Source organism: Rutidosis leptorrhynchoides, chromosome 8 (genome assembly GCF_046630445.1).
Source record: "Rutidosis leptorrhynchoides isolate AG116_Rl617_1_P2 chromosome 8, CSIRO_AGI_Rlap_v1, whole genome shotgun sequence".
In the NCBI taxonomy this organism is placed as follows: Eukaryota; Viridiplantae; Streptophyta; class Magnoliopsida; order Asterales; family Asteraceae; genus Rutidosis; species Rutidosis leptorrhynchoides.
The window spans coordinates 4365196-4509374 of record NC_092340.1 but is presented as its reverse complement, the minus strand read 5'-3'; the positions used below and the strand labels follow the sequence as shown (position 1 = coordinate 4509374).

General features: G+C 34.6%; 7 protein-coding genes and 1 pseudogene across 9 annotated transcripts; 7 read left to right on the top strand and 1 right to left on the bottom strand.

Annotated features, from left to right (window-relative positions):
- The first annotated feature begins 17179 nt into the window (after positions 1-17179).
- LOC139862105 (uncharacterized) lies at positions 17180-19853 on the top strand. Its single transcript, XM_071850656.1, has 5 exons — positions 17180-17603; positions 17685-17797; positions 17972-18184; positions 18343-19240; positions 19348-19853. The coding sequence occupies exons 1-5, from the start codon at positions 17180-17182 to the stop codon at positions 19851-19853; spliced, it is 2154 nt and encodes a 717-aa protein (XP_071706757.1).
- Positions 19854-27853: 8000 nt separating this feature from the next.
- Positions 27854-31029, top strand: LOC139862725 (heat shock protein 83). Its single transcript, XM_071851349.1, has 3 exons — positions 27854-28290; positions 29059-29339; positions 29431-31029. Exons 1-3 carry the CDS (start codon positions 28011-28013, stop codon positions 30976-30978), a joined length of 2109 nt encoding a protein of 702 aa, XP_071707450.1. The 5' UTR covers positions 27854-28010; the 3' UTR covers positions 30979-31029.
- A 6929-nt stretch (positions 31030-37958) lies between these two features.
- LOC139861530 (protein REVEILLE 5-like) lies at positions 37959-41765 on the bottom strand. 2 transcript variants are annotated; one of them, XM_071849955.1, is made up of 9 exons: positions 41418-41765; positions 41147-41204; positions 40792-40915; positions 40545-40718; positions 39972-40094; positions 39761-39870; positions 39473-39532; positions 38868-38971; positions 37959-38248 (listed from the first exon to the last, which is right to left on the bottom strand). In XM_071849955.1, exons 1-9 carry the CDS (start codon positions 41648-41650, stop codon positions 38242-38244), a joined length of 993 nt encoding a protein of 330 aa, XP_071706056.1. In that variant the 5' UTR covers positions 41651-41765; the 3' UTR covers positions 37959-38241. The 2 variants fall into 2 exon arrangements, with proteins under 2 accessions (XP_071706056.1, XP_071706055.1); XM_071849954.1 differs by having other exon boundaries at positions 37961-38248; positions 38864-38971.
- A 3416-nt stretch (positions 41766-45181) lies between these two features.
- LOC139861857 (protein SAR DEFICIENT 4) lies at positions 45182-47124 on the top strand. The gene is made up of 2 exons (XM_071850381.1): positions 45182-46497; positions 46660-47124. Exon 1 carries the CDS (start codon positions 45308-45310, stop codon positions 46310-46312), a length of 1005 nt encoding a protein of 334 aa, XP_071706482.1. The 5' UTR covers positions 45182-45307; the 3' UTR covers positions 46313-46497; positions 46660-47124.
- An 11225-nt stretch (positions 47125-58349) lies between these two features.
- Positions 58350-62323, top strand: LOC139862297 (pentatricopeptide repeat-containing protein At4g21190). Of its 2 annotated transcripts, XM_071850872.1 has the most exons (5): positions 58350-58757; positions 60534-60632; positions 61264-61407; positions 61513-61725; positions 61878-62323. In XM_071850872.1, the coding sequence occupies exons 1-5, from the start codon at positions 58671-58673 to the stop codon at positions 62172-62174; spliced, it is 840 nt and encodes a 279-aa protein (XP_071706973.1). In that variant the 5' UTR covers positions 58350-58670; the 3' UTR covers positions 62175-62323. The 2 variants fall into 2 exon arrangements, with proteins under 2 accessions (XP_071706973.1, XP_071706974.1); XM_071850873.1 differs by lacking the exon at positions 60534-60632.
- Positions 62324-65167: 2844 nt separating this feature from the next.
- On the top strand, positions 65168-69361 carry LOC139864876 (WRKY transcription factor 22-like). Its single transcript, XM_071853440.1, has 3 exons — positions 65168-65667; positions 67979-68089; positions 68765-69361. Exons 1-3 carry the CDS (start codon positions 65288-65290, stop codon positions 69189-69191), a joined length of 918 nt encoding a protein of 305 aa, XP_071709541.1. The 5' UTR covers positions 65168-65287; the 3' UTR covers positions 69192-69361.
- A 3957-nt stretch (positions 69362-73318) lies between these two features.
- On the top strand, positions 73319-76926 carry LOC139862097 (uncharacterized). Its single transcript, XM_071850647.1, has 4 exons — positions 73319-73750; positions 74257-74851; positions 74955-75554; positions 76226-76926. The coding sequence occupies exons 1-4, from the start codon at positions 73319-73321 to the stop codon at positions 76924-76926; spliced, it is 2328 nt and encodes a 775-aa protein (XP_071706748.1).
- A 12195-nt stretch (positions 76927-89121) lies between these two features.
- On the top strand, positions 89122-91324 carry LOC139862094 (UDP-glycosyltransferase 88B1-like; annotated as a pseudogene).
- Positions 91325-144179: the final 52855 nt, after the last annotated feature.

Genomic DNA, 144179 nt, shown 5'->3' with positions numbered 1-144179 from the left:
TACAAGGTTTTGACATATCATATCGACGCATCTATATATATTATTTGGAATAACCAAAGACACTCTATATGTAGTAATGATAGAGTTAGCTATACAGGGTTGAGGTTGATTCTACAATAATATATATACTTTGAGTTGTGATCGAGTCTGAGACATGTATACAATGGGTTACGAATACGTATTAATTAATTTGAATATTATATATTAAACTATATATGAATTATTGGACTATTAATTGTGGACTACTAACATTGGACAATTAAAAATGAATTAAAATATTGATTATAACATATGAAATTAAACATTTCTTCAAGTTTGCCACTTGATTTCATCTTAAACCTCATTTGTATCTTGACGATTATAATCTGCGTTCAAACCTTTTAGGATTCTTGAAAACACCTCAATCGAGAGGATGAACCAACCGCACTTCATCTATGGAAGAAAAAATTTATGCATATAGTCATGCTCCTGAAAACACTCAGAACCTGAGTAAACGTTTAACACGTATCTGTGCTAACTCCTTTGGCATTGCTATTACCGGAAATAACTTTGCAATTCCTTTTCAAATTAGCCAATTTTGTCACAGCTTCAGCAAAACAATTTCGACTTTTCATTCGAATAAGTCTTATTATAACTTTGATATATACGTTTGCCCCTTCATCATCGTTACCGGAGAACCATTTATATTCCATCACATTAGCAGTAAACTTACCAACAACTTCGTTGATCTTTGACTTTCTGAAAAATCATTATCCTTATCGAAACCCTATCCGCATCTTATAACGAGAATTGCCATACCAATTACCGAGAACTAGCAATTAGTATTTTGAAATCTCACAGCGTTTCTACATCAACAGTTATGTGTACACATATAACATTTATCTCTTAGAATTATGATCTTCCATTCAGAAATTTTGAAAAGCACCCAGCCTACGAATCAATACATTGAACTTTGAAAAAGCTGAATGAAGCAGCAGAAACTGTAGACAACCGTAAACGACCTTAATCGCCGGAAGTTTGATGATAAAGAATGGTATGTTGGAAAAGCTCAGAAAAATTGGAACTGGAAAACGGATTGAGCTAACCCTGAAGGAGACCAAGGACAAAAACAAGGACCAAACTCTATATTCAAAGAATCCAGGTAATTCTGGATCCAATGAAATCTTCAGCAAATATCTTGCTCCGAAGTTATGTTAAATCTTGTGGAAAATCTTCCTTCATCAACCATGTAACATCCCGTGATTTTCCGTTAAATTTATTTTAACATCCGTCTTTTTTTTTTATATAATATCTTTCGTTATTCAAATTTGTATCTTTCGTTAACTAACGTTCATAATATTCTCGTTATCTAATTATAACGTCATCAATTACTCGAACGTTTTTAAAATATTCGTTGGGTTAATTCCCGCACCCGCTTTGAAACTCGAGGGACCGAGATTGCCAAATGGGCAAACTAGTTGACTAGGTCAACTAGTCAACCCACTTACCACATCCATTCATTTCATCTCCACCTCCCACCTTCATCCTCCTCTTTCTCTCTATTTCCCATTTTTGAACTCAAAACCCTCAAACATAAAATCATCATCTAAATCCGATTGGAGAAGCAACCATCAAAACAAATTATATATTCGTGATCCTCTCATCATCCTCTTCGATTTGATGCTAACTACTTCGATTTTGGGTAACATTTCTAAAACACTAGATTTCTTTAAATTTGTGTTCTTGACTTAAAAGTGTGTTAATTAGTGTCTATGGCTCATTGTGATGTCGTGTATGTAATTTGTATGCTCGATTTGTTGTTTTTGGTGTAACTAGCTTGAATGTAAAAATTGCTTGCTTAATCTTTGATTTTGGATGATTAAAAGTTGTTGAATTGTTAAAGTTCATGTATTAAATGTGTTACTAGCATCATTAGCTTCAAATTGATGTGTAGGTTGATTAAGAAAACTTCAAAAACATGATTATTGATTTTGAGATGTTTGACTAGGGTTTGATAGTTCTTGACATGAATTTTGGATGCTTGAATGTCATGGAATGTTAATTGTTAGTGTCTAGTAGTAATGTATGCTTCATTACCTTCAAAACGGCATATCATATGTGTGAATTGGTTTCCCGAAACTCAAAATGCAATTGATGAACTTGAAACTTTGAAAATGGACTTTTATTGTTCGCTTGATGAGTTTTCGGCTATTGTAAATGATGTTATTGTTGGACCATAAGTGCTTAGTTGTATTCCTCGTCAAAATACCTTTCCAACGATATATGATAGGCATTATAAGTGTTTGCGGGTCAAGAGTTGGGTTGGAAAAGGTTTTGGTTCGTGCATACTTTGAAAAACTGACTAGAATTCTCTGCCCAGATGGTGGCGCAGCGCGCCCCATCCCCGCGCGGCGCTCGGATTGGCCTGGTCAGATTCTGACCTCTTTGTCCCATTTCACGTGAAATGTTTGACTAGCTACCGACCTCCGATTCACATGAAACTTGTTCTAATATACTTGTATATGAATAATTAGCATAGAAAAATAGTCCGGGACCCGACCCGAACATGTTGACTTTTTCGTTGACTTTGACCCGACCAAGTTTGACTTTTTGTCAAACTTAACCAATTAATTATGCAATCTTTCTAACATGATTCTATACTTGTATCTTGCATGAAACTTGACAATTTTCTTCACATGCTACATAATCGAGTCGTGTCGAGCCATAGGACTAATTGAACAACTTTGACCCTTCGTGACTATCGTTATTGATACAACCTACTTGTTTAGGTCGAGATTAGCTTTGTCTTTGCACGCGTTTACTCGTTGAAGTACTTTATTAACTCTTGCGCTCAAGGTGAGATCATAGTCCCACCTTTTCAACAACTTTTATACTTTTAAATCGTGGGCTGAGAAAACATATACTTTGTTACATCTTGTACTACTTACTTTTATGTTTTGAACACAAGTGTGAAAACAAACATTCCACGTGCGAGTTAGAACAAAAATGCCTCAATTCGATTATCATTAGTTACACTTGCAGGGTGTAAGCGAGAACTTATATTGTGTGGCCATACGGGTTTAACAAACCCTCATTCGGACGGTTCGCTACCGTTATGCGGATGAAGTATATTTTTGTGTTTTAGTGTGGGTTCTAGCACTGTGTGATGGGGTAACGTTGGTTAAGTTTTGATAATTGAGTGCTCGCGTATAACAACACTTTTGGAATGCAAATGATTTGGATAATCTACGTTATGGAAATACAAAATCTTGTGGTTCAAAAACAACGTTTAATACTTACTAAACCTATGATTTCACCAACGTTTTCGTTGACAGATTCTTCTATGTTTTCTCAGGTTTTGAATGCTTAGTGATACATGCTTCCGCACTCTTTTGATACTTGCTTGGATGTCGAGTATACATGCATTTTGGAGCATCTTTTGAACTTATTTAAACTGTGTCGCATAGTTTTCATTTGTACTTATAACGTTGTAACTTAACTTGTGGTCAATGATCTTTGTAAACTTTGAAACAATCTTTACACTTGAATGGATGCGACATATTTTGGGTCAAACGTCTGTTTTAAAGACTTATGACCAGGTAATGGGACCTACGTAGTCGACGCCGTCACTTGACGATTTGTCGGGGTCGCTACAAGTGGTATCAGAGCTTTGGTTGTAGGGATTTAGAGTTCATTTGTGTCCACCCCGAGTCATAGGGTACATAGGTGAATCTAGACTACAACCGGCATATAGACTGAAGTAGGAATTACTTGACTATTTGTGCATCTATACTCGAACTCTTCTATCATATCTAACTCGTATTCGATCTTGATCTTACGTTGATAAATTTTGTTGACGCGCCACCTTGACTTTATGAGGTAATGTTAAATGCACATGAGAATCGGGGTAATATAATTTCCGGGATTATATTACGGTGATTCATATGGACATTCCGACATTATGACATAAAGAATTTAAGGCGAGTCAAGGAAAATTTTCTCTACATCATCATTCCCTATCATGATTAGTATTATTGAGAATACTAATCAACGATATTCTTGTGTCTTGAAGGAACAATGCCTCCCCGTCGCGGGCCACGTAATGAAACTTCCGAACAAGCTTTTCAACGCATGATAGCCACCGCCATAGGTGCGGCTATGGCTAGTATCTCCTCCGACATCAATAACAACCACAACCACAACAACCATGGAGCCGGTAATTCAAACGAGGGTTGCTCCTACAAAACTTTCATGGGGTGCAAACCTCACACCTTCGATGGGACCGGAGGACCGGTTGTGCTCACCCGATGGTTTGAGCAAACAGAAGCCGTTTTTAGCATAAGCGATTGTCGGGACCAAGACAAAGTCAAATATTCCACCCACACTTTCGCCGGTATCGCCCTCACATGGTGGAATACGTATGTGCTGTCGGTGGGTATCGATGAAGCTCACACTCTCTCATGGGCCGACTTAAAGAAAAAGATGATCACCGAATACTTCCCGCGCGAAGAGACCCGTAAGCTCGAACACGAACTAAGAACTTTAAAAGCGGTCGGGAATGACCTAAAGGCATATAACCAACGATTTTCTGAGCTATCCTTGATGTGCCCAAACCTCGTGACCCCCGAACCTCTAAGGGTTGAACTTTACATGGATGGTCTTCCCAAGAGCATCAAACAAGGAGTAATGTCATCCAAACCCAGTAATCACCAAGAGGCCCTGAATATGGCCCGTCAATTGATCGAAACGGTAGACGAGATTGAAGTGCCGGCACCTAAAGCCGAGGATGAGTCGGGTGACAACAAAAGAAAATGGGAAGCCCCCCAATCGAGCAACTACAACAACAACTTTGCCAAGGAACCTCTCACCCCCGTCGGCAAGAAAAGTTATGCCGGGACACGACCTTTTTGCAACAAATGCCACAAGCATCATTTTGGTGAATGTGGCAAGCTAATTTGCCATCGGTGCCAAGGTAGTGGTCATATTGCCAAGTATTGTGGAAGTACCGCCCCCGTCACTCAAAAGGGGCCCGACGCACCAAAGCCGAGTATTTGCTACAAATGTGGCCAATCGGGTCATTTTAGGAATGAATGCCCAAAGAATAAAGCAAAAACCAACGCGCGCCGATAAGCTTTCAACATCAACGCCTAGGATGCCCGAGACGCCGATGGACTAGTCACGGGTATGTTTCTTCTCAAAATTCTCACGTTTCATGTTTATTCGATTCGGTTACCGTTAGACGTTTTATAATCAAGGCTCTGACTCATACTCTTTGCACTTCACTTTTTTCCCCTAGACACTACTTAGGCAATTTAAGTGACCAACGGAAAATATTGTGTGCCTATAAATTTTATTGGAGGATATACGTTAAGACTTTTGACTTGACACCTATAGAACTAGGGAGCTCGGAACCTATTCGTTAAAAAGAAAATGTTTCCCCATCATCTTGTATAGATTATTATGAACTGAGTAATTTTCGGTTGGAAACCGATACCCTCTCCCTCGCATCCATGACCTCATGATTACTTGCATGAATCCCGTGTGTATTCCAAAACGACCTCCGTTCCGGTTATCATCAATTGGGGGTTAAGGGAGACGATGACTCCTAAGCCATCTTCCGAACTCGCAACGTTAGTTGTAAATCCCTCTTAGTACCGTTTGATTTATTTAGGACTCCGTCCGTATTCATGAACCTCCTAAACCACGTATGCAACTTATCTAGACAAATCTGTTATCATATTTATAGATGACATCTTAACTTATTCAAGTAAAGAAGGCAAACGAACAACATCTCCGTCTTACGCTCGAACCTTTGAGAAAAGAGCAACTCTATACCGAATTCTTCGAGTGAGGATTTTGGTTAAACGAAGTTCAATTTCTAGACCCTGTTGATAGTGGTCAAAGTATTTCAATACATCTCACAATCGAAACCACACGTAATCGGGAAACTCTCACGACTCAGACTTGTACTCGTAAAATCTTCGATCTCACCGGTTGTTACCGCAGATTCATTTTCAACTTTATCTCGTGATGCTCGTTCTTTACCCTCGATAACTCATTAAGGTAGAAATTTAAACCTCTCCGTGTCCGAACCTTGAACGTAATTTTTTCACGCAAACCTTACTAGCTAAATTCGATTAGCACAATGGAATGCGAATATGGAGATATTTCTACTTGAACGCCTGAAAGGCATACTCTCTCGACTCAAAATTGACGTAACTGAAATTCGTTATTTTGCACGAAGAATTCGAATACATAATTGTGGACCCGATCAATTTTCTCGTCATCATGTACCACACTACATACCTCTGTTATTTCGCCGTTACCGTCTGATATTACTGGGACTTAAGATAACACACAATCCAAGGATACTTCACTCTTCTTTGACTTAACGTCCTTGTGTTTCTGATAATCGGCCAACCACTATTCAACCCCGAACTATACAACTACGTGTACTATCTCGTTTCTCTTTCAAACCTCAACTTTTGACAACGAGAGGCACAATATGGCAACCTCGAGATGTAAACTCATCCTATCTAAGTCCTCATTTCACTCCTACCTTCATCGCTCGCACTTCCGTATAAGGAAACCTTTGTAACAATTTGATGGATAGAGAAACTCTTCATATTACATTAGTATTCACCACGAGGGTGAATAGTCCTAACGAACATTTTGAGCCCTAACTAACTCGTTCAAACATATCTTAAGGAATTCTTTTTCCAATACGGTGTACCATTGCCAATTACCTCGAATCAATACTCGTATCGCTTCTAGTTTTGCAAGAAACCTTGGGAACCCGCTTAGACACGAGTACCGCGTACCACCCACAAATCGATGAACCGAGCAAACGAACGATTTACATCTTGGAAAGACATGTTTCGATCTTGCATTTTCGCTTTTAGTTGATCACTCATACTACGATAGTTACCATTCGTGTACCAACGCCGCACTTCCGAAATCCTATATGACCGCAAATGTCATACCCCTATTCGTTGGGCCAATGCATGTGGCAAACAAACACCGCATCTTAACTCGTTTAAGAAACAACAAGTGAGATCATTCAAGTCCGAGAAGGGCTCGAAACGACCCGTAGTCGCCAAAAGAGTTATACCAAACTTAGATGAAAACCTCGCAAAATCCCAGTGTGTGACCGCGTAGTATTAAGAAACCGCACCTTGGAAAGGTGTAATTCATTTTGGGAAATCGAGGAAGGTTATATCCGCAATATTGAACCTTTTGAAACCTTGGGGCGTATTGGAGCCGCTCCCTACCATTTAGAACTGCCGACTCAATTAAGTTTCCGTTTACCTTACATTTCGTGTAACAAACTTAGAAACGTGTCCTGCGGAACAGGAACTTGCAATCCTTCTAGATGCACCAACTATTGATGACAAACTACTCTTCATAGGAAAACCGGCTGAACTTGTGGATCGTAAAACCAAACCTTACTACTACGTAACACCCCGGCTATTCAGATTCGTGGAAATGCCTAAGGATGTATCTTCACTGCTCCGTAGATTGAACAACGCTAGGTCGCGAGTAAGAGACATCGACTACTACTTCCAACTAAATTTCGGGACGAAATTTCTTTTGAGGTGTGGATAATGTAACATCCCGTGATTTTCCGTTAAATTTATTTTAACATCCGTCTTTTTTTTTATATAATATCTTTCGTTATTCAAATTTGTATCTTTCGTTAACTAACGTTCATAATATTCTCGTTATCTAATTATAACGTCATCAATTACTCGAACGTTTTTAAAATATTCGTTGGGTTAATTCCCGCACCCGCTTTGAAACTCGAGGGACCGAGATTGCCAAATGGGCAAACTAGTTGACTAGTTCAACTAGTCAACCCACTTACCACATCCATTCATTTCATCTCCACCTCCCACCTTCATCCTCCTCTTTCTCTCTACTTCCCATTTTTGAACTCAAAACCCTCAAACATAAAATCATCATCTAAATCCGATTGGAGAAGCAACCATCAAAACAAATTATATATTCGTGATCCTCTCATCATCCTCTTCGATTTGATGCTAACTACTTTGATTTTGGGTAACATTTCTAAAACACTAGATTTCTTTAAATTTGTGTTCTTGACTTAAAAGTGTGTTAATTAGTGTCTATGGCTCATTGTGATGTCGTGTATGTAATTTGTATGCTCGATTTGTTGTTTTTGGTGTAACTAGCTTGAATGTAAAAATTGCTTGCTTAATCTTTGATTTTGGATGATTAAAAGTTGTTGAATTGTTAAAGTTCATGTATTAAATGTGTTACTAGCATCATTAGCTTCAAATTGATGTGTAGGTTGATTAAGAAAACTTCAAAAACATGATTATTGATTTTGAGATGTTTGACTAGGGTTTGATAGTTCTTGACATGAATTTTGGATGCTTGAATGTCATGGAATGTTAATTGTTAGTGTCTAGTAGTAATGTATGCTTCATTACCTTCAAAACGGCATATCATATGTGTGAATTGGTTTCCCGAAACTCAAAATGCAATTGATGAACTTGAAACTTTGAAAATGGACTTTTATTGTTCGCTTTATGAGTTTTCGGCTATTGTAAATGATGTTATTGTTGGACCATAAGTGCTTAGTTGTATTCCTCGTCAAAATACCTTTCCAACGATATATGATAGGCATTATAAGTGTTTGCGGGTCAAGAGTTGGGTTGGAAAAGGTTTTGGTTCGTGCATACTTTGAAAAACTGACTAGAATTCTCTGCCCAGATGGTGGCGCGGCGCGCCCCATCCCCTCGCGGCGCGCGGATTGGCCTGGTCAGATTCTGACCTCTTTGTCCCATTTCACGTGAAATGTTTGACTAGCTACCGACCTCCGATTCACATGAAACTTGTTCTAATATACTTGTATATGAATAATTAGCATAGAAAAATAGTCCGGGACCCGACCCGAACATGTTGACTTTTTCGTTGACTTTGACCCGACCAAGTTTGACTTTTTGTCAAACTTAACCAATTAATTATGCAATCTTTCTAACATGATTCTATACTTGTATCTTGCATGAAACTTGACAATTTTCTTCACATGCTACATAATCGAGTCGTGTCGAGCCATAGGACTAATTGAACAACTTTGACCCTTCGTGACTATCGTTATTGATACAACCTACTTGTTTAGGTCGAGATTAGCTTTGTCTTTGCACGCGTTTACTCGTTGAAGTACTTTATTAACTCTTGCGCTCAAGGTGAGATCATAGTCCCACCTTTTCAACAACTTTTATACTTTTAAATCGTGGGCTGAGAAAACATATACTTTGTTACATCTTGTACTACTTACTTTTATGTTTTGAACACAAGTGTGAAAACAAACATTCCACGTGCGAGTTAGAACAAAAATGCCTCAATTCGATTATCATTAGTTACACTTGCAGGGTGTAAGCGAGAACTTATATTGTGTGGCCATACGGGTTTAACAAACCCTCATTCGGACGGTTCGCTACCGTTATGCGGATGAAATATATTTTTGTGTTTTAGTGTGGGTTCTAGCACTGTGTGATGGGGTAACGTTGGTTAAGTTTTGATAATTGAGTGCTCGCGTATAACAACACTTTTGGAATGCAAATGATTTGGATAATCTACGTTATGGAAATACAAAATCTTGTGGTTCAAAAACAACGTTTAATACTTACTAAACCTATGATTTCACCAACGTTTTCGTTGACAGATTCTTCTATGTTTTCTCAGGTTTTGAATGCTTAGTGATACATGCTTCCGCACTCTTTTGATACTTGCTTGGATGTCGAGTATACATGCATTTTGGAGCATCTTTTGAACTTATTTAAACTGTGTCGCATAGTTTTCATTTGTACTTATAACGTTGTAACTTAACTTGTGGTCAATGATCTTTGTAAACTTTGAAACAATCTTTACACTTGAATGGATGCGACATATTTTGGGTCAAACGTCTGTTTTAAAGACTTATGACCAGGTAATGGGACCTACGTAGTCGACGCCGTCACTTGACGATTTGTCGGGGTCGCTACAAACCATCGATCTTAGAAATTCCAAAATATCATCATAAATATCTTTGATATTTTCTGAAGGTATCTTCATAAATATTCTTGTCCGATATTATTTATCTCTTACCGCTATCCGTGTTATATCATAAAAGGAAACTGTCTTAGTTTCTATATTCTGTAAACCTTCGAGTTTAAAATAAGAATGCTTTTGAAATAGTGTTGGAAATTGATGCATGAGTTAGTATAATATAATGACACTTGATCAACGTGATTATATTATAGTAAGTCATGCTGAGTTTCTAATGAAACATGATGATTCACAGACCATAACGCCATCATGTGCCATGTTACATGACTCTTACATTCTAGCTAATCTCTAAACAAAAATCAAGAATATATTTTCTTGATAATTCTATCTTTTTCAGTGACTTCTGATAATTTGGCAAATGTTTCGGAAATATGAATTGAAGTATAAAAGATGAGAGTTGTGGAAATAATGGGACAGAAGAAGTTCATTTATAGCAAAATATCCGACAGAGCAATCAAAACAGATTATAGCATTTAATCAAAGAAGATTCTAATTTCCTTAATTACCGGTGAACCAAATCTTGATACGAAGATTTCCTCTAAATCCCTTAAATTCCGGAAATCAACCGTGACTATGTCACCGGTTAAGACGAACTTGCATTTACTCATTTCATTCTTTTGTGATAGCTTCACTCTTACTCTTCGAGTAATCGAATTATCTTATCCATATTACTCAACAGTAATAAAACTCTATTTATCAGCTCATATTCGTTAGGAAAACATTCTTATTGTTAGCCATGACGACCTCGATCAAATTTCGGGACGAAATTTCTTTAACGGGTAGGTACTGTGACGACCCGGAGATTTCCGACCAAATTTAAAATTAATCTTTATATGTTTCCGACACGATATGCAAAGTCCGTTATGTTACGTATCACTATATATATATATATATATATATATATATATATATATATGTATATATATATATATATTTGTTCGATTAAAAGTATACATTTTTAATATATATACAAATGATATAGGTTCGTGAATCCGAGGCCAACCCTGCATTGTTCAGTACCGTCTTATGTATTTTTACTACAAAATACAGTATTGTGAGTTTCATTTGCTCCCTTTTTAAATGCTTTTGCAATATATATTTTTGGGACTGAGAATACATGCGCTGCTTTTATAAATGTTTTACGAAATAGACACAAGTAATCGAAACTACATTCTATGGTTGGATTATCGAATCGAATATGCCCCTTTTAGCTTGGTAGCCTAAGAATTAGGGAACATCACTAATTTTGAGAATTAGTGCACCCCTAATTGACGTGAATCCTAAAGGTAGATCTACGGGAACTAACAACCCCCATTCTGGAATTTGGAATGCTTTAGTACTTCGATTTTATCATGTCCGAAGGGTGTCCCGGAATGATGGAGATAATCTATATGCATCTTGTGAAGGTCGGTTATCAGGTGTTCACCATATGAATGATTTTTTAACTCTATGCAGTTTGCAAAATGCCTGATATGAGAATGATGTTTATGAAAATATGAAATCTTGTGGTCTATTAAAATGATGGAAATGAATATTTATGATAAACTAATGAACTCACCAACCTTTTGGTTGACACTTTAAAGCATGTTTATTCTCAGGTATGAAAGAAATCTTCCGCTGTGCATTTGCTCATATTAGAGATATTACTTGGAGTCATTCATGACATATTTCAAAAGACGTTGCATTCGAGTCATTGTGTTCATCAAGATTATTATTAAGTCAATTATAGTTGGATGTATTATGAAATGGTATGCATTGCCGTCAAATTTCGACGTAAAGAAAGTTTGTCTTTTAAAAACGAATGCAATGTTTGTAAAATGTATCATATAGAGGTCAAATACCTCTCGATGTAATCAACTATTGTGAATCGTTTATAACGTATATGAACGGGGCATTTCACCCATGTACAAAATAATCGCCATCGGAGTTAACATTACACTAGTAGGTATAAGGAGGGCACCTGTCGTCGTGTTATGCAACTCCGGTCAATGCCATCAAGATTTCAACACTCAACCCTTTCGAATTCACACTTGATGCAACACTTCATCTAACGTCTCGAAATCAACGAACCAAACGAACTTCATGGTTCAACGCTTGCATCACACTAGCCTCGACCGCTAGTCTCAACTATTTAGGCCGCATAACGACCCTAACATCCTTTCACTTATCGTCAAGGAGATGCTTGGAAACACCAAGTCTTATACCCTAACTCGCACTTATCTTAACCATTGACACGGTTATCAACAAACTTCAAAACTAGTCAACACCCGTGACTTTACACGCACTCGTACGTGGTCCTCGAAAATGCTTCACGAACGGCATTCCACGATCACATACAAATAAAAGAAAAGTGGCCGTCAAGAGTGTACAACACTCGCCACACAATCACCAATCACCATCTTGGTCATCAAAGGTGAGATCAATCGACATCACTCACCACGTCACATTCAATCGCTAACGGATAACGTATCACTAGCTAATATATATTGACACGCCTTGTCAATTTCGTCAATCGCACAATTTGCATTATGGTCTCATCACCATATAATTGGTTAACTATACACAGTCAACCCAAGTCAACACACATCTCTAGACTACACCTATAAGGCTAGTCGATCACTAAGTGAACTAACTCGAACTTGCTAGTCACTACCCGTATGGATAAGTCAAATCGTCTATCCATTTCACGTCCATGCTCTTTCAGCCTCGATTACTCAACGAGTAGTGTAACATCGCACACTGCTACACTATAGTGAATCCTGACGGATAACACTAACATGTACAAGCTCTTTTGGCCTCGATCGCAACGAGTAGTGTAACATCTCGCCCTGCTACACCATAGTAAATCCTAACGGATAACACCAACCATCAACACCGCGAACAATTAAATCTTACACATAAACGCACAATCGTCCCACTCACTAGGACACTATCGCCTCTAATGTCCTACATGTCTCACTCAAGCGAGCTTAACGACCTTTACGCCATAACACAAAATTCCTAAGCAACAAAGACTCACGCAGAAGTCAAGGCGTCAAACAAGCAACACACTCTACCGAGTGCAAATCAAAATCACAGTAGTAGGCCGACCACCCGCTACTATTATCTCCAACGGAGAATAAAATTTAGCTAAGGCCTACACTCACACTGCATTTAACACAAAAGTACATTATACAAAAATAACATAAATGTACCTCATCGTCTCCTTATGACGTTCGCCGTCCCTAGCGCGGGACACTCCGCTTTGTGATGCCCTTTTCCATGACAATTATAACACACAACATCACCATCACCCGATGCCGGGCACTCCCAAAACTTGTGACCTCTTTCGCCACATTTGAAACATCTAGACGCACTAGAATTCGATGTTCCTTTCCCCACATTACTCGTACCTCCAATTGCGCTTTTAGTTCTCTTACTCAGAGCGCCATACGAGTCAACCGTTCTCTTACTCGAAACATTATTGATCCGCTCCCAAGGATATGGCTCAAAGCCCTTAGCCAAGGCAAATAGCTCGGCAAACGAGTTCACTTGCCCAAGACTTATCTTCCCACGTAACTCATCGTTTAAATCCTTACAGAAATCTTGCATCAACAACCTTTCATTATTTACGTACTCGGGGCAAAATCGCGCCTTAGACATAAAGGTAGCCCGTAGAGTAATTAGGTCCATAGACCCTTGTCTCAACATGCGTATCTCCTCACGTATTCTTGTCAAGTCGGCTTGCGTTCGGAATTCTTCAAAGAATTCTTTCTTAAAATAGCCCCATGACAAACCCATGAATGGTTCTTCACCGACCATATCAATTTTACCATCCAACCAATCTTTCGCACCATCTCGCAACAAACTAGTAGCGATTCAAGTTTTCTTGTCCGGAGGACACTCACTTGTACGAAAACATCCTTCGATAGACGAGATCCAACGAGTACTCACTGACGGATCCGGTTCTCCATGATACATAGGAGGTTTAGTCGCTCGAAACTCCTTGTAACTAAACTCCTTTTTACCGTTACCCCGAGGCTCGATAAGCCTTCTTTCGAACTCTTCTCGAATCGTTTTCACTTGCTTTGCAACCTCGGCTTCAACCCTAGCCGCAAACTCATCGTTGTTATTTCGTTCCTCACTCGATGCACCTCTTCCCGTCGTCATTCTAAAGAATGCAAGAAACCGATTAAACATGAACGAAAATCAATCATACGCACCAACCGCCCCATCTTGCTCGACACTCATCGTACATCACTTGTAGACACGACCTGCACCCGTAATAAGGTTTGCAAGTCCTTATTACGCACGCACTTCGTACCAACTCATTAGTACAACGACCATCTTGCTCAATGATATAACCCAACACAAACAAAAATTCTACGAGATATAAACACATGCAAGAATTACATCACAACACAAGCCACATTCCTAGTTAGTTCACCTACACGCTAAGGCACTAACCAAGTCCCCGTCTGACCCGTTCACCTACAAGTCCCGCAACAAACAAGCACACACGAAAGTCTAAGTCTAGGCACCTATCTCAAATCGCCTAAATCCCTTAGACCATGCTCTGATACCACTTGTAACGACCCAACCCGTCATTTTCGGCCCATAAATTTTTTTCCTTTTTAATATACATTAAATAACACTTTAGGTCCCATTACACAATTTTCAAAATGTATTTGTTATCAAGGTAAGTTCAACAAACTTAAAAACATACAATAATAATTTAGACTCCTGAATACAATAATACGTTAGTTAAATCTAACTCGGTTATTACTCATGACCCATTTGACTAACCGATATACGTCACATGACCCGACTAGTTACTTTTACACAAAACCGAGCATGGTGATTGGGACTACGCTACCCAATCCTAAATCATGTCCAAAAGCAAGATCTTCTAAAGCAAACTAGCCAAGATCTCTAATCCCCACGCTTACCCGAGCCGCCATCACGCGAACCTATAAAAATATCAACAACGAGAGGGTAAGCTAATGCTTAGTGAATGTAAAGATACTATACACATACATATGCATAAAATGAATACGCATCACCAACCACAAAAGTAAACACATACCACCTCCGCATAGTAAGCAAGCTAATAATGAGCTCATCCACAATGTAGCTACATGCTACGTAAACACCAAGCTAACGCCACAAGATTAGCTACATCAAAACAATAAGCATATACGCATATACAATAAATATAATCAACAACATCAATAAGGTTAACCCCTTAACCTAAACCACATGAAGGTTGGCCGAACATCACACGCCTTAGTGAATCCGAACTTCACGCGACTCACTACCTTCAAACAACTTGACTATTAAGGATGGCCGAACTTCACGCGCCTTTATGAATCCGAACATCAGGCGACTCATACCTTAGTCAAACATCACAAATGGGTTGGCTAAACTTCACGCGCCTTAGTAAATCCGAAATTCACGCGATTCACTACTCGAATCATCTCCACGACAAATGCTAGCAAAACCCATCGCTAAAGGGTTTATCCAACACACTAGCCAATCACAACATCAAGGGTGGTAACCCCAAAACGCATAAGCGTATCATATGGACCCGAAGCACAAGAGGAGTCCATTCTTCCACGCAAACATAGAGTAAACCCGAGCAAGGGTCACCCTACACACACGCACCCATCCTATGCATACATACACGTATAGTAAATTTCCACTCACCTTAAACGCCTCGATGAAGTGCAATCCAAACCCGCAACTTACCAATGGAACGTACCTATTTCATTTATCGCATAATCATCAATACAAACTCATTTGGACTCTCAACCGCCCAAATGAACAACAAGTGCAAATTACACCCTTTTGCACTTTTAACGCTACTCGAAGGTTGAAAACCAACAAGACCAAATCCTGCATTCCCGAAATACCCAAAGACATCATATTTAGCCATTAAACACACACTAGTCCGCATATTCGCCCAAAAACCCATTTTGACCCTTAAAAAGTCAACATCTCACCATTTGCTAGTTTTGACTCCAAAACGCCATTAACTCAAGTTATACTTTAACTTAACTCATTTTAAGTTTATAAACTCAACTAAAACGACAATCAGGCCACAATCATCATCAAACCCTAATTTTGACTCTATTCAAAATTAGTTAACCAATCGAACTCGAATGGTTTCCAATACATCAATAATCACTAATACTAGTAATTATTCACCCTTTGCAAGTCTTACATGTTTAAACTTGAATACCAAACCCAAAACCCGCCTTCAATACTTATAAACCCGAATCTTGGTATTAATCTTCCATTAACAACTAATGGGGTTTCATTTATGAACTCACAATCAAAACTCCTAAATTTAGATGATGAACACGAAAACGAAATTCAGAGATAGAGCTTAACGCTAGTATCAACTTGTAGCTAAGAACGAGGAGAACAACGTTTCTTCTTGCTCCAAAGATCGAATCACGAATCTTCACACCCGATTTACACTTAGAATGAATTTGGGGTTTGAAGTTTTGAGAGGAAAATGAGAAAGTAAAAGGAAAAGAAATGAAATAAATGAATGAGTGGACCAGAATTGGGGCTTAAATCTGCCCCATACGTGAAAAGACCAAAACGCCCTCACTTTCCCTTTAAAATTACAAAAGTCCGAAACCAGACTCTCAGTATCGCCGCGCCGCGGCTCTCTTTCCTTGCGCCGTGACCACCAGCGTGGTCTGGTGGTTGTTTTGTCATGCCTCCTAATTCTGGATTCCTTGAAATGTCGCGCCGCGGCTAAGAGCTCCACGCCGAGACCTGCAACACATTTTGATCAGTTTTCGCGTCCTCGAACAATTGCACATGTACACGCTTCATTCTCTTCATTTATGCAACGTAATACCCATTAAAACACTCAAACCATGCCTCGAACAATCCACGTACATACACGTTTTGTCTACCTATCGTACGCTACATATATATAGCATATATATGTACATTTACATGCATTATTTATACGTCGCATGTACTCCACGTATATATATATATATATATATATATATATATATATATATATATATATATATATATAATACGACGAATCCATAATATACATTTACGTACGTATATGTATACATATATAAGTCGTACGAATAAACGGGTCTTACAAAATAAAATGTGGAGTAAATTTGGTTTGAAAGATATCATCATGGATTGCAAACACATATGTTATTTCAAATTTGACAATGAGCAGGGGATGAATAAGGTCATTGAATGCAGTCCATGGATGGTAAATGGTAAACCACTTCTTGTTCAAAAATGGGACCCTGATCTTACATTAGAAAAAGTTGACCCAGTTAAGGTGCCAATTTGGGTCAAATTTAAAGAGGTACCATTGGAGGCATGGAATGTTAAGGGACTAAGTTCTATTGCGAGTATGGTCGGGAAGCCTATGTCTATGGATACTCTTACAGCAAATATGTGTCATACAGGAAGTGGGAGGGCAGGTTTTGCTAGAATAATGATTGAGGCTGAGGCTGATAAAGGATTAGTTGAGCAGGTTGAAATTAAATACAAAGATAAGGAACAGAAAATTAAAGGTATTAAGAAAGTTTTAGTTGAGTATGAATGAAAACCTGACATTTGTGAGCACTGTAAAGTTTTTGGGCATCATTTTAAAGAATGCAAAGTGAGGCCTGTAACTGAAGATGAGCTGAATACAATCACTAAGAAGGTTACCATTTCAAAAGATGATGGCTTTGTAGAGTTTAAAAAGAGAAATAATATGCAGAAGGTATCCAAGCATCAAACTACTAGTCAAGTGTCTAGGGCGGCTGAAGCATATAAACCTAAAAAGCCAGTTACCTCAAATAGGTTTGATGTTCTCAATCATGTGAAGCAAACATGACTGGAAAGTCCTCAAAGGTTGATCAGTTCATTAAGAAGAAAAAAATAACCTACCCTGCAGGAATCTAAAGACTGGACCAATGAGATGTTTTTATACTTCAAAAAGAAATGGGAACAAATGCAAATTATTGAACCTGATGAATATAGTGAAGATGTGATTAATGATGGGATAGAGAATGTATTGGATAATGAATTGAAAGGGATGGATGATGACATTCTGTTTCAATCTCAATGCAGAATAAAGAATTTAGGATTGCCTCTTGGAATATTAGAGGTATGAGCAGTTTAGATAAGCAATCTGAAGTTAAGAATTTGATAAAGGATGAAGAATTAAGTATGTGTGTTGTTCTTTAGACACATTTATTAAGTAATAGTTTAAATAAAGCCTGTGCAAATGTTTTTAATAGTTTGAAATGGCATTCCAACATCCAGTACAGCCAAAACAGTTGTAGAATTATTGTGGGATGGGATGATAGTAAAGTAAATGTTATGGTCATCAGTTCTACAAAACAAGTTGTTTTCTGTCTGGAGGAAATCATAAGCACTAAAGAAAGGATATATTGTAGTTTTGTTTATGCATGTAACAAAGGTAAGGATAGAATTCCAGTATGGAAAGATCTTGAATTACAGAAGACAATTACTCAAAACCAACCATGGTTCATATTGGGTGACTTCAATGTCACTAGGTTTTTGAATGAGCATTCTTCTGGAAGCTCATTACTGACTGAGGATATGAGGGATTTCAATAGCTGCATAAATGAGATTGAGGTGGAGGATATAAACATTTCTGGTTTCCACTTTACTTGGACAAAATCTCTAAAAAATCCAAGATGTGGTACCCTGAAAAAACTAGATAGAATTCTGGTTAATGTTGAAGTTATGAAGTCAATTCCACAAGCTCATGGTGTCTTCCTCCCTTATGTTATATCTGATCATAGCCCATCCATTCTTTGTATTCCAGATTATATAGTTTGTAAACCTAAATCCTTTAGGTTTATGAATTATATTACAGAAAAGGAAGGATTTTTGCATATTGTTGAAAAGGGATGGAACACTGAAATGGTTGGTTGTGAGATGTACTGCCTTCTGAAGAAACTGAAAGGGTTGAAACAGGAGTTGAAAAAGCTAAATTGGATCTATGGCAATACCTTTAATAGGGTTAAAGAACTCAAGAAAAAGGTTAAGGATATTCAAGCAATGATTGATATTGATCCTCATAAAATTAGCTTTAGAGAAGAGGCTTCTAGGGTGTTAAAAGAATATGATGCAGCAAAGCATGATGAATTCCTGATTCTGCAACAAAAAACAAAAATTAAATGGTTAAGTGAAGGTGACAAAAAAACTAAGTTTTTTCATAAAGTGTTAAAAAGCAGAAAGCCAGAATTTAGAGTATTTGCAATGAAAGTGGTAGCAAATTTTATGGTGATGAGGTGGCAGAGCAGTTTGTATATCACTTTAAGCAATTTTTGGGTAAAACTGATAATGTTACTCCTATTGAAGAAATGGGTAATATCTTTTCTGTGACTCTTACCCCAAATGAAGCTGAAGTCATGGTTGCTGATGTATCTAATGAAGAAATCAAAGAGGCCATCTTTGATATTGAGAGTGAGAAGGCAGCTGGTCCAGATGGGTACACTTCACACTTCTTTAAAAAAGCATGGGCCTTTGTGGGTAATGATGTCTGCAAGGCAATTAAGGAATTCTTCATTAATGGGGAATTAATAGGTAGAATTAACTCTACATTAATATCTTTAATTCCCAAATTAGAGACTCTCAATAAAGTCTCTGACTTCAGACCAATTGCATGTTGCAATGTTCTATATAAAGGCATTAGCAAGGTTATTGTTAGCAGAATAAAAAAAGGGCTTGAAAAACTGGTTAATGTAAATCAAAGTGCTTTCATTCCTGGTAGAACTATTCAGGATAACATTCTTGTGACTTAAGAGCTGCTAAAAGGTTATAATAGAATTCAAGGCCCATGGAGATGTGCTCTTAAAGTTAACTTGCAAAAAGCTTATGACACTGTGAGTTGGTCTTTTTTGAAGTCCATTTTAGTTAACTTTGGATTTCATGAAAAAATGATTGGGTGGATCATGAAGTGTGTTACCACTACCAAATTTTCCATTTGTATCAACAATGAGATCAAGGGTTACTTTAATGGAGGCAGGGGTTTAAGGCAAGATGATCCCTTATCACCTTACCTGTTTACACTAGTAATGGAAATTCTGCAGCTTATACTTGCAAACAGAATAAAGAATAACCCTGATTTCAAGTATCATGTGGGATGCAAGAAAATGAAGCTTACCCATGTTTGCTTTGCTGATGATTTGCTAATGTTGTGTCATGCTAATGTTAAGTCTATTCAAGTTATCAAACAAACTTTGGAGGATTTTAGCTCAATCTCAGGTCTGCTGCCCAATGTTAATAAAAGCACAGTTTTCTTTGGAAGTGTCAATATGGGCCTGCAAAAAGAATTGACACAAATCATTCCTTTTAATGTGGGTAAACTTCCTGTAAAGTATCTTGGTGTGCCTCTTTTTAGCAAAAAGGCTAGGTGTTGTAGACTGCAAAGAGATAATTGATAAAATAAAGAAGAAAATTGATAATTGAAAAACCAAGCATCTTTCATATGCTGGAAGGCTACAACTAATTTGTCGTGACCCGTATACATCTCAGACTCGATCACAACTCAAACTATATATATTATTGTAGAATCAACCTCAACCCTGTATAGAGAACTCGATCATTACTGCATAAAGAGTGTCTATGGTGATTCTAAATAATATATATAGATGCGTCGATATGATATGTCAAAACCTTGTATACGTGTCCCGATATTTAAAGTGCGTAAAATAAATAACAGAAAATTAAATAACGATAAATAAAGTGCGTAAAGTAAATAACAGAAATTTAATGACGATAAATAAAATTGCGAGAATGTAAATTGTGATAAAATAAATTGCGATAAATAAAAATGTAATCAGTTAGCTAGGAACAGTTAGCTAGGATTTTGTTAGTGTGGATTCTTAACAAAATTTCTCATAGTTAATTTGTTTGTTTCTAACAAATTTTATTTTGTCCAATGTTTTCTTCATTATGCCACTTGTCGGATTCTGATATGTCAAAATCCAAATATGAAATTGAATGAAAATGGTTATTCTGTGATGAACGGATTCGTATAGCTGTGGTTGCAAGTAGGATAGTATATGACTGTTGAATCAGATTCGAAGAATGTACAGTGTAACTTATTAATGCGAAATCTAAATATTCCTCGGGTATTACCTACCCGTTAAAATATTTTCACCATTAACAGTTTGTACAATAAAAATTTTAATTACAATCTTTATGAAAACATATATACATATATATTTTCTTCAGACGAAATTATGGATTTAATGAGTCAATGTGATATTAAACTCATCAGATTTACGGTTAGAACGAGAGTACATAATCTCTAAAATATTAGAGATTACATAATCACCATGAAGGACGAAGATAGTTTATGTAAAACGATTCGTAAAACGATTCGTAGAACGATGATTATGCTTGAGGTATAGATTGCGAGATTGAGACGTGTGATGATGTTGTTGTTGTTGGTACTCCTTGGTATCCATGGTGCGTATGACGTTGATGTTCGAGGTATAGATTAAGATGTTGAGGTGTGGGATGCGGATGTTGATGTTGGTGGTGGTGATGGTACTGTTGTCATTGGTGGTGGTACTGGTTATGCTGCTGGTGCTGCTGCTGGTGTTTGTAGCCTTCGCACCATATTCTCTAAAGCCACTACCCGAGCGCGAAGCTCGTTGACTTCTTCTATTACACCAGGGTGATTTTCGGTTCGGACAAGTGGATAAATATAATCTAGAATTTGGTATAGTATATAATCGTGGCGAGATACTCTGGAAATGAGAGAAAAGATGGTGTTTCGAACAGGTTCACCGGTAAGTGCTTCAGGTTCTTCGCCAATAGGGCAATGTGGCAGATGGAAAGGATCACCTTCTTCTTGTCTCCAATGATTGAGGAGGCTACGAACCCATCCCCAATTCATCCAGAATAGATGATGACGGATTGGTTGATCCATTCCGGTCACACTGCTTTCGGAGCTTGAGTGGGATTCCATTTCGGAATCCGAGTGACTTGAACTAATGACGAATTCCATTTTGTACGATTGAATAAAGAATTTTTAGATATGAAATGATTTTCTGTCTAACGGATGGTATTCTTAATTACATAGAATATCCATATATATAGAACAAAAGGTTTCGTAGATTACGGGGGAATTTACGGGATACGCCAGGTAAGGTTTACAGTAACAGATACGCTAAGATATGAATCTTGTCCATACACTATTCATGCAATCAATGCAGCAAGACGTGTCTAGACTAAGAATGATAAGCAGATAATTTTCAACACAAAATGATAAGCAAAACTTTTTGACATGCAGTCCAGGTCGAAGTCCAGACTCACTAATGCATCCTAACGACTACTAGTTAGACACACTAATGCAAGACCTGGTTCGCTACGACCACCGCTCTGATACCAACTGTGATGACCCGTCCTAATCCATCCGAACGAAGTCCATATCGATTATAAACGATTCACAACAGTTGATTACATCGCGAGGTACTTGACCTCTATATGATACATTTTACAAACATTGCATTCGTTTTTAAAAAGACAATCTTTCTTTACATCGAAAGTTGACGGCATGCATACCATTATATAATATATCTAACTATAATTGACTTAATAATAATCTTGATGAACTCAACGACTCGAATGCAACGTCTTTTGAAATATGTCATGAATGACTCCAAGTAATATCTCTAAAATGAGCAAATGCACAGCGGAAGACTTCTTTCGTACCTGAGAATAAACATGCTTTAAAGTGTCAACCAAAAGGTTAGTGAGTTCATTAGTTTACATAAATAATCATTTCCATCATTTTAATATACCACAAGAATTTCATTTCCATTTCTCATAAATATACGTCCCATACATAGAGACAAAAATCATTCATATGGATTGAACACCTGGTAATCGACATTCACAATATGCATATAAGAATATCCCCATCATTCCGGGATCCTCCATCGGACATGATATAAATTTCAAAGTACTAAAGCATCCTGTACTTTGGATGGGGCTTGTTGGGCCCGATAGATCTATCTTTAGAGTTCGCGTCAATTAGGGTGTCTGTTCCCTAATTCTTAGATTACCAGACTTAATAAAAAAAGGCATATTCGATTTCGATAATTCAACCATATAATGTAGTTTCGATTACTTGTGTGTATTTCGTAAAGCATTTATAAAAGCAGCGCATGTATTCTCAGTCCCAAAAATATATATTGCAAAAGCATTTAAAAAGGGATTAATGAAACTCACAATACTGTATTTTGTAGTAAAAATACATATGACGATATTGAACAATGCAGGGTTGACCTCGGATTCACGAACCTATATCATTCATATATGTATTAAAACATATTCTTGTACTCGAATAAATATATATATTATTATTAGTAATATAATTATTATATTTATTACTTTATAAGTTTCATTATTTATTTATATATCTTCATTATCGTACATAAAATTTTAATATAATTAAATTGTGTATATAAAAGATATCTTTATATATATAATCTTCAATCTTTATACTTACATTCTTATCCATACCTTTTAAACTTTTATTATTCCTAATTATAATTAGTTATTTAATAATAGTATAGATATTACTGATAATAATAAAAATGATAGTTTTTAAGGATTACAAAAATATAATTTTTGTATAACTAATATAAATGATAATAACTTTTAGTAGTAACAATACCTATAATGAAAATTCATAATAATAATATAAATGATATTATTTTAAATAATAATGATACGCGCAGTAATAATACAATAATAGTAGCACTAATAATAATATTATTAGTAATGATAATACTAGTAATTTTTAAGATTTTAACAAAATTATACTTTTTGATTTCTATATAAATAACAATAATAGTAATAACAATATTAACGAATAACAATACATTTAATCGTAATCATGTTAATAATAATAATAATAATAATACATAAAAATGATAAGATTATGACGATAATAATTTTAGTAACAACATTAATAATAATAATAGTCATGTTTATAATGATAATTATGATAATAACAATAAGTGATAACTACTACTTATTTTTGTAAAAATATTAATAATAATTTTGATAATTGTACTGGTAACACTAACAATCATTAATATTAACAATAACAATAATAATAATGATACTAATAATTATAATAATAATAATAATAATAATAATAATAATAATAATAATAATAATAATAATAATAATAATAATAATAATAATAATAATAAAATTTAAAAATAAAAAGGTATACCCTTAAGAGCTTTGTGTAAAAAGATTTGCCTTGGACTGGACTCGAACTCGAGACCTCTCGAAACCGGACTAACACCCACGACCACCCATCTGCTACTGCTTTTTCTTATTAATTAGCCACTTTAATTTAGATATCTAGTATCTACAGCGAATACTTCATCTTCCTCAAAACTTTTATTTGAACCGTGAATTAACAAAAAATAAAACGTTTTTGCAATTCAGTGTTAGAATAAAATATAACTTCAAAACATTTAACTAGTATTTAAATGAATCTGAAAAAGAGAAAAAAAAAATATACACAGAAAGTTGTTGTGCAGCGACGAAGCAAAAGAAGAAAAAAAATTATGCTTTTGATTTTAAAACGCGTTTTAGACAAAAGTTCCTGCACGAGTTAGTTTGTAAATCGTATATACAAACTTTTGGAATCATCAATTGTTCTTGAATCGTCAAAACGAGCTCGAATTTCCTCAAGAACGATTCTGTTGACTTTTTGAAAAATAACTCTGACCTCAAAATTCATGTTCGATTTTACAAATTATGATTTGGGAATTTACAGAAAGATTCATGACATGATTTAGAACACCTCTACATTTATGGATTTTGAAGTAGGATTCAAACTCGAATTATGAGTAGAAAATTTTCGTACAGAGGTTGTCGAAAGAAAAAAAATAAATTTTTTTTATATATATCCGATATATAATGGATGTTGCAGGTATGTATGATATTGAGAATGAAAAAAAAAATTATGATTGAAGTAGGAATCATGCCATGATCAATCTGCCGTTTTTTTTTTATATATATATTGGTTGCATCGACACAAAATCACAGGTAAATAGGAAATTAAAAAGTTGATGGTGATGTTATGTTACACGCGAAAGATTCTGTATATATCAGTATTTTCATTTACATTACATAATTGTATATATATCTATATTCCTATATCTATATTTATAAATTATAATTATAATTAATCTTATTAACTATAACTATATTAATATATAAATCTTATAAATATAACTATGTTAATAATGCTCTTAATTTTATAAATAACAATGATAAAATTCATAATAGCATATTAGTAATAACTAGTTTAACCAACCTGGCTTTGCGCCGGTTCTTCACCACTGATTAACATTAATTACATAGCTAGTTATTGAGAACGTAACTATTTATCATTGTTGTTTTATTTTCCGTTTTGTCGAGGAAGGACCCAAATGCTTAATAAATAAAGTGAGACGTACATCAACGATATTCAATAACAATAAATAATAATAATAATAATAATAGTACTAATTATAATAATACTAATTATAATTATAATAATACTAATATTATTAATGATAATAATAATGTTAGTAATAATAATACTATAACAATTTACATATATCAAATTCGTATCTATGGATTATATATTTAAAATAATATTAATAACACTTGTATTTATTTTAATATTGAAAGAAATAATAACATTTTTATAACAACTATATTTATAAAAAAAATCTTATATTTTAATATTACATATTATTGTTTAGGTAATACATCTATACATTACATAATAAGTTATCGTAAGTATTGAGTTTTTATACATTTTAACATATATTAAAATATACATATATTAATAATTATATATAGGAATCATATATTTATATATATAGATTCATTTTTAATTACAACTTAATTATTTATATCTTACTTTACTTATTAAATTTAATATTTAGATTATATTTTATTATTTTCTAATTATTATATACACTTACCTTTATATATATATATGTGTGTGTGTGTATATATATATATATATATATATATATATATATATATATATTTACATATTTATATACAAACAATTGTTCGTGAATCGTCGGGAATAGTCAAGGTCAGATGATTTCATAAAATAGTTTAAACATTTTTAGATTCGATTTAATAGACTTTGCTTATCGTGTCGAAACTATACAAAGATTAAAGTTTAAATTTGATCGGAAATTTCCGGGTCACTACATAATTGCCTCAGTGCTTTCATCTATGAACATATATTGGGCATCTGTATATAAGTTTCCTATTACAGTTGTGAATGAAATTGAAAGTATTATTAAAATTTTCTTGTAGAGTCATGGGGAAAATGTTAAAGGAAAAGCAAAAGTGGCATGGAAAATTGTTTGTACCCCTAAAAATCAAGGGGGGTTGGGTTTAAAACCACTTAAGGAATGGAATGATATTCTTCTTCTTAAACAATTATGGAAACTGATTGAGAAGAAAGAGTCATTATGGTTCAATTGGGTGAATCTTGTGAAGTTAAAAGGTAAATCTGTATGGGAGATTGAAGTGAAGCAGAATGATAGTTGGGGATGAAAGCAAATTTTAGCCATGAGGGACAGAATTAAAAATCATGTTCATGTTGATAATGATGGTGGGGTCTGCTGGATTACATGTAAAGGCAAACTAGTTCCATTTAAAACTAGTTAAGTGTGGGAAGATCTTAGACCTAATTATGCAATTGTTCCTTGGCATCAAGTAGTGTGGTTTCCTCAGGCTAATCCAAAACATGCATTCATCATGTGGCTTTCAATTCGTGAAAGACTTATTACACAAGATAAGTTGAGGAAATGGTATCCAAGTAAAAGGTTTAGCTGTGAATTATGTGGGAAGGAGGAAGATTCTATCAAGCATTTATTCTTTGATTGTTAGTATTCAAAAAAGGTTTGGGTAGAGATTAAAAAATACCTTATGTTTCGAGGTCTTCCTTCCAATATTCATGACATTGTCCATACTCTTGCTGGTTACCCTTTTAGAAATCAAATTTGGGATGTCATAAATAGAATCACCATTGCTGCTGCTGCTGTATATCACATATGGCATGAAAGAAATTGCAGGATTTTCAAAGGAGGAAGAAGACCTGAAAAGGACATTGTATAGTGTATTATATGGATGGTATTCGTTTGAAGTTTTCAACACTTTATGTGAAAGGTTCTTCTGCTATTTTGATGGCTGCGAAGAAATGGGGCATGGAACTGGATGATGGAAGATTGGCGATGAAGAATGGATAAAAGTATTTTAATTTGGTCAATTTTCTAAGGCTTGATTTCAATTTTAGTCCTACGTTTTATAGGCGATTATATTTTTTCGGTTTGTTGTTGGGGGTTATGGATATTTCCTGCCGCATGTATTGTATTGGTTTTTCTAATTCAATAAAATAATTTTTTTTTTTAAAAAAAAGGTCAATTTTGGAGGGGGGGGGGGGAATATGATTATTAATTTGGGACGGAGGTAATATATAATTTACAGTTTAAAGTTTAGTTTAAGATTATTATTTATTTATTTAGCTAAAAAAAGCACATCCAATTGGAAAGTTGCATTGGCAATCAACTGGGCTTGGGCTTGGGCTTGGGCTGGGCCTGAAATTGTATCAAGGTTCCATTCGATATTTAATAACATCCAAACGACAATGCATGATGATCCAGGGCCTCCAAATAAATACAGAAGTCGAGAGAACAGTGGAAGCATCTAGAATAGAATACGCCCGAACGTCACTCGGAACCGATAGAAGAACCTAGAATCACCACCTTTCTTCATAAATAACCCCCAAATCACATTCTCCATTCAGCAAAAAAAAAAAAAAAATTCTCATTAATACGAAATCGTTCTCTCAAATTTCTCTTGTAAATTTTCAATTCTCAAATCATCGTTTTCACGACTGTTAATCGATGGCGGAAGTTCAGATGGCAGATGCAGAGACCTTCGCGTTCCAAGCAGAAATCAATCAGTTGTTGAGTTTAATCATCAACACTTTTTACAGCAACAAGGAGATATTTCTTCGTGAATTGATCAGCAATTCTTCTGATGCGTTGGATAAAATCCGGTTCGAGAGTTTGACTGATAAGAGCAAATTAGATGCTCAACCGGAACTGTTCATCAGGATCGTTCCTGATAAGGTTAACAAAACCTTATCGATCATTGATAGCGGTGTTGGAATGACTAAAGCAGGTATTATTCGAAAATTTTCTTTTTAATTCTAATTATTATACTCTGTATGATTTAATGTACCTAACTGTCACGTTATTTCTGTCTAGTATCCTTAGGTTTTACTCCGGATCACTCTGTTTATTGTTTAAATTAAACGCAGAGATTGACAATATGATAATATTAGATCATTTAAGTGATCGAACTCTGTAAATTGTATAGGTCATCAATAGTGCGTGCTAATAATTCTGCGTGATCTGTTTTTTATGTTTGATGTGATTACTTCAATAGATAGATTGTTGTTTAATAAAGATATTATGAATGCATGCGGTTGATTATGCTATTTTTGTGTATGATATATAATTTGCTAATGATATTTTTTAATGATGTATTATCTTTAAATAGTACTGATGATGTTAGTGCTACTGCCTATAATTTTAGGCCTGATATTAAAATTTTACTAAGGAGATGTGTATGTTGATTGTAGACCTCTAAAAAATGCTAATGCTGCTGCTTATAACTTGGTGATTTGTATATATTTATAATTATAATTATGATGATACTTTGCTAATATATGAAATTGTTTTAGGCGTTTAAAAGTTGTAACAGGATGCTAATCCGTTTGTGATGAAATCAAATTTTAGCTATTAAGTAATGGTTAATACTTGCTAATATTCGTTTGTTCTGTTTTTGTCTAAGCAATGTACCACGTGATATGTTGTTAAGGTATATTGATAATATTGCTATGATGAAGCAGCACGATTTTAAATACGTTTATGCTATATTGTGTAGATCTGGTCAACAATTTGGGGACAATAGCAAGATCTGGAACAAAGGAATTCATGGAGGCACTTCAGGCTGGTGCTGATGTAAGCATGATTGGGCAGTTTGGTGTTGGTTTCTATTCGGCTTATCTAGTTGCTGAGAAGGTGATTGTTACCACAAAACACAATGATGATGAGCAATACATTTGGGAGTCTCAAGCTGGTGGTTCATTCACAGTTACTAGGGATGCTGATGGTGAGCAACTTGGCAGAGGAACCAAGATCACCCTCTTCCTCAAAGAGGATCAGGTATAATTATGTTATCTTTATCTATTAAGCTTTGTCAATTAATACAAGCTGATGACTAGTTAGTAACTTTGATTTGTTTTTGTTTGTGCAGTTGGAGTATCTGGAGGAAAGGAGAATTAAGGATTTGGTGAAGAAGCATTCTGAGTTTATTAGCTATCCGATCTATTTGTGGACTGAGAAAACAACTGAAAAAGAAATCAGTGATGATGAAGATGATGAGCCGAAAAAGGAAGAAGGTGACATTGAAGAGGTTGATGAAGAAAAAGAGAAGGAAAAGGGCAAGAAGAAAAAGATCAAGGAGGTTACTCATGAATGGGAGCTTATTAACAAGCAGAAACCAATCTGGCTACGAAAACCGGAAGAGATTACTAAAGACGAATATGCGTCGTTCTACAAGAGCTTGACCAATGATTGGGAGGATCATCTAGCTGTGAAACACTTCTCTGTTGAAGGTCAGCTTGAGTTCAAGGCTATCCTTTACGTGCCTAAAAGGGCTCCGTTTGATCTGTTTGATACTCGTAAGAAGATGAACAACATTAAGCTGTATGTCAGAAGGGTCTTTATCATGGACAACTGTGAAGAGTTGATTCCCGAGTGGCTTGGATTTGTGAAGGGTGTGGTGGACTCTGATGATTTGCCACTTAACATCTCTCGTGAGACGCTTCAGCAGAACAAGATTCTCAAAGTTATCAGGAAAAATCTTGTGAAGAAATGCATCGAGATGTTTAACGAGATTTCTGAGAACAAGGATGATTACAACAAGTTTTATGAAGCGTTTTCAAAGAATCTTAAGTTGGGTATTCATGAGGATAGTCAGAACAGGGCTAAGTTGGCTGATTTGCTTCGATACCATTCGACCAAGAGCGGAGATGAGTTGACAAGCTTGAAGGATTATGTTACTCGCATGAAGGAAGGGCAGAAGGATATTTACTACATCACTGGTGAGAGCAAGAAGGCGGTTGAGAACTCTCCGTTTTTGGAGAAACTTAAGAAGAGAGGTTATGAAGTTCTGTTCATGGTGGATGCTATTGATGAATATGCTGTTGGGCAACTGAAGGAGTATGATGGAAAGAAGCTTGTGTCTGCAACAAAGGAAGGATTGAAGCTCGAAGAGGAAACAGAAGAAGAGAAGCAAAAGAGGGAGGAGAAGAAGAAGTCGTTTGAGAATCTGTGCAAGACGATCAAGGATATATTGGGAGACAAAGTGGAGAAGGTTGTGGTTTCTGATAGGATTGTGGACTCCCCATGTTGTTTGGTGACAGGTGAGTATGGATGGACGGCTAACATGGAGAGGATTATGAAGGCACAGGCTTTAAGGGACAGCAGCATGGGGTCGTACATGTCGAGCAAGAAGACAATGGAGATAAACCCTGATAATGCTATCATGGAGGAGCTTAGGAAGAGGGCTGAGGCGGACAAGAATGACAAATCTGTGAAGGATTTGGTGATGCTGTTGTTTGAAACTGCTTTGCTGACATCTGGATTCAGTTTGGAGGACCCGAACATGTTTGGAGGGAGAATTCACAGGATGTTGAAATTGGGGTTGAGCATTGATGAGGAAGAAGGTGGAGATGATGCTGAAATGCCTGCTTTGGAGGAAGAAGGTGCTGAGGAAAGCAAGATGGAAGAAGTTGATTAGGAGGATGGTACAAGTTCATTTGAGGTTGTGTTTAAATGGTTTGTCTAGATGAGTCATCTGTTTTTCTATTTTTTTTTTTTTTTTTTTTTTTTATTTTTTTTAATTTTTTTTTTTGATGAGAACTTTATGTGTCCAGTGTCGTTGGGTCTTCTGTGGGTTGTAATGGAAATATTAATGAATGCATATTACCAGCTTTTGTGGTACTCTGAACATGTTTGAAGTATGCAATTAAGCTTTTTTAGGTCTTAACTTCCTCTTGCCCATGCTAGGATTGATGTTGGACTGTTGGTTGAAACCTTTTGCATCGACACTTTTTATGATGAATTTGGTTGTACAACATCTTGGTTGTGTTTTGGTTGATCATCTAGTACAAACTGCAAAGTAAGATTGTATAAAATCAGATTTATGACACAGACCAAGAATTTAGTATTTTAGTAGGGCATGTAATGTAATACGAGTATTTTTGATAAAAATACTTCACCTAAAAGAACAAGTGTTGTTTTCGATCACAGCTTGCATTACATTTGTTTTCAACTGATATCCATAGAGCTCACAGTTGTATTGAACATGACAATTCTCACTTGGTAGTTCTGCATTAACATTTGTTTTCAATTTGATACATTAAAAACTCAATCCCATCATTAGTAACATACCAGTAATAATACATCCAAGCAAATGTTTCTTTAACAGGCTTGCATTAGTCACCTGCAAATCTTGTACATCAATTTCTGAAAGCTCTTTCCAAATTCATAACGTTCTCAGCAATGCAAACTCCTTAGTAATATGTTTTGCCAATTTCATAACAACATATTGATAACTTTTTGTGACAAACATATAGAGATATAGATACATAGTGTATATATATACATATACATACAAAAGGAGACCTTAATATATGGCTTTGCGATTATTGTCAAGATGATCTGGAAATAACATAACAATAATCACGTGGATTAGCGTCATTGAAACTACATCGCGTTATAAATTACCATATTAACTATTAGACAAAAATGTTATAAAATATCTAGACTGGATGTTAATTTTATTATTATTATATTTCTTGCATAGTAAAATTTTATGCTATAAATAGACATGTATGGTAGCCATTTAATGTGCACCATTTCTCTTGAAATATCAATATCAATATTTCTTCTCTCCTTTTTCTCTCTTTTTCTCTCTTTGTTCTTATAACCATTAAAGGTAGTTATAAGCCTACTGAATTATAACACGTTATCAGCACGAAAAGCTTAGTGTAATTAAAAGATATCTCAAACGATCATGAATCACTAATCAAGTGTTGGGTTGCAATTTTGGTTGTATGCCATAATTCCATCCAGTAGAGTGACAATAGAAAACTTTTGATGATAATCAATAAAAAACTTTTTTCCAAACTTGTCAAATGTTTTGTTAAAAACGTGACCGTTGAAAAAAAGGAGGTTGAATAATAAAACTTAAAAAATAAATTATTTTTTTTTAAGAGTGTGCATCAAAATGACCCGTTTAATAATGGGGAGTTAAAAAGATAGTCAAATTGTTTCAACAAACAAGGGTTCAATTGGATGTTTCTTAAAAAAAAAAAAAATCCAAATTTCCAGTTATTTGATTTTAAAAAAAAAAATCCGCGGGTACGGGTGATGGATCCAATGGATCCGCATCCACGACCCGCGGGTGCCATCCCTAATTGTGACGAGTACAAATCAACTAAAAGTCTAAAAGATAAATGCTCTTATAGGGACCAAATGTTCACAATAATTGCCTAAGCTAGATATGAAACAAATAGTTCATCAAAAAAAAAAAAAAAAAAAAAAAGGTCGTCGTGCGTTTTCTGGATGATAGCCGAAATACACTTACAAAAGTAGGTCAGCCGTCAATTCTTTATGGCCATATCAACGTAGATCAACAAAATCATTTATGGTTTTGATAAAAGATTAATTGAAAATTAATTATTTTTTTGGTCTTGGATTCTCGGTAACAAAAGCAAAGGTTGTTTTTGGTTGCCACAACAAACAAGACAGAGGTTGTTGACCTTTGTTGTTAAACATGACACAAGTGAACAATAACAATAGATTATTGTTTTTTTTTTTTTGAAAAGAATAATTATGCGTTAATTTTATTGTATAAAATAAAATTAAAGAAAATGGTTTTCATTGATGACTATGAACAAACGCAAACAAAGTATTTGTGGTATTTGGTGATTAAAAAAAAGTGCATCTAAAGCTTCTACTGAAAATAATATGCATCTAAAACTTCTACTGAAAATTAATGTGCAAGGTACAACATATAACTATATGGTCAAATTCATTTGAGCCTTCGGAGTCACAAGTATATGATGTATATATATTACTCAATTAACAAAATAGTAAATCGAAATTAATTCATATGAATAGTAAAAAGAAATTAATTAATTTACTATTCACATAAAAAGCGCATATGATAAAAAGCGCATATTATAAAAACGCATATGATAAAAAGCGCATATTATAAAAGCGCATATTATAAAAGCGCATATGATAAAAAAGCGCATATGATGAAAAGCGCATCGCATATGATAAAAAGCGAATATGACGAAAAGCATAGCGCATATGATGAAAAGCGCATATGATTAAAAGCGCATATGGTGAAAAACACAGCGCATATGATTAAAAGCGTATATGGTGAAAAGGATATATGATGAAAAAGCACATATGGTAATTTATGAAGAAAAAAAACACATATGGTGATTAATGAAAGCACATATGGTGATTAATGAAAAGTATATTGTGAAAAAGAATCACAAATGTTTCTTGAAAGAATTCAAGGTAAGATATATGAACCAATTCATTCATCATATGAACTATTTTGATATTTCATGGTTCTAATAGACGCATCTAGCGGATGGTCTCATATTTATATGTTATCAAGCCGTAATATGGCATTTGCAAAGTTTCTTGCACAAATTATTAAATTGAAAACACATTATTCTGATTACACCATTAAAAGGATGAGACTTGATAATGCTGGTGAGTTAACATCTCAAGCATTTAATGATCATTATATATCTACAGAGATTGTTGTTGAACATCTAGTTGCTCATGTGCATACACAAAATTGGTTTAGCTGAATCAATAGATAAACGCTTGCAGCTAATAACTAGACAATTGATAATGAGTACAAATCTCTCAATATTTATATGTGAACATGTAAATTTACATGCTGCGACATTAATTCACATTATACCATGTGGAAGTCATAAATATTTTCACTTAATACTTGATTTTGGCCAAGAGCCAAATATTTTCCACCTTAGAACATTGGTTGTGCAGTGTATGTTCCAATTGTATCATCACAACACAATAAAATGGTTCTTCAAAGAAAGATTGTAATATATTTTGGATATAAAACATCTTCAATCATAAGATATATTGAACCCATGATGGGTGATGTTTTTACAGCACGTTTTGCTGATTGTCATTTTAATAAAACATTGTTCCCTAGATTAGGGGGAGAAAAAAAAATAAAAAATAAAATGATGCTTCATGATGTGAACATCAATTAAGGTATATTGAACTCGCACAAAAGAATGTGAAACGAAAGTTCAAAAATAATGCATATGAAAGAACTTGCAAATTAATTACTTTATGCATTTACAGATATAAAAAAGTGACTAAATCATATATACCAGTGATAAATGCTCCAGCTCGAACTGAAATTCCAAAAGCTGACAATAATGTCACTGTTGAGTCTTTGCCACGCATCAAACGTGGAAGATCAATTGGTTTCGAAGATAAAAATTCTCGAAAAAGAAAATCAGCTGATAATGAAGTAAAAGAAAGTGTTCAAGAAGAGCCACAAATCAATATTCCTTCTGCAGAGGATATTGATAAATGTAAATACTAAAATTGCGATAAATTATGCAATATTATGGAACTGAAATGAAATTAAAATCTCTATGAGATATTTTCATATAATGTTACAATGACATCATGAATAAAGATGATGATCTGGAACTAAAATCTGTCATTGAATATACAAAATGGACATGATTGAGCTCAATGGAAAGGGGCAATACGAGCTGAATTAGAATCGCTCGATAAAAGAAAAGTTTTCGGATCAATCGTTATCACTTTTAAAGATGTGAAACGTATGAGATACAAATGAATTTTTATCCGAAAAGAAATGTGCAAATGAAGTTACAAGGTAAAACTAGACTTGTAACTCAATATTTTCCACAAAGACCAGAAATGAATTAGGAGGAAAACTTATCCACCTGTAATGGATACAATTACTTATTAGATACTTAATCAACCTGGTAGTTATTTAAATGCATCTCATGAATGTTATTACTACTTATCTGTATGGATCACTTAATAGTGATATATATGAATATACCTAAAGGGTTAAGGTATCATAAGCATCTAATATAAAACTTAAGGGAATATATTCCATTAAATCACAAAGATTTCTAAATGGGTTTATACAAATAGGACGTATGTGGTATAACCGATTAAATGACTACTTGATAAAAAAAAAGGGTATAAATATAAACTTATTTTGCACGTATGTTTTATAAAAACAATGTTCGGATATGAGATCGTAGTTGTTTATGTCAATGTTCTTAACATCATATGAACAAATAAAGAGATCTATGAAATCATTCAACTTCTAAAGAATTATTTTGAAATGAAAGATCTTGAAAAAACCAAGTATTACCTTGGATTGCAAATTGAGCATATGCCTAATGGTTTACTTGTACATCAAACAACTTATACCGAAAAGATTTTAAAACATTTTTTTTTAAAGACAAACTCATTGTTGTTAGATTACTTAATATTGACACTGATCTATTTCATCCCTGCGAAGATCATGAAAATTTTAACAGATCGGAAGTTCTATATTTTAGTGCAATTGAGGTTCTTATGTATCTTATAGATTATACAAGATCTGACATTTCTTTTGCAGTTAATTTGTTGACAAGGTTCAGCTCAGCCCCTACCAAAAGACATTGGAATGGGATCAAACAAATAGTTTGATACCTTCGGGGAACTACTGATTTATAATTATTTTATTCTAACAACTCGAAACAAGATTTGTTTAGTTATATAGATGCAGATTATTTATCCGATCTACATAAAGCTAAATCTCAAACTGGATATGTATTCCTAAATGGAGGCACCGCAATATCATGACGTTCTCAAAACAAACACTTGTTGCAACATCATCAAATCATGCCGAAGTGATTGCATTACATGAAGCTACTCGGGAATGATTTTAGTTAAGATCAATGATACAAATCATTATTGATTCTTGTGGACTAGAACGCTATAAAAGCGTAACAACTATCTATGAAGATAATACAGCTTACATAATACAGATGAAAGAAGAGTATCAAAAATGACAGAACAAAACATAAATGCTGACGAGGCGCTAAAGCTATAAACGGTCTTAACGGTCATAAGTTTGATGGAAAAGAATGGTATATTGGTAAGGCTCAGAAAAAGACTGGAAGGGAATAGGAACTGAAACAACGGTTTGAACAAACCATGAAGGAGACTGTAGACAAATCACGAGGGCCAAACTTGTACATAAAAGATTTAGATGATACAGTTTCAGATGAAAACCTCAGATTTTTCTCATATACTCAAGATATCGTAAAAGACAACCAGATTAAAATGAGATACGTTCAATCAACAACTCTGCTGATCTTTATACCAAAGCACTGCTAACTGCTATTTTCAGAACACCCGTTCATAATATTGGCATGAGGCATGTTCAGAAGATGTAACAACTCAGGCGTTGCCTACTTGAGGGGGAGTCAACTCTATGCTGCACTCTTTTTCCCTTAGCTAAAGTTTTATCCCAATGGATTTTCTTTAGCAAGGTTTTTAACGAGGCAGTACTAGTTATTCTCTAATAAAATTGTCATCCAAGGGGGAGTGTTATAAAATATCTAGACTGGATGTTAATTTTATTATTATTATATTTCTTGCATAGTAATATTTTATGCTATAAATAGACATGTATGGTAGCCATTTAATGTGCACCATTTCTCTTGAAATATCAATATCAATATTTCTTCTCTCCCTCTTCTCTCTTTTTCTCTCTTTGTTCTTATAACCATTAAAGGTAGTTATAAGCCTACTGAATTATAACAAAAAATATATTTTCGTCATTTCAAAATTTTTTTTTTTTACTAACTTTCACTTTGCCAAAAAATCCCTCACACTTTGTTCAAACATTAAAACCGGCCCCCAAACAGGGGGGTAAAATGTCAAATCAACATTTTCATAAAAAAAATCTTAAATAAACTCCGCCTAAATATTCAACGGTTCATATCTTCTCGCTCGCAACAAGTTAAATTTTTCCAGCATCATCGTTAAACTTGAAATAATTTTACGAACACAACGTCACTAACTATACGCAAAACGGATTCTTTTTAAAAAACGCTAAATATTTGGGGTATTTTTCATACACGTTGATTTTGCGTTAAATTTTTAAAAGTCGACAATTCCACAGCGAAACGCGGAGATGCACATATATTGTTAATTTAAATAACATTTATATCTTCCACGGGTTATATCTTTTGGTTCGGCGCTTCAACGACATCATCGTTAGTCACAAAATAATTTTACAAATTAAAGGCAATAAAATACATTGAAAACCGAACCCCTGGCGCGAAGCGAGGGTTCGAAAACTAGTTTACAAGATTAAAGCAATGGAAACAAATGAATATTACCATGGTTGTTGCTGCTGCTGGAAGATGATGCAAGGATCAAATGGAAGGAGGAAGGGGTTATATTGTGGATGCAGAGGCAACCCTATATAGATAACATGTGTGTTTCGATGGATGGAATTTTTAATCCATGTTTAAAGCCAGTTATACGGCCTGATTAACATCATAGAGGCTGGGATTTTCCAGATATCTTTTTGGCAAAATATTGAAATAATTGAAAAAATAAATGCAATCTTATTGCACAGATACCAGCCTAAACCATCTTTAACAAGATATAGAGCAGCAATACTATAATATATGAAACAACAATATACATGAATGTGTCATATATACACAATGTTGCCTTTTAGATTTTACTACACAATGGAAAATTTTGAAAACTAGTACACACGCTATACTTTACATGTTACACTTCGCAATTAGGTGTCATTTTCTTTATCCCCTCAAACAGTTTATGTGTACACACAAACACAACTAGCAAGTAGCCAGGGGGTGTTCGTTAGATAACAAAGTCAGTTTAAACGGCATAGCTTCAGGCTCACTACTTGCTACATTTATGTCCTGCATTTCATAGGATAATAATCTCAGTATCTTCGGCAAAATTAGGACAAATATATCCGCAAATAAAGGCAGCAGTACAGGTCAAATGAGTAATATTTATGGCATGATTTGCACTGTCAAAACAGGCCACACCAGTTTGGGTTGATCCACGTTCCATTTCTTGTATTCTCTGGATAATAAATGAATTGAACATGTCGGACAAGTACTACATCATTAAAATTTAAGTGCACAAGTTAACAAGTATTACTGAAGCTTTTATTTTTATATTTACATTAAGTCATAATTGATATTCATGTATAATAGAAAATTTATTATTATGATTGATGAATTATGTGTTATATATACTATACAATTCTTAAGTATATTTAATCACTGTTAACTTGTGCCCTTAAGGCGCTAGTTAGCATTTCCCAAATATAAAATTAAGTCTTTTTTAATGTTAGATATGATTTAGGATACACGGGAGGGGACTTCTGGCAATTTGAACTTTTCTATCCATTTAATCAACAATTCCTACCTTTAGCCCATTATCAATACAGTACAACCTGATAGGAACTGTTTTCAAATAGGCGGGGTGAAATTGCACATATCAAGTATAAAGGAGAGCAGAATTACTTGCCCAAGATAAGCAACTTGTTCAGGTTGACAATCGAGAAGAGCATCTATCACATCATCTGAATTTTCTTTATCTGATTCAACCTCGTAGGTAGACAATAAACGTCTCTGCAATGATTACTAGTCATCAGAAACAAATTGGTCAAACTACAATCTATAAGCAGCCCAGCAAAAGATTCTCAAATACTACTTTCTATCGACTCAAATCCCACTTTCTACAATTGAATTACTTGGTAAATGGCAATCTCCCGCTAGGAGTAACATGGTGAACTCTTCTTAAAAAAATGAAAAATGGCCATATCAGATGAAGAGTAAAGCGTGAAAACTGAAACCATTTTGGCTCAAAAAAGATCATTTTTGTGTGGCCAGTGGCCTGAAACCTTTTGTCCGAAAAATTAAATTTTAGACATAATTAGCTGTCAATTTAAATTTTTTATTGCAAAAAATTGTTCTATTTCAGTAAAAATCAATAATTAGTATAGAGAAATGGCCACCTTCACTATGACGGTTACCGGGTGGCATAACGGATTTCATGCACACTTACTGGTTTCTTGAGGTGTGTGTTTTCCCATTATTACAAGGTTACAATATTAAGTTAGGCAGTCTTACATGATCCTCAAAATCAGGACTTATCAAGTTGATGGAAAGGTTTCTCATCAGCAGCAGTACCTGAAAAAATAAGGGTAGCAAAAAAAGGTAGAATCAGCAAATATACGTACGGGAAGGAGAAGTGATGCTATTCTAGTGTAACACAACTAATATGAAAAAGAATCAAACAAACACGTATTCAAACAATATTTTGAAACATAAACTAAGATTCTGAAACATAAACTCCAAATAATGGGAACTGGGAACATCCCAGAAAATTGATGAACACGATAAGGCAACATAGCATACTGTTTCGATGTCAATAGGGTCCATCTTCCGTAGTTTCTGCAAATGATCACTGGTATACGGATCAAAGACGCCACCAATAAAGCCATATACTTGAGCAAAGTCTGGCAAAACTGCTAACACATACAAAGCAAGATATTAATTTGACATTCTCTACTCTCATATGGTTGAAGAGTAGAAAAAGGTAAATAACAGAGCCAATAGAAAGCAATACCTCTCAGATGAAGACTATCTGTCATTTGTTCATGTATTTCAGTAGGTTGTTGCATTTTGAGAGAACTTTCATTACTGCTGCAAGTGTTATTAGCTGTTGGTAAGCCACCTGATACCCCGTCATCTGTAATTTACATATAAGAAGATAATAAATGACAAGATTCAGATATTGAGCAAATAATAAAAAAGATAATACCCGATGTCACGGATGTTTGGACTACCCATTTTCATTTTGAAAAGGATTATCCTTAATTAGTTATAATGTTTCACTAAAGTGATTCTGCTTCTACTAATCTGATCATACCAGCTGCAGCGAGCTGATTATTATGGTAAGTTTGATTTAGCAATTTACCCCTTTTTTAACATACCTTGAAAACTTTTACAATTGACAAAGTCTAACATTTTTTACACAAATAATCCATCTTTGGACATTTCATCTAGTATTAATATTAAGATCTGTCGTGATTTACTGAACTAAAAACCATTTTATCTGACTTTTAAGATCACATATTCTTTCAAATGCGCATCCAAACATCCCCTGAATTAAGCATATGAATCCATATGGATTACTTACCTTTAGCCATTTGGGATAAACTACCAAAATCTGTGGATTTATGCGTTCGAGAACCGACAACCGCACCAGATACAGAAGCTGTACCCAGAGAAGGGTTTGTCCCTCGTGTAAATCCAGATTCGCCAACAGCAGGTGAGGTTTGAAAAGATACAGTAACTTGTGAAGCCGCTGGAGCTGACAAATATTACATCTCTGGTCAGTATAAATAGTATAACTAGTGGATGCCATAGCATTGTCACATGCTGACCATTTTTTGGAGCCTTTTGTGGATACGGATGAGCCGCTTTCCTTTTAGGACGGGGAGGAGGAAGATGTTCATTAGCACCACTTTTTTGGACCTTCAGAAAGTACTTCTGAGCATGACTTCGAATCTGAAAAGTTTGTTTTTATATTCGTTATATATACACTCATTTATTTGTTTTCAGATAATATGATCAATCATTAAAGTTGGTACAACATAACAAAGCTTGAAATGGTTATGTGATAAAGAGTAAAAAAATGCAGTTGCTAATCATAGTGTAAGCAAAGCTTGAAATACATCAAAATTTGAATGATGATTATTCTAATTAAGAAGTAAAACAAATGCTTCATACACAATGTACCTGGATGACAGTCTTTGAACCTATAAAAGCTTCAATTTTCTTCCAATCACGATCAAATCTGTAAATCAAAGGATCAATCAACAATTCGATAAAACACTTGATGTTCTTACGTTTGAGACTTGTTAACATAATTACCGCGTATTTAAATATATATATATATATATATATATATATATATATATACTCCAATTGTGGAACAAAATTTAAACCCTAGTATTATAGCTGAATGAATAAACTCATAAATTCAAGTAATCAGAGCAAACAAGCTTACAGCTGGAGTGCTTCAAGAAACTTGTCATGTTCCGGGTCGGTCCAGCTCTCTCTTGATTTGGAAATGGTGTAGGGTTTTCTGATCTTTTTGGAAGCGTCATCGGCAGATGGTGAGTTCACGGATGGCGGAACAACGACGGCGGTAGTGGCGGGGAAGGAACCGATGTTAGGTATAGCCGTGGCAGATGAATCGGAGTAGAAACCTTCAGGTGGATTTGGATTCAGCGATACCATATTTTGTGTGTAAGTGGTTCTGTAGATGGTGATTTGGGATGGTGAGAAAGAGAGTGAAAACGGTTGTGTTTGATTTTGTTTTGAAACAACCGGGTTTTTAAGTGTGTAGTGACGTTGCAGGTACTCAACCATTCGCGGGTATAAAGTGTCGACGAATTTATAACCGGCTGTGATGTTTTATTATAATATATATATATAATATATATATATATATATATATATATATATATATATATATATATATAGGGGATCACATCCGGTGAGAACTTTTTTAGTGTGAGAAATTTAGGAACTCCAAAAACACTCAAAATACACTAAAATTCGAGCAAAAAGGGGCACGGACGAACAAATAAAAGGAAATTCGAGCAAAATTCAAAAACACGGACGAACAAAAAATCATAGTCGAGCAAAAAAAAAATTTTTTTTTTTTTTTGAAAAAAAATGTAGAACACATTTTTGTTCGAATATCAAATTTTTCGTTCGACTACCCGCATGTTCTACAATTTTTTGTTCGAATACAAAAATGTAGAAAACATTTTTGTTCGAATTTTTTTTTGTTCGGCCTTGTTTTTTTTTTGTTCGACTTTCCAATTTTTTGTTCGAATATCACTTTTTTTGTTCGTCCGTGTCCCATTTTTGCTCGAATTTCACCTTTTTTGCTCGAATTTTCCTTTTTTGCTCGAATTTCAGTGTATTTTTGAGTTTTCAGGGTTCTCACACCAAAAAAGTTCTCATTTGATCCCTCTACTATATATATATATATATATATATATATATATATATATATATATATATATAGGGACAGGATCAATGGGTAAGTAACCAATCAGGGGGAAGCGGGGGGAAGCAAATTTTTTTTTTTTTCGTTTTTTTGAATTTTTTTTTTCCGGCATCAAGATCACACGAAAATATGAACATTTAGAAGAGACACTTCGTGATGAATGTTATTATTTAGGCGAGAAAACGATCGACAAAAATAACATTCAAGATAATATTGTTCGTGAAGAATATGAACGTTTTTTTTTTTCATGTTTTGTGAAGTAAAATTTAGCCCGATTTAGAGTTTAGGGTTTAGGGTTTAGGGTTTGGTGTTTTGGGTTTATTCCATAAACCCAAAACACCAAACCCTAAACCCTAAACCCTAAACTCTAAACCGTTGGTGTTAAAAACTCAATCTAAATTCTAAATCTAAACCCTAAATCTAAACCCCTAACCCTAAATTTCTAAACCCTAATATCTAAACTCCAATAGCTAAAACCTCAAAATACGCTCGAAAAACACGATAATTGTTATATATTACTTCTTCGAGCGTTTTCCCGCCAAAATAAAAACATTTATCACAAAGTGTCTCTACTAAATGTTAATATTTTCTTCTCATCTATAATGTTCATGAACAAAGTTTTTTCAAAAAACGAAGAAAAATAAAGTTTTTGCTTCCCCCGCTTCCCCCCGAATGGTTACTTTCCTCTTGATCCTACCACTATATATATATATATATATGGGATCAAATGAGAACCATTTTTGATTGATAACTGTAAGAACTCATGCGGGCGAACAATTTTTCACAAGGGCGAACAAAAACAAAAAAGCGACCAGTTTGTGTGAAATTATGGCAGATTAAAAGTTCCAGTAGAGTGAGAATTTTATCCCTTGTTTATCTTATCTCCCCCAATTCTCATTTCTAAAACCCTTATTTTCACTGATCCATAAATTACCATCAAACCATAATGTAAATAATCATATCTAGACTCGATGGTTTTCTACTTCTTCTTGCATCCTTATAATTTTCACCGATTTAAAGAGATCGACGTTTCTGGTTGCGGCAATTACGACTTCATCGTCTCCGTCACCGGCAATTAACTTCGTGAAAAATTGCAACCAAATTTATTGTCGAGCGAGTCTGCATCAAAAACATTTCATAATGAATGATTTATATATGTGATTAAATTTTTTTTTTGTAGTTGCTTTATTTATTTTGTTGTTTTCTTGAAGATGCATTTATATGCATCTAAACATTTCCATGAATGATTTGATGTTTACTGTCATGGAGAAATATAAGAGCAGAGCATGGTTATGAAACAATTTGTATTCAGGTATGTCATTGAAGAGGTGAATTTAATTTTTGCACCTTCATCTTAATTCTAAAATTCTACAATTTAATTTTTGTAATTCCTATTTGTTTACGCGCTGCTAAACTTAAGTTGAATTTGATGTAGAACAAGTGAAATTAGAACAAAAATGGTGAAAATCGAACAAATTTGGAGAAACTCGAACTTATTTATGTTCTACAAAATTATAATTAGAACAAAATCATGTTCAATTTGAACAAATTTTGAAAATTTGAACATGTTCTACATTTTTCTGTTCTACCATGTATGTTCTACATCCATGTTCTACATTTTGAGCAGCTCACAAAATTGCTCGAATTTCTCTTTTTTTGTTCGCCCGCCATTTTTTTTGCTCGAATTTCACCAAAATTGCTCGAATTTCTTGTTTTTTGTGCGCCCGCCAATTTTTTTGCTCGAATTTCACCAAAATTGCTCGAATTGGAGTTCTCAGGTTCTCACACATGTTGAGTTCTCACTGGATCATCTCCCTATATATATATATTTTTTTTAAAACATATATATAAAGATAAAACATATATATAAAGATAAAGTTTTAGTCAATGAAATTTTTTTAAATAATTAAAAAGGAGGGCCGAGCAAATGAAACAAAACAATAGTACAATGTCACAACACAAGTCTCGAGCACTTAAACCCTATAATAACTAAACTATAAGATATGGATGACCGTAACAAAAGAAAAAGAATAAGCTAAACACGTCTCAAACCTCCCAACATCTTAAAGGAAAACAATCGAACTTGTACAACCTCAGTTATAAAATCTTGAAACCTCTATACATCGATGATAACTTTCTTGTTCATGGACACTTGCTCAATAAGCTTCTCATCTATTTTAGCAAAATGAATACTCTTGCCCAATCTCGACGAAAATGAGAACTCCATCCCCATTTATGCCTACAAAGAAGCCCTCATCATATTCGTGTTACCACGACCAATAACAATCTCTTCAACATCAACACCACAATTTACACATGTTGGACGCTCGCGTCATTCTTCTTTTTAAGACTTTTTGAACCATTAATCGATACGACCTTCACGACCGAAACTTGACCTAAATCCGTAAGTCGTGAGTCCTTGTTACGCAAAACATTTCTCCCAAACTCCTCACAAGAAGATTCACACTCTTTGCCACACAATGAAAATCCCGAAAAAAGTCTTCATCAACAATATGAGAGAGATTAGGGCAAATGACATGATCAGACACTACAATCAAACTCATCATCGAGCCCAGTATTAACAAGGGCAAATTTAACAAAATCCAACTACTATCCTTAAATTCAACTATTCATTTAATTTTAGATTAATTTACTTATTGTGCAATATGTGACTAATGATAAAGTTCCTAATATACCATGCCACCCCCTTCCAGATTTTTATGTAATTCTGGAAAAAATTGGTGGTGGAAATATATGTATAGATATGGATATAGATAAATTTATATATTTCTGAAAATTAAAAATAAAATATTAATCCCCAAATCTACCAATTGTCGTAAAAGTACCAAAACCACAGTTACCTTTCTCTGTTACCAATGGCCACCATGACCAGTGATCTGAACGGATCGCCAATCTTCATCGACGCAACCAAACTGCGATCAGCTCTACCTTACAAATCCCTAATTAACCACCTCCAAACATCTCTCTCCACCGCCACTTCCGTCATCCAGTCACCAATTCGTCACTCTCATCAAACATCATCATCATCGTCCAATCTTCTTCTCATGCCAGCATGGTCAATCTCTTCAACCGCCCTTCCTTACATCGGCGTCAAGCTCGTGACAACGCATCCCGATAATTCCGCACTTAACCTACCTGGTGTCCACGCCAGCTACGTCCTATTCAATTCCGTCACTGGCCAAACCCTAGCTTCAATGGACGGAACTGAACTCACCGTTCGCCGTACCGCCTGTGTATCAGCTCTCGCGTCACATTATCTATCTAATATTAACTCTAAATATTTGCTATTAATAGGTGCCGGATCGTTATCTCCGCATTTGATCAGAGCTCATTTAGTTACGCGCCCGAGTATTGATCATGTGATGATTTGGAACCGAACTGTACGGAAATCGAATAATATCGTTGAGGAGTTTCGAAAGGAAAGCGGAATGGAAGGGATACAGTTTGATGTTTGCGAGGATTTGGAAAGGGCTGTGGGCATAGCAGATGTGGTGAGCTGTGCGACTAATTCAGAGACGCCGTTGGTGTTGGGGAAGTGGTTGAAGGAGGGGGCGCATTTGGATTTGGTTGGATCGTTTAAGCCGTCAATGAGAGAGTGTGATGATGAAGCTGTGAAGAGAGGGAGGGTTTTTGTGGATAATGATGCAGCGATGGTGGAGGCCGGAGAGTTGGTTGGGGCGTTTGAGAGAGGCGTGATGAAGAAAGATGAAATTCAAGGGGATTTGGTACAGTTGATCAAGGGAGACAAGATTGGGAGAAAAAATGAAAAGGAGATTACTTTGTTTGTATCAGTTGGGTCAGCAGTGGTTGATCTTTTGAGTGCTCAGTTAGCATACGAAACTGTTACCCTCAAAACATAGACATTAGTAATGACACATGAATATCGATACGTTATTAGGATAGGATTTTGCAGTTTTTTATGCCTATTATAGTTTTGATAAGAATAAGATTTTCTGCTATGTAATAAATGGTTCAATCTGATGATGTCATCGTGAATAAGAGGGGAAAAACCATGATATGTGCAACTCGCTAGAATGATTTGTTGGTAAGTGTTATTGCTTACTTGTTGAGCACATGGAAGGAACTCTGAACTGATGAGAAATTACATGATTTTTAAGTGTTGATTTTACAATTTATTAAATAATGATTTAGGAGCTTGTGTTTTCTTTTCTAAGCCAGATTTGAAATGCGATATTGATATCTGCAGCCATACGCGCAATGGCAGAATAGCTCTCTTATAATTTTCCACTTCGACAAAAGTCTGCAAAGCATCGTTACATATGTGCCAATATTATGTTGTGCTTAAAGTTGGAGCAAAGAATGACCCATCAAAGATTGCATTAAGCTCAAGTTCATGAGTTTGAGATTAAAGAGTTCTAGGAATGTGCTCATAGTTGCAGAAATTTGAGGTCTAAAGTGGAAGAATATGAAGTTACAGAGTGATTAAAAGCTTGCATTTTGATGCTTAATTCCTTAAATGTAGAGTGCCATGAACTTTTAAGTTTTAAATCAATTGGTCTTTGTTTTGAGAATTTGTTTGTTTCCTGTTTGTTATCGAATACGATAGCTGCAGGTGTTAGCAGTTAATTTTCTGCAGTTGTATTGGGTCAGGTTTACCCCTAATGCCATAGTTTGTATTGCCCTTCCTTGTTTTAATAAAATATCTTTCTTTCTTTTTTTTTTTCCCAAAAAAAGGCCCAAATGACTACAAAAGATAAACAAGTTACTCTTATTTTGTTGCAGCCTTGCTAAATACTCTCTAAAAAAACCTGATTCCCATTTGCTCTTCATTGTGTAGCTTACAAAATGAAATCTCATATACCTTAATTTACTCTTAGACTGTGTCCAACGCGGCGTCAGATGGGCCAGCGTTAGACGTGCTGGCAGAAAGTAACGCCCCTGACGCCATTAACGGGGCGTCAGTCGAGTATTTGACTGAAAAAAACGGGCTTCAAATGATGTGGTGGTTTGATCTGATTGGGTGGGGTAATATATCCGTTATCCAACGGATATATACCCTCTTTTTGGGGTTTTTTTTTTTAAAAAAAAAAATTCAATTTTTACTCCATTTTACTCCTATTTAAACCCCAACAATCATATCATTTTTCACACAATTCATTCTTACTTATTTACTCTATTTCTTTCCACTTTTTATTTTTTTTTACAAAAGTCTATTACTTTATAAATGGGTTCGAGGTTACGGGGGTCTAATTCTGACTCCGAAGATTTGCGAATTGTTCAATTAATTCAAGAAATAGAAGATGATGATTCAGAAGTCGAATCAGCACCATCTATTCCGAGAGTTAGAGGTTACATCCCTAGGGAACGGGAGGTTGCTGCACAACGTTTGTGGGATGATTATTTTTGTGAGACGCCAAAATATACACACAAAAAAATTTAAACGCCGGTTTCGCATGCGCATACAATTATTTCTCCGGATAGTGCAAGGTATTACTACTTTCCAAAGTGATAATATGCCAGAATATTTTACTTACTTTTCTCAACGATTTGATGCTATCGGTAGGCCTACATTTACTACTTTACAAAAATGTACGTCGGCTATACGTCAATCTATGTACTTTTAAATTCTTATCAAAAAGTAATTATGTATTTTTTTTATTAATGTTATTTTTTTATTTTGTTGTATTTATTTACCATTTTAATGTAATTTATTTTATTTTGTTGTATTTATTTACCATTTTAAATCATTTGAAAAGAAAAAAAAACTGGTGGACCCTACTAAATTTGACACTGGCATTTGACACTTGGGGTTATTGCCTTATTGGGGGGTCAAAATTTGACACTGCCATGTCACAGACAGATGCACTTTTTGAGTCAAAAAGTACAAATCTGCCTATGATGTCACAGGCACGGGTTAGAAACAGTCTTATTGCAATTCATCTTTCACATTTGAACCATCCTCATGTGCATGCCCATTGATAGCAGGTAGATCTTCTTCACACTGATTGTTGGTCATACACTTGTTTATAGAGAGCTTTCTTCAACAAATGCCAGGTCTAACTCTAAGAACGCCTTTGAATGGCTACATGGTTCATCTGATAAAGACAAAGTTTACCCACAACCAATAAATACCAGTATATAAACTATTAATGCTTGAAACCGAACCCTACCATTGACGTAGGAAAAACAAAATAACACAAGATGCATGAATAGACTACTTCTTAACCTCACATTAGCAAAAAAGGAAAAAAAAATCAAGTGTATATAATTATTCGTAGTAATTCTTCAGAGTGGAAAAGTAGATGTGAAAATTTGACCACTTTAAAGTATACATATGATTGATGGCTTAATGTATAGGCTCTAGTGCATCTCCAACAGGTTAGATAAATAGCCAAAGAGGAACAGGCGAAACAGGTTGAAGATCACCCCTATTGCCAATGTAAGAACACCTATTAACTCTTTTTTATTCAAAGATGTAGATCGTTCTTGTAATAACGTTGCTTTTTATTCGTTCCAATTTTAACGTTGTGTTTTCAATCGTGATCACCACGACACCACGACATCATCATGCCACCAGGTGCGATGGTCAAAAAATGGGTGGTGTGAAGGGAGAATTTTTCAATCGTGATCATAACGTCACCATTACGCCACTACCAGGCGTGATGGACAAGAAAATGGGTGACGTGAAGAGAGAATTCAACCAATCAGAAAAAATAAAACCAATTACAATTTAAATAATTAAATGTAAAAAAACATAAGATCAGAGTTACTCCTATCACATTTTATCATCCCATCTCTACTATGTACCATTTTCATCATATTTATCACGTTAACACTTACAAAAAAAACCAATTTGTTGTGAAATGTCCTTTTTCAAAGTCAAAAGTGGCTGCAAATTTTATAGCCACCTAATTGTAAATATGCATCATGTATGATTGTAAAACACACTTTCTAATATACAATCTTCTGATATACTCTCATCTATATACTCTCTCTGCTTCTCTTATAATTTTATTAATAATCTATAATCAAGAATCAGGTTCTAAAGGTAGTCATAAACTCCTAAATCATAACACGTTATCAGCACGAAGTGCTCCGTATAATCAAGGTTTATCTAAGCAAGCACAAGTCACTAATCAAGGTAAGAAATTCTTTAACTATATCTTCTATTATTTATTAGTAAGGTAAATATTATTATCATCATAAGTAAAATTATATTTCTGTAATCTAACTTTTATTAACTTCACTAACATTTATATTTATGTTATTTAAGTTATATATGGTCGGTTATACCGCCTGAATTATATTTATGTAATCTAACTTTTATTAACTTCACTAACATTTATATTTATGTTATTTAAGTTATATATGGTCGGTTATACCACCTGAATTATATTTCTGTAATCTAACTCTTATTAACTTCACTAACATTTATATTTATGTTATCTAACATTTATGATTACTTATGCAATTAATTATTATTTATTTCATGCGTACTAATGTTTATTCTTAAAATTTATTATTTATGCATAATATGTTTATTCTTTTAATTTTTGTATTTATACTAAACATATTTATACTAAATGAATTTATAGTAATCGTATTTGTACTAATAATTTTTTTAATTGTTATTAATACAACGAGTACATAACAGTAGTTAACGTCAACTAACGACGTTACAACGGTCATATATACATAACGGTTGTTAACGTCAACTGACGACGTTACAACGACTATATTTTTCAAATATAAAACAAACATCTCCGTTTTCACATTTTCACAAATCAATCTTCATTTTCTCAGATTACCACTCTCAAAAAGTTTTTTTTTTTTGTAAAGATGATTCACACAAGGATGATTTTTCCTATTGTATTGGTCATACTAACTATCATCATTGTTGCTAATATACCACCGAGTGAACCTATATTCTATCCTGCTCTTGTGGTTTTATCATTTGTAATCATGCCATTATTCTGTTGTTTGCTACTTATGAATTTAAAATGATTCTAATTTCATTTTATTATTTGCCTATGAATAGAAGTTGATTATGATTATGATTTATCTTTTTCATCTTTTTTTTGATAATAGAAAATGTCGAATTTGAAAAGGCTTAAATTTGCTCCTTTAGAATCGAGTGGGAACAACTACTTAACATGGGTTATGAATGTAGAAAAACATCTCGAATCAATCGGTATTTTAGAAACCCTGAATGAAAATAACAATTGTTCCGAACAAGAGAAAACAATAGCAAGTATTTTTCTTAGCAAACATATTGACGAGTCCTTAGAATCTACATATTATATGATCGAAGATCCAAGTGTATAATGGAAAATACTCAAAGATAGATACGATATTAATTATCAAGAAATAATGGTGATCCACGAAAGAATAAAATTGAAGATGTTAGTAGACGCTCTTATAAGAATTCCGGAGATTCCTATTAATGATCTGGTAACGTGGATCATCAGTCTAATATTTCTTGAATACATGAACATCTTGTTTATCTCTACAAATAAGTCCCAAAAATAAAAGAAAACGAGAGTGAATCTGTTGAAAAATCTTGATTAAATAAACCCTGAGCTACCTTGAGACTTGAATGATTTGAATTTTCTAAGATGTCTAGCTTGTTATGTATCACTCATAAATAAATGGTTTTAGACCATAACACATATGTTTATTAAGTGTTATCTTTTATGTACTTCAGATTGTAACTTGTTTGCATGTAATATAATTTGATTATCTTGCTGAAATATAACTCATTATTTGCTTATCTTATTTGAAGTTTTAGTATAAATCCTGCTGAAATACAACATCAATTAAATGGTAAAGACCTATGTATTGCAGACAGTGGTAACATACACACTATGATCAAATCTAAGAAATATTTCATTGATTTAAATCAAATGAAGGAATTATAAATACTATATTAGGTCTTGCAAACCTGATATAAGGAACAGAAAAGGCAAAAAATTCATATTACCAAATGGTACGAATTTTCTGATAAACAATGTCTTATTTTCTCCCAAATCAAAGAGAAATTTGTTAAGTTTCTCTGATATATATCATAATGGATATGATTATCAGTCAATGATAACCGAAAATGAGAAATATCTATGTAGCACCGAAAAGCGCAGCGCATATGATTAAAAGCGCATATGATGAAAAGTGTATATGATGAAAAGCACAGCGCATATGATTAAAAAGTGCATATGATGAAAATCGCATATGATGAAAAGCGCAGCGCATATGATTAAAAGCACATATGATGAAAAGTGCATATGATGAAAAGCACAGCGCATATGATTAAAAGCGCATATGATGAAAAATGCATATGATGAAAAGCACAACGCATATGATTAAAAGCGCATACGGTGAAAATGATATATGATGAAAAGCGCATATGGTGATTAATGAAAAAACATTTATGGTGATTAATAAAAAGCACATATGGTGATTAATGAAAAGCACATATGGTGATTAATGAAAAGAATATTGAGAAAGAATCACCAATTTTTCTTGAAAGAATTCAAGGTTATATATATAGACCAATTCATCCATCATGTGGACCATTTTGATATTTCATGATTCTAATAGACGCATCTAGCGGATGTCTCGTGTTTGTGTGTTATCAAGCCGTAATATGGCATTTGCAAAGTTTCTTACACAAATTATTAAATTGAGGACACATTATTCTGATTACACCATTAAAAGGATGAGACTTGATAATTTTGGTGAGTTAACATCTCAAGCATTTAATGATTATTATATGTCTACAGGGATTGTTGTTGAACATCCAGTTGCTCATGTGCATACACAAAATTGGTTTAGCTAAATCAATAGATAAACGCTTGCAGCTAATAACTAGAAAATTGGTAATGAGTACAAAACTCTCAATATTTATATGGGGACATGTAAATTTACATGATGCGACATTAATTCGCATTAAACCAAGTGCAAGTCATAAATATTCTACGTTACCAACTTAATTTTAGTCGAGAGCCAAATATTTTACATCTTAGAACATTTGGTTGTGCAGTGTATTTTTAATTGCACCACCACAACAAATGGTTCCTCAAAGAAGGATGGAAATATATGTTGGATATGAAACATCTTCAATCATAAGATATATTGAATCCATGACGAGCGATATTTTTACAGCACATTTTGCTGATTGTCATTATAATGAAAAATTGTTCCCTATATTAGGGGGGAGAAATGAAAAATAAAGAAGAAGATGTTTCATGGTGTGAACATAAATTAATGTATCTTGATCATCGTGTAACATCCCGCGTTTTTCCGTTAAATTTATTTTTTTTTATAATAATATCTTTCGTATTTAAATTCGTCGACTCCGTTGACGAACGTTCATAATATTCTCGTTATTTAATTATAACATCTCTCGTTAACTTGCGTTTTAAAAATATTCGATCGGTTAAATCCCGCACCCGCTTCTAAACTCGAGGGACTAAAATTGACACGGGGCAAACTAGTTGACTAGGTCAACTAGTCCACCCCAATCACCACCATTCAATCACCTCCATCTCTCTCTCTTTCTCTCTAGCAAGAACACACACACAAACACCCAATTCAATCATTCATCATCTAAATTCGATCTAGGAGGCTTACAACAAAACAAATTACATATTTGGAATCCTCTCTTCATCCTCTACAATTTGATACCAACTTCATCTCGTTTGGGTAACATTTCTAAAACTCTAGATTTCTCTAAATTCGTGTTTTTGATTTGAAATGGTGTTAGTTAGTGTCTATGGCTCGTGTCTAGCATGAATATATGAATTACTTGCTCGATTTGTTGTTTTGAGTAACTAGTTTGAACATTCGAAATGGGTTTGCTTAATCTTGCATTTTGGAAGATTAAATATTGTTTGATTGTTAAAGTTCATGTTTTAATTGTGTTACTAGTATCACTAGCTTCGTTTTGATGTGTAGGTTGATTTGTAAAACTTCATAAACTTGATTAGTGATTTTGGTGATTTTGGATTAGGGTTTGATAAGCTTTATATGAACTTTTGGTGCATCAAATGCTATGAATTGTTGTTGATAAGTGTTTAGTTGCAATGTGTGTTTGATTACCTTCGAAACGGCATATCATACATGTAAATTGGTTGCCCGAATCATGAAATGCGTTTTTAGAACTTGAAACTTTGATTACGAACGTTTAATGCGGTTTGGGTTGTTGTAAGTGTTGAATTGCTTGATGAAATGTGTCTAGGTGTTTTCCTCGTCGAATTACCTTTCTAATGATATAGGTTATGCGTTTTAAGTGTTTTCGGTGCATGAAATGTGTTATATTGTATTTTGGTTCGTGACTTGGACCATTTTTCTGCAAACTGCATGATTCCCAGGTATTGCGCGCCGCGCATTTACCCGCGCGCCGCGCAGAATCAGAGATCCCAGATGTTTGCCTTCTTGATTGAGTTCTGACCAGAAATTGCACTTGGGTGCGCGCCGCGCAACCCAGTGCGCGCCGCGCAAAAGCCCCATGCCACTCTCTTTTGTTTTTAAATGTCACAAAAATGTTTCCGCTTAACTAAAACTCCGTTTAACATGAAACTTGACTATTAGGCTCTTATATGACTTCTCGTCTTGGGAAAATTGTCGGATACCCGACCCGACCCCGTTGACTTTGACTTTGACCAAGTTTGACTTTTAGTCAAACTTAACCAAACTTTTATGCAAATGTTCTAACATGCTTTTATACGTGATTCTTGCATGAAACTTGACAACATGATTCACATGCTATACTAATCGAGTCGTAACGAGCCATAGGACTAATTGAACACATTTCACCCGACCTTGTATCGTAACCGGTTAATTGACACAACTTACTTGTTTAGGTCAAGGCTAAGCAACTTTCATGCATACGTTACTTTGTGAAGTACTTTTATACTCGTGCACTCGAGGTGAGATCATAGTCCCACCTTTTCAACAACTTTTTATACTTTAAAATTGTGGGCTGAGAAACATATACTTTGTTACATTTTGTACTACTTACTTTTATACTTTGAACACAAGTACAAGGAAAACAAACATTCCACAGCGAGTTAGAACAAAAATCCTCAATTCGATTATCATTAGTTACACTTGCAGGGTGTAAGCGAGAACTTATATTGTGTGGCCATACGGGTTTGACAAACCCTCATTACGGACGGTTCGCTACCGTCTACGGATGAAATATATTTTCGAGAAACAGTGTATGTTCTAACACTATTGTGATGGGGTTCGATGGAAGGAAACGTTAAGTCTTGATAATTGGGTGCTCGCGAACAATACTTTTGGAATGCAAACGATTTTGATAATCAACTATGGTAATACTAAATCTTGTGGTTCAAAAACAACGTTTACAAATACATCTATGATTTCACCAACGTTTTTCGTTGACAGTTTTCTATATGTTTCTCAGGTTCATACTCGACTACTTGATACATGCTTCCGCACACTTTGATTTCTTGCTTGAGGTCAAGCATACATGCATACGCTAGTGATAGCACTTTTGGATTAAACCTTAAAGCATACATACTTACGCTATTTATAGCAACTGTGATTTTCAACTTATATTATGTCGCAAGTTATTTCATTTATACTTTACAATTTTTTGTAATCTTAAACTTGTTGTCGAATTGTTTGTAAACTAAACTTTGCAAGTCTTGTACGTTTCAAATGAATGCGACATAATTTTGGTCAAACGAGTCTCATATAGGGACTACGACCACGCAACGGGACCTAAGTTAACGGCGCCGTCAATAACGGTTTTGGTCGGGTCGTTACACATCGCACAAAAGAATGCGAAATAAAAGTTCAAAAATAATGCATATGCAAGAACTTGCAAATAAATTACCCGATGCATTTACAGATACAAAAAGGAGTGACTAGATCATATATACCAGCAGTAAATGCTTAAGCTAGAATTGAAATTCCAAAAGTTGACAATAATGTCACTCATGAGTCTTCGCCACGCCAGAAACGTGGGAGACCAATTGGTTCAAATGATAAAAATCCTTGAAAAATAAAATCAGCTGATAATGAGGTAAAAGAAAATGTTCAAGAAGAACCACAAATCAATACTCCTTCTGCAGAGGAGATTGATGATGTCAATACAGAATTTTCAATCAGTTATGTACATTCAAAAATATTATGAAACCGAAATGAAATGAAAAATCTTGATGAGATATTTTCATATAATGTTGCATATGACATCATGAATGATGATGATGATCCGGAACCAAAATCTGTCATGGAATGTCAAAATAGACATGATTGGGATCATTGGAGAGGAGCAATACGAGCTAAATTTGAATCGCTCAATAAAAGAAAAGTTTTCGGATCAATAGTTATCTCTTTTAAAGATGTGAAACGTATGGGATACAAATGAATTTTAATTCGAAAAGGAAATAAGAAAAATGAACTTACAAGGTCAAGACAGACTTGTAACTCAAGATTTCTCTCAAAGACCAGGAATGAATTATGAGAAAAACTTATCGACCTGTAATAGATGCAATTACTTTTAGATACTTAATCAACGTGGCAGTTTATTAAAAAATGCATCTCATGGATGTTGTTACTACTTATATATATGGATCACTTAATAGTGATATATATATATATATATATATATATATATATATATATATATATATATATATATGAATATACCAAAAGGGTTTAAGGTATCCAAAAGCATTTAATGAACCAAGGAAATGTATTCCATTAAATCATAAAGGTCTTTATATGGGTTGAATCAATCGGGCCGCATGTGATATACCCGATTAAGTGATTACTTGATAAGCAAAGGGTATACAAATAATCTTATTTGCCCATGTGTTTTCATTAAGAAAACAACATCCGAATATGTGATTATAGCTGTTTATGTCGATGATCTTAATATCATAGATACAAATAAAGAGATTCATGAAGTCATTCAACTTCTAAAGAAAGAATTTGAAATGAAAGATCTCGGAAAAACCAAGTATTGTTTTGGTTTACAGATTGAGCATATGCCTAATGGTTTACTTGTACATCAAACAAATTATACCAAAAAGGTTTTAAAATGCTTCAATATGGACAAGGCAAAACCATTAAGTACTCCTATGGTGGTTAGATCACTCAATGTTGACACTGATTCATTTCGTCCCCGAGAAGAACATGAAGATGTTCTTGGTTCAGAAGTTCCATATCTTAGTGCAATTGGAGCTCTTATGTACCTTACAAATTGTACGAGACCTGATTTTTTTTTTTTTTTTGCAGTTAATTTGTTGGCAAGGTTCAACTCAGCTCCTACCAAAAGACACTGGAATGAGATCAAATACATATTTCGATACCTTCGAGGAACTACTGATTTAGGATTATTTTATTCTAACAATTTAAAACAAGATTTAGTTGGTCATGCAGATGCAGATTATTTATCTGATCCACATAAAGCTAAATCTCAAACTGGTTATGTATACCTAAATGGAGGTACCGCAATATCATGGCGTTCTCAAAAACAAACACTTGTTGCAACATCATCAAATCATGCCGAAGTGATTGCATTACATGAAGCTACTCGGGAATGTTTTTGGTTGAGATCAATGACACAAATCATTATTGATTCTTGTGGACTAGAGCGCTATAAAAGACCAACAACTATCTTCACCAACAATTATATATGAAGATAATGCAGCTTGCATAATACAAATGAAAGAAGATTATCAAAAGTGACAGAACAAAATATAAATGCTGACGAGGCGCCAAAGCCATAGACGGTCTAAACGGTCATAAGTTTGATAGAAAAGAATGGTATGTTGGTAAGGCTCAGAAAAGACTGAAAGGGAATAGGAATTGAAACAAAGGTTTGAGCAAACCATAAAGGAGACTGTAGATAAATCACAGGGGCTAAACTTGTACATAAAAGATTTAGATGATACAGTTTCAGATGAAAACCTCATATTCCTCTTATATACTCAAGATCTCGTAAAAGACAACCAGATTAAAATGAGATACGTTCAATCAACAACTCTGTTGATCTTTATACCAAAGCACTGTCAACCGCTGTTTTCAGAACACACGTTCACAATATTGGCATGAGGAAAGTTCAAAAGATGTGACGACTCAGCGATGTATACTTGAGGGGGAGTCAACTCTATACTGCACTCTTTTTCCCTTGACTAAAATTTTTATCCCACTGGGTTTTTCTTTAGCAAGGTTTTTAACGAGGCAGTACTAGTTTCTCTCTAAATAAAATTGTCAGCCAAGGGAGAGTGTTGTGAAATGTCCTTTTTCAAAGTCAAAAGTGACTGCAAATTTTATAGCCACCTAATTGTACAGTATTTTCTTATGCTATAAATATGCATCATGTATGATTGTAAAACACACTTTCTAATATACAATCTTCTGATATACTCTCATCTATATATTATCTCTGCTTCTCTTATAATTTTATTAATAGTCTATAATCAAGAATCAGGTTCTAAAGGTAGTCATAAACTCCTAAATCATAACACAATTAAAATTTAAACAATTAAATGCAACTGGTACACGTGTAATTCCATGTCATTAGCAGTTTATAAATTGGACCAATTAAAACTGGACATGTTGGATGTCACGTCAACGATTAATGTGGAGACGATACGTAGGATTTTAATCCCTTGATTTATTAATATGTATAGACGTATAGATAGATATTATTATTATTATTATTATTATTATTATTATTATTATTATTATTATATATAAGAATAAGAATATATATATTTTTCTAATTTTTCTAGTTAAATTGTAAAGCGAAACCAAACAAAAAAATGCAAAAAAGATAAAAGATTTGAGTTAATTAACTGAAAATTCGATAAAATTGAACCCATTTACCAATTTATGGACTTGGAAATAATTATTCATAAGTTCTTATTTTCTTCAATTGTTTTCATTAATCCTTTATCCCCACCAAAAAAAATTTTACACCCTTCCTTCCCCTGCCAAATGATGAGCAGCCTTCTTCGTCATGTCTCCGGTCACGTTACCGGCAACGCCAACCACTACTGACTCCATCATCTTTCTTGATTGTCAACTACCTAGAGTTTTAGTCTCGAGCTTTTTCTATATCTTGAATAATTCCTCATAAAAGCACATCCATTTCCTTGTCTGAACACCGCCACCCACCACCATCACCACCACCACCCAAGTTCACCGTGTCACCACCCTCACCTACCCTACAAAAAAAAAAAAAAACGTTTAGCTTTTTTTATTTCAGAACAGTCGTTTAGGATGCATATGTTGAGGTATACCTGTCTACCGAATTTCATCGGAAGAGTGCCCTTTGTTGAATTCCCAAATAAAGCTAGCAACTTTGTGGTAAGCCTGAATTTGTAATTCAAATACTTTAATGTTAGGTTGTGTTTGGAATTTGAGTTTACTCAAATTGAATATTTTGATGTTAATTAAAAATCACATTAGCTTGTAAATGTTGAAATTCGATTTTTTTCGTTACAATAACTTACAAATTTAGAAGCAAACATGATTTTTTTTATTAAGACTGCACAACATACTCTGAGTTGCAGTGTAAATTCATGTTCTTCTGGGTTGATTATTGCTTCTCGCTAGGTATTACTACTTAGTTTTGGGTATGGTTATAGTTAAACAACAATAATGGAGTGTTTATAAGGACTCAAATATTGGTCTGAATTGTCATTTCAACATGAGTATAGAAAGTTTACATGGTTGTTGCGAAAAGCATTTCAAAAGTCTATAAACTAGAGAAATGAACACGATTTCATTGCATTAGTGTGAAGTGAGCGTTTACATCATGTTTACATACACTGAACTACAATCATTCGCCACAAAACATCAGAAACGTGACCTGATCTACCATGCCTTAGACTATAACAGCTATTACATGCACTAGCTAACGCATTGAACAAATTTACAGGATAGGAAAGAAAACTAGTACCAATAGAATTTTCAGCAATTAACGATTGTAGTTTTGCATCGATGGGATGAAGTGGAGTAAGACATACAGTCAGAGCCAAAACCTTCTTTGTTGTCAAGCCTGGATGACACAAAATTGGGGGTAAAAAGTGGCAAAAAATGACTATCTTCTACTTTTATTTAATTTTGGGATTGACAAAAGACTGAATCTGATAGAAGGTACCAATTAGGTATCTTTAATAACCAAACCAATTAACAAATTGTCATTACCATAGTGAAAGATTATAGATGTGAAACCGTTTGGTAAGTTCATGGTTGGTTAATATGCCTATTTCTTAGGATTTGGTGAGATTACTGGGTATGGGTGTCGTATGATTAGGGACACCTGTATCTACAATTCACTCTTTAATAATGTGTTAACTAGTTTAAGAGAACAAGATATTGATATCTGCAGCATATTGAAGATCAATATCTTCATCAGTATCTGCTCCCTTACCATCATGATCAAACTGTTAAAATCTTTTTATGAGTTGTTCAAACTGCCTTGAGATGAACACATCTTTTGCAGTACCCTTTGTTCCTCTTTTTGCTTATTGATAGCTTTCAAAATTCTGTGATCTCAGTTAACCTAGGCAACACATTCATAGGATTCAAACCTTTCATCTTTGTGTAGTATTTATGAACTATTTTGTTCCTCTATAGCAAAAGAATCCTTCCGAAGTTTGTACTTAATTGAACCATTTCTTAGAACGAAACGCTTTCTAACTATTGTCAAATCTCATAAGCAGTAACAACCAAACATTATTGACTTTGCAATTGACTCGCTAACAGCACTCATTAACAAACTAATGGCCATATTATTGCAAGTCAAGGACGTTCAGTTGTTTACATAAATAGTCCCTATAGTTGTGAACGGTAGGGTGGACACTATTAAGTTGTTTTGATTTCATTTATATAGCAATGAACCATTTGAGAACCACATGCTTTCAGAATACTCGTAAAGCGATAATATGCTGGGATGTTATGAATTGTTTTGTGTGAATCTGTTGATGAAAATTGAAACTGTTAGCTACATAATCGTTCTTTATATAACTATATTAAGTTACTTGTTCAGATACCTTTCTTGTTGAGAAGTGTGAAATGTGTATTACTCGGTACTTTTGATCTATTTTCTCTTTTTCACATCAGTTGTTGCAATTTTAGGTATGTGCAGCGAAAGGCCCTCGACCTAGATATCCACGAGTTTGGAAAACAAAACCAAAAATAGGAATCGTTTCAAAATCGCTGAAACTCGTCGAATGTGTAAGTTATTCTACTCTATATGGTTGTTGGGTTTAGTGTAGATAGCTTGCTGATAACAAGACCAAGGAGTAGAGGTGGACTTTTCAACCATGGGTAAATTTTTACTGGTTTTCAACTTTAACGGGTCAAATGAGCTGAGTTAAAAGAGGCTCCTACTAGTCAAAGAAATTGAAAGTCACTTGAACTGCCATTCATACATTTTCTGCCTCCTAAACCGTTCTATTTAAACAAATTATATATTGTTTCGCTATGATACTATCTAGTCATTTGTACACTTAGAGATAAATAGCCGATAAATGTTGATGGGTCATAGTGGCGGTTCTATATAGGAACAAGTGGCCTGTGACATCACTAGTTTTGGAAAATAATTTTACTAAATATTCTTAAATGTTGTATAAGACACTACTAGATTTAACTATGGACCACATATATTTGTAGGATTTATGGTATTTTGGAGGTGAACACCCACTAAAGTACCATACAAATATAATTCGTTTTGGAAAAATGTTTTAGGACCCCTTTGAGTTTTCATCCTAGATTCGCCATTGACGGGTCAACACGATCATTTTTGCTTCGACCCGGTACGCAACCCACCTATGTTGTAACAATGTTGTTGCCTTTCATGTGGCAGATAAAAGGATTATCAAATGTGAAAGAGGAAGTCTATGGGGCTCTTGATTCTTTCATTGCATGGGATTTGGAATTTCCTTTAATTACTGTAAAAAAGGCATTAAAAGCATTAGAATATGACAAGGAATGGAAACGAATAATACAGGTACAAAGTTGTAACCATATCACTTTTTTGTTCTGTTTTTTCTTTTTAATTTCCTCTTTGGGACGCTTGGTTTGTCAATAAGTTTCTTATTCACTCGGGTTAAAGGTGACCAAGTGGATGCTAAGCAAAGGCCAAGGAAGAACAATGGGGAGTTATTATTTATTGCTGCATGCTTTAGCCGAGGATGGAAGAATCGATGAAGCCGAAGAGCTATGGACTAAGTTATTTTCCGATAATTTAGAAAGTATGCCTCGAATGTTCTTCGATAGAATGATTTCTATTTATTACCGAAGGGAAATGCATGAAAAAATGTTTGAGGTACTTTTGCATTCCTATGTTACAATGCCTACATTCAACCTATTTGACCCATTGCACTTCCAATAATTATAATGATTTGATCCTGTTGACCCGTTAAACACAATCTCAAGTACTTTATTTATTTTCATCTGACAGTTGTTAATTGCTATTAGGTATTTGCTGACATGGAAGAGCTTGGTATCAGACCTACTGTTTCAATAGTTAATATGGTTGGAGACGTATTTCAGAAATTGGGTATGTTGGACAAGTACCAGAAGTTGAAGAAGAAGTATCCGCCACCGAAATGGGAGTATAAGTACATAAAAGGGAAGCGCATTAAAGTCCGATCACCAAATCTTAACGAGCCCGAAAATAGTAACAAAGAGGCCAATGAAATTAGCGATGAAAAAGAGACCTCGGAAGCTGATGAACCTAGTGAAACTGTAATACCGTCTTCATTACCCTCATAGAAAGGAATTTATGCTGTTGTGTTATTAGGATTTGTTATCAATTTGCAGTATAAGTATACTTTATGCACTTTGTTTAGCAGGGATATGAGTATAATATATGATATAGATGATGGAGTATCTCTTATCAATCGAAGTAGATGTATAAGAAACCCATATATACCTTTCACTGCCTATGCATTACGTAGTTGACTGAGGACCGAGGCGTTATAAGTTTTCAGATGTGCAAGTGTGTAACATATTTAACGCTTTTCCATTTAGAGTCAACCAATCTAGATAGTATAGGTGTAAGCTGTCAAAATGGGCGGGTAGGTTCAAAACTGGGTTGGACCACGTTATCTTGTGACCGTTTATAACATTTTTCTTCACCACTTTAACATATGTTGAGTATTGAACATGAAGGCTTACGCTCCCTACTAGGTTATCTTGTGTCCGTTTATAACATTTTTCTTCACCACTTCAAATTGTCAATGAGTATTGAACATGAGACCTCTTGAGATTTGAATTTAAATGATCATAAATTTTGCCTAAATACAAAATCGAATTCGTTAAATTTTGCCTGGCCAGCAATCACTTGGGAGTACAAATCTTTTGACACAATATGTTTCTTTTTGAACAACATTTTAGGATCACTCTGGGGGACTAAACCACACACACGATCATCTCCCGCACTGCTGCCCTGGAGGAAATCCGGACCAATCTGATGGCATAGCCGGTAAAAACCCCCCTCTCCTACACGACATATTTTAGTTTGCCCTTTGACTACTTGGTCCTTAGAAACACCATTTAATAATTTTATCGACAAGCTCGAAAGTTTTATATTATGAAGATTCTTCTTTACTTGAGAAATGATAATCCTGATAACCCGTCCCTAAATACAAATTATTTAGAATTTAACTGTTTTGTAGTCATTAAAACATCGTTTATTTTTAATACTCCGTATATAGTATCAAATGGAGTCCGGTTTGTTATAGAAGTTAAATGCAATTGACAGCTATTGATGGGCAATTGCATGATAATGATCTTCTAATGAGTATGGTTGGTTTTAGGAAGGTTGACTTTGGATTTGATTTGGTGGTTTTATCGTTTGACTTTTGACGTCCGTCGGAAATAAAAGTCTCCAGTTATGTCTTTTCCTTTGTAAATATGCATGACCTTTATTTAGACGTAGACCCTTCCATATAACGTCCTTTTGTTTTGCAAAGTACAGGAAGCTTCGATTATTTATACTATAAAGTTTTGTTCCTTTTGGTTAATAGTTAGTACTCCGTATTAGTTTAGTACTCCGTATATACTCTTAGTTTGTTTACTGATTCATATCTTGTTGTTATTATAAAATATAACTCGTTTTATTGAACTACTAAAAAATATTCGTGAAATGTTTTAACATATTTTAGTTTGCCCTTTGACTACTTGGTCCTTAGAAACACCAAGATATGAGACGGTATTCAAGTTTTTGTAAAGATATATAATATATAATACAGTAATAATTAGAAATTGATGGATCACCTTTTTTTTTGGGTGATCAACTAGGTAGGGAAACCTTTGTTGCATGCTAAAATGTGGTCTCAATCCAAAACACCTTTATTTTACCACCAAACATGGCCCAACCCGGCCAACCCAACCCCATCTTATCACGATCTCTATCTCCAATATCTGATAAGATTAAAACCTTCGAGATCAAAGAGTCAACCAACTTCTCTACCTCCCAACATGTATTTGAGAATCTGTTTAATTGTTTTAATTTTGTTTTAAATGAAATGACAATGAAGATTTTATTCATTCGAGTTCGTTGAAGCATATAGATTTTTCCATTGATGATGTAAAATTCCAGAGTAATTTACAAGGAGTATATGTTTGATATGCGCAAATTTGAAAGATATATAATATATTACGGTTAACATAAAAAAACTAGACCAGTCGTTATTATTACATTGAGTATATATAGAAGATTCATACTATACTGAAGATGAAGATGATATAGAATTTGTGGTAAAACTAATGATCAATTATAGCTTGTATTTATAACATTGAAGAAGTGTACTAGTCCCAAATGAACTTTCAATAGTTGATGCAAAGTTATGATCTCCTACTTAATGTGGCTCAGTTCTTCCCACGTACGTTTGGTTAATTATTCGGCTAGCTAGGTAGATATTTGCAAAAATTATTTCATTGGATTTCTCCTCCACTATGTCCTGTTTCATAGGTCATTCCATTTATATCGTGCGTGTGTGAGAGAGTGTGGTGTGTTGTATATTTTTATTTTTATTTTTTGTATACATGTTAGGAAATGATACCCGGAAATGGGTTGGGATTTAGCTCCGGTAAAATCTATAAAGGTCAGGAGCACTTACAAATTAAGTGGGTCCACATATATACACGTAGGATCACTACATAAAAATTGAAGTATATTGAGCTTTATCGTAACGAGTTTGTCTTTCTGGTCACTGTTTTTACGAGTATATAAATTTGAATACCCTTCGAATTATTCGAATAAAGCTTATGAGTGCATAGTTTGTATGATATCAACCACACGCTGCAAAGAAAATTAATTATGATTATATACCTCATATATATAGTTGGTCACTAATCTTATTAATTTCATAAATTAACAATCTAGTTAACATATATATTATACGGTACGTTTTATCTTACAAAAATAGTCGAGATGGTCCATATCATATCCTCCGTATCTATACATATATATTCCCACCAAAACACATTCCACAAACATACAAGCACATTGTTGGCTTGGTGAAAGCAAAGCAAAAACGCGGCCCCATTTGACTTTTTTCTCAAATGTCAACCCTAAACCACATCAACTGTTTACAATATGATTCCATTATAATTAGTACCCTAAACACTGCCCTCGATCGCTCTCTATATATAAATGATATCACATACATGAACTGATCATACACTATCATCCCACCCATTCCCTCTTTTTAAAGTCAACGAGCCGGCCCCTGAGTTTGCCACCCCTGGCTCATCCTCTCGATTATCTAATCGCTGTTCGAAAAACATATAACTCATTTTCCCCCTTAATACAAACTAAAACTAGCTAGCTTGAATAGTACTCCCTAATAATTTTGCATTATATATATTTTTTTGTTTCTATGGATCATGAATGGGATTTGAACGCGGTGGTAAGGAGCTGTACGACACCTGTAGCTGCCGGAAATACGACAACTGTGGAGGATTACGATGATGGGCGTTTGTATAATAACTTAGAAATTATAGCATCCGGAAATGAAAGCAGCCCATTTTCAGTACATGATCCAAGTTTTAGTAGTAAGTTATCTGGTGGATTGGAGGATATAATCTACAAAGCAGGGTGTAGTCAGATAAGGACAATGTCGGCTGGAACGACGAGTACCAACTCGATTGATCTCGATGGTGAAGGATTTGTTCACGAGCAATTGCCGATGTTGACAGATCATTCACAATCCTTTTCCATGCATGCTATGGATTCTCAATCAGCACGTCCTAGAAAAAGGTATATTTATATGTAGCTTGTTATTTAAATAAATACACTTCAATCAATCATCAATCACCCCATATTTAGCTAGAGTTTACCTTCTATGTGATATTTTGTTATAAGACTTTTGCCTTAACTCTTAACAATAGATGGTGATATTTTCACCTATGAAAATGATCGATCCACCACAAAGTGCATTAAATAATTGCACAATGCATGTATTTACAAATATGGTGAATCTGTTATTTTTAGTGGTGTATATACACCCCTTATTTTTAGTGGTGTATATATCAATTCCCCGTAGCAACCGATTTCATAATAGAATGGCTCAAAAATCATGTCATTTTCTTTCACTCTAGCCGTCTCTCACATTCACCCATCTTCACATTTGATCTCCATTAACACCATCATTTTCATCACTTTTAAAAAAATTTCTGCTTTCCAACTTCTAGTGTTAAAGTATTCTAAAAGTATTGTCTCCTGACTTCTCTTTAAGTTCTCTCCATTATCAAACACTCACTGGAACCTAATATGTGAACGACCGAGCCAGCCATCGGCAGCTCACTAGAGGTTCGATTTCACTCTTTTCTCCATCTTCTTCTCCTCTAGGGCCTCCTTTCTTTCTGGTGACCCTTCATTTTTTTTCTTCTCTCCCCCGGTCGAACCAAGGCGTTTCCCAGCACTCTAAGGGCTTTTCCAGTGTTCTAAACCTTTTTCCACCGGCGTTCTCGGGGTGTGATGGGTTTAGGGCATTTGGCTTCTCTTAGTCCGGCGTGGAGACACCTTAATCTTCCAAACTGCTTCTCTGGCAAAGGTGTTTCTTCTTCCGAGCACTGCTCCTAGCGGCGGAGTTGCCAATTCTATATGTTACGATGGTGTCTGGTGGCTCACCGTCCTGTTGGTGGTTGCCACCAGTTGCAACAGTTGAGTGGTGGTTCCCCTTCCTTCTCATTTACTTAGGCATTGTAGTCGTCGTCGTTCACCACCGAGTTGGTTGGTGACCGTCTATTGTTTGTGGTGGTTTTGGTTTTGCCTTAGTCAGTCGGTCGGGTGGTCCAACACCCTGTTGGTGGTAGCTATCCGCTGCTGAATGGCGGAAGGATGTGGTGACCAATGAGCTTTGTCACGGGATGTTGGTTCTTGTTGTCGCGTGTTTTATTCGAAACCTTCCGTTTTGGTTGTGCCTTCAGGAGTGGACCAGGTGACGATCTGTATGTTCGAGATTTGGTTTCATATCAGGGGTGAGACCTATTTTTTTTTTTTTTTTTTGCGGTTGGGATCAATTTGCAGCGGCTGGTGATGCTCCGATTCTCTGATTTTCGGTGGCTTAGCTGGCCACAACGTTCTCCCTGGGGTTGGTTGTTCTGTGGGAACGCTTTAGGTGTAGTCGGGTCTAGGGTTTTTGGTTTTTAGCCTTGTTTGTTGAAGCTAGCTATATTAAATTTTTGCCTACCACGTTGGTGGTATGTTCTTTTGTTACCTTAGCTTATGAGTTTTCTCTTTTTTCGCGGTTTGTTTTAGGCTATACTTCTAACTCCTGATGGTTCAGTTTGTTCCTTGTAGATTTCGAATCCGTTATTTCTATTATTGTTTTATTCGAAAAATTATACAACAAACAACAAAACTCAATCCCACATAAGTGGAGTATGAGGGTGGTAAGATGTATACAATACTTCTCTTATCCTACAATAAAAAGAAGTTAAAAACTTTAATTCGCAAAATAATACTCCGTATTATATATTTTTAAAGGGCATAATTTACATGAATTTCCTGGAGATTATCCTACTCTATTCGAGAGTCCTATTATAAAGGTAAAAGAAAGTAATGGTTATTAAAATGTACACATCTTTTTGCATCTTAACGATAATCCGTTATAGCTACAAATCTTCTAATAATTTTGGTGTAATTTTTATTCGGCATTTCTTTTGAAATTGAAAAAGTTATATTTTTTTTGCTTTCAATCATTTCAATTTTTTCATGACAAAACTCGAGAACAAGCCAAAACACTCAATCGTCATGACATCTCATAATATACAGAAACCGAATAATATCCATTTTTCGTGTCACTCGATCCCTTTTACTTAAAAGTTTTATGAATTCATTTCTGGATATAATAATACGATAAACTTAATTTAGTTCAAAATTATGGGTATATATTTGACTGTTTTAGAAGATAGTGAAATGATTTCAGTAAAGACATCAGTTTAACTGTTACTATAACAATAGGACCAAGATGTTTACTTCACAATGATAAGGTTTTTAAACTTATAATCCTTTATTTACAATTAACATTAACATTAATTAATCTTTTTCTTTTTAACTTATAAAGGAAAAATCAGGAGAAGACGGTATTTCAGTTAACACAGGAAGAATTAAGCAACGATTTGTGGGCATGGAGGAAATATGGTCAAAAACCCATTAAAGGCTCTCCTTATCCAAGGTATTTCCTTTGCTCCTGATATTATTTAATATATTTTATTGTTAGGAATTCAATTAGAAAATTCTAAATTAATTGATATATTAGTCTGATCTTAATAATATGGCACCTTAATTAAATGATCATAAATTCAGAACCTTAATTAGGTACATCTATTTTTATCAGTAATATATAATATATATAATATATATATTTAATTATAATTATATTCCAATCACATTATTAGTAACTACTCCATCAAATTTAGTACCGAAAATTTAAATAGCTAGAACGAGGTTTAGAAACAAGGTTAGATAGAGGTTCTAACGAATAATATATACTATTCGAAAAAACCCTTAGCTTTTAACTAAGAATATAACCATTTTTTTAATTAAAAAAAAAAATCCTTTGATACTTGCTAGAATGCTAGTGGGTTTTAAATTTTTTTTTTCTGATACATTTAATTGTTGTTTTTGGGCCTATTATGTTTCGTCTTCGTTGCTTCAGTTGTATTTCTCTAGTTACCATGTTTCTTTAAAACTCCAATTATGTCTATATATATAAAACAAAAATTTGAACTCCTGAAAATTTTGAACCCTGAGCGATAGATCAACTTGTTTCTCCATTTAAGTTATTTTACATTAGACCCTTTACTACTTTAAAAATTTTAACAAAGTTTTTTCCTTTGAATATATTCAGAAATTACTACAGGTGTAGCACAACAAAAGCTTGTGGAGCAAAAAAACAAGTGGAACGAAGTCCCATCGATTCAACTATCTTTATCGTGTCATACTCCGGCGAACACATCCATCCCCGACCTACTCACCGAAGTTCTCTCGCCGGCAGCACAAGAAGTAACAAATTCAATACAGAAAACAACACCAAACCCCCTCTATCCAGCACCACAATTATCGAACACCCTCCATGCTCTTCCTCTTCTCCAGCGTCTGCTTCAAGCTTTTCTCCTACGACGTCATTTAAAGGAGATGAAAGCGAAATCAATGAAGATGATCAGTGTAATGAAAATACTATCGTACCGAATATGGTCATGAATGAAGATGTATTAAAGAGGTTTCAGGACCTTAATCGCGGTGGTGGTCGGAGTCGTGGTGGCAGTAGCTTTTGATCTTCTAGGTGCAACACCACATTGAACGGTGAAGAGTGACGATCAGAAGTTGACTTTCAGTTGATCTAGTCAACAACTTTCATATTTCATTTTTTTGTAAGACTTTGAAAATACGGGTAGTTAGTTTTTTTTATTTCATCGAATAATAACTTGGCATTTTCAATATGCAATATAAGATTCTTTTTTAATTAAAAGATAATAAAAATATAACTCTTCAAAGTTTTAAATTATGTGAACTACAATTCTGAAAACTTTTAGGGTGTTAAAGAGAAAAAATCAAGATATATATGTGGCACCACGGATATTGTGTAATGAGAAATTCACTACTACAAATATTAGAATACAAACCCCCGATAGAAACCTCTTTTTAGCGGACCACAAAAAAACAGGTTTATAAACATAAAGGAGACCGATTTTAAAGTGAACGGAAATAAGGAACCGGTTTTCCAAAAAAACCGGTCTCTATTGTGGACTTTTGGAACCGGTTTTTCAAAAAAACCGGCTTTCAAGTTTAGAAACCCCTTTTTACATACAACCGGTTACTATTATGTTACTATAGAAACCTCTTTTTTTTTTATAGAAACCGGTCTCGATGCATTTTACTTTTGAGCGGGAAATGAAAAAGTTAAAAACACATTTAGATCTATTACTTATACCCAAAATCAAAAACTTAATTCACCCTTCATCTTCACCATTACTTCTCTGCTTTTACTCTCCTCATTTGCTTCTTTGTTAAGGTACACCTTTTAATTATTTTGTGTTTTATTTGAGAAGTGATCGAGGCAATAACAAGTATTTCATCTTCTAATATTTTGATTTCTCATGTTAATAATAAATACAGTGAATAAGTTTTAAACTATAACTGAGTTTTTATATATTGAAGGTGACCAATCAATGAAAAAAGCAAAATGGATTATAAATCTTGAAGGTGAACATCGATGAAAAAAGCAAAATGGATTATAAATCACATGACGATGTAGATTCAGTACCACTAGCAAGTTGGGTTTGACACATAAATATTACTCCACAAAGAGAGAAACATTTAATCCATTTTGATTCGCAACAGCACTATATCGATCTTTTTATGAAGTGATGAACATTTAATAATCATAACACATGTATTTTTCCATTTATTAAGATAATGAAACAAAATAAAAGATAATATTAAATAATACGTGGAACTATTAATAAAATGCAAAAAAAAAAAAAAAAAAAAAAAAAAAAATTTACAATAGAAACCGGTTTTTTAATAAAAACAGGTTTCTATTGTCCAGAATAGAAACCTGTTTTTATTAAAAAACCGGTTTCGAAAGTCAAATTTCGGAACCGGTTGTAAAACCGGTCTACACTTTATAAACCCCTATGGATACAAACCGGTTTCGAAAGCCTTAAAAACTGGTTTTAAAAACCTTTAAGGTTGGTTTCTGAGAAGATTGATGAAAATTTTAGATGATGTAAAATATAATTGAAAATTAGGGTAGAAAGTTGTTGAAAAGTAAAGAATTTTTTTTTAAATAATTTAATTTCTAAAACCACTTCATATGTGCCCCGTTTCAATTACCAACGACCCACTTGCTTTTTCTCACAAACGCCTAATTACAAACGTGTCTCTCTCCACCTCTTGGCATTTAGGGCACAAATGCCCCATTGTCTATGGTTTAGGAGCAACGTTATCTAGTATTGGCTTCCATAATCTCATCCAGTCAATTTTTATATCTTTAATTACAATTTAATGTATTTTTAAATCTAAAGAATTAGACAGAAAGAGAGATGAGAGAGAGAGAGAGTAGAGAGAGAAATAAGAGAGAAAGTTTGGAGATAGAGGGCTGGCACGAATGGGCAATGGAAGGGGTACAACGGTGATGACTACAGGCAACGTTTCTACAGGAGTTCAAACGGCAACCAACTTACGTCATTCATGTTTTTCAATTTTCCGATTGATTGGAATGTGGTAGATTTCTGGAAGCTATTCAAACCCTATGGTGCGGTTAGGGATGTGTACATCGCGTCAAAAAGGTTACATAACGGACAACGTTTTGCTTTCGTGCGTTTCGCTGATGTTAGGGATGTCGATCGTCTCTTAAAAGATTTGGAATCAGTCAGAATCAAAGGTGAACTTATAAAGATTTTCAAGGCCACCTCAAGAAACCCTAAACCTGACTCTGGCCCCAAGTCTGCTCCGGGAATCCCTACTCACAGGGGAGATCCGGTGAATGATTGTTTCCAGGATGGTCGAAGTTTTAACGATGTGGTTAACGGTAGGAAAGATGGGTCTGCCAACGATGGGTGTAGGGTTGATAGGGAATCCGAAAAACCTGATCTGAGGGATATGCTAAAGAAGAAACGGTGTGAGTGCAATGGTGAAGATTTAAGGAATGTTCTCAATAAGAAAAAATCTTCTTCTGTTCCAGGTACTAAGTTCGAAAAGGTGATTAAGATTGATGATGATAATTGCAACAAAGATGTCCTCAGATCTGCTATTCTATGCGAAGCTAAATCTCTTAAAATCCTAAGGAACCTTCATAACATCACAAAAGAAGATGGGTTTGGGAATCTTGAATTCAAGTTATTGGGGAATCTTAACCTTATTATTATCTTCAAATCAACAGAAGAAGCTGAATCAATCATAAAGGATGTCTCCCACCCACTGAGGAAATGGGTTCATAAGATTCAAAAATGGGAAGATGATGCTTGGCCTGAGGGACGTATGGTTTGGCTAAGGATCGAAGGGGTGTCGGTTCATTGTTGGACGGACACAACATTTATGTCTATAGCAGACTGGTGGGGAGTGGTTTACGAGATGGAAAACTGCTCCCTTAAAGGTAACCAAAAATTACAATGGGGAAGGGCTTATGTGAAGTTGTATAAGCCTGATGAAGTTAAAGATTCGATAGTTCTAATCCATAAATCACGTGAGTACTTCATAAACATTAGTGAGGAGAAAAGAAAATGGTGTGGATTTAGTAATAATCCATGTGATTTCAAGTCTGACGAGAATGAAAATGAAAACGTGTCAGAAGATTTCCTGGGTAGTGAAGATGATGACTCATATTACCCAACTGAGGAAGAGGATCTTTGTGATATAGATGAATTTCTTGATCTATGTGAGGAGGAAGACGAACTGAAATCAGGTAATATGTCGAACTCATCGGCGGGTTATGGTGGTACAATGGGTAATGAAGTTGGATGTTACTCTCCGGTCACCGGAAAAGTTGATGAATCTCCGGCAGGTGTGGCATATACGGCAGAAGATGAACAGTCTGGGTGTGTGGGGTTTGACAAATTGTTTGTGAATTCCGATGATGTTGTCCCAGAGACTTCGTGTAACTCTACGCCTGATCCTACTCCCTATGCTAGGGTTTCGGCGTATAAGAGTCCCAAGGCTTTTAATGATTATGCGAATGGGTCCCACAATGAAGATATGGTTAACTCGGGTGAACAAATCAACATTGATAATTCAAACGGTTACATGGGTAACGATGAGAAAAAAGTGGAGAATGCTAATGGACTCGATCATGATGGACCCAATAGTGACGAGTTCATTAATGGGCCTGCTAACAACTTGGGCCCTTATGTGGACTCACAAAATGCAGATGACTGTATGGTGGGTCTAATGGATAATTCAAGCCCAAACGTTGGTGAGACAGATCATAATGTGGATAAAGATGGGACAGAAAACAACCCAAATCAAGCCCAGGTAAATGTGGGTGCTTCTGACAGGCCTACAGATGATCTGCGTTCAAGTAAAGTGTCAACTGAGATCCCTGGTGCTCGTCCCAATGCAAATCGACCATATAGGTCTTCTTCTTCTTCTATCTCATTCTGTGCTATCTGTTATTGGAAGGCAATAAACAATTGTAGAGCCTCCTCCAGAATTAAACGTATGAAAGATATGGCTAGGAAGGGCGTCACTCTAGATGAAACACACAGATGTAGGGGATGTGGATCGAAACCTGGCGACAGGAAAAGAGCTTCAAAACCCAGCCTTTCAAATTCAAGCATTGGTTTCCATCCGATTAGCAGTAAGGAGATTAAGGAGTTTGGTAATGATCTCGGGTTGAGGTGGAATCCTCTCAACCCCCTGTAAGTGATCTCTCCCCCTCCTTTCGTTTCCTGTATCTTTTTTAATGAAGATATTAACACTAAATGTTCGCGGTCTCGGGGTAAAAGGAAAATTCGGGTGGGTTAAGAGCATTTGCTTTAATGAGAAACCAGATATAATCGCCTTACAAGAAACGAGGTGTAAACTTCTAAGTGATCGTTGGGTCCATTGCTTGTGGGACAATAATAATTGTAACTTTGTGCAAAAAGAAGTGGTCGGGAAATCTGGGGGATTGTTATTGGTTTGGGATATTAACGTGTTTGTGGCTACTAGTTATCTCTCCAATGATTTCTTCTTGGCTATCCGTGGGAATTGGGTTGCTTCGGGGAAAGAGTCGGTTATTGTTAACGTGTATGGCCCCCACGACGATGCTAGTAAGAAATGTATGTGGAGTAGTCTTGATAGTATTATTAGTGGCATTGATTCGGCGTGGATGGTGTGTGGGGACTTTAATGAGGTTAGGGATTGTTCGGATAGATTAAATTGTGTTTTCAACCACGCTCGCGCAACTAGATTCAATGAGTTCATCGCAAGAAACAATTTAATTGAAACACCAATTAATGGTAGGAAATTCACAAGAATTAGTGACGATGGGGAAAAGTTTAGTAAACTAGATCGATTCTTGGTGAATGATGAATTATCCATTTATGGAATGACCTCTCGGTCCTTCCACTTGATAGAAATGTCTCCGACCATTGCCCATTAATTCTTAGAGACAAACTCATCGATTATGGCCCAAAGCCGTTCAAGATCTTTAACGAATGGTTCAAAAAAGAAGGGGTTGATGATATTATCAAAAACGCTTAGGGAAAACCGGTTACTAGTTCGAGACTTGATTGTATTTTTAGAGATAAGCTTAAAAATGTTAAATATGATCTCCGAGTTTGGAGTAGGATAGAATTTGGCAATCTAGACGGGGAAATTGGTGATCTCTTGGTTAAGGTGAATGCTTGAGAAAAAAAGGCGGAATGTGGTACCTTGAATGATAGTGAAAGGAAAGAATGGTTGAATGATCGAAAGGCTTGGCTTGAAAAGGAAAATATTAAGACCAATATGTTGAAGCAAAAGGCGAAAAACCGATGGATTACGGAAGGTGACGAGAATTCTAAGTTTTTTCACGCTTCTATCAAAAGGAAGTACAACAAATGCAACTTCCGTGGCCTTAACATTGATGGAAGGTGGAATGAAAACCCAAGTGAGGTAAAGGAAGAGGTCAAAAATTACTTCCAATCTATTTTCGAATCAAAAGAGGCCGAAAGACCACGCGTGGTGAAGTGGATTGCGCCTGGCACATATGAAGGCCCAACAGACTGTCCCAATTGTCATTTCGTGAGGCCTAACCTCTGTAACTGCACTGCTGGCCTGCACACTCATGGGCCTGATGGACCTGTTCAATCTGCTCGATCTGACCCGAGAGGTGATGGGCCTGCTCGGCCTGTTTTGTTTGACACGCGTACTGTTGGTCCTGATTTGTTGCGACTTAGAAACACTGAAGCAAACAACCTCGAGCTACCATTCTGTAAAGATGAAATTTGGGCAGCAATAAAAGAGTGTGGGGGTACAAAAGTGCCGGGTCCCGAAGGATTCAACTTAAGCTTCTACAAAAAATATTGGGACATAATCAAGGGTGATTTAATAAGTGCTATCCAACGTTTGTAAAGCTTCATTTATTACGCTTGTGCCGAAAGTCACGGATCCGACTTCCTTAAATGAATATCGCCATATTAGCCTAATCAGTAGTTACTACAAGATTGTGGCTAAGTTGCTCTCTAACCGACTTAGAAAAGTGATTCCATCTTTAGTTGGGACCGAGCAAAGCGCGTTCATAAAGGGAAGAAATATCTTGGACGGGGTTTTAATCGCAAATGAAATTATTGAGTATGTAAAGAGAAAAAAGTCGAAGTGTCTCATCTTTAAGGTCGACTTCGAGAAAGCGTTTGATAGTTTGAGTTGGGAATTTCTCATGGAGGTAATGGGTATCTTGGGACTTGGGTCAAAATGGCGACAATGGATCCTTGCTTGCCTTAAATCCGCAACAATCTCCATTCTTGTTAATGGCTCCCCAACTTTAGAATTTAATCTTGGTCGAGGTGTTCGTCAAGGAGATCCGCTTTCTCCTTTTCTTTTCATTATTGCCGCCGAAGGTTTGAATGCTTTAACAAAAATGGCCGTTTGTAACAATCGTTTCTCGGGAGTTGAAATCGGTAAAGATAAAGTTTGTATCTCACATCTCCAATATGCGGATGATACAATTTTCTTTGGTGAGTGAAACCCACATAATATTCGAAACCTCATGAAACTTCTAAAATGCTTCGAGCTAACTTCGGGTCTAAAGATTAATTATGGAAAAAGTAGTTTTTTTGGATTGGGTGTGGATCATCAAGAGGTTTCTTTTGTGGCCAAGTGTTATGATTGCAAAATTGGTTCGGTTCCCTTTAGTTACCTCAGTCTTCCCATTGGTGAGAATATGAATAAGATGAGTAGTTGGATGCCGGTTATTAATAAATTTGAAAAACGTCTATCGGATTGGAAAGCGCGTTTGGTGTCTTTTGGTGGTCGTGTGACTCTTGTTAAATCGGTGCTTAATAGCCTCCCGTTGTACTTTTTCTCGCTCTACCATGCCCCGCCATGTGTGTTAAACAAACTTGAAAGTGTGAGACGTTCTTTTTTTTGGGCGGGTCGGGAAATACTTCAAAAATTGCTTGGGTTAAATGGGATGAGGTGCTCTTACCTTATGGGGAGGGTGGGCTTGGTTTGGGTTCTTTGAAAAGCAAAAATCTAGCTTTGATCGGCAAGTGGTGGTGGAGGTTTAAAACCGAAACTTCCTCCTTGTGGGTCAAAGTTATTTCGAGCATTTATGGGTCATCGGGTGGGTTGGGCGTTCTTGACAAAATTACATATAATTCTACTTTGATGAACATTATCAAAACAGGTGCAAAGAACGATGATACGGGAGTTCCTTTTACAAAGTCTTTCGTCAAAGTTGTTGGTAATGGCTCGAGCACTTCCTTTTGGCATGATGTATGGGTGGACGGGATAAAATTGTGCGACAAATACAAGAGATTATTCAAGTTAGAATCAAACTCAAATGCTATGGTTGCGGATAGATGGGTTTGGAATGGCTCTTCATGGTGCGGGAGTTGGGATTGGAGTCGTATTTCGAGGGGCCGAACAGGGGCTGACCTCGTGATGCTTGTATCCGACCTCAACTCGTGCACTTTGGCTCCGGATAAGCAAGACTCATGGCAATGGCAAGGTGTGAACAATGGGGAATTCACAACAAAACGACTTACTCATTTGATTGATTCAAAGTTGTTAAATGTTGGTTCTAATATGGTGGAAACTTTGAGAAATAATTTTGTCCCCAAAAAATTCGAGCTCCTCATATGGAGGTCGAGGAAAAAACGTATCCCAACTTTTATTGAGTTAGACAAGCATGGGATTGATCTTCACTCCGTTCGTTGCCCTCTTTGTGACGATGGGGTGGAATCGGTTGACCATGCCTTGCTCTTTTGTAAAAAAGTCTTTGATATTTGGGAAAAGATATTCAAATGGTGGGGATTTAATGTGTTTCGTCGGCTAGTTTGTGTGAGATCTTTCAAGGATCTACAATCGGGAATATGTCGGATTTAGGTTCCAAGATATGGCAAGCGGTTCTATGGTCGTGTTGTTATCTCATATGGTGGAACCGGAATCAAGTGGTCTTTAATAAAAAAGGTTGGACAACCCCGGTTGTGATGACCCGGGAATTTCCAACGAAATTTAAATTTAATCTTTATATAAGATCGACATGATAAGCGAAGCCTGTAATGTTAAAGTCTCAAAAAGTTTGAACAGTTTCATATATTCAATTGACCTTCGACCATTCCCGACGATTCACGAACAACTATTTGTAAATAGATATGTGTGTGTGTGTGTGTATATATATATATATATATATATATATATATATATATATATATATATAAAACATATGGATATTAAATAAATGTTATCATTTTAGTATGAATATTATCTGTAAACATATAAAAACTCTCATTTTTATGATTATTAGAATCATTATTATTTATTATTATTATTTATATATTTATTAGAATTAAGAATATTGTTATCATCTTTATTAATTTATTTATTATTATTATTACCTTTATTATTAATATTATTAATATTATATTATTATTTGTATTTAGATTATTATTAATAAACTTATAATTATTAATTATCAATAATAGTTGAAAATATCTTACGTACAAAATTAGAATCAGATTCAGTTACACATATCTATCTAAACTATAGATGATTTTATTTTTGTCTTCAAAACTCGTTTACAATCGTACCATCAATTGAAAGTAAGAGAGTTGCTTTATATTTTTAATTCTTTGATTGAATTTTCTGCCTTTAGTTGTTAACCGTCCAAATCAATATAGAATGCAAACAAAATCATTATGCATCAACATCTGCTTTATTTTCTTTCTTTCATTGTGTACTTCTGTCTTCTTCCTATTAATTAAAGAATCTATCCTAATATTTATCTATCCTAAAACTTATTAAAAAAACTTCATCTTACTTCCTCTTCATAAACTCACCACTATTATCTTTCACCACCACCCTTCACCTTGAAAAGTCACGGCCACCTTCAACCACCGTCGGACTCCGGCCATCATCATCATTATAACCGTCATCCCACGACACCATTATCCCACTCACACTCTCTACTCTCTCTAAAATCCTAGATCATGAAACCATCATGATACTCCACCTTCAACACCTTAAACCACCCACCATCTTCATACTATCACCACGAGCCACCACTAGACAACCTACCACCACCATCTTGTGCTTTTGTTACATCCGAGAACCATCTAACTAAACCGTCATCAATTTCACAGCTACTACAAAACCTGTTGATTTTCTGCTTTGTTTTCTGTTTAAACAACAAGGAAAATAACTCGATGATGATCAACAAATGGTAACCCGTTGCAACTACTATCTATTTCTAATTTTAAACCCATCATCACCTATGTGTTTTTGTTTGCTACAACTATGATATTCTTTATATCACCCAACAGTTAAAATATCACGCTAGCTTGTTTCATCTTTCTGTTCCAAACAGACCAAGTGACAATCATCGAAACCCATTAAGACATTTTTTTTTCTTTCTGAATGCTGTTCCAACGAAACCCAACACAAAAATTACTTGTCGAAAGTTCTCTTCTGTTCCTATTCAGGTATAAACGAAAACGTTATAAGTACGTGATATTATTTTATGTCGATCCTAATTAAGAAGGATGATGTTTCATGGTGATGATGATCGTGAATGGAAGACAATAGAGGATTAGGTTAATGATTAAGAATATGATATACTCTGTATAAACTTAAAGTTGATGATACATGTGATCATACTTTAATATTTACTCATTTAATCGAAGCATTATTAAAGTAAAAGTTGGTATGCTAGGCTGTCTTTCATGATTTTGATTATGGAAAATTACATGGGGATGAGGTGTGGATGATGCGTGGCCAATGAATGAAAATCGGTTCATATGTTTGATAAATAAATAAGATGTGTGAGGTATTACATATGTGTAACAAGCAGAGCTATGGTTTGGAGAATGTTGAGTTAATCGAGAGGTCACAAGTTCGAAACCAGGCCACATTTTTATTTTTTATATATTAGCAACAGAAACTGTTGGGCTTCGTTTGTCTATTGGGCTAGATAAACATTGGGCCGAGATCTTTAGTCTATGTTGGGCCGAATAATGAATTAAAAGAATTCCGGTATTAATTAAATCTGGAATGAAATAGACAGAACATTGGTTAGGCGTGTTTGGTGATTACCGAGAGGTCGCGGGTTCGAGCCCGTGCAATGGCGGTTGTTTTTGTATTTTTGGAGCTTGTTTCATTAAGGTAGCACATTTATTATTTTTGTTATTATTATTATCATTATCATTATTATCATTATTATTATTATTATTATTATCATTATTATTAATTAAAGTTAGTCCTCTTATTAAGATTAACAGTAGTAGTAAAATTATTATTATGATTATTATTATGATTATTATTATTATTATTATTATTATTATTATTATTATTATTATTATTATTAGTAAATCAATATTTTCAAAACTATTATTCTAACAAATAAATATTTTGTACACTAAATATATTTATTATATAAATATACTAATATTATATGAAATTATGTTTTAACTAATACAATATTATAATGTTAATTGAATTGTATATATCAAATAAGTATAACAACATATTATAAAATTATATATAAGAATATAAATCTTAAAACATAACAAAATAAATATAAAGTTGCTTGAATTACAATTATAGGTGTTAATATATATACTTGATATAGGTTCGTGAATCCGAGGCCAACCCTATAATTGTTCAATGACGTCATATGTATTTTTACTACAAAATACAGTATGGTGAGTTTTCATTTGCTCCCTTTTTAAATGCTTTTGCAATATATATTTTTGGGACTGAGAATACATGCGCTGCTTTTATAAATGTTTTACGAAATAGACACAAGTAATCGAAACTACATTATATGGTTGAATGATCGAAATTGAATATGCCCCTTTTTATTAAGTCTGGTAATCTAAGAATTAGGGAACAGACACCCTAATTGACGCGAATCCTAAAGATAGATCTATCGGGTCCAACAAGCCCCATCCAAAGTACCGGATGCTTTAGTACTTTGAAATTTATATCATGTCCGAAGGAGGATCCCGGAATGATGGGGATATTCTTAAATGCATATTGTGAATGTCGGTTACCAGGTGTTCAATCCATATGAATGATATTTTTGTCTCTATGCATGGGACGTATGATTATGAGAAATGGAAGTATGAAATCTTGTGGTCTATTAAAATTATGAAATGATTCTTTATGATAAACTAATGAACTCACCAACCTTTTGGTTAACACTTTAAAGCATGTTTATTCTCAGGTACGAAAGAAATCTTCCGCTGTGCATTTGCTTATATTAGAGATATTACTTGGAGTCATTCATGACATATTTCAAAAGATGTTGCATTCAAATCGTTGAGTTCATCAAGATTATTATTAAGTCAATTATATTTGGATATATTATGAAATGCTTTACATGCCTGTCAACTGTCGATGTAACGAAAGTTTGTCTTTTAAAAACGAATGCAATGTTTGTAAAATTTATCATATAGAGGTCAATTACCTCGCGATGTAATCAACTGTTGTGAATCGTTTGTAATCGATATGGACTTCGTCCGGATGGATTAGGACGGGTCTCTACAGCTGGTATCAGAGCGGTGGTCTTAGCGAACCAGGTCTTACATTAGCGTGCCTAACTGATAGTCGTTAGGATGCATTAGTAAGTCTGGACTTCGACCGTGTCTGCATGTCAAAAGTTTTGCTTATCATTTTTATCGGAAAACATCTGCTTATCATCCTTAGGAAATTACCTACTCATTATTCTTAGTCTAGACACATTTTACTGCATTGACTGCATGAATAGTGTATAGACAAAAATTCATATCTTAGCGTATCTGACAATTCATATCTTAGTGTATCTGTTACTGTAGACCTTGCCTGATATCTCTCGTAAATTTCTCCTTAATTTAAGGGATCCTGGTACTATATATATCTATGCAAATTATGCATTAAGAATACCATCTAACTATCAATTGATGCCACTAAACTCTTCATACCAAAAATCTTTCCTGAGATCGTTTAAGATGGCCTCTACGAATCGACCAAGTTCCTCTGACTCCGAAGACAGGGTGACAGGAGCACACCAACCAATCAACTACCGTGATTACTGGAGAAAATGGGGATGGGTTCGCGACATACTCACCCTATGGAGAAAGGAAGAAGGTACTCCATATCATGAATCAAATCTACCACCTAACCTTGGAGTACTTGACCCGCTCACCGGCGAACCCGTTCGCAATACCGTTTATACCCTATTTGCAAGAATTTTTCATCTTGAAACTACCATTAATGGAACTAGAGAAGATATCCGACCTCTACCTCACATTGCTAAACAACTCGGGTTAGTAGAAGAAGTTAGAGAACTCCGAGCTCGAGTTTAACTTTAGAGAGCACGGTATACAATTTGCAATCATCAACGGTATCACCAACACCAGTAACATCACCAGCCTTAGTACCAATGGCACCAGTACCACCAACAACCCAAGTTTCAACAATCCATGCCTCAACATCTCATTCTGTACCTCGAGTATAATTATCGTTCCACAAATCATTCTACATCATTTATATTCGTTCGACATGACGATTATGTAAACTCTAATGTTTTAGAGATTATGTATCATAGTTCTAATCGTAAATCTGATGAGTTTAATATCACATTGACTCATTAAATCCATAATTACATCTGAAGAAAATATATATGTAAATATATTTTCATAAAGATTGTGATTAAAAATTCTTTCGTACAAACTGTTAATGGTAAAAATATTTTAACGGGTAGGTAATACCCGGGAAATATTTAAGATTTCACATTAATAAGTTACATTGTACAGTCTTCGAATCTGATTCAACGGTCGATTACCATCCTACCTACATCTATCGATATACGAATCCGTTCACCACAGAATAACCATTTTCATTCAAATTCAATTTCATATTTGGATTTTTACTTACCAGAATCCAACAAGTGGCATAATGAAGAAATAATGGACACAATAAAAATTGATTAGAAACAGACTAATTAACAATATGGAATTTTGTTAAGAAACCATGCTAACTGTTCCAGCTAACTGTTCCTAGCTAACTGATTACATTCTATTTATCGTATTTTATTTATTGCAATTTAATTAACGCAATTTACATTCCCGCAATTTTATTTATTGTCATCTAATTTCTGTTATTTACTTTACGCACTTTAGTTATCGTTATTTAATTCCTGTTATTTATTTTACGCACTTTAAATATCGGGACACGTATACAAGGTTTTGACATATCATATCGATGCATCTATATATATTATTTGGAATCACCATAGACACTCTATATGCAGTAATGATCGAGTTCTCTATACAGGGTTGAGGTTGATTCTATAATAATATATATACTTTGAGTTGTGATCGAGTCTGAGACATGTACACGGGTCCCGATACGTATTAATTAATTCGAATTTTATATATTAAGCTATATATGTATTATCGGACTGTTAATTGTGGACTATCAAATATGGACTGTCGACATTGGATAATTAAAATGAATTAAAATATTGATTATAACATATGAAACTAAATATATCTTCATGTTTGCCACTTGATCTCATCTTAAACCTCATCTGTATCTTGACGATTACAATCTGCGTTCAAACCTTTCATGATTCTTGAAAACACCTCAATCGATAGGATGAATCAACCGCACTTCATCTACGGAAGGAAAGGTTTATGCATATAGTTATGCACCTGAGAAACTCTCGGCAACTAAGTAAAAGTTTAACACGTAGCCGCATCAGATCCTTTGGCATTTATTAGCAAAAATAACTTTGCGATCCCTTTTCAAAGTAGCCAATTTTGTCACAGCTCCAGCAAGTCAACTTCGACTTTTCATTCGAAGTAGCCTTACTATAATCCTGATATATACAATTACCCTTTTTATAACGGAGAATTCTTTTATATTCCACCATATTACCAGAAGACGTACCAGCAGCCTCGTTGTTTTTTTTTTTTTTGGCTTAAATCTCTCTGACAAATCATTATATTTATTCATTGAAACCCTATCATATACTCATCCGCATCTTGTAACGAGAACTGCCATACCAATTACTGGGAATCAGCAAATTTGTATTTTGAGTCTCGCAACGTTTCCACATCAACAGTTATATGTATCCATATAACATTTATCTCTTAGAACTATGATCTCTCATTCTGAAATTCTGAAAAGCACTCAGTCACAAATCAATACTATGAATGTTGAAAAAGTTGAATGAAGCAGCAGAAATCATAGATAACCGTAAACAACCTTAATCATCGGAAGTTTGATGATAAAGAATAGTATGTTGGAAAAGATCAGAAAAGTTGGAATTGGAAAACGGATTGAGCTAACCACGAAGGGGACCAAGGACAAATACAAGGACCAAACCCTATATTCAAAGAATCCAGGTAATTCTGAATCCGATGAAATCTTTAGAGATTATTTTGCTCAGAAGTCATGTTAAAATCTGGCAGAAAATCTTTATCCATCAACCATCGAACTTAGAAATTCCAAAATATCATCATCAATATCTTCGATATTTATGAGGATATTTTCATAAATATTCTCGCCCGAAATTTTATACCTCTTCGTGTTTCCTGTGTATCATTATATTGGAAACACTCAATAGAAAATTTGGTACCGAAAAGCAGATTATGCGAAACTATGAAGAAAGCCGTGGACAAATCACAAAGAATAAGTTTGACTTCAAAGAATCTAAATGATTCAATGTCTGCTGAAGTCTTTAGCGAATATCTTGCTCGTTACTCTAAACCCTTGCAAACAATAGTCTCCATCATTCTCTGATCTTAGATATTCAAAGATATTATCGTATCTTTCATTATAAATATCCTCCATATTTCTGAAGATATTTTTATAACTATTCTTATCTGAAATCATTAATCTCTTCGTGCTATCAGTGTTACATCATATAGAAACTGTTAGTTTCTATATTCTGTAAACTTTCGAGATTAAAATATGAATGTAATTGAAGTAATATTGGGAACTGATGCATGAGTTAGTATAATATAATGACACTTGATCAACGTGATTATATTACAGTAAGTCATGCTGAGTTTCTAATGGGACATGATGATTCACAGATCCTAACGTCATCACGTGCCATGTTACATAACTCTTTCATTATGCTTAACTTCTGAACATATCAAGAAAGTATATTCTTGATAGTTCTATTCTCAGTGATTCTGGTAATTTGATAAATCAAATCGTGCTAATACATTAGTTCTTATTTAGAACATGATGTTTATTCAAAATTCCATACTTACGAATTCTGGACCGTTACTCGCTTTACTAGAGGTCGGGCGGATAATAAAAAGGCAAAGGGCTCCAAAATATAAGAGAAAATATAAAGCCCAACAACAACACCGAAATTACAAATCGTGGATATCAGTGCGTATAGCAATATAAAGACACGGGAGGATTATAAATACAATAATCCCTAAATCATAGTAGAAATAAACGGATTCCTCCGGTGGAAGTTGGAAAAGGAGAATGATTGTTGCGATAATCAGGATAAGGACAAGAATCAGAGCTGGATTAAGCATTTTCACTACCTTTTGAATTTGGGAATTGAGTATTGAAGTGGTGAAAAATTAATGGAACGGAAAAGCTAAAAATTTATAGTGAACATATCAGACAGAGGAATCGAGGCAGATCACCGCATTTAATTATAGAAATCTAAATTTCCTTATTCGCAGGAGAATCAAATCTTTTAGAGTTCGAAGATTTTCTTCAAATCCCTTAAATTCCGGAATTCTACCAAAACAACGTCAAATGTTAAGACGCATCCTGTTTTCTAAATTCAATCGTGACTACATCAAAAGTTAAGATGTATCTTACTTTCAAAATTCAACCCCGACTCTGTCAAAAGTTACGACGAATCTTTACTTATCCTATTTCAATCTTTTGTGATAATTTCACTCGTACGCTTCGAATAATTGAGTTGTTTTATTCAAATCACCTGATGGTGATAAAACTTTAATTATTGACTCATATTCGTCATGAAAACACTTTTATTGTTAGCCATGACCACCTCACTCAAATTTCGTGACGAAATTTCTTTAACGGGTAGGTACTGTGATGACCCGGGAATTTCCAACCAAATTTAAATTTAATCTTTATATAAGATCGACATGATAAGCGAAGCCTGTAATGTTAAAGTCTCAAAAAGTTTGAACAGTTTCATATATTCAATTGACCTTCGACCATTCCCGACGATTCACGAACAACTATTTGTAAATAGATATGTATGTGTGTGTGTATATATATATATATATATATATATATATATATATATATATATATATATATATATATATATATATATATAAAACATATGGATATTAAATAAATGTTATCATTTTAGTATGAATATTATCTGTAAACATATAAAAACTCTCATTTTTATGATTATTAGAATCATTATTATTTATTATTATTATTTATATATTTATTAGAATTAAGAATATTGTTATCATCTTTATTATTTATTTATTATTATTATTTCCTTTATTATTAATATTATATTATTATTTATATTTAGATTATTATTAATAAACTTATAATTATTAATTATCAATAATAGTTGAAAATATCTTACGTACAAAATTAGAATCAGATTCAGTTACACATATCTATCTAAACTATAGATGATTTTGTTTTTGTCTTCAAAACTCGTTTACAATCGTACCATCAATTGAAAGTAAGAGAGTTGCTTTATATTTTTAATTCTTTGATTGAATTTTCTGCCTTTAGTTGTTAACCGTCCAAATTAATATAGAATGCAAACAAAATCATTATGCATCAACATCTACTTTATTTTCTTTCTTTCATTGTGTACTTCTGTCTTCTTCCTATTGATTAAAGAATCTATCCTAATATTTATCTATCCTAAAACTTATTAAAAAAACTTCATCTTACTTCCTCTTCATAAACTCACCACTATTATCTTTCATCACCACCCTTCACCTTGAAAAGTCACGGCCACCTTCAACCACCGTCGGACTCCGGCCATCATCATCATTATAACCGTCATCCCACGACACCATTATCCCACTCACACTCTCTACTCTCTCTAAAATCCTAGATCATGAAACCATCATGATACTCCACCTTCAACACCTTAAACCACCCACCATCTTCATCCTATCACCACGAGCCACCACTAGACAACCTACCACCACCATCTTGTGCTTTTGTTACATCCAAGAACCATCTAACTAAACCGTCATCAATTTCACAGCTACTACAAAACCTGTTGATTTTCTGCTTTGTTTTCTGTTTAAACAACAAGGAAAATAACTCGATGATGATCAACAAATGGTAACCCGTTGCAACTACTATCTATTTCTAATTTTAAACCCATCATCACCTATGTGTTTTTGTTTGCTACAACTATGATATTCTTTATATCACCCAACAGTTAAAATATCACGCTAGCTTGTTTCATCTTTCTGTTCCAAACAGACCAAGTGACAATCATCGAAACCCATTAAGACATTTTTTTTTTCTTTCTGAATGCTGTTCCAACGAAACCCAACACAAAAATTACTTGTCGAAAGTTCTCTTCTGTTCCTATTCAGGTATAAACGAAAATGTTATAAGTACGTGATATTATTTTATGTCGATCCTAATTAAGAAGGATGATGTTTCATGGTGATGATGATCGTGAATGGAAGACAATAGAGGATTAGGTTAATGATTAAGAATATGATATACTCTGTATAAACTTAAAGTTTATGATACATGTGATCATACTTTAATATTTACTCATTTAATCGAAGCATTATTAAAGTAAAAGTTGGTATGCTAGGCTGTCTTTCATGATTTTGATTATGGAAAATTACATGGGGATGAGGTGAGGATGATGCGTGGCCAATGAATGAAAATCGGTTCATATGTTTGATAAATAAATAAGATGTGTGAGGTATTACATATGTGTAACAAGCAGAGCTATGGTTTGGAGAATGTTGAGTTAATCGAGAGGTCACAAGTTCGAAACCAGGCCACGTTTTTATTTTTTATATATTAGCAACAGAAACTGTTGGGCTTCGTTTGTCTATCGGGCTAGATAAACATTGGCCGAGATCTTTAGTCTATGTTGGGCCGAATAATGAATTAAAAGAATTCCGGTATTAATTAAATCTGGAATGAAATAGACAGAACATTGGTTAGGCGTGTTTGGTGATTACCGAGAGGTCGCGGGTTCGAGCCCGTGCAATGGCGGTTGTTTTTGTATTTTTGGAGCTTGTTTCATTAAGGTAGCACATTTATTATTTTTGTTATTATTATTATCATTATCATTATTATCATTATTATTATTATTATTATTATCATTATTATTAATTAAAGTTAGTCCTCTTATTAAGATTAACAGTAGTAGTAAAATTATTATTATGATTATTATTATTATTATTATTATTATTATTATTATTATTATTATTATTATTATTATTATTATTAGTAAATCAATATTTTCAAAACTATTATTCTAACAAATAAATATTTTGTACACTAAATATATTTATTATATAAATATACTAATATTATATGAAATTATGTTTTAACTAATACAATATTATAATGTTAATTGAATTGTATATATCAAATAAGTATAACAACATATTATAAAATTATATATAAGAATATAAATCTTAAAACATAACAAAATAAATATAAAGTTGCTTGAATTACAATTATAGGTGTTAATATATATACTTGATATAGGTTCGTGAATCCGAGGCCAACCCTATAATTGTTCAATGACGTCATATGTATTTTTACTACAAAATACAGTATGGTGAGTTTTCATTTGCTCCCTTTTTAAATGCTTTTGCAATATATATTTTTGGGGCTGAGAATACATGCGCTGCTTTTATAAATGTTTTACGAAATAGATACAAGTAATCGAAACTACATTATATGGTTGAATGATCGAAATCGAATATGCCCCTTTTTATTAAGTCTGGTAATCTAAGAATTAGGGAACAGACACCCTAATTGACGCGAATCCTAAAGATAGATCTATCGGGTCCAACAAGCCCCATCCAAAGTACCGGATGCTTTAGTACTTCGAAATTTATATCATGTCCGAAGGAGGATCCCGGAATGATGGGGATATTCTTAAATGCATATTGTGAATGTCGGTTACCAGGTGTTCAATCCATATGAATGATATTTTTGTCTCTATGCATGGGACGTATGATTATGAGAAATGGAAGTATGAAATCTTGTGGTCTATTAAAATTATGAAATGATTCTTTATGATAAACTAATGAACTCACCAACCTTTTGGTTGACACTTTAAAGCATGTTTATTCTCAGGTACGAAAGAAATCTTCCGCTGTGCATTTGCTTATATTAGAGATATTACTTGGAGTCATTCATGACATATTTCAAAAGATGTTGCATTCGAGTCGTTGAGTTCATCAAGATTATTATTAAGTCAATTATATTTGGATATATTATGAAATGCTTTACATGCCTGTCAACTGTCGATGTAACGAAAGTTTGTCTTTTAAAAACGAATGCAATGTTTGTAAAATTTATCATATAGAGGTCAATTACCTCGCGATGTAATCAACTGTTGTGAATCGTTTGTAATCGATATGGACTTCGTCCGGATGAATTAGGACGGGTCTCTACACCGGTAGCATTATGTGAGATTCAACTCAAGGCTTTCGAGTGGATTGGGAAAAGAAGCAAGTCACTTCATCTTGATTGGCATACTTGGCTACACAACCCTCAATCTTTTGTTATGTAAATTTCGTGTGCATTTGATGTATGTTGGCTTAACGGCTTGTTTAGTTAGCATAAAACTCTCGAGTTGTACATTGTGATTGATCTTTTAATATAATTGTTGCTTTTCAAATAAAAAAATCTAAAGAATTAGACATATCACATCAATTTGTATCAAACGATTTTAAGTGTGTCTTAACGTGGGTCTTAACAGGCGCTAGGAGAGGTCACGCCCCTTGTAAAATTTGAGTAAGTATTGAATTGGTAGATTTTCAAGTTATAAATGTTTGGCCTTTTGAATCAGAGAAATCGAAGCTTGTTAAATAAATATAATCAAAATGATTAAATGATCAATGTTCTCATAATGAATTTGAAATACCAAAGCTTTACAACCCAATTGTCCGCAAAACACTCGTATTCATCTCAAAGATATCAACCATCAAAGCTGTTTACCTTGATTTTTTCTCGAATTTTGTGTTTCAAGTCTCTACATCTCTTCACTTACCTAGTAACTACTTGGACCATTCCCAACATTGTATGTGACATCACAAGTAGTTGTGCACTTTTTTGCTAAAAAGTAAAAACTGCATGTGATATGGCACTCACATTTTTAACCGTTGTGTCAGTTTTTTTTGTCAAATATTGATTAGGGTGATGTGATAAATTCTGATTGGAAATTGGATGGGAAAAATAAATCAATAATAAAAAATATATAATAATTAAATCTAGAAAATGAGTGATTGGTTTATGAAAAATCTCACGGACACAAAAAATTCGTCACTTTCCTAATTGATGGATGGAGCAACGATTAACTAACGCCTCGGATGAAAAGTGACGGAGGGTTAAAATTGGTCTTATATACTAGCGGGGCTTCCAGCCTTTGTGGGTTCTTTTATCTCACAACCATCAACAAGAACACGTCCAATAACATTGGTGACGTAAATATTTATTTTGATATCCTTGGGGTTCCTTCTATCCCTTATTATGATATGTCAGAAGTTTTATTTGATTGAGATAGTAATCCATACAAAAACCTTATAAACACTTCCAGTAACTTAGCGAAATCGTTTAGCATCGTTCTAAACAGCTTTGTGGGATTAGAGGAAAGAGCTGTTGAGACGCTCAAAGACGGTAAATACATCGTTGACGGTCCAACTCTGCCGATTTATCTAATTGGGCCTTTGATCGCTAGTGGTAATCAAGTGAATTCAAATGAAAATGAGTTCTTGCAATGGCTCACTCACAACCGAGTAAAAGTGTAGTGTTTTTATGTTTTGGGAGTATGAGTGTGTTCAAGAAACATCAGTTGAAGGAAATAGCTATCGGGTTAGAGAAAAGGGGTCGGAGATTTTTATGGGTTGTGCGCAGTCCACCAGAATATGACAAAAACATATTGAAAACATGTCATCAATTCTTGTTCAGATTGATGTCTATTGGAATGGTAAGTTTTCACCAAAATTCACGCGTTACGCTGAGTGGTCTAGAAAGCAGTTCTCAAATGTTGATGTTAGTCAGATGACAATTTCAAAGGTGTTTGAGTGGCTCAGAGAAAACATGTCGGTAGAACACTCGGGCGTGATGTTTTGGAATGAAGCTAAAGGAAAATTCGAGTATCTTTGCGAGGAAGAAAAATGGAATGGAATCAAAAATTAAGCAATTGTGAACAACAAGCTCTTCCCTTCCATGTGGTAAATAGTGTGTTACATCTACTTCATGTGTTGTTTCTAATTTAGTTTAATTATATATTTAAGCTTGAAAAAAATGTAACCGTGTTATTGTTATCAATAAAAGTATTGTTCAAAAAATTTATTGCAAATTACTAATAATAATATTGTGTTTGTGATATTCTTATTGGATTTAAGATAAAAGTAGCATAATTAACTGTAAAAACCTATCAAATCTGGGCGTGAAAAGACTAAGAATCAGTCAATAAATTTAGTTTTTTTTATTGCAGATGTAAAACCGGAGTTTGAAAATCCAGTTTTACCAGCAAATTCGGAGTTTCAAACTTCGGTTTAGGGTTCCGGTGCCAGAATACATCAATTAAAGTGCCACATGTGCGAAAAAGACCAAATCCGGCGTTTGAAACTCCGGATTTACTAAAATCGGAGTTTCAAACTCCGTTTTTCCTATTTTTGTAAAACTTTTTCCCATATTTCTATTTTTGCAAACATTTTTAAAAAAACACTATTTAAAAAAAATAAATCACAGCCAGCGATAGTTAGTCATGAATCGACAGGTGATTTTGTGAGTCATTGTGATAACTCGTCGCTTGAGGCGGTGGTTGCAGGGGTGCCAATCGTAGCATGCCATTATATGCTGAGCAGAAGATGAATAGGGTGTTTTGGTTGAAGAAATGAAAGTGGCGCTAAAATTGGAAATGTATGCGAATGGTTTTGTGACATCCGAGGTTGTTGAGGGGGCGATGAGGGAGTTGATGGAAGGTGAGAAAGGGAGAGCTGTGAGAGAGCACGTTTGGGAGATGAGTCAAAGGGGAAAGGTTGCGCTTAAGGACAATGGCTCTTCTCGAGTTGATTCACCCAGTTAACTAAGTTATGGATGATGGACATGTTCGTAGGTGTAGATCGATCGGTACACGATTAGCAAAACGATTGTTGTACTTGTTGTGTTGTCAATTTATGTGGCATGTCTCATTTGAGATTATATATGAGTGGAAATTAAGTTCTGGTCAAACAAATTATCCATAGGAATCACATAGATGGAGAAATTCTGTTAAAATATAGTACTAGAGATAATTGCAAACTTGTTTTTGATAAATTTGTTTGTCATGACTTATGTTGGAATATCTAGTTTATTTCAAGTTGAATGTGTGCATTGCGGATGTTGGAGGGTTGCTGTTAGAAAGATAAAGAAAGTCGAAGAGTGTTGTTTGTCATTGTTGAAAGATAGATGTCGTAATGTGGTGTTTACTCTTCATATATATATATATATATATATATATATATATATATATATATATATATATATATATATATATATATATATATAATTTCATCACCACCTAAATTTATTCTAGCCGATCATCTCTTTACTTTTTGAAAACCTAATTTGTTTGTTGAGAGTTTAAGGTCATTGTAAATGATGATCTGTGAGTATTTCTGAGTGTTTTGGGTTCTGTATTATGTCACTATATCTTTGTAACTTTGTATTTAGGTTAGGGTTGTCTAAAGTTGTGATTTGAATAAAAGTTTGCTTGAACCATCCAGGTTGGATGACCACCAACACTTTCAATGAAGGTGAGGTCACGGGTTCGATTCCCTTCAAGGCACTTCAAACGCTTGAGGCGAACTTAAGAGACCAATAGCCTGAGGATGCTTTACCTGGTAGCGGTGGAGGGTTGGCTTGCTGTTTACCCGGGGTTTACCCGCTGCGGGGGGCCAATGTGCCCGTTCGTAGTAGGGGTTCCTCGTAAAAAAAAAAAAAAAAAAAAAAAAAAAAAAGATTTATGTGTTCATTGTCTAAAGTTGTGATTTGAATAAAAGTTTGCTTCTCTAGCTGAAGATTAGATCTGATGTTGACTGATTTTTTCACAATGTGTTTAAGTTTATACAAATTTGGAATCAACGGTCCAAAATCGATATATAAGAAGACCATGTTAAGCAAGCCCAATAACGTACCAAAATCCTGTTACCAGTCCACTTAAAAAAATACATAAAATAGCCCAATAAAACGACCCCAACCCCAAACAACTTAACAAACGTCGTCCTACATTCCTAGTCAGTAATATTTTATGATTTTAACCTTTGAGTTCATGACAAAAGAGACTACTGTTCAATGTCATCCTTGTAACCACTTGTTAACCTTCTACGGATCCCTGTTTATATTTATAAATTTAATTTTCGTTAATGCATTGATTGCTCGATTTGAGTACATATTATGTTCATTTGCATTTAACTAGATAGCTAATTTTCTATAATGATATATTTGTTAATAGTCTCAAAATAGATTTTTATTTTTTTTTACTAAATACAGAAGCTAATGATCACTCAAGTATTAAATACATCTAACTATAATCACGATTATAGACCTTATCACCTTGGGGACCATACCATAAAAATGATATGGAATACGGACAACTTGATTACTATACTCTACAGTAATAGAAAACATGATGAGAAGTACATAGATAATTACTAACACCAATATATAATTGATTTTAATTAAGGTGATTGAATAAAATATTAATTCGCTAATAGTAGATCGTTGAGGAAAATGTGGTAATGTTGGTGCATGAATCCCCAGCCGTTATTTGTTTTTATGTTTAACACATTTGGGTTATGTAATAATGTTTACTCAAAACTATTGATTATATTTGTGTTTGTGCGTACTTAATTTATTAGATGATCAATATGTTAAACTGCACACAGTCGACCGAGTATATATAGACACTCGACCGACTGTGTCAGTCAGACGACCGAGTGTACACAGACACTCGACCTAGTGTGTCTGTGTTCACTATATATACGGGTTTAGACTTCTTTGATGAGGTTACTCGTCCCATTCACCCTAAGTCGTAGGTTTTCGTCTCCAGAGAACCCTAACACCATATACCACCGAAATATATCGTCTAGAAGTCGATCTAATCTAGGTTTAGCTCTAGGTTTGACCAATTCGATCCCAAAACGACCCATATCTCGGTTTAACCCTATTATAGTGTATTCCCCTCTAGTTTAGAGTCCAAGCGACCTAAGATCCTAAGAATAAACGTCTACAAAGTGGTATCAGAGTTGGAGTCTCTGGTTTTTGTTTGATCAAATCGTTTTTGGGTCAAAATTGGTGTTTTTGGATTTTTAGTCAATTAATCGGTTTTTCTACGTTATTGTTGGTAGTTTTATTGTCAAAAGGTGTTTCTGGAGTCATCACTATTGTTTTCTACGTGTTGGTTTTGTGTTTTTCATCCATAATCGATTGCAAAATCGATTTTTGTCTAGAAAACCCTAATTGTCGACCTGCTACTGTCAAGAACACACTCGGCCGTGTGTGTACTGACAACCGACCGAGTGAGTCCTTAGATCGACTGTGTGAGTATTTCAACCGACCGTGTGAGTTTTACCAGAGTCGTGTTAGTTTCAAAAAGTCAGTCGGCCGTGTGAGTTAGTCACTCGACCGTGTGAGATAGTGAACCGACCGTGAGAGATAGACAATCGGCTGTGTGAGTTTGTAATACCCAAGGCTCAGTTTGTAACGAAGTGCTGCCAAAATTTTGTCAGACAATCGACCGTGTGAGTCATACACTCGACCGTGTGTCTCATTCAATCGACCGTGTGTCAAGGACAATCGACCGTGTGAATTTAAACAGCTCATAATTAACTTTAAATTTAATATTTAATCAATTAAAATGTCTGACACAAACGAACAAGTGATGAATGAATACAATGCATTAGTTATTGCACCTGGACTACAAAAACTATTACTGAATGAAAGTGAATCTGGTTCTTCGAATAAAGTACCTAGACTTGACAATCTTAAGAAGTTCTTGGACTGGAAAGTTAGGTTTGTTATTTACTTAAATGGTGTCGATTCTAGACTTTGGGAATGTATTGAGAATCCGTATGTATGGCCATGCGGAGCAGATGGTGAACCCAAAGAAACTTCTCAGTTTAGTCCCACAGAGCGTGAAGAGTACAATCTTGAGTGTAGATGTTATGCTCAGCTAACCCAAGCATTGTCAAAGGAGATTTTTCAGCAATTTAAGAACCGAAACAAAACATCGTATACTATCTGGTTGGCTCTTCAATCTGCAACAGAAGGTACAGCTACTTATCGTGCGACCAAGGGTAAGGTTTTGAAGGATGAGTGGAGGGAGTTTGCAGCTCTTCCATCTGAATCTCTAGGACAGACTTTGGAGAGATATCGATTATTGGTTGCAGAGATGGCAGATTATGGGATTGAGGTGCCTGATGAAAAGGCAGTAAGGGTGTTGAAATATGGTCTTCCAAAAAAGTGGGATCATGAGATTGAAAAGATTCAGAACAGGTACAGCTCATCAGGTCGTCCGTTGACATTAACAGCTTTTACTTCGAAGTTGATGGAGAAGGACATTCAAGATGAAGCAAAGAGAAAGAGACTTGGTTCTGTAGCTGCTGCTGCATCAACTTTAGCCTCATCTTCTGGTACTCATGCTCCACTACAGACAGCATACATATCAGCCAATGCTTCACAAATGTCTGCACCATCGTCTCAGTCCGGCTACTTTAATGCTAAATTACAAGCTCAAAATTCTAAAATTAAGATGATTGAAGATTCTCCGATTCAACAGACTCAGACTCAGACTCCTGTGTTTCAAACTGAGAATATCAAGAAGAGATCTCGCGAATCTATTCAGGAAGATATGGCATTGGCAGCTATTGTTATTAACTCATACAACGATATGATTGGTGGACAAGTGCTTAATAGTCATCTTGAAAATGAAGACTATGATCAGATTGATGAGGACGAGCTTGAGAGAATGGATATACTCTACTGTATGGGTAGCATTGTGAGACGTGCTAGAAAGTACTTGAAGAGAACAGGACAAAGATCGTTGAGTTTGAATCGAGATTCGAAATTCGGTTTTGATATGTCAAAGGTTAGGTGCTACAATTGTGATGAATATGGTCATTTTAAGAAAACTTGCACGAGACCACCCAAGCCTGGTTTTCATGATCCTTTTCACAAGACAACCATCTCAGTTACACCACAACATGTAATTGTAGAGAAAGAATCTTCGAGTTCTGTTCAATCTAAGGCTTTGACTACAACGTATGCGGATGAAGTATGTGACTGGTCCATCTCGGTAGATACACAGAAAGCTAACGTTGTGTTTGTAGGTAAAAGTGAAGCAGAAATTGAAGAGGAAAGAATTGCTCGAAAAAATGCAGGTTATACTGGTAAGGAAAATCCGAATTACACATGCTATGTGTGCAAATGTGCTGCTAGGTTGAAGAGAGCAGAAGATCTGATGAAATTTTGCTTCAGGAAGAGGATTAAAGATAGGTTGTATAATAAGTTTCGCAAAGCTAAGGACTTATCAGATCTTGAGTTTACTACTGACTCGTCTGATGAAGAAGAAGGGATGAGTTGTCATGTTGGTACTTGGTTCAGAAAAGAGCTAGAACATTTGCTCAACTGTGATATTAAGAGTGGTGATGAGAAGATTGTTACTGTTCAGAGTCCAGTTTGTTCAGATCAAGGTGAGGGTAAAGGAGGTTATGAGGCTGATTACTCGGATAGTACGAGCTCAGAGTCAGAATCAGAATCAGATGCAGATTCTCAGGTTGGAAGAAATGACTATGCATTCATGGCCAACACGTCCGGTAATGATAAGGTATGTATTGACTCAGTTTCTAATTGTTCTAAATGCATTGGTTATGAACAGGAAATTGAGAGGCTTGAATGTGTTATCACTAAGCTTAATGCGATATCTGTTACATGTGAGATTTGTCCTAAGCTTAGAATTGACCTTAAGAACCTAAGTTTGGAGAATCAGACTAATAAAAAGAACTATGATGATGCGCTTTTCTACCTTAATAAACAGAAAGACTATGTTGATGTGATTAAGTCTTTAGAAAATCAGGTAGGTCACTTAAAATTAACTGTTATAGATGACGGAAAAGTGATTACTATGTATTTGGGACAGATAGAGACTCTTAAGGCAGAAAGGGATTCATTTAAGTTGAAATACGAGTCTGAGAAAGCTAGGATTGACATTTAACAGAGGATGTATTATGTGATACAGACTTTGAATCCTCCTAAACAGCAGGGTTTAGGTTATAACCAGGTTATCCCGCCACTTTTGGGTGAGTATATTAACAAACCGGTTGAGAAATGTAAGGGCCCAGTTGTAGAACCAGGATATGGTAAGCCTAAGGAAACAACTGTTGAGAGTTATGGTAAGGTAGTTGAGTCAAAGAAACCTCTAGATGTTGTCTATGAAACAGAGCCAGATACTGAAATCGATACGGAGAAAGACAGCAAACCTTTTAAGCTTGTCACTAAACCGGTTACCATTCTGAAAAATCCTGCTAATGCTCGTAAGATGACTGAAAGTCAAAAGGCTCAGTCTAAGAACACCGTGACTCCCAAACAGGATAAGAAGAAGAACACTCAGGGAGTGTCACCTAAGTTTGTCAGTAAGGGAAGGATAGACGAAATAGGTCCTAAGGTAGAACAACCACCAAAAGGTGCGAGTTCCAATTCTGGTAATGTGTCCAAGTATATTCCGCCTGGTTGTCGACAGACTGTTAAGCAACAAGTCTCGTCACCCCCTACGACTAGACAATGTACTGAACCACCTAGGAGACAGTTTTCACCAATAAGACGCAAATTGTTTAACTCTCATGATGTTGATAATGTTAAGTGCTTCAATTGTGGGAGGTTGGGACACAGGGCTATGAATTGTAGACCCATTCGACAGATACCCAGAAGGAAGGTTGATCTTAGTTCAAATCGTTTCTTTAATAGGAGATCACCTTCAACAGTGTTTAATTCTTCTTCTATGCAAACAAATGATAAAAAGGTTTTTCAAACTAATGATTACTATAGAAAACCATTACCGAATAACACAGTTTGGAAACCTAAATCAGAAGTTAAGGGTGTTCAAAATCCTGAAGGTCCTTCTGGATCTAAAGGACAATGGGTGGAGTTGCCAGTTGTTGGTGTTGATGGGAAACCCACTGCCATTAGGGCATGGGTGGCCTTTTCTAACTAATCCTCTTACTTTAATGTGCAGGTCGCCTACAATCCACACTGCAGTACTTGGATTGTTGATAGTGGGGCGTCCAGGCACATGACAGGGAACTTGTCTTTGCTGTCTAATGTGAAAACAGTGGATGGAGGACCAGTTTCTTTTACAGGTAGTGAAGGAGGATTTATTACTGCTCAGGGTGTTATTGCTAATGAGAATGTCAGCTTTGATAAAGTTAATTATGTAGAGCAGATGTCGAACAATCTGCTTTCAGTTTCACAAGTTGCTGACAAAAAGTATACCATTGCTTTTGATGATAAGTTTTGTTATATTTTGATAAAAGAGTTTGTTATTCCGGAAGACATGATTCTGATGACAGCTCCAAGGTGCAAGGATCTCTATATCCTAGATATGCGTAAGGCTCATGTTAAAGCAGCTACAGGCCATCAGGCATTTGTTTCTAAGGCTACTGAACAGGAGTCGATTATCTGGCATAAGCGTATGGGTCATCTGAGTCTAAGGAAGATGAATAATCTAGTCCACAATGAATTAGTTGAAGGTGTGAATGTTAAGAGTTTTCATATTCCTGAAGGTTGTCTTCCGTGTAAGCAAGGGAAACAGACTAAGAAGTCACATACTGCCAAGAAGCATCATTCAGTTAATATTCCTTTGGAATTGTTGCACATGGGCCTCTTTGGTCCTGTTAACTGTAAAACTCTCACCGGAGAGTCTTATTGCTTGGTAGTTACGGATGAATATTCCCATTTCTCGTGGGTTGTGATGTTAAAACACAAGTCAGATACTTTCGATCATATTAATGTTTTGATTCTGAAGCTCGAAAGTTTGTATAAGTTGAAGGTTAGAAATATTCGTACTGATAATGGTACGAAATTTAAGAACAATCAGATGCTGCCGTTCTGTAATGAGAAGGGGATACAAAAATAGTTCAGTCCTGCTTATACACCTCAATCAAACGGTGTTGCTGAAAGAAAGAATAAGACTCTAATTGAAACCGCAAGAACAATGCTAGTTGATTCATGTCTTCCAATTGTTTTCTGGGGTGAAGCCGTGAGTACTGCATGCTACGTGATGAACAGAGTTCTAGTGGTGAAGAGACATGGTAAAACATGTTATGAACTGTTACACCAGAGAAAGCCGAACATTAAACATTTTGAACCCTTTGGTGCACCTTGTACTATTCTGGTACGAGACGCTGGAGGAAAATTTTATTCAAAGGTGATCTCTGTTATCTTCTTGGGATATGGGAATCCGAACAAACGGGTGTATAATACTGAGTCCAAGTGTGTGGAAGAACGTTATGAGGTTGATATTCAACGCAATGCTCCACCTCGTGTTAGTAAAGGATTCGCATGGCAGTTTGAATATGATAAGTTATTTGATTCCTTCAATCTTCCACCAGATGCTACTGATGAAGAAGTTCTGACTCAGATATTGTTTGATTCTCAAAACTCTTCTGAGAATGTTATCACTATTCCAGCGCAGGTACAGAATCCGGTTTCTAGCTTGCAACCAAGTCCGCAAAGTGTTAGAGGTGATTTTGATTTAAATGAGGACGGGGTAGTATATACAGATGAAGATAGTGAGCTTAAAGATGACGAGGGAGTTAGTCGAACGCAACTGACTGAGGAACATCTTAGTCCTCTATATTATCAACCACCAACTGTAACAGTGACTGAACCGCCAACTGAAGCAGGAGGTGTACGTAGATCCAATCGTGTTATTCTGCCACCTAAACGTCTTGATGATTATTATGTGGATTCAAGAGGCATTCCTCACATTAGTATTCCTCAAGCGAAGTCTAATGAAGCCTCTATGTCTGGAGTTCCAACTACATCAGAGGTTCCCGTGACTAGTGTAAGTTCAACAGTAGCAGAAGATGTTCAGACAGAGAGTGCGAATGTGGTAACAACCTTTTATTCAACGTTGAATAAGACAGGATGAATATTTGTGCATGCTCACTCATGTTATGTGTGTCAAATCGAACCTAAAGATGCTTATGAAGCATTGAAGTTTGACGAGTGGGTTAGTGCAATGCAAGAGGAGTTGTTACAATTCAAACATTTAAAGGTTTGGAAGCTAGTCAATCCACCGCATGGTTGTGTGCCCTATGGTCTTCGATGGGTTTTGAAAAATAAGAAGGATGAACAGGGTATTGTTATCAGAAACAAAGCTAGACTGGTGGTAAAGGGATATCAACAGATCTCTGAAATTGACTATGATGAGGTTTTTGCTCCGGTTGCTCGACTGGAAGCAATTAGGATTTTCTTGGCTTTTGCATCCTTCATGGGTTTTAAAGTTTTTCAGATAGATGTTAAAAGTGCGTTTTTGTACGGAGAGATTAATGAAAGAGTGTTTGTTGAACAACCACCCGGTTTCGAAGACCCGAATTTCCCAGAAAAGATTTATCGACTTGAAAAGACACTTTATGGTCTTCACCAAGCTCCTAGAGCATGGTATGCAACATTGTCCAACTACATGATTGAAAATGGTTTTCGGAGAGGTGTCATTGATCAGACACTTTTTATCAAGAAAAAGGGACAGCATCTTATGTTAGTGCAGGTTTATGTTGATGATATTATCTTCGGGTCAACAGATCAGGTAATGGTTGATGAGTTTGAGAAAGTCATGCAGCAGAAGTTCAAGATGAGTTCAATGGGAACGATAAAGTTTTTCTTAGGTCTGCAGGTAGCTCAGACGGATAAAGGTATCTTTTTGCATCAGACCAAGTATGTTGCTGATATTCTGAAGAGGTTTCAAATGGAAGCAGAAAGACCAGCTAAGACTCCGTTGTCTGTGAATCATGGGATATCTCCTGATTGTAAGGGTGCTTCAGTGGACCAAACGTTATACAGGGGAATCATCGGTTCTCTAATATATCTTACAGCTTCTCGACCAGATATCATGTTTGCGGTTTGTCTGTGTGCTCGATATCAGGCAAATCCTAATGTTCATCATATGTTAGTGGTTAAGAAGATTCTGAGGTATTTGAAAGATACACCAAGTTTAGGGTTATGGTATCCGTGTGAGGATGGGTTTGATCTCACAGCTTATAGTGATTCTGACTATGGCGGATGCAAGAAGGATTTCAAGTCAACATTAGGAGGTTGTCAGTTCCTTGGCAGCAAACTAGTTACTTGACAGTGTAAGAAGCAGACAGCAGTGGCTCAGTCCACTTGTGAAGCAGAATACATTGCCGCTGCCAGCTGTACATCTCAGGTCATCTGGATTCAATAGCAACTACGTGACTACGGTTTGCAAATTTCTAACACTCCTATTTATGTTGATAATACTGCTGCCATAGCTGTCACTAAAAATCCCGTAAATCATTCTAAAACGAAACATATATGGATTAAATACCATTTCATTAGAGATTGCTATTAGAAAAAGCTGATAGATGTAGTTCAGATAGACACTACCGCCCAAAGGGCTGATCTTTTCACAAAAGCTTTTGATAAACCACGCTTTAATTTTCTGTTAAAGGAAATAGGTATTAAATTGCTTACTGACGTGGTTCCTGAGACTGAGGTTCCTGATACAGAGGAACCTAACCAAGAGACTGAGTTGTGAATGATTTGCAACTGCTTGTATAATATATGTAGCTTTGCATGGTAGTTTGTAGATCATCTGCATGTTTACTTTCCATTTTCATGATAGATTAGTTTTTGCTGATATTTCTGCATGTTTGCTTATGTTTTTTAGATAGTTTTATGCTTTTGTACAGAGAAAATCAAAAAGCCATAAAAATTAGAAAAACTAGAAGAACAAATAAAATAAAAATTGAAAAATAGAAAATCCATAAAAATTGAAAAACCTGAAAATGAGTTGCTTATTCTATGTTCTGGGGAAGTGATTGCAATACTGAACTGACATGTAAGTTGTGAACAACGAGTAATACAGGATGACTGATAATGTGTTAGTGGACTTTATTGGTCTAATTCTAGATAGAGATGATCACATTAACAAAGTGTAAATATCATGATGAGGAAATCATGGAAAGATTTACAGCGGTTGAGGGTAGTCACCTACTTATCACTAAATATGTACTGAGAAATGATTGTTCAGAAACTCAACAGACTGTTGAGGTCTCCCCTACTACGATTTATACTCGGTAGCAAAGGATAATTTTGTGAGTCCCCAAGGTGAGCATACTTTGTCTAGGATGCATACTTGTTTCTATTTACCTTTATTACTTGGACCAAAATTCAACAACATACATATCGGGTACCCGAAGGGAGGTGTTTTCTCTAAAAGGGTTGAGAAGTGCAGACTTGTATCACAGACACAGAATGATTTGTATTTTGCAACGTCATCGGTTTCTAGATTTCAACATCAGAAGATTGGTTTTCCGTGCAGTTACTACTAAAGTCAAAGACAGTAGTGCATCATCATCATGTATAGTTGTATTTACTTATTTATTTTGTTTGTTTTATTTATGGAGAAAAGGCAACATCTGAAAATCCAAAAAAAAAAAAATGTATGTTTTGTTTATGTTTATTTATTTGAAGTTGTAAATAACATGATGCACCACATTACTGCAAGAGAATCATGGATCAAGAATTGAACACAGCTTCAGAGATTCCTATGTTATCTACGTCTGAGACAATAGATAATGCCATCGGAGATTTATTTGGAAGATTTAGTTATCTACATCCGAGGGGGAGAAATTTATCAGATCATCAGATATAGAGAACTTAAATCATTCAGTTCACATCACATTTAGTGGACTTTACATCTTTTGTCTGTGATATGGGATTGTACCTATTGACCTGGATAACATGGAATATCTTCTTAAAGGTATCTTAGCGTTCCATCACTCAAATATATATCACTTCCATCCATCCAACATCATACATCATACTATTTCCGTTTAAGTATGGGGTTTATAGCGACCAGTATGCGTCTTAAGAAAGTATGCAATAAATTTGAGAAAAACAATGCTATCTGAAACGAAAGGTGTAAGTTTAAGGTAGAAGCTCATGGCTGACAGGGTTGCTAGAAACATCGTGAGATGGTTCTGTCCAATCAGATTGAAAGTACATTGATGTGATAAGAGGGCAGCGTCAACATGTTGTGCTCAATTGTTCTACCTGAAACATCGTGCGATCTCAAATGAGGACTGACTTCGTGATCTAATTCAAACATTGAAAAATGTTAATGTAATTAAATATAACGTGGTCATCGAAATCTAGGGTGAAAGTTGGTAAACGTTCACCGATATATTTGAAAGTTGTTCTGTATATGCTTTATCAAATAAGTTAATGAATGAACTGTGGAAAAACATGTCAATATAGTTCAGTTCTGATCCCCGAATCAAAAGATTTAATCAATTTAATATATCAACTCACAAAAAGATGTGTTATTCTCCTTGTAATGTGATTCATGATAAGCAGTTTTATATGTTCCTATGCTGATAACATCATATATTCTTCTTATGCTATTGTTTAATGAAACTGATGTTAGAAGTTAATTTATGGGCAGATCTAAAAGGTTAGCTGTTGCTGTTATAATGTTGATAATCATGACACACTGGATCTTGTACAGTAATTTGCTTTGTGTATTTGCATGTGCATGCATATCTGAGATTGTTTGCATTCATAAGATTAGTTGCATGTGCATTTCTGTTTATGTATTAAGCCAAACAACTCAGTTCTCGGAAAGGCTTAATGTGAAAGGATCCTATGTGTTTCGTTAAATTAGAGAATAAATTGTTTAGAGCTTAAAGGAACAAAGTGGGTTTTGTTTTTATACTGTGGAGATCAGTCCCAGGGGGAGTGGACAAGGAAGGTGTTGTGATATTGAAATTGAAATTTTCTATGTTTTCAACCCTAAAGACAGTCGACCGAGTGAGTGAACACACACGATCGTGTAAGCTACTCGCATGACCGACTGACTTAGTGAAATTATGTGATATGTTTAAAACACACTCAGCCGAGTGAGTATTAAGTCACGGCCGTGTAGACGACACACTCGACCGAGTGTGTCTGGGGTATAAAAAGGATCTGAGTCTCAAACGGCTCAGAATACTTGTGTGATTTAGGGATCGAATTTTACCAAGTTTTTCAAATTTAAAGAACGAGTTTTTGATCGCTAGTTTTAGATACATCTTTCTCTTGTGATCACAGCGCCACTAACAAGGTATCATAACTCGTTTTCGTTTGCTCATAATCTTTGATTTTGTATTCGAAATGCAAAACTCGAATTGAATGCTTTTTAGACTTAATCTGTTAAAATTAGTTGTTTGATTATGTTAATCGGCATGTTTAGAGACTATTGTGGTCTGATCTTGAAGCAAAAACAACAGATTTGATTGATTTTCAAAGTTAAGGTTCTCAGATCTGATGAACACGCTCGACCGAGTGTGTGACACACTTGACCGAGTGAGTTCACACACTCGACCGTTCTAAGATACACACGACCGTGTGTGTATACACTCGACCGAGTGTATAGAAACCCTAATTTTTGAATTTTGCTATTTTTTGCTTGTTTTGTTGAGTTCGTATCATGTTATACCGAATGTTTTGTGTACTTTTGATCTAAGGATGTCAGGTCCAAGTAGTAGGATAAGTGGAACTTGGGAATATGATCTTGAACGTAAGAGAGCTTTGGCCAAACACAGGCCTATCCATGTAGAGACCAAAGTTGTTGCAACCCAGTTCACTCAAGATCAGTGGAAAGGTTTAGATTGTATAACTTTTCTTCAGATAGGGAATCATTTCTGTCCTAAGCTTATCCGAGAGTTCTATTCTAGTGTGGCCATAGAGAAGAAGCATGTTCATGCTAATTTCTTTGGTAATGCCTATAAATGGACCATAGATGACTTCGCAGATCACTTACTATTGAATTACTGGGGAGCCAAGGTATATTGCCCTAGTAAAGATATTAGAAATATTTCTAGCAAATTTTATGTGGGTGGGGTGGCTGCTCACATCACCAAGCCAGGGTATGTAATTGGTTCCAATAGAATTGAGATAAGAGATAGTGATGTTAGGGATGATTTGGTGTCTAACTTGAGGATTATCAAAAGAAACGTGGTGTTTAGAGATCCATCTGACGATTTGTTATCTGGTACTGAGGCTGTTCTGTTGTACTGTCTTATGAAATGTATCAAGGTGAATTTTAGTCAGATTGTCATTAATATCATGAAGGACGCTTTGGATAATGAGGAAAAACCATTTCCCTATTCCGTCCTTTTAAATCATTTGTTTGATGAGCTTGATCTGTTTGAGGACACGAATTAAAAATTGAAGCCAGTACCAGAGGATGTTATTGAAGCATAATCCTTATGTTTGTGATTTAGTGTGATTATGTTTAACTATGGTTATTATGTAATTTGATAGGGCTAGCATGTTAGCCTTTGTACTATGGTGTGTAATAAACAATAACCTGTGAACGATGTAAATGTGTGAGTATTAGTAAATGTGCTTGTTATGTTTGTTTATCCGTTGATTCGTATGATTAACTAGATACCCTATGATACATGGAGGTAAATGCTTATTAGTTATATTGTTTTGAGTGTTTTTCAGATATTCACTATGTCTCAAGAACAACAGCAGATGTCTGATGAAGAACGTGAACCACGAATCCCTTTATCTTCTGAGTTACCAGGTCTGATTGGTCAAGAAGATACAAACGTACTTGCATGTGTTGAAGAAAAGGGTCCTGAGGCCCAAAGAGGAGGTTTTGGTCCTATTATTGCATTCTTGAAGCGTTTCAGGATCTTTAAAGCTATTACTGCTGAGTGTATTCCATATTATTCTCATCAGAGAACATTCTGGGAGGTTGCTCAAGTTGTTACTGAAGATAACAGAAAGGTGATATTGAGTTCTGTCAATAACACGATTGTTCGTATTTCGGCACAGACTATCAGGGAAGATCTGGGATTTCCGGATAATGATAATATGCCAACTGATTTGCCGATTCTGAAAGTTAGAAGGTGCTTAAAGAGATGTGGTTATACTGGTGATATAACCAAAGCTGTTAAACATACGAAGCTTCCAAGGCAATGCCGATACTTTACGTACGTTCTTCTTAGATGTTTAAGCCCGATGCAGGGCGGTTTTGATGAGATGACAGCTAAGTACAGCTCTATGTTTGTTGCGTTGGTTTTGAACGCTGATTTTAACTTTTCTCAAGTGATTTTTGATGGAATGGTTCTGAATGTTAAGAGGAAGATTCATCTGGTGTTTCCAAGGTTTCTTCAAATTATGCTAGAGAAGCAAGTTCAGGGATTAGTGAAAATTCCTGAGGATGAGCTAAAACAGAATCACTTAAATGATCAATCATTCAACAGGTTTTTGCAGAGTCGGGTTGAGGTTCCGGAGAAAGGGTTAATCGGTCATCTGATTAATGAAAATTACGTGTGTCCTGAAGGTTTGAGTTGTCGTCATGAGAACTGGGATGAGACCGATATTACTATTGAAGGAGGAGAAGAGGTGAATCAGCCACCGTCAAGACAAACTGGTCCTCGATTAGTTGATGAGGAGAATGTAACAGTGCTTGATGAGAGTCAGGTGGATTTGGTTAAAAGGAAGCTAGCTGAAACCCCCAAGGTGTCGACAAGAGGGAGACAAAAGCGTTTGAAGATTTTGGTTAAAGACAGAAGTTCATCTTCCACAACTAAGTCTCAGCCAAAGGTTGCTCTGACTGTTCAAGCTACTGGTGGTTCTACTCAACCTCCACCCACTCAACTACAACAAACTACATCTTCTCAGCAAGTTCAAGCTTCTCAACGTCCTGAGGTTGCATCAGGTGATTTATCAGGAATAGTTAACCGGAGATTGATTCAGCTGTCTGCTGATTTTGCTAAATTTCAAAAAGCTGCTGACGAAGACAAAAGGAAGACAGAAACTGAAATGTCTGAGATGAGGAAGTTAGTTGATCGACAACAGTTGAAGATTGATGAACTAGAGAAAAATGTGGGAAGTCAAGCTGGTGAAATTTTGACTCTTCAGACTCAAAATCAAGAATTGACTGAGAGATTAAATGAATGGGAGAAAAAGGTTGTGGTTGAAGAGGAAGATGGAGAACCCGATCCTTTTGGTACTTTTGGTGAAGCAGAGGAAGATAGGACTGTTGAAGTTGCTAAAGGCTACACGGAGGATAACCCGATGTATGTAACTCCTCTTCAAGTTATAACAGTTTCTGAATTTTTAGCTATGCAGGATCGTCTTTATCACACTACTGTTTACACTGATTTAGAAGAAGGGGAGATCCCTCCGGATCTCACCGAAATTGAGCAGGAATTGATGAAGCGTCTAGAGCGAGAAGCTAAGGAATCTACTAACGCTGCATCAAAAGCTTCAACTGAAGCTTCGACTTCAGGGGCTCGTAATTTTGATGATGATATGAGTGATACTGATGTTTTTGATGAAAGTGATAACAGTTTTGATGAAGTTGTCATTGAGGATGAGCCAAACGAGCCTTATCCTCGTTATGAAGGTGTTGGTGATGAATATCCAACTTTTGCTGATTATTTTCAGATGAATGATGAGCTTTTGAACAGACAGTGTAAAGAAAAGGAACAAAAAGAACAAGAAAGTGTGTTACCAGAAGGTTTCTTGCCAGTGAAGATCAACAAAGAAAAAGTTGAAGTGTTGGAAGAAGAATGGAAGATTATGATGCGGATTAGGCAGTATGTGATGAAGCCTAAGGTGGAGCCGCAATTTTTGAAGTTTATCGAGCACTGTGAGAGTTTACGTGCTAAGGGAAAGATAATTGCCTGGGCTTATATTAAAGAATTTGATATATATGCGAACAAGAAAGAACATGGAGTGGATTATATCAAATCTCCATATGAATTCAAAACGTTACCTTATTTTGAGTTTATGCAGGTGGCCAGGCTTAAGATGTTGTATCAGGATTATTGTGGAGTTCCTGATATTTTGGTACGTAAGATAAGAAGATCATATCAGTCACCTAATTTCATAGGTTTTCGTCCTCAGTTTCCGAAGATCTCTTATCGAACGAACAAGAAAACAGGGGTCAGAAGGAAGATAGTAAAATATCAACCTGTGAGGTATATGCGGAAGGTTCCTTTGAGGAAGATGTCGCAGCACTTCAGTCCTCGTTTTCGTTGGTGGTATTATGATGAACGCTCGGAAGAAGCGGTAATTGTGTTAGATAAAGATGGAGGAGATGAAAATGATAGTATAAGGGTTCTAGATCCAGTTTGGTTGAGAAACTGCTGTGAAGAAGATATGTTTACCCTTTACTACAACAGGATGCTGTATCGCCCAGAGAATCGTGTGCAAGCTGAACAGTATTGCAGAGTTGTCAAACTTTGCTATCTGAAGAACTGGGTGATAGATCCTTATACGGATTGATAACCGAATGCTTTATTGTAACGGCTGGGTCTTAGGGGGAGTTTGTTGGTGCATGAATCCCCAGCCGTTATTTGTTTTTATGTTTAACACATTTGGGTTATGTAATAATGTTTACTCGAAACTATTGATTATATTTGTGTTTGTGCGTACTTAATTTATTAGATGATCAATATGTTAAACTGCACACAGTCGACCGAGTGTATATAGACACTTGACCGACTGTGTCAGTCAGACGACCGAGTGTACACAGACACTCGACCGAGTGTGTCTGTGTTCACTATATATACGGTTTTAAACTTCTTTGATGAGGTTACTCGTCCCATTCACCCTAAGTCGTAGGTTTTCGTCTCCAGAGAACCCTAACACCATATACCACCGAAATATATCGTCTAGGAGTCGATCTAATCTAGGTTTAGCTCTAGGTATGACCAATTCGATCCCAAAACGACCCATATCTCGGTTTAACCCTATTCTAGTGTATTCCGCCTCTAGTTTAGAGTCCAAGCGACCTAAGATCCTAAGAATAAACGTCTACAAAGGTAAGAAGGCTAGGGTGTATTTTTTACATTTTAGTTAAATAATTCAGTGTTGAATGCTCATTTATTCAGCATTAAGGGTATTTGTTTCTGACATCTGAATGACATATAATTTGTAAAGTTTTGAATTTTTTGTTAAGGTACGGAAATCTAACTCTAATGTAGTGGAATTTCAAGGGGTAGTATAGTGGTTGGATGGAGGGTCGGTCCCGAGAATCTAAGTACCTAGAACGATGTGGAAAAAAGCCCTTATGCCGTAACGAACAATATAATAATAAGTTAAAAAGACTCTTAGACTCTAACGAATAATATAATCATTAAAAAAAAAGCCTTTTGTGCCGGTGTACTTTAATTTCTACTTTTTTTGGAGCATGTGATTGTTGTTTTGGAGCTTATTGTGCTTCGCTTTCACTACTTTAGTTGTGTTTTTCTAGGTCTAATGTTTCTCAAATATCCGATTATGTCTATATATATATATATATATATATATATATATATATATATATATATATATATATATATATATATATATATATGAAAAATTGGACCTTGAGGCCCGAGCGGTCGATCACCTTGTTCCCCTCCAAACCTCCCTTGGTTGAATGCTTGAATATCTTCAAATGAAACTCACGTTGGATCTTCAATATCTATACTTTGGATCATTGCTTAAAAAAAATGTGTAGTGGTGTTTAAGAGTTTCTTTGCCTTTACTCCGTATCAGTGGCGGAGACGGGATTTTTTTTTTCATCGGGGGCGAAAAAAATTTAAACCGTAGCAAATTTTTTGAGCAAAAATGGAGGTCTTGAGGTAAAAAATGGAGGTTTTTAGGCAAGATTTAGAGGGTTTTTGGTAAAATATGAAGGTGTGGGGAAAAATTGGAGAATTTTGGGCAAAATTTGAAGGTTCCGAGGCAAAATTTGATGATTTTGGGGCAAAATATATAAGTTTTGGGGGAAAAAAATCCACCGGATCAAAGTCGAAAATTTCAAAAGGTTTCTACTAAAATTTCAAAATCGACTAAAATTTCAAAATCGACTAGGTGCGGGTCCCCGTCCCTCCCTTCATAAAAATGCCTCTGCTCCGTATTTTGATTTGTATAAAACATACTATTGTTTTTTTTTTAAAAAATAATTGGTCCCAACTCCATACCTGCTACATATTAGAAAATCAATCAAGCTGAATAAAATTTCATCCAGGGTTTAAAAAATATTTGATCCCAACTCCATACCTGCTATTTACACATAGGAAAAAGAAATAAGAAAATAACAGAGGGGAAAAAAAGGCCGTAAACATGCATATAGACGTAACAATGAGATGAAGTGAGAGGAGAGGGTTGAACGTACGTACAGTTGATAGCTTCGGTTCAATCTGGGCGCTGTTTGTCTTCTTATTGTTGGTATTCTCTTCATTCATTATTCCTTTTTTTTTATAGTTAAAGTTTAAAGTTATCCTACTTTCCTCTGCCACCACCTTCCCATACGCCCCCTTTCTTTTTTATTTCCCTCCTATTACTCGTATTATTACCGAGTACTATTAACAAAACAATTTTTCTTTGGCTAAAAAACTATTACTCTCTCCTTTCCAATTTGATACCCTACTATTTCATTTTAAAATGGCTCAAATTAATGGTTCGTTTTCATAAATAAATAAGAATAACAAGAAAAGTTATGTTATGCCCTTAACTTTTACATATAAGACAAAAATATAGATAAAAAATAAAGAGTAAAACTGTAATATAAAGAAAAAGTATAGTAAAATAATGAGATTTCTTAAACTGTGTGTTTTTTTATCGGTTGATTATTAATATGAAACGGAAAGAATACTATCTATCTATATAGTTGACTGCTGATGTCCAAAAAAACTATAGTCGACTGTAGATTAAATCTTACCTACTTATATATATATATAGTATGTATACATAATATAATATATATAGTTGCCGTGAACATAAATTCGTGTACGTGTATTTGTTAACAGAAGGTTAGCTGTGAAAGTAGAAAGTAGGCCTCAGTCTCAATCAGACAGTAAAGGCATAGTTAAACAAACAATACAATTAATTTTGCTTTCATAAATATATTTCAACAGTTTGTATATCATTTTTTATTTTGGAGTTTTAGGCTTTTCGAATAGTAAAAGAATCTACACTGTTTTTTTTTTCTTACTTTTACAGTTTTACTATCATTTCTTTTGCTTTTCTAAAATAACAAAGTTACTTCAAAACTAACCAACTCTTTTATTATTGGCAAAATAAACTAACTCCTGTTTTATTTATTTATTTATTTTGGCAAAAATTTATTATTGACAAAATAAACCAACTCCTGTTTTATTTATTTAATTTTGTTTGGCAAAAAACGAAAATTTTATAACTAAATCTTTTTCTCGGAAAGAGAATAAGAAGAACAAGATACAATTAAAAATCGCAACGGGGATTGAAACATAAAACTAAGCCTAACGAAACTAATCGCACACTAACTAACTAAAATCGAGCCCCAACACAAACCCAAAAAACATAAGAAACTTCCAAACTAAAGACATAGATGAAAGCAAAAAGAAACAAACCAACTAACTATGCTAACAAACTCCATACTAATGAAACAGAATAAAAACTCCACTAACCGAATGCATTATCTTCAAGTCTATTTTTGGGGCACGCCACCGGGACCTCAACACCGTCATTGTTGATATCAATGTCATTTCTCACACTAGCCTTGAAAGAAAAAGATGAATCGTTTCCGATCCCGTCACCAATGATAGTGCCCGAGGAAAGGGGACTCGTACCACGCTTTGCGAACCCTTCAAAGAACTAACTAAGTGTCTGCAGGGGGAGATTGAGGGGTTAACACGAAGCTATGTGAATGACACGAACTATCAACAATAGTGTACAACACAGTCCTTCAATGTGTCATACAACTAAAGCACACAAAACCACTAGTGATGTCACAAGAGACTCCGGCGCCTGGCCAATCCTTCAACCACAGTTAATCGGACTAGGTTTACTGAAAGCTCCTTCCACATAACGAATACTATAAGTCCTTCACACGCAATGAATGTGTCATTCAAACTTATACTGATCCTTCTGCCATAAGGAACCCAACCCCTAAACCTGATTGATCTCTACCTACCGCTAACTTAATGGGGACGTACTAGAGTTATAACACATAAAGCATATATGTATCAACACATACGCTAGCATTCGATCTCATACAACAAGAGTAGCATGACAATCCAAGCATGGTACAAGGATAACTAGCTACTCTATACTATACATTAACGGCTAGTCCCACTCACTGAATACTAGCAACAGAACATTTTCAGAGGTCTAATCTTTTTGAACCTTCTCTATGTCTTTATCACCTTTTTAGAATCACAACAACACAAGGAACAAGATTTTAAACACCAATAGATTCAAGAACGAGTATGGATGATTTGGGGTTTGTGAAATGAAAGGAAGTTAGGTATCGAGTGTGGGAAATTTCTAGAAAATGAAAGAAATGAGCCGACTCACTACACAAAATGGGTTAAAATCTCATACCTCACAACAAACGGGTATTTATCAGTTATTTGAGATTTTATGTACTTCATTAAACAGTCCTAACGGAGCCCAAATGTGACCCTTATCACAAATTAGTCTTAATCTAATAATTACATAATAATAATCATAACTAAAACTTAAAGCATATTAATCACACTAAACAATATCTAAGGGCAAAATAGTAATCTTACATCTAGGCTCGGTCCGAGAGTGTTACATATTATCTCTTAGACTAAAAGATTTACTTGATGCAACCTTCTTCGCAACCTTTTCCTTTGCCTTGCCTTTTGAACCAAACCTCTTCACATCGGGCCTACGAAATTTATCCTAGTGCGTAACCCAACCTCGACAAAAACCAATACACGACGCATCTGAACAAATACAATATTTTCTACCCTCACTGTTACCCGTGGCAACTGAATCTAAAATATCAAGCAAACATCTCGTCTCTAAACCATTCGAATGAGAAGCATCCGTCATCGAAACTACGTACATAGCAAAAATTGATTATTAAATTATATGATTTTTTCTTTTTTCGCCTATTTTTCTTCCTAGTTGTTTGTTAATTTATCAAATAATCCAATTTACCAAACACTTACAAAAATGATAATTAAATTATTGGCTTATAAAACAACATAATCAAATCCAAACACCATTATGATCGTATATGCGGTTGCGCATATGAATTTACGCAACATATTCATGCGCAGTAATGATGCGTGTGTTGAATGAGATAAGCGCATAATAAAATGGTGCATAATACTATGACATGGAGCACTATGAATAGGAGTGTCATCACCTCATTTAAAGGTTAATTGCTGTCATTTTTTACATGCTCTGAATACATCAAAAGTATTATGCTTTCAACAAGTATGACTATACGAGTCTAGGAATATGAATATCTCCAATGATGATCATACGAATCTATGTGTTTGGGGATGTGATAATTGCATTTGAAGATGAATATCTTCAAATGATGATTGTAGAGTCTTTAAAACATGAAAAACTCCCTCAATCCCTTTCATTTTTTTGCACTCGGTTCTGAATGGAATCATTTGGGATCGGTTTAAGTTCGATCAATGTACAACACATTTTGCTAGAACTGATTATTTGATTATGGTTATTTTAAACACAAAATCAATTTTTAAAATGTAAATTCAAACACACCTTATATAACACTTTTATTTTTACATTTATGGAGTACCTTTTCCATCTAAAATATTTTTACCTTACTATTTTGGTATGTTCTAAAAAGATTTTCTCTTACTTTAAATAACAATAAATAATCACTTAATTTTCAATTACACCTTTTTGATAATTTGAAATGTAACATCTAATATAAAAACACACTAGTTAAAGACCCGCGATTTCGCGGGTTTTATTGAATACTAATATTGTAAGACAATCTTCAAGCATGAACGATTCACAAATAAATAATATAACATTTTAAAATTTCAAATGTGTAAAAAATATAAAATTAGAAAATTTTGTTCAAATTAAAATAATAGACTTGAATTTGAAAGTAGTAGTAATCAATTGTAATTGTTCGTATGTGCTAATAGATTCGACTGACTTATGAAGTTGCAGGCGGCGATAAGGCAAATTTTTAATGTCTTATTCAGTAGTAATCGGAGTGTTCCTTGTACCGTTGTTCGATGGGATCACTTGCTGAAAACGTTTTAACAATGTCAAAAGCACATTACACGATAAAAATACATATTACACATAAGTTGAAGACAAACTATATCAATCAGATAACAAACCTTTTTGAGCTCATCAAGCTTGGTGGCATACACACCTTTGGTTTCATCCTCACCATATTCATACAACCAATCTTCTGTTGCTTGAAACTTAACAATGAATCCTTCTCTATTTGGATCAGTCACAAACACATGCAATTTATCATGCAGCTGGAAAACAAGGGAACTTGTTAATTCGTATGTCTATTATTTATAATATCAGTATATAAAGGTAAATGATTTACCTTGTTCCTCATGTCATAGACATAAGCTTCCACATCATTCTTTTTATCCTTGGTTTCTTCCATAGCACGGTCCTGCAACGCCATTTCAAACTCCTTTTTACACATCTGCAGGTAGCATGGCTGCATAAAGAACCTTAAATGAGCTTTCACCTTGAACTTAGCACGATCACCATTTGTTTCTTGAAATGGACTAATCTGCACGCCATTGCAAACAAGTGTAAATAAGAACATAGCTCTAACTATCTGATAAACACTTGAAGATTGTTTAAATCTGAGAGAAACATTACCGTGTAGGTACTAATCTTTACTGGTGCCTGCAATTCACTTACATCCACATATTGCAAATATAACTATAAATGTGCCAGATCTGTAAAAAATCAGAGCTTTCACAATAGGAATTACATTTCATTTGGAAAAAACAATACTGCTTTTTTGATTCTCCTTATTTCCGTTATGAGAATCTTGGGTTGTACCCTTCCATGTCAAAGCAATTGACATGGAAGCCCTCTTTCACCTTTAAACAATAACAATTATTTAGATAACATACAATAAGAAGAATCAAGTTAATGAGTATTCGTCAAAATGATCAATCCAAGACGACATAATGATCAATTCGAGAAAACATTAAGAAACCTATATAAAAAATCTGTCACATTTCAATCCAAGATGACATAGTGATCAATTAACATATACATGTAGAACAGATGTATCATCTACTTGATTCCTATTGCAAGAAAGAAGGAAGTGTTATGATATGACTCAAAATTTTCTATTTTTCGATGATGATTTGATTAGTGTCGATGATTTGGGTAGAAGTTGAGATTTTTTTTCCTAGCGCAGTGAATGAATGTAATGGTACCCTAATTTTTTAATTTGCGTATAACGGAGCGTACGGTTGATTTGAGTGAAGGGTAATTTTGTAAGTATGGGTACATTATATGATTTATTGGCTAATTGTTTTAGAGATTGATTTTGGACTATTGGATTAAAGGGTAGTTGGATATCTTTTTTTGATCCAATGGTGTAAAGGGGTGTTTCAAAAAGATTATTTCTCAATATGTGTTCTCTTTTAAGGTATAGGGGGATTCTAAGTGCCTTTTATTATAAATTTATTTATTAATTAAAAATAATTATTCAATCAAAAACATAATAGACAACTCACAAACAATTTATAAATCATAATTATTTGGACGAAGGGAGTATAATATTACAATTTACAATACACGTTCATATTGGGAACACAATCAATTTTCTTTGACTGTGTACCTATTTGATTTGATCATATATTCTTTGTAAGTATCATATTTTCTTTGTAATCTTACTAACACAGAGTACCATTTTGCTACTGTAGTGACCCGTCCTAATCCATCTGGACGAATACATTACATTTGATTACATCGCGAGGTACTTGACCTCTATATGATACATTTTACAAACATTGTGTTCGTTTTTAAAAGACAAACTTTCTTTACATCGAAAATTGATGGCATGCATACCATTTCATAATATATCCAACTATAATTGACCTAATAATAATCTTGATGAACTCAACGACTCGAATGCAACGTCTTTTGAAATGTGTCATGAATGACTCCAAGTACTATCTCTAAAATGAGCAAATGCACAGCGGAAGATTTCTTTCATACCTGAGAATAAACATGCCTTAAAGTGTCAACCAAAAGATTGGTGAGTTCATTAGTTTATCATAATCATTCATTTTCATCATTTTAATAGACCACAAGATTTTCATTTTCATTTCTCATAAATATACGTCCCATGCATAGAGACAAAAATAATCATTCATATGGATTGAACACCTGGTAACCGACATTAACAAGATGCATATAATAATATCCCCTATCATTCCGGGACATCCATCGGACATGATAAAATAACATCGAAGTACTAAAGCATCCGGTACTTTGGATGGGGTTTGTTAGGCCCAATAGATCTATCTTTAGGATTCGCGTCAATTAGTAGATCGGTTTACTAATTCTTAGGCTACCAAGCAAAAGGGGCATATTCGGCTTCGATCATTCAACCATATAATGTAGTTTCGATTACTTGTGTCTATTTCGTAAAACATTTATAAAAGTAGCGCATGTATTCTCAGTCCCAAAAATATATATTGCAAAAGTATTTAAAAAGGGAGTAATGAAACTCACAATACTGTATTTTGTAGTAAAAATACATATGACGACATTGAACAAGTGTAGGGTTGACCTCGGATTCACGAACCTATATCATTTGTATATTTATTAATATACATAATTGTAATAGAACAAATTTATATTTATAAGAATTTATTAGTTATATCACTTTTATATTAGTAACCTATATGTTTCATATATTTATTTTATATATTTAAAGTAGATAAAATATAAATTTTGTCATGTTATATATATTTAATACATTTTTGTATATATATGTATATATATCTTTTGTTTGTTATAATTATATTAATACTAAAATAATATTAGAAATGATAAGATAATAATAATGATAATAGAGTTAGAAATGATACTTTTAATATTAATAATAAAATGATAACTTTAATAAAATATAATACTTTTAATAAAAATGATAATTTTAATAATAATGTATACTAATAATAATTCTAAAAATAATAATTTTACTAATAATAATAATGATACTATTATTTATTAATAACTATAATGATAATAATAATAATAATAATAATACTAATACTAATACTTATGATAATAATAATAATAATAATAATAATAATAATAATAATAATAATAATAATCTTGATAATTCTATTAATACTAATGATAATAACAATAATAATCGTAATTTTAATATTTAGTGTTAGTTTAATAATAATAATAATAATAATAATAATAATAATAATAATAATAATAATAATAATAATAATAATAATAATAATAATAATAATAATAATAATAATAATAATAATGATAAGGTAATAATAATAAGTGATAAGTAAACTACCTCAAAGAAGTAGTCTTTAAAAAAATTGCCCAAGTCCGGGTTCGAACCCGCGACGTCCCGCTAACCCGATAACATCCTTAACCTTTACGCTGCTCGTTCATTTCTGGTTTAATTCACAACTTAATTCTATTTAACCATTTTATCATTTTCAACCCATAATCATTCTTATCATCGTCATCTTTATATCATATATAATCACTCGGGCATCGTCAACTTCATCCTCATTACATTATTCATCGTCTTTAACATTGTGATATATCATCAATGTTATCATCGTCAACACTCTCATTGTCCAACGTTACTTGATTAAAATATAATAGCGAACAACATCACTAGCAGCGAATTAACTGTGATATTGTGGTGTGGTTTCCACGATGGAATAACAGAAACCAACGAGTGACAACAACAATGGTTCCTAACATAAACGTACGGTTTATAGCCGCTAGGTTACTCCAGTTTTTACGGCCCAATAACTAAACAATGTTCTCAACCCAATGAAAAATGGTAGCCTAATCGACACCCTTTCTTCACGGCCCAACAACTGATCCAGTTTCTTTTTCTTGTTGGTGTAAACGAAAGAAAGAAAAAAAATCAAAAGGATAGGAACTTAAATAAGAGAAAAAGAACGCAGGTTATCAACCCATCATTATAGGGTCCGGTTTTCTTAAGGTGGGGTATTTCCTTTTTGTGAATGTCGGCCAAAAAAACTTTCCACATGTATGTGATGTACCATTTTGCTTTAAAATCTAACAAGTGGGTTCTAGTTTAATTTATATAAGGAAGCAACTAGTGAAGTGGTATTCATTCACAATTCACGTCAACATTCATTATTACTCATCAATATTTATCACATCCATTGCCATATATCGTTATTCTATTTTGTTCCCTGACCGTTTCTACAGAAAAGGAAGAAAAAGGACGCGGCGTGATACCAATCAAACCGTGATGCTTTGTGATGCTTTTCAGTTGTAAAAAGAAGAGAGAGAAAAATTAAGAGAGAGAGATGGTGGCGTTTAACGAAGAGGAAACAGAAAACATAAGCGTAACGGTAGTCGTTAAATGGTGTTCGATATAGGTGGTGAAAGATGGCCGGAGGTCGTGGTGATTCTCGATGGTTTGGAACATTTAAGAGGGATTAGTTGGTGGTGGTTTATGATCATGATGTGGTGGAAAGGTGATCGATGTGTTATTGGTGGTGTTGTAGCTGCAGTAGGGTAGCAATTTTATTAAGAATCGAATTAACAAGATAAATCACTTGCAGTTTTGGGGGGGGGGGTAGGGATCGGTGGTGTTGGTGTAGGTGAACCGGAAATAAAAGAAAACAGAAGTAGTCGATGGTTATCTTTGAAAACCGAATATGGCAAAGTGAAGTGGGTCTGTGTCTTTCGATGGTTGCGGTCATAAAGAAAAGAAACAAAGGAGATGGGTCTTGGTGGAGTAGCATACCTACAAATGGAATTCGGTTTGTTTGAGCATGTGACCGATGGTGAGCAGAGTACCAAAATCAAAAGGTGGTAATGATCGAGAGAGGATAAAGGTGATTCCTAGGTTGCAAACGTGTATTAAATCAAGTAGCAGGGAAAGTAGTTAAGAGATGGTGGTAGTTCTTGATGGTGAGATGGTGATCGATGGTTGATCATGAAGATGAGAAGGGTGTGCTTCGAATTTGTATTACAATCGGGTTTGTGGTATATTATGGTGTTGTAGTGACTTTGTGAGGTGGTGATGTTCGTAGATTCAAGAAGAAGAAACCCGAATAGAAGAAGAATAGTAGCAGAAGTAGTAGTAATCACACAAGGAAAATTGATTGTGAAATCCCTTAATGCATTCATTTCATAAGTACTATGTATATATATATATATATATATATATATATATATATATATATATATATAAATATAAATATAAATATAAATAAATATATATATATATATATATATATATATATATATATATATATATATATATATATATATATATATATATATATATATATATATTCAAGATATAAATCAGTTAGGCAATTAGTGGAGACCTTTAACAATCAAGTACAGTACTTCAAAATATCAATTCAATCACAGATTAAATTAACGAATTGAGATTAATAATATATAATATAATAATATTTATAATAATAAGATAGTACATACAATGATGAAAGAAAACATGTGGACGTCTAGAGCAAACCATCCGTGAACTATTTTTAAATTTTATGCCGACAGTTTTCACGGACTGTGTATCGTGCGAAATCAGTGGCAGATAAAAGTGTTCAGAAAAATTCCATATTTTTAAATTAACTATATTTATTTATTTTGGTCATTATGGTAAAAAATTCGATCATTAACTATTAAATAAAAATTACATTAATTATTCACTCCCAACCTCAAGTAAAATATGAAAAGTTTTAAAAGTCAACAAATAGTTCTTAAATACATTTTTAATAAGTCTAAAATTTATATTACTCATTTTCGGATCACCGTTATTTTAAAATTACCTAAGTTTGAATTTAATTTGCTTAATATCAATCGAAACATCAAACATGTATTACAATCATTTAATATTTATTTTTATTATACTTTATTTATATATAGAGATATATTTTAAATAATAATTATTATGATATCCTATTTTTATCTTATTAATTTTTAATAACAACAACATATAATACTTCAAATTATATTTCGAATTATTATTTATATATACATACACACATATCTATTTACAATTAATTATTCGTGAATCGTCGAAAGCAGTCAAAGGTCAAATGAATATATTAAACACAGTTCAAAGTTTTTGAGATTTAGTTTAACAGACTTTGCTTATCGTGTCGAAACCATATAAAGATTGAGTTTAAATTTGATCGGAAATTTCCGGGTCGTCACAGCTACTAAAAAGAGACATTTGTTATGGAGTACTTTTTAAAATTATGTAAAGGTATTTTGAAAACGTATTTGAATTTACAAGCTCAAAAGTGAGTTGTAAAATGTCACTAAACATAGGGGCTAAAACCACTAATTATGCAAACAATTTTAAGAGGCCATGCAGATACGAAACATTTTACATTTTCCCCGTGTCAACTGTGATTGTGAATGTAGTCCTCGTGAAATAGTGGCTATCATGTCAAAATTACGGTTAATAAATAAAGAGGGCACAATTTCAAGTCAAACTGGTTAATGTGTTGTGTATAAACACAAAGGTGTTAGTGTATTGACAATTATATAAATTCTCATAAAGAAGGCTAGGTTCGATCCTCATGAAAAGGTTACCCACTCGTTTCGTGGATCTCGAAAGTTACGAACATCTTGAGTTCAAGTTTCTCCCGAGGGATTTTACCACACATGATGCCCGTATGGATTCGCCATGTGGTTTTCCTCCTGAGGCAAATATGACTGTAATGTACGTAACAAGAACATGACCGGGTAGTTGGATTCCGACATCGCGTTCTGTAACAACTCTGCTTTTTCCGCCACTTCCGTTAACTGTCTGTTTGTTGATTTAACGGCGATTATTTGAATTTTTATGTGTTTAAGTGTATTAAATGAAAATGTGATCCTTGGTGAGCTATTTGAATTAATATGGGTTAATATTAATCGATAAATATATTCCGGATAATGAAATACGATAAAAAACGCTACGGTTTGATTAACTGCAAAAACTACTTTTCGAGCAACGAAGCGCTCGGGTTTATTTTAATAATTATTAACTTTTAAAAATATTTAATTTATTTGATGTTTCAATAAATTAAACTTATTGGTTGCGTTTTAACGATCGGTTTAACGTTCCGGGCCTTCGGTACGCTTAAACGGCACTCGAAACGGATCACGATTACACAGTACTGGACAACGAGAGCCCGGGAAGCACTCCCTTGGGCCATTCGGTCGTGACCCACCCACACCCCCTTTTAATTTCTAATTTGGGCTTATTGGGTACTAGTAGTGTGTTTAGGGCTTAATATATATAGCTTGTGATAAAATTTAAACTGCCTAATATTTCTCTAACCCTACCAGTCGACTGATTTCCTTCCTCCTGGCCTCTCCCATCGTCGCCTACTACCACCATCACAACCACATCAATTTTTGATCTTTTGATAAAGCCTCGAACACGAAAAGTGCAATTCACCTCGTCCTCTACGCATTGGTGTAATTTATTTGTTGATCAAAGGTATAATCACATGAACCCTAATTTTTAAAAATCTGATTTTGATGTGTTTAGATAGTGTAAGTTGTCAATTGCTCGTGTCTATATGCTTGTCGTTAATTGCAAGCGTTAATTTGTCCGATTGATGTGATTAAGGTTAATCCCGAATTTATTTTGTGTGATTACATAAACTTGGATTTATTGAATGTTAAATATTATGATATATTTGAAATCCTCTCGAAAAATTAATATTTTTAGGCTTTGGATTCGCGTATTTTCGTTTCCGTATGATTAAGATATGATTGATTGAAGTTTTTGTGATGAAACTATGATTATGTAGAATTCTGGAAAAATGGACATGGAATTGAATTGTAAACCGATAATAATTGAATAGAGAAGTTAAAAACACTCAAGTTAGACTAGGATATCATGCGATTTGGATTTGTATAGCTCACGTTATGCATGATTGAACGTTCTTAGTAAAACTGATTTGCTCATTATCATGAAACTGACTTTTTAATTTATTTGAAACGAGATGATGATTTAGGTCTTTGCATTTCTGTAAAAAAATTTCATCTAGGCCTTGCATCATTTGGATTTGAAAAGCTTGAGTAATATGCGAATCAAAATGATAACCTGAATTCAGTCCAAATCTATAATGTATGCACCTATAGCTTTATAGCATGAGTTGTGGACCTTTTGAGACTTTAGCCTTCTGGACCTTGAAACTTTGTATGTTATGTGATAAATGTCTAGTTTATTACAATCTCTGAAACTTGATACATTGTACACACTAAGGCCATAGTTTTGGTAACTGTTGAATTGAGCTGAAACAGAATGTCCAAATTGATTGAATAAACTGTACCAATTGGCTAAACCAAAGTTGCTTATTTTTGGATATGTGGTAATTTGACTTTTCCTTGAACTTTATCCATTGACCTAGCTTGATTTTCATGTCCCTAGCTCCGGTTATGCCCATTACGAGATTATTGCGCAGTCAGAAACTGATTTAGGTTACCATAACTGCACCCATTCTGAAACCCGACTTGTAGACATCGTATAAGACCCTGGTTATGCTTTTTGGAAACGTTTATATGTCTATTTAAGATCTAGAGTTTGCCATATTACCATGATCTATGTGCTGTGAGATATTATGCGTTGTTTGCAACTTGTACATGAACTCTATGCTAGACGATAAACTGTGATCGCTTACTTGACAAATTATGAACTGAAACGTGTTAGTTGACTTAGGATTGACATGTTAACCAACATTTGACATGAAACTACTGATGTTGACTTTCGTTGACTACCTTGACCAAGTTTGACTTTTGGTTGGACCTTGGTTGACTTTCGTTGACTTACATGAACTAGTTGACTATATGTTGACTTTTACTTTGAAACGCGTCGAGTCGAGCAATAAGACAACTTACTCTATGAAACCACTATTTTATAAGACATAAATAATGACCAACCTATATACGTATACTTAGGTTGCATTTCTCAGCAATAAACCATACAAGTTACTTGCTTACTTGTCGATCAAGATCTTTTCAAAGGTGAGTCTACAGTCCCACTTTTACTTACTATTTTCTGGGATGAGAATACACGCTGTTATGCTTACATTTTACAAATGCTTTTATGTTTGACACGAGTACTTATTATACATATTGAGTTTTGTTCACAAAGCCCCTAGCTTGAATACTTTTATTACCTTCGGGTAAGCACAATTTAGATGGACGGATCCGTTCTATTAGAAAAACCTCACCCTACCTTAACTGTGGTGCCAGGGTCGGAGACAAGGGGGGAATTATCACACCCCAAATAGGGTCTGGGGTATTTGTGACTAATTTTATCAACTCACAGTTGTATAAACGAGAACGACTCTACATGAGACGTTTTGTTGAGTTTTGCAGCGGAAGATAAATATGTCTTTAATTGATATGATATGTAATGAAGAATCCAAGCATAGCAAGCAATCATCATCAAAGCAGTAGATATACAGCGGAAGCAATATTTAAGTACCTGAGAATAAACATGCTGATAATGCTAAAAACGAACATATATTTCATAGCATTATTCCTCAAGAAAGACAAGCTTTTAGTTGCAATTGTTCTATTTACAAGTGATATTCGTTTAAATAATAAAAGGTGAAGACAGAAGACAGATTCGACGATTTGAAGACGCAAACGACCAAAAAGCTCAAAAGAACAAAAGACAATCAAAAAGGTTCCAATTATTGATAAGAAACGTCTCGAAATCACAAGAGTACAAGATTCAAAACGCAAAGTACAAGATATTAAATTGTACGCGAGGACGTTCGAAAATCCGGAACCGGGACCAGAGTCAACTCTTAACGCTCGACGCAACGGACTAAAAATTACAAGTTAACTATGTATATAAATATAATATAATATATAATTAATTATATTAATTATATATATATTATATATATATATTAAAAACCGTCGGCAGCAAGAAACTCCAAGGGTGTGAGCTGTAAATACATCTCCGCGACTCGCGGAGTTTTAAGGGCATTTTGCCGCGAGTCGCGGAGCCCCAATTTTCAACTCTGGCTATAAAGCCAACCGAATTCTGATCAAATTTCATATCTTTTTTCTTCTCATTCATACGAGTAATATATATATATAATTTATATTTTAATTTTAATTTTAATTTTAATTCTAATAATAAGGGTATGTTAGCGAATGTTGTAAGGGTGTAAGTCGAAATTCTGTCCGTGTAACGCTACGCTATTTTTAATCATTGTAAGTTATGTTCAACCTTTTTACATTAATGTCTCGTAGCTAAGTTATTATTATGCTTATTTAAAACGAAGTAATCATGATGTTGGGCTAATTACTAAAATTGGGTAATTGGGCTTTGTACCATAATTGGGGTTTGGATAAAAGAACGACACTTGTGGAAACTAGACTATGGGCTATTAATGGGCTTTATATTTGTTTAACTAAATGAAAGTTTGTTAATGTTAATATAAAGATTTACAATTGGGCGTCCCTATAAATTACCATATACACTCGATCGGACACGATGGGCGGGGTATTTATATGTACGAATAATCGTTCATTTAACCGGACACGGGAATGGATTAATAGCCACTAGAATAATTAAAACAGGGGTGAAATTACATTCAAGGGTAATTGGTGTAATTGTTAACAAAGTAGTAAAACCTTGGTTTACACGCAGTCGATAACCTGGTGTATTCATTAAACAAAGTATTAAAACCTTGTTACAATTCGAATCCCCAATTAGTTGGAATATTTAACTTCGGGTATAATAATAATTTGACAAGGACACTTGCAATTTATATTTATGACTGATGGACTGTTATGGACAAAAACCAGACGGACATATTGAATAATCCAGGACAAAGGACAATTAACCCATGGGCATAAAACTAAAATCAACACGTCAAACATCATGATTACGGAAGTTTAAATAAGCATAATTCTTTTATTTCATATTTAATTTCCTTTATTTTATATTTAATTGCACTTCTAATTATCGCACTTTTATTTATTGTTATTTAATCGCACTTTTAATTATCGTACTTTTTAATTATCGCAATTTTATTTTATCGCATTTTTATTATTCGCAATTTCATTATCGTTATTTACTTTACGCTTTAATTTAAAGTCTTGTATTTATTTTTTTACATTAGGTTTTAACTGCGACTAAAGTCTTAAAATCGACAAACCGGTCATTAAACGGTAAAAACCCCCCTTTATAATAATAATATTACTTATATATATTTGTATTTTTATAAAAGTAAACTAATATAGCGTTGAGCTTTGTTTAAAGATTTCCCTGTGGAACGAACCGGACTTACTAAAAACTACACTACTGTACGATTAGGTACACTGCCTATAAGTGTTGTAGCAAGGTTTAAGTATATCCATTCTATAAATAAATAAATATCTTGTGTAAAATTGTATCGTATTTAATAGTATTTTCCTAGTAAAATAATAACTATTTTATATACACCTCGCATAACATCAAGTATTTTTGGCGCCGCTGCAGGGGAACTATCTTAAAAGCCGGAATCGCAACGCTAATATAAAAAAAAAAAAAGATTTTTATCTACTTTTATTAAAAGTCGTTTTTTGTAAAATTACGTTTTAAAAATTCGAAAAATATAAAAAAAAAACAAAAATATATGTATTTTTAAGATTTTGTAAATATTTAAGTTTTATAAGTTTCTTTATTTCTATTTTAGTTTATAAAAATATAAGTTTTATTTTAAAATCTTTTATTTATTTAAAAAAACAGAAAACAGAAAAAAAAAAAAAAAGAAAAACGCGTAAAAAGATAAATCTGTCAGCTCAAATTCTGAACCCCGCGACTCGCGGGGTTTTCTTCTTTAATCACCGCAACTCGCGGAGGGTTTCTGACAGGCGACAGGAAGCCCTAAACCTGCATTAATTACGGTTAATATTAATTATTATTAATTATTAAACCTAATTATTATTATTATTATTATTATTAGTATTAGTTTTAGTTTTATTTTTTTTTACTTTTTATTTTATTTATATATTTTAGTTTAATTAGTTTTATTAAATTGTAAAATTAGTAGTTTTATTAAATAATAATATAAAAATAATATTTTTATAAAAATTATACTTTTTACAACTTTTTGTATATTTTTATATTTTGTCCCTTTTTAATCGTTGTAGCGTAACTTTTGTATTTTTAGCTCATATTTAATTTTAAACTTAGTTTTTGCTATAGTTATTTTTACTCCTAGATTTTTAGGCTTTGCCGTAGAATTCCTTAAGTGCTTTTTCTTTAGACTAAAATTTAGGTGCTTTAGAATTTTGCGACGCCTTTTTAAGTTTTAGTTTCTTTTTAAGTTATTTCCATTTGGGATTTAGTTTTTCCTGTAAGCTTTAATATTTTTAGACCTTTTACTATGTACCAATTATCATTCCAATTAGTAATTTCAATTTGCGATTATAATTTTAAGTTAGTTGTAGTAATAAGGTTAGGTTAGTCAAGTATTTTTAAGTTTTTATAAGTTTCTTTTATTTTTCCGTCACCTTTTATTTTTCAACCATTTTTTTTCTTTTTCGACCTTTTTCGACGAACTCTTTTTCTCTCTTATTTCTCGCCATTCTAGTTTTTAGGACTTAGAATTTTTTCTACTTCTTATCTAAATTTCTTAAAATTACGAAAATTTATTTTAAGTGGTTAAATTAATAGACATCAAAATTTTCTGGTTCGTAGTAATAGTTGGATTTGTACGTGGACCGGGTTATTGGAGCCAAACAGTCCTCAATTATATTGAGACCAAACGAATCCTGCCCCTCTGCTGCATCTTTTGGCTATTCGAAACGTGGGCAAAATCAGAAAAGTCTATTGATTGGATAACTTATTATAATTTTTCTTTCCTTTTAAAAACTAATAGGATATTCTGTGAATGCACCGAGCAAGACGTTCACCACCTTTTGTACGTTCACCACCTGTAACTCGATCAAGACATCGTTTAACAAATATAACCGCCGTTGATTTTTCTTTAGAATCGTCATTCAGTCGACCAAGTACTTCAGTTCAAATTTCCGATAATCCATTTTTTGAACCCAACCTCACAATTGAGAATCCAGAGAATATTCAGGAACGGTTCATAGATCCTGAACCATTAAACTTTTCTCCGGAACCACCAATCATTCAAACAGAGATTGTTGAGGAACGAACCATTAAATCAGAATCATCTAGTGATACCGATTCAACAAATTCAATTATGGAGAATCTGGAACCTTTAAGTATGGAAGACCGAATGAGAGCTAAACGCACTGGCCAAGGTCACGCAATTACTCATCCAGACATTAATGCGCCAGATTATGAAATCAAAGGACAAATTCTACACATGGTGACTAATCAATGCCAATTTAGTGGTGCGCCGAAGGAAGATCCAAATGAACATCTACGTACCTTTAATAGGATCTGCACACTATTTAAAATCCGAGAAGTGGAGGATGAACAGATATATCTCATGTTATTTCCCTGGACTTTAAAGGGAGAAGCCAAAGATTGGTTGGAATCGTTACCTGAAGGGGCGATCGATACATGGGATGTTTTAATTGACAAATTTCTTAAACAATTCTTTCCTGCATCTAAAGCCGTAAGACTTCAAGCAGAAATTGTTACGTTCACACAGAAGCCAAATGAAACTCTATATGAGGCGTGGACAAGATATGGAAAGTTATTAAGAGGATGTCCGCAACATGGTTTAGACACCTGTCAAATAGTACAAATATTCTACCAAGGATGCGACATCACTACAAGGAAAGACATAGATATAGCAGCTGGTGGTTCTATTATGAAGAAAACCGAAACTGATGCTTACAAAATTATTGATAACACTGCTTCCCACTCACATGAGTGGCACCAAGAAAAAGATATCATTAGATCATCTAAAGCAGCTAGAGCCGATTCTAGCCATGACTTAGATTCCATTTCAGCAAAGATAGATGCTTTCGAGAGACGAATGGAAAAGATGACTAAGGATATTCACTCAATACGAATTAGTTGTGAGCAGTGTGGAGGACCACATTTGACAAAAGATTGTCTCAGTATTGAATTAACAATGGAACAAAGAGAGAATATTTCATACATAAACCAAAGGCCTGGAAATAATTATCAGAATAATTATCAACCGCCAAGACCTATTTACAATCAAAATCAGAACTATAACCAAAATGTTCCATACAACAACCAACAAGGTCCTAGCAATCAACAAGTATCCAATAACACTTACAATCAGCAAAGACCAAATTTTCAAAACAAACCACCACAACAAACCGATGATAAAAAGCCGAATTTAGAAGATATGATGACGAAGCTAGTTGAAACTCAAACACAGTTTTTCACATCTCAAAAACAAACTAATGAACAAAATGCTCAAGCATTTAGAAATCAACAAGCTTCTATTCAAAATCTGGAACAAGAAGTAAGTAACCTAGCAAGGTTAATAGGTGAAAGAAAACCGGGAAGTTTACCTAGTGATACAAATGCTAACCCCCGGAATGAAACAGCTAAAGCTATTACCACAAGAAGTGGTACAACACTTAAATCACCTGAAATACCTGTAACTTCTGATGAAACTATTCCTACTCCACAAGAACCACAACCTGATCAAGATAAGGAAAAAGAACCGGTAGTTGAAAAGGTTAATGAAGATAACACAGTTAAGGATAAACCTTATGTTAAACCATACCAACCACCACTTCCTTATCCGAGTAAAATGAAGAAAGAAAAACTTGAAGCCGAGCAATCCAAATTCTTGGATATGTTTAAACAGATAAATGTAAATCTTCCTTTCATTGATGTGATTTCAGGAATGCCAAGATATGCTAAATTCTTGAAAGATCTAATCACGAATAGAAAGAAAATGGAAGAACTCTCGGCTGTTACTATGAATGCTAATTGTTCAGCAGTGCTGTTGAATAAGATACCAGAAAAATTATCTGATCCAGGAAGTTTCACAATTCCATGTTTTCTGGGTAGTCTTAGTTCAATAGAAGCATTGGCAGACTTAGGTGCTAGTATAAATCTAATGCCGTATTCACTATACGCTAAACTAGACCTTGGAGAATTAAAACCAACCAGAATAAGCATACAACTAGCCGATAGATCAATAAAATATCCTAGAGGGATAATGGAGAACATGCTAGTTAAAGTTGGTACTTTAGTATTTCCAGTAGATTTTGTTGTTTTGGACATGGAAGAAGATTCTCAAGTTCCTCTCATATTAGGAAGACCATTCTTAAACACGGCTAAAGCAATGATAGACGTGTTCGGTAAGAAACTGACCCTACGTATAGAGGATGAGAGTGTTACCTTTTCAGTTGATAGAGCAATGCAACAACCACAATCTGCAGATGATACATGTTATTATATTCAAACTATAGATGCACATGCAGAATTATTAGAAGAATTTCCAGAATTACAAGGAACAGGAGAATGTTCTTTAGGAGAAAGTAATGAACCAATTGATGAAGCTGAAATGTTAGCTACACTTATAGCTAATGGATATGAACCAACAACAGAAGAAATTCAAATGCTAAAAGAAGAAGACAGATATCGATATAAATCCTCGATAGAAGAACCTCCGAAATTAGAGTTAAAGCCACTTCCAAACCATTTGGAATACGCTTATTTACATGGTGAATCTGAATTACCTGTAATAATATCGTCTTCTCTTACTGAAAATGAGAAATCACAACTCATTTCTGTGTTGAAAGCTCATAAACCAGCCATTGCATGGAAGATTCATGATATTAAAGGAATAAGTCCTTCGTATTGCACACATAAAATCCTTATGGAAGAAGGTCATAAAACGTATGTGCAACGTCAACGAAGACTAAATCCTAATATGCAAGATGTAGTTAAGAAAGAGATTATTAAACTGCTAGATGCAGGTTTAATATATCCAATCTCTGATAGTCCATGGGTAAGCCCAGTTCAATGCGTGCCTAAGAAGGGTGGCATGACTGTCATCACAAATGAGAAAAATGAGCTTATTCCTACTAGGACTGTAACAGGATGGCGTGTATGTATTGATTATAGAAAATTAAATGACGCCACCAGAAAAGATCACTTTCCCTTACCTTTCATAGATCAAATGTTGGAAAGATTAGCCGGAAATAGTTACTATTGTTTTCTAGATGGATTTTCCGGATATTTTCAAATTCCAATAGCACCCGAAGATCAAGAGAAAACCACATTCACGTGCCCTTATGGTACTTTTGCTTACAAACGCATGCCATTTGGACTTTGCAACGCCCCTGCAACCTTTCAAAGGTGTATGATGGCGATTTTTCATGACATGATAGAAGAATGCATGGAAGTATTCATGGATGACTTTTCAGTCTTCGGTGATACATTTAAATCATGTCTAGTTAATCTGGAACGAATGCTAATTAGATGCGAAAAATCAAATCTAGTACTTAATTGGGAGAAATGCCATTTCATGGTTAAAGAAGGCATCGTTCTTGGACATAAAATTTCAAAAGAAGGAATTGAAGTGGATAGAGCTAAAGTAGATGTAATTGCTAAACTTCCACATCCCACCAATGTTAGAGGAGTTAGGAGTTTTCTAGGGCATGCCGGTTTTTACCGACGTTTCATAAAAGATTTTTCTAAAATTGCCACTCCTATGAATAAACTCCTAGAAAAGGATGCGCCATTCATCTTTTCAGATGAGTGTATCAAATCTTTTAATATTCTTAAAGAAAAACTCACTAATGCACCAATCATGATAACACCAAATTGGAATCTACCATTTGAACTAATGTGCGATGCAAGTGATTTTGCAATGGGAGCCGTTTTAGGACAAAGGATTGAAAAACGATTTCAACCTATATATTATGCTAGTAAGACGTTACAAGGAGCACAAACGAACTATACAACTACTGAAAAAGAACTCCTTGCTATTGTATTTGCTTTTGAAAAATTTCGATCATATCTCGTTCTAGCAAAAACGGTGGTCTATACCGACCATTCTGCTCTTAGATACCTATTTTCAAAACAAGATGCTAAACCAAGATTAATCCGTTGGATCTTACTCTTACAAGAGTTTGATATTGAAATCCGAGATAAAAGAGGAGCAGAAAATCTCGCCGCTGATCATCTTTCTCGTCTTGAAAATCCCGAATTAGAAGTTCTAAATGAATCGGCCATACAAGACAACTTTCCTGATGAATATCTATTGAAGATAGATTATAAAGAAATCCCATGGTTTGCAGACTATGCAAACTACTTAGTTTGTGGATTCCTTGAAAAAGGATTATCGTACCAAAGACGAAAGAAATTCTTCAGTGATATAAAACACTATTTCTGGGAAGATCCACATCTGTTTAAAAGTTGTCCCGATGGAATAATACGCCGATGTGTATTTGGAGATGAAGCTAGTAAAATTTTAAACCATTGTCACACAGGACCAACAGGAGGGCATTATGGGCCTCAACTAACAGCAAGAAAAGTTTATGAAGCTGGATTCTATTGGCCTACAATTTACAAAGACGCACACCTTCTTTGCAAATCCTGTGATGCATGTCAAAGGGCCGGAAAAATAAGTCAACGTGATGAAATGCCACAAAATGTCATCCAAGTATGTGAAGTATTTGACATTTGGGGTATTGACTTTATGGGTCCATTTCCAAAATCTCATAATAATCTATATATACTCGTAGCCATTGATTATGTATCTAAATGGGCGGAAGCACAAGCTCTCCCAACTAACGATGCACGAGTTGTAGTCAACTTTTTAAAACGTCTTTTTGCAAGGTTTGGAACACCGAAAGCTTTAATAAGTGATCGGGGTACTCATTTCTGTAATAATCAACTTGAGAAAGTTCTTAAAAGATATGGAGTAACTCATAAAATCTCCACCGCATATCATCCACAAACAAGTGGACAAGTTGAAAATACAAACCGAGCTTTAAAACGTATTCTAGAGAAAACCGTAGGATCAAATCCGAAGGAATGGTCCATTAAATTGGAGGATGCACTCTGGGCTTTTAGAACAGCCTACAAAACTCCAATTGGAACCACACCTTTTAGACTTGTGTATGGAAAAGCATGTCATCTTCCAGTAGAAATTGAACACAAAGCATTTTGGGCTTTGAAAACATGTAATCTTGATTTACATGAAGCCGGACGTCTACGATTAAGTCAACTAAACGAATTAGAAGAATTAAGACATGAAGCATACGAAAATTCGTTAATCTATAAAGAAAGAATGAAGAAATGGCATGATAAAAGAATCAGAAGTTCAAAAGAATTCAAAGAAGGAGACAGAGTTCTTCTTTTCAATTCACGATTCAAGCTATTTCCTGGAAAATTGAAATCAAGATGGTCTGGACCATTCATAGTCAAAAGAGTTTTCCCATACGGAACGATAGAATTAATAAATTCAAATGGGATTGAATTTAAAGTTAATGGTCACAGAGTTAAACATTACATACAGGGTCCGATGGAAGTCGACAACGAAGTTAATCACAATTTCGACACCACAGCTAACTAAGTGTGGGGAGAATCAAGTCTTTAAAGGATAATATGTATTTCTGTTAGAGTTAGATTGTCTGTTTTCGTGTAGTTTTCGAAAATGGAACCCGAATGGTCTTTCCCTAGCAGACCCTAAAGAACTAGTCTTCTCCCCCCATTCTGAATTTTTATTTTTTTTAGGTTTTTACAAAATGAAGACTGCCTGTGAACTAAACCATGGTCTAATGCTACACGCTTTGATCACTAAACGTAATAATGACATACTACCGAGTGAATTAGTATCAGTAATCAGAGAAAGAATGGACGGAGTTAGAAAAGGATCCAGATGCGAAGATAATAAGTTACAATTTGGTAAAGGAAAATCAAAATCCGCAGCGAAAAGAAGAGCACGACACCTAGAAAGATGTCACAAATGCGGAAAATGGTCACATGGAGGTAAATGTTCAAATAATCAAACCTATTCAAATACCGAATTTGTTACTTTATGCAGAGACGGACCGTTCATATGTTTAGAAGAAAAGACAATGAATGCTCGAGGTTACGCCTATGCAGCCATGGAAAACCAATTAAACCGACTATCTTATGAATATAATAGATCATATAACTAAGAAATCTATTTCACAGGTATGTCTGTACAGTTTTTATTTTTATTTTTATTTTTAACCTTTTGATAATAAACGCTAATTTGTTCGCTAAAAAGTATTAAATTGGTATTAAATAAAATTAGGTTTGGCGACCGAAATTATTGATATCATTCAAAAATTTATTACATCACTGCGAAATTTAACGTTTATTCTTAAGGTATAAATATCTTTAATCAATCAACCCAAAATATTTCAAAAATTCGTCATGAGTTAAATTAGGTCTTGGAACCGAAATTACTTTACCGAAAAGAGGGGCGCATATTTTTGATAATATTTGATTGATTAAAGTGGGATAAAAAGACAAAAAGATTTTTAATTTTTTTTTTACCATGTTTTTAAAATTAATATTTAAATCTTAAATTAATATTGTAAACTTTGTAAAAACAATATATTTAAAATTGTAAATATTTGAAAAATTAATATAAGTGTGGTATGAATTTATGAATTTTTAAATTAAGTTTGGTGTGAATTTTTAATTTTTAAAATATGAAATTTAAATTTTATGCATTTCAAATTTTAAGTTTGGTGTGAATTTTTAATTTTTAATTTTTAATTTTGAATTTTATATTTAAGTTGTGTGAATTTAAAAACAAAAATTTACTTTATCTCATTAAGTTAAGAATATGATTTTTAAAATTCGTCGTAAGTTGAAGACTAGGTCTTTGAACCGAAATTGCTTTACCCGAGGGAGGGACGAGAACTTTTATTATCATTATTTTTAATCTTATTGATTTAAAGTATGCCAAAAACATTAAAAAACCCAAAAATCTTAGCTTTTAAAACAATCGCTACAAAAAGACAAATTTTAAAATTTTGTCGAGGGACGGACTAGGACATCGATCCGAAACGACCTCGTCCTAAATAACAAGGGAAACAAAATTTTAAAATTAATTTCTTAATTGTTTTATAAGTTAAAGATTATAAAAAAAAAAAAAAAAAAAAAAAAAAAAAGGTTAAACTCCGCGACTCGCGGAGTTTGCAGTGCAAAACCTCCGCGACTCGCGGAGGGACCAAATTACAGAAAAAAAATAAAAGAGCTGCACGATCAGTTCACTCAACCCACACAAAAACACACAAAAACACAGCGAAATAGCTGCGAAAAAACTCCGAAAAACCACCCAAAAACACCCCAAAAATCCCAATTTTTAACCGTTAATCACCAAATTTTTTGCTAAAATCATGTTGAGAAGGATGATATCTAAGAATTACTCAAGAAAAACGGTAAATTTCTACACCTAAACACCATTTAATTCGAATTTTAGTGTTCTTGAGCTATTTTTTCCCCAATTTGATTTTGATGCTTTTTAGTGTAATTAGACTTAAATTGTTTATGTATTATGCTTGTATAACCTAGATTGATGTTGTTTAACATGATTAGAAGCCTTAAACTTCAATTTTTGAATAATCTAGGGTTTGTGTTCTTGAGCAAATTTGGGGCTTTTTGATATAAACAGGTTATGGCCGATTTTTGTCATGAATTGTTGCTAAATTGAGTAGTGTAACATGTCTAGGTAGTTAAATGATCCAAACTTTTAGCCTAAACATGATTTTGAGAATTAAAGTGGACTTTTTCAAGTCTAAAATTCATGAACTTGATTTTTGAAAGATAATGCCATTTGAGACTTGTTTGATTGCTAGTAATGATTATTTTGACATGTTATTTAAGTTGAATGCTTATGAACTTGGCGAAAATTTTCGTATATGCTTATTTGAAAAAGTGTAGATTTGATAAAAATGTGAAAATAAGCTTAAGTTTGATATAAATTAATAATGTCATTGTAATTATTTTGATTGATGATTTTGCTGACACTAATGCATATTTGGATGCACAAAATTTGTGTTTGATGTGTTTTGCAGAATGAAAGGGGTGAATCTTCATCCCAAGCCCGCCATGCTCCTGCTGAGAACTTGGAACAACAGGAGGTAGATAACTACTACAAGCAGGATGTACCTCATCCAGTCATGACCTTTTCAGATATGCACTTGGAACAGTTGCACCCGAACCTGCGATTTGACAGACTTTGGATAGATTATCCAAAATATCAACGGGGTTTGCATACTCTTCATTCCAAGGTTGTTGAGGTACCGAGGGTCATAGAATGGGGACCCTTAGAAGCTGTAGAATTGGCCGGGCCAATTAGGGAATTACTGGTACAGAGGTATGGTAATTCTTCTTTTAATGACTGGATATGTTTATTCACCATACGCAGACCTGTATATAAAGTATGGTGTGAAGAGTTGTTATGTAGTATAGAGTTGAATGATCGGGTAACTAGTTTAACCGATCGTTCTTTTATTAGATTTTTGTTAGGCGGTTCGATGCGCCACATGTCTTTACTGGACATGGCTCAGGCTTTACGTATATATACGCCTGAGGAGTTAGCGTCTACCGATTGTAGAGGATTGATACTAAACGGTAGAAAGATAGATGAGAATTTTGATACACACGGTGTGTGGAGTCAAATGACAAGCCATCACCGTTTCAAAGGGGGAAACTACTCTTATTTGGATATAGATAGAGCCGAATTAAGAGTAATACATAGGTTTTTAGCTAATTCGATTACACAAAGGGGTAAAAACAAAGAAAAGGTAAATGAACAAGATTTGTTTTACCATATGTGTATTCGAGACCCACACAGCGCTGTAAGTATACCATATTGTGTGGGTTATTATTTATCAGCTATGGTTCGGGGGATGCGTCCACATAGCATAATAGGAGGTGGTATTTTTATTACTTTGATTGGTGAATATCTCGGTGTGGATATAAGTCGGGGGGGATTATTAGTAGAAGAGCCGGAACCCCGCGACACTATAGGTTTAAATGTATACCATGGTGCGAAAGTTTTGAAGCGGCGAAATAACGCCGCAGTACGATACAATGGTAGACATCCACAGGTAGAAAGAAACCAGCAGCAAGGTAATGTAGGAGGGGGGAATGAGATGCAAGAAATGCATAGGTTTATAGCTTCTCAGGAATACGAAAATGCTAGACAGAGGGCATTTGAAGATTGGCAAGTTCATCAGAACCAGATCATAGCGCATTGCCAACATATAGGTAGAAACTATATTCCTACACCGAAACCCGTCTTCCCTCCTTGGTCGATAGAGATGCAGCCACCATATCCTACGTATGACCCTGCTGAAGCATTCTATAGCACTTATGGTTATGCGTGGAACCCCTATTGGTACCAATATCATCCTTAGTTTACTTTTTATTTTTTTTTATTATTTTGTAATTTGTAATTATTGATGCATTTAATATTTTTGTTAATATTGTAATCATTTTTATAATTATCTAACTTTTATTCTTAGATTTTAATAATTTTTGAATGTGGGGTAATATACCAAACTTCAAAAATATGTATATATGTTTGCAGTTTATCTTATGTACACAACAGGGTAAAACAACGCATTTTCAAAGACTGGCATTAAGTTCAGCAAAAGCAACTAATTTTGACGACAAGATGCAAAATATATGTGAAATAACAACAAGACGGAATGAACAAATGATGTGCACCATTTATCATTCAGCAAACAAACGCCAATATATTTGGAAACTTTGGTAAAAATTTAATCATTTTCACACAAATCACCCTCAATAATTTAAATTGTTACTGATTTCTTGCAAATGAGGGCATTGCAAGATCTTAAGTGTGGGAAGGGGTTAAATTCTTTCGGATTTTAAAATTTTTTACTTTATACACTTGGTTACCATTAAAAATACTAGTAAAGCAGTAGTTGTATTAGAATCTAGTGCTCTCTGATAAAAAAGAACAGCCCTAGTCTTATATACTGACTACCCAATTCTAGTAAAATTTTTCAAAATTTTCAATTAAATGAATTCAAAATCATGTTTATACATATTTATGAACGATAAAACTAGGTTTTAACACCGAAATTATTGTTACCTCGGAAAGGACATAAATTGAGAAACAAATTAAAATGTTAAAATTCATTTAAAATGGAATAGAGGACGATAAAAAGAAAAATAAAAAGCCAAGTGTGGGAAAATTTACCAAATTATTTTAAACATATGTCACATATATCTGTAACAAATAACTGAAAATACTTTTGCTTTGGACTAAACTAAACTGTTTTACCCAATGAAAGAAAAGAAGAGATGGATCTACACGATGAATCAATTCCATCATTAAAAGGAAGTAAAGTCTTCCGAAAAAGAAACGTGCTTCTTGATTTAGGTCATGAAGTTGTCGTCCAGACCAGCTGTAGGTTGACGAAAAATCTAGAAAAGTCATCACTAAAATCAGCAGGAAATCCACGGACCTCAGCATTAAACAGGGTCGCCAAGTGGTCAGATTTATCCTAACCATGAGAAGGATTTATCTCGTACAATGGGGAGGCACCGTGCAAATTAGCTTGATAAGACTAATGAATCAGATCCCCAGAAAGGATAATCTCCTTAAAGATTAAAAATCAGCTTTTAAGACTGATATTACTCAATCCTAGAGATTGACCTTAAAGATTGAGAATTCAAACTCATGGAATTCAATGATATCTAAACTCGAGCTTAAACGAGAAAATATTTTGATCAAAATTATAAACCGATTTGTTTTCTGAAAACCCTATTTTCAATGCGTTCATTACCATTGAACGTAAAATCCTAGGAATTCACCTGAAATTCATTAGGTCACCTGAACTAAATCGGGTGTCAACCGTAAGAACGGTGGTTGCATAGTGGTCAAAGACATGACCTTGTGCCAGACCGAAAAAAAAATTATAAGGGTGAGCTTTACTATTGCTCCTACCAAGGATAGTAATTGCGTCCGACACGTTATAGACCATAATCAAAAGCATGTCACGGGACATTGCCTTAACAGTTGCTTGTTCAACGCTTTCCTTTACAACCGGACGGTAGTTTGCCAAAAGGTAATATACGGAACAAGTAAACTGGACGTGTTGCTTTCCAAATACAAGGTTAGCAAGTGGGTGACACAAAACCGCAAGTTTTGAGCTAAAATTTTCAAATCTGAAACCCACCAAACCCACAAATATTTTGCAAACACCGGTAAAGGGTTATTCCGGAAAACTTATCTAGGGTAAAAACTAGATTTAATTTTCAAAAGATCAAATGTTTTCATAAAGATCCAATTTCCTTAATGGATCTAAATTTTTATAGTCATGTGGGACTGTAAACCATATCGTTACTACCATTGTTTATACCGCCATATAGAAATCACTGATGTACAAAGTGTGAAGAATAAAGAAGTGATTCTAGTATTTCAAGACAATATTGCTTGAGGACAAGCAACGCTCAAGTGTGGGAATATTTGATAATGCTAAAAACGAACATATATTTCATAGCATTATTCCTCAAGAAAGACAAGCTTTTAGTTGCAATTGTTCTATTTACAAGTGATATTCGTTTAAATAATAAAAGGTGAAGACAGAAGACAGATTCGACGATTTGAAGATGCAAACGACCAAAAAGCTCAAAAGAACAAAAGACAATCAAAAAGGTTCCAATTATTGATAAGAAACGTCTCGAAATCACAAGAGTACAAGATTCAAAACGCAAAGTACAAGATATTAAATTGTACGCGAGGACGTTCGAAAATCCGGAACCGGGACCAGAGTCAACTCTTAACGCTCGACGCAACGGACTAAAAATTACAAGTTAACTATGTATATAAATATAATATAATATATAATTAATTATATTAATTATATATATATATTATATATATATATTAAAAACCGTCGGCAGCAAGAAACTCCAAGGGTGTGAGCTGTAAATACATCTTCGCGACTCGCGGAGTTTTAAGGGCATTTTGCCGCGAGTCGCGGAGCCCCAATTTTCAACTCTGGCTATAAATCCAACCGAATTCTGATCAAATTTTATATCTTTTTTCTTCTCATTCATACGAGTAATATATATATATAATTTATATTTTAATTTTAATTTTAATTTTAATTCTAATAATAAGGGTATGTTAGCGAATGTTGTAAGGGTGTAAGTCGAAATTCTGTCCGTGTAACGCTACGCTATTTTTAATCATTGTAAGTTATGTTCAACCTTTTTACATTAATGTCTCGTAGCTAAGTTATTATTATGCTTATTTAAAACGAAGTAATCATGATGTTGGGCTAATTACTAAAATTGAGTAATTGGGCTTTGTACCATAATGGGGGTTTGGATAAAAGAACGACACTTGTGGAAACTAGACTATGGGCTATTAATGGGCTTTATATTTGTTTAACTAAATGAAAGTTTGTTAATGTTAATATAAAGATTTACAATTGGGCGTCCCTATAAATTACCATATACACTCGATCGGACACGATGGGCGGGGTATTTATATGTACGAATAATCGTTCATTTAACCGGACACGGGAATGGATTAATAGCCACTAGAATAATTAAAACAGGGGTGAAATTACATTCAAGGGTAATTGGTGTAATTGTTAACAAAGTAGTAAAACCTTGGTTTACACGCAGTCGATAACCTGGTGTATTCATTAAACAAAGTATTAAAACCTTGTTACAATTCGAATCCCCAATTAGTTGGAATATTTAACTTCGGGTATAATAATAATTTGACAAGGACACTTGCAATTTATATTTATGACTGATGGACTGTTATGGACAAAAACCAGACGGACATATTGAATAATCCAGGACATATTGATGGACTGTTGCTTTTGCTGCTTCGGTTGCAGCAATTCTTTCATTCACACGTTTCTCGACTAGTTGCTCAAACTCAGCATCCGACATTTGAGACATGTTTCTTCAATAAACACAACAGATATAATTTAATCATATAGAATAGTATAGGTAAAATGAGTTGTCAATAGTTAATCGTAGCATATTAATAATATGAACCGATTATTATAAAAGCCTTTTCTTCTTATTAGCATTTTATAATTATTTCTAGGGTATTACCTACCCGTTAAGTTCATACATAATAGCTAGTACAAGGAATTAACTACTAAAATCCTAATAATATTCCACTATGAAAAATTATAGCGAGTTACTACATTATTATGTAATAATAATAATAAGAAGTAGTAATAATACAAATAATCATTCCATGCATTTATTATTAATAAACCAAAATAATACAATACCATACAATACTGATATTTTACATATGCTTATTTTACATAACAAGATAGAGTAGCACACATAAGCAATAAAATAGCGCATGGAAGATTTATGGTTGCGAGGTCGTTCATTCAGAACTATCAGAAACTTCTTCCCATTTGGTTCTCTCTGCCAATTGTTTGTGTGCACATGGTCCGACAGACATTCTGGCAGTGTATTTTATTTTTAGTTGGGGTTTTGAGGTACCCGTTACCTCAGTGGGTTTAATACAATAAGGGTGGTTACGGATCGAATGGTCCTGTTCTTTTTTAATAATTAAGGACATTTTATTATTGTGCTTGTTTTTATTATCTATAGCAAGTTGGAATTTCTCCTTAGTGATCTCTTTTATTTCATTAGCGAAATCCTCCTCCTTACTGATCTCGTCTGATGACGAACTGTCTGAGTCATGTGTAGGAGAATATGACGACGAACTGCAAGAATATGTACCGGTGGTCATGAACCGAAATCTGCCAGGCGTAATCGGCACAACCCGCCCGTCGGCGGTATATCTGGACCAATGTCCATATTTGTTTAGAAATGGACGATCCTCTTTTACTCCAGGGATCATGGGTCCATGCCAACGATACTGTGGCTCCGGAAAACTAAAGCTGGGTGGAGCTGGAACCTCCTCTGGGTTTACCGGGAGTTGAGATTCCCCAGCTAACACAATTTCTTCTTTAATAGGTATTGGAACGCCCTTTTCAGTTGTGGATAGAATAGATTCAGTGTCCAATTCCGAGTCGTACAAAATGATAGGATTAGAAGAAGTCATCTATCACATAATTGAAACAACAATTACGTTAGCATATAAATATATCACATATAATGTTTTTGACCAAATAATAAGCAAAAATCAGGAAAAACAGATATGGTCATAGTCCAGACTCACTAATGCATCCTAACAATTACCAGTTAAACACAATAATGTAATTTTTGGTTCCCTATGACCTCAAGCTCGGATACCAACTGTAACGACCCGTCAAAATCGCTATTGACGCGGCACGTTAATCATTGATTCCACAGTGAGGTTTTGACCTCTATATGATACGTTTTGATAAAATATTGCATTCATTAAAATAAGTGACTTTCTAAACATAGAAAGTTATAAACATGTGGGCGAGTGCTTAGGTATAAGCAAAACCCCGAAATACATAAGTCTTTAATTTACAGGTTGACATCACAGTCCAATTATTTATTACACAACGCAGTTTTATTTTGAATGCAATAAACTTTGTACAAAGCATGAGAGACTCCATGCAGGCAACAAGCACATCACAGCGGAAGCATTCTAAGGACCTGAGAATAAAACATGCTAAAAAGTCAACACGAATGTTGGTGAGTTATAGGTTTAATTGCTCGAGTCATAAACATGTATAAAGATAGACCACAAGATTTCATCAAAAGTTTATCAATAGATTCTACGTAACAGAGCACCCTGGTAACTAAACTTAACGCTATAGTGATAATTACCCCATTCGTTTTAATACACGCAAACCAACGTGTCTTAAACTCAAATAACATACGTCCGTTAAAAGGCTAGTGCTCTAGCTCGGACGGGGATGTCAAGCCCTATGGATCCATATACAATTATTCGCGCCCACCAGTCCATATCCTATGTACTGGCAGCTACTTACCAAAGCTAAGGGATTTCCGGTTTAACTCAGTGTAGAATTTAGTATGTACTTGTGTCTTATCGCGTTTAAAATAAATTGCATGTATTCTCAGCCCAAAAATATTTAAAGTATTTAAAAAGGGATCTATAACTCACAGTTCAATATTGCGATTCAATATTGTAGGCAAATTGCGTAGACGTAATGATGGTAGACGACTGTATGGTTGGCCTTGGATTCAAGAACAATACCCCGAATAATACCTAATATTTCCTTAGCTTAAAGCGGTTTGAAACCCGAATTAAAAACACCCTCGTATATACCTTATTATTATTAAACTTAAATTTAAAATTATAATTATAATATAAATATAAATATTGAGATTAATGTGATAGAGTTCGTCGAACAAACTGCGTATTTATATTACTTTTCGATTTACTGTAGCTCATGCGATCGCATGAGTTTTCAGTGTTTTTGCCATGCGATCGCATGGCCGCCTTTTCTGTTTTTGTTTGCTAGTTCGTCGACATCAAATAGTGTTTACTGTAGCAAATAGTGTTTTACTGTAGCAAATAGTGTTTTACTGTAGCAAATAGTGGTTTACTGTAGCAAATAGTGTTTACTGTAGCAAATAGTGTTTACTGTAGCAAATAGTGTAGCAAACTCGTTTTCACTGTAGCACTGTAGCAAAATACGGTTTCACTGTAGCAAATAGTGTTTCACTGTAGCAAATAGTGTTTTACTGTAGCAAATTGTGTTTTACTGTAGCAAATAGGGTTTTACTGTAGGAAAGTCGTTTTTACTTGTACATATATATATACTTACATATAATTGTTCATGAATCGTCGAGAGTAATCAAAGGTAATTGTATATATGAAACAGTTCTAAAATTTTGAGACTCAATCTAACAGACTTTGTTTAGCGTGTTAAAATAATAAATCGTATAGAGAATTGGCTTAAATAAGTCAAAAATTTTCGGGTCATCACAGTACCTCCCCCTTAAAGAAAATTTCGTCCCGAAATTTTGAGTAGTACCTGTTTCATGAGCGATATCAGTGAACAAATGTGGATACTTTTGCTTCATCTGATCTTCACGTTCCCAAGTAAACTCGGGTCCTCGTCTTGCGTTCCAACGAACCCTAACTATCGGTATTTTGCTTTGTTTTAATTGTTTGACCTCACGGTCCATGATTTCAACAGGTTCTTCGATAAAATGGAGTTTATCATTGATTCGTATTTCGTCAAGAGGAATTACGACATCCTCTTCAGCTAAACATTTCTTCAAATTTGACACGTGAAATGTGTTGTGAACACTACTAAGTTCTTGCGGTAGCTTTAATCGATAAGCAACTGTTCCAATTCTTTCGGTGATTTCAAAGGGTCCTACGTACCTAGGACTTAGCTTTCCTCGTTTACCGAATCGTACAACGCCTTTCCAGGGTGACACTTTCAACATGACTTTGTCGCCCACTTGAAATTCTAGCGGTTTTCTTCTTACATCAGCATAACTCTTTTGGCGACTCATGGCCGTTTTCAATCGCTGTTGTATTTGAATGATCTTTTCGGTGGTTTCTTGAATAATTTCTGGTCTAGTAAGTTGTCTTTCTCCTACTTCACTCCAACATATAGGAGATCTGCACTTTCTACCGTAAAGTGCTTCAAATGGCGCTGCGTTGATGCTCGTATGATAGCTGTTATTGTATGAAAATTCTGCCAACGGTAAGTGTCGATCCCAACTGGTTCCAAAGTCAATTACGCATGCCCGTAACATGTCTTCCAATGTTTGTATTGTTCTTTCACTTTGACCATCTGTCTGTGGGTGATAAGCGGTGCTCATATCTAATCGAGTTCCCAATGCTTTTTGTAATGACTGCCAGAAACGTGATGTGAATCGGGTGTCGCGATCAGATATGATAGAGATGGGTACACCATGCCTGGAAACTACTTCCTTCAAATATAGGCGTGCTAATTTCTCCATACTGTCTGTCTCCTTTATTGGTAGAAAGTGAGCTGATTTAGTTAGACGATCAACTATCACCCAAATAGTATCATGACTACTTGCAGTCCTTGGCAATTTCGTAATGAAATCCATAGTTATTCTTTCCCATTTCCACTGCGGAATTTCTGGTTGTTGCAGTAATCCTGACGGCTTTTGGTGCTCAGCTTTGACCTTTGCACACGTCAAACATTTGCTTACATAAGTAGCAATTTCTGTCTTCATATTAGGCCACCAATAAAACTTCTTGAGATCGTGGTACATTTTCCCGTTTCCTGGGTGAATTGAGTACCTCGTTTTGTGTGCTTCATCTAGTACTAGTTGCCTTAGATTACCATATTTTGGTACCCATATCCTATCAGCAAAATACAGGGTTCCATCGGCTTTTACCTCAAGCTGTTTTTCTAACCCTCTGCTCATTTCGCCTTTTTCATTTTCTTCTTTTAAAGCTTCTAACTGTGTTGCTTGAATTTGCTTTGTGAGATCGGTACGAATTGTAATATTCAAAGCTCGGACTCTAAGAGGTTTTACTCTTTCTTTTCGACTTAGGGCATCAGCTACAACATTAGCCTTTCCGGGGTGGTAACGGATTTCACAATCGTAATCGTTTAACAACTCTACCCAGCGACGTTGCCTCATATTGAGTTGTTTTTGATCAAAAATATGCTGAAGACTTTTATGGTCGGTGTACACTGTACACTTGGTGCCATATAGATAGTGTCTCCATATTTTGAGTGCAAAAACTACTGCTCCAAGTTCTAAATCGTGCGTCGTATAGTTCTTTTCATGAATTTTTAGTTGTCGTGAGGCATATGCGATGACTTTTGTGCGT

Coding starts and splice junctions, on each gene's coding strand:
- LOC139862105 (XM_071850656.1), top strand. CDS start 17,180: ATGTGGAGTAAATTTGGTTTGAAAGATATCATCATGGATTGCAAACAC. Junction 17,604..17,684: donor TAAGGAACAGAAAATTAAAG/GTATTAAGAAAG, acceptor ATCATTTTAAAG/AATGCAAAGTGAGGCCTGTA. Junction 19,241..19,347: donor AATTAAATGGTTAAGTGAAG/GTGACAAAAAAA, acceptor ATGAGGTGGCAG/AGCAGTTTGTATATCACTTT.
- LOC139862725 (XM_071851349.1), top strand. CDS start 28,011: ATGGCGGAAGTTCAGATGGCAGATGCAGAGACCTTCGCGTTCCAAGCA. Junction 28,291..29,058: donor TGTTGGAATGACTAAAGCAG/GTATTATTCGAA, acceptor TATATTGTGTAG/ATCTGGTCAACAATTTGGGG. Junction 29,340..29,430: donor TCTTCCTCAAAGAGGATCAG/GTATAATTATGT, acceptor TTGTTTGTGCAG/TTGGAGTATCTGGAGGAAAG.
- LOC139861530 (XM_071849954.1), bottom strand. CDS start 41,650: ATGGTATCGCTGAATCCAAATCCACCTGAAGGTTTCTACTCCGATTCA. Junction 40,719..40,791: donor ACAAAAGGCTCCAAAAAATG/GTCAGCATGTGA, acceptor AATATTTGTCAG/CTCCAGCGGCTTCACAAGTT. Junction 39,871..39,971: donor AGATAGTCTTCATCTGAGAG/GTATTGCTTTCT, acceptor ATGTGTTAGCAG/TTTTGCCAGACTTTGCTCAA.
- LOC139861857 (XM_071850381.1), top strand. CDS start 45,308: ATGGCCACCATGACCAGTGATCTGAACGGATCGCCAATCTTCATCGAC.
- LOC139862297 (XM_071850872.1), top strand. CDS start 58,671: ATGCATATGTTGAGGTATACCTGTCTACCGAATTTCATCGGAAGAGTG. Junction 58,758..60,533: donor ATAAAGCTAGCAACTTTGTG/GTAAGCCTGAAT, acceptor TTGCAATTTTAG/GTATGTGCAGCGAAAGGCCC. Junction 61,408..61,512: donor AATGGAAACGAATAATACAG/GTACAAAGTTGT, acceptor CTCGGGTTAAAG/GTGACCAAGTGGATGCTAAG.
- LOC139864876 (XM_071853440.1), top strand. CDS start 65,288: ATGGATCATGAATGGGATTTGAACGCGGTGGTAAGGAGCTGTACGACA. Junction 65,668..67,978: donor TCAGCACGTCCTAGAAAAAG/GTATATTTATAT, acceptor TAACTTATAAAG/GAAAAATCAGGAGAAGACGG. Junction 68,090..68,764: donor AAAGGCTCTCCTTATCCAAG/GTATTTCCTTTG, acceptor GAATATATTCAG/AAATTACTACAGGTGTAGCA.
- LOC139862097 (XM_071850647.1), top strand. CDS start 73,319: ATGAAGATATTAACACTAAATGTTCGCGGTCTCGGGGTAAAAGGAAAA. Junction 73,751..74,256: donor TGTGTGGGGACTTTAATGAG/GTTAGGGATTGT, acceptor TGAGAAAAAAAG/GCGGAATGTGGTACCTTGAA. Junction 74,852..74,954: donor AGCAATAAAAGAGTGTGGGG/GTACAAAAGTGC, acceptor ACGTTTGTAAAG/CTTCATTTATTACGCTTGTG.